Raw genomic sequence first — 144,179 nt, 5'->3', positions numbered from 1 at the left:
TCTCGGAGTTCCGAGAAGGCCATTTTCAGCAGGATTACCCGATTTTGTAAAATTCATAACTCACTCGTTTCTTGTCGAATTTTGACGCTCTTATACTTGATTTGAATGAAAACGATGAGATATTTCTATTAAAAATATTTAAAAATATTTTAAATAAGTTTGATAGGATTTAGTTGCTGATCCAGGTTAGCCTTCGGAACTTAGTTTTTGTTCAAATGTGATGGAATACCATATGGGTCCCAACATGTTGGTACACCACCATGGCCATTCACTTATCTATTTAAGTTATTTTTAAGCTTGTTGGTCTCTTAGAAAAATATATTTTTAAGGGATTTTTAAGTGTGCCTTGATCAAGAGAAAACACAAGAGAGAGAGATAGAGAGGAATACAGTCTACCATTTTGACCACTCTCTTGAATAAACTCTTGAGGTAGCCATTGCTTGATTTTCTCTTTAAGTGCATGGCTTGTTTTGGGATCTTCAAGGTTGAGCTTCTTTGCTTGAAACCTTCCAATGATGATGTCACCATTTGGTTCAAGCTCCTTTGCAAGTTGTTGATCCACAAGCTTGGCCTTCATTGATCTTCCTTTGTTCAATACTTTGAGATGACTAATGTTGAGCTTCTCCTTGGTAGATCCTCCAAGGTATCATTGATCCAAGTATGTTTTAGCTCCTTTGCTTTGTGTTTAGTCCATCTTCAAGCATAGGCCATCAATGGTGTGTGCTAGCATGGATTGACCTGTGAATTACCTGTCTATAGCATAACACTCAAGGCAAACGATCAGTCCATAAAAGACTAATCAATTTGAGTTTGTTAATCATCAAAACAAGGTGATTGAATGAACTCATGAGAACCCTTGGGCTAACACTAACTCTAATAGGACTTGAAGGACAAAAATGTCCTCCCCTATCAAGGGTGGACGAAATTTCAAATAGGGGGTTGTGGACCCCGATCCGAGAGAGGTACAGTGGTGAGGGATGTGCCCCCACGCACTAACAGTCTCTATGGATCATCCACATGAATGGAGAGCTCTACCAAGGAACTCTCGAAAGAAGTGCCTCTCACAGCATGAGTGGCGATATAAAAGGTGAGATACCTCTCGATTCGGGGACTAGCCCAGATTCGAGGTGTACCTTAAACAAAGAAGAGTCGCCATCCAAGGAAGTGGGCCAAGGATCCCATACTATGCTCTGTTGCAACGGATAACCAGAGATTATAAAAAGAGGGTTCGTGCCTGGTTACGAATTCGGAAGGTCTGAAGAGCACCTCATCCGCCCAAGTGCAAGCACCTGGTCTCTTATACCATTTGTTATTGATTTTGAAGAGTTTTGAGCGAAAGTCATATGAAATGGGAACATATATCTCTGAGAAGACGTCTACCTAATCATGCATGTCTCAGAGATGAAAATTAAACACATACACAAAATAAATGAAAGATGTGTCACCTAAGCAAAACTAGGTTATAAGTGACATGCCTAATGGGTGTCTAAGTTCTGATGGATAAACACATGCATGACACACCAAAAAAATATGAGGTCTGCGCAATAAAGTAAGAAAACACAGCAAAAACATACAATACAAATCAGCTCTATACCTGACTGGACAAAAACGAGTCCTAACTCTAATGCAACCTGACTCGGACCAAGATGGCCATCCATCCCAGCTGCTCTACGTATCCCGGCCTCGGGAAGAATCGGAGTCAACGTAGTTCGATGCCCTATTCCAAACTACTATGCCTAACCATCTAGAACCGCTATCCTAGACTCGATCCATTAGACTCAACTGATTTTTTAAAGCTTTTTTGTATGATTGCTTAAATTCAAGTGAATTGTAATTTTCAGGACTCTCTATATGCCCTAACTAATGCAAGTTGGTTAGCCTTACACTAATGCAGGTGGGCCCTACATCCTATATGTATCTAAGCTGTGCAACCTAATGAAAACCATGGGCTGACTATATGCTTCCTAGTCTAGCCATCGGTTCGACTAAGTGTCTAACCGATCAACTTGAGGCCTCCTAACTCTAGGGACACTCACGCGACAGGACACACCATATCAACAAATCAGGACAGACATCCAACTCTTAAAACACCCTAAATAGCTAGGACAGACTCCTAACTCTAGAGGAAGATCTTTTTGAAAAGGTTTTGAAGTTTTTTTGTATTTTTGGGAGATTTGAAATGTTTATTTTTAAAGGTTTGGCTGGACCTGGGATGTGGATCCCAAGCTGCACTACGTACCCTGTTGAAAGGGATCAAGCCAACGTAGTTCGGAACAGATTTCCTAACTACTCCTAATGACTCAAGATTTTTGAGATTTTTGGTTTTTCAGATATTTTTGTTGTTTTTAAATGTTTTTGACTCAAGGGGGACAAATCCTATCATCATAAGGGGAGGACAGGCTCCCGATATCCCGCAAAGGTTGGACAGCATCCTATGCTTTGCGGGGGAAAAAGACAGAAACACGACTCTGCAAGGGTTGGACAGCATCCTATACCTTGCAAGAGAGGATAGAAGAACATGATCTGATGAAAGGTTGGATAAAATCCTAACCCCTATGATGATAGAATTTGATTCCTGAACAAGAGGACTGACTCTCTAGACTAAGGACGGATTCCTATGCTAGTGAACTATCAAACTAAGATAAAGCTCAACAAGTAATAAGGAAAAAGAAACCTTGTGCATATTTGGCAAAGGTAAAACAACCAGCCGGGCCGGACAGCTACCTAGCCCTAGGGTGCAACAAATGTGCAACCCAATACCCATAAGGGTAAGGGGTATGTTGCCAAGCCGAGTAGGATGTTCTCCCAAAAACCAAATGATGCACAAAGAGGAGGTTTAGTAAGAGAATGAGACTGGGTAAGTCTCTTAGACACATAGGTAGGATAGAGAAAAATACTAACAAGGAAAAAGAGACCTTATGCATATTTGGCAAAGGTAAAACACATAGCCGGGCCGGACAGCTACCTAGCCCTAGGGTGCAACAAATGTGCAACCCAATACCCATAAGGGTCGGGGTATGATGCCAAGCCGAGCAAGGTGTTCTCCCAAAACCAAAAGACGCACAAAGAGGAGGTTTAGGAAGAAAAATGAGATTGGGTGAGACTCCTAAACAAAAAGATGAACTCCAAGAGAGGTGCTGACAAGACATGGCATGTCTCCTAAGGATAGACTCACTAATGAGACAAAGCTTGTCTCTAAAGGATACAACTTTCTCTGTCTGAGACATAGCCTGTCTCCCTGAGAGGACTCTAGAGAACTCTTTCATTGCCCTTGCAATGAGAGGACAAATTATAAGGGTTTCTAAACACTGAGTACATCTAAAAAAAGAGGGGAGTGCTACTTGGACCGAGCAAGTCCCCTAAAGATGGGCTTGGGCTAACACCTTTATCGCCCTTACAATGAAAGGGGATTCTAGATAATCGCAAATTCTATTCTATTCTTATAAAAATAAATCAAGTACTAAACAAAGAAAAATTTTCAATAAAACAATACACGATCTATAGCAATTATAAAATGATAAACAACATTAATTAGTCCAGACCAGCCGCTGGATAGCCTAATAAAGTAAAAACAATATCAAAACACTTCAAAACCAACCACAAACCCCAATACGGGGACTCCAATGAAATCAGATGATGCCAAAGTAATCATCTGATATCATATACACATGATAATATTTCTAATCCCGCCTTGAGATCAGACAGTACTCATGTCGATAATATCGAATAGAGTAGTCATCTGATCTCCTTCTTCCTATTAACAATTTATTTAAATAAAAAGAAATGAGTATAATGAACTTTGAGATAATCTCACCTGAACAATCCATTTATTACCGTCTTCGAACCCTAACTCAAAGCTTAGTATGAAAGAGAAGTATTGAATTTCCAACAGATTATAGAAACACATTAAATGATATTTTCAATTTGTACAAATTTTAATACATAATAGGGCATCAACTTGTGCAGATTCAAATGAAATATAAGCAGATTTGTGCCAACAGTGGGGCCGAAAGTAGGTCGGCTTCAAAAAGGGCTAGGGTTGCTTGCTTTCTCTGTTGGTTGAATTCGCCACTAGGTGGAATCAGACCTTCGGCTCTCGATTGCTGCTTGATTATTTGAACTTATTTGTACCTAGCAAATGGGTTAAAATATGGACTTATTTGTGCATAATAGGGGACAACAAGGTGTGAATAGATTATGTGCATCATAGGCGGGAATACTTACCACTATACTACAACGATAGATTTATGTGCAATATTTAAGACAGATTTATGCAACGCAAAGACCGACACAGTGTAACTGAAACTGAAATAAAAGGCTGCTATTTATCAATATGAGACGATCAGTTATGATAGTAAAAACACTTTTAGCTTATACAATTATTAAACATAGCAATGCCCATCTTATCAGCTAAATCAATGACATGAACTGTGCCCTGTTTTGATAAATTCAATGATAACACGGCCTTCAGATAGGAAACAAAAGCAAATCACAAACCTCATTTTATCATGGCAAGCATGTACAGGTTACATCTAGAAAAAGTTTAGACAGATATTTCATGGAACAATATCCACAAGCAAAATGACCAATTTGAAGGAATTTTGTAGACTTGATCATGTCATCAGTTTTAAAACAAAATGTCCTTGTGGGCAAAATATGAAAGTAACTTTGTCTAAGATCAAAAACATTTAGAAGTATAGCACAGATTCAATTGGGATTCATAGCAAGAGTATGCACATTATGCATCAAGACAAGGCAGTACCAACTTCATCAATGCATGCTTTTTTCCATTTATCTCAAGTTACCATTCAAATGATGAAAATCATGATGTTGAAGAGAACACTAGTCTCATTAACAATGTGCAGCAACTTCAGTATGCATGTTTATCTTGAACTTACATTAATCCAAAGTCCTCAAGGTTCAATTCATGTGATCTACAAAACATATTATGTAAACACCATGGCAATGGAAACAAACAGTAGTAACAAGCATACATCAATAAATAAAATACATAAAACACATCAAATTAAAGAAAATTGAAGCTTACCTGTGTAATTAGTGTGAACAGTAAGTGATGATCAAGGTTGCAGAATTATCAACATGGAGCTCCGATTCGTCGGCCATGGATGCAATCGTCAGAATTTGAATTAAATCGGATATTAGCCGGAATCCGATTGAACTGATCGGAGAAGAAGCAGAATTGGAGCTGATTATGACCGGAGCCTTGCCGGATCCGCGGGAGAAAATGATTGGAGAAGACGATGATCGGATCTCCGGTGATTTCACCGGAAAAAGTGATCTGAGAAACATGAAAAATTGGATCTGAAACTTTAAGCTTCGATCTATGACTTCAAGGTACAGATCTCATCATGAACGAGCCAACATACATCACAACTTGCTCAGATCTCAGATTTCTCAGTTGAACTAGGGTTTAAGAGTATAAAAATTTGAGAAAGAAGGTGATGATGATGATGACGATGATCGGATCTTGGCCGGAGAAGGAAAAATTGGGGTTTGAGGATTTGAAATGGTAGATCTAGAGCTTAGGGTAGAACGGAGAGGACAACCGGAGCTCTCTCTTTCTCTCTGATTTCATTCTCTGCATTCTCCTAGCAGATCTCTCCTCTTTTCATTTCTTATTTCAGAGCTCCGATCAGATACACAGAGAATATGAGCTTTGACCGGAGAAAGAGTCATGGCCGAGGTTTACCGGAACTTCTGCAGATCGATGATTGACCGGAAAACACCACCGGAGAAAAAGAACATGAACGAAGAGGGTTTGGAATTTCAGATCTGGAAATCATCTCTCCATAGCTTTGTGTAAATCCGATCTCTAAGAAGGAGAAACGAGCCGGAGCATGGGGATCGGAGAAGATGAAGGAACATTTAGGGTTTAAAGCGAATTTGGGGATTTAGGGCTTGAAGGTTTGGATCTTGAATTTGGATGAGTATGAGAGGGAAACGGATGTAGTAATGACTATATAGAAGAACTCCGGGGGTCGAATCTCCGGCGGGACATCCAGATCTGGGCGAAATCTCGCCGGAGAAGAAGGCTAGAGTTTGGGGTTCTCGGTCTCTCACTCTCTTTCCCTTTCGATCTCCTCCTTTAAACAAAAATGGGATCTTCTCTTTATGCCATGTTCCATCGAGATTAAGCAAAAAGGGAGTGATATTCCGACCCCACTTTTTTACTCGGACAGCCCCCCCTTCCATTACATTTATCACTACTCTTTTATATTGTAAGGGGTGGCTCAGTCAGGAAAAGGGTGGGATAAAATCATTTTTCCTCTTCCTCATGGGATTGGTATGGGCACACCTTGCCTTGATATTTCACACCCCTTTTTATGTTTTTGGGATAAAATAAGGATTGGGGTGCAACACGAGTTAAATTTCATGGAGACATAGCTAAGACCCTAAGCTATTCTAGGGTAAAATTTAGGACCCTAATTGACTGATTTAGATGGAGTTTTACACAAAATTGGAATATTTAGGGCACGGTCAAAATGGGGTGTCTACAGGGGTATCTTGGGTAAAAATTTTGACTATTCACATTCTACCCCCTAACAAAAATTTCGTCCTCGAAATTTAATCTATAGCGTACCTGAATCGTCAAACAAAAAAGGATATTTGGTCCTAATTTTCTCCTTCAGCTCCTGTAGACACCCAATTTTGACCGAACCCTTTTCCTCAAAATCGAATAAATTTCTGAAATTGAATAAAGTCCCGAAGTTGAGTTGAAGTCCGGAAGTCAAATAAGTTCCCAAAGAAGTGAGCCCAAGTGTGAAGAGAGCTTCAAATTTTATCACTTTATTTTGCTCATTGAAAGGTACAAGGTTTCCGGAAGATAGTCATTGTTCCAAGGAAGACGCTCACAAAATTTCAAGCAAAGTGGATAAAGATGGCCGAATAAGACAAGCTTAGTTTGGGCCATTATGAAAAATAGTGTTACAAATGCATAAACAATTTGAATTTTACTGATTCACTTGGTTCATTAATGGTTGTAAAGCAACAGAAAGGTTGTTACCGCCCTGAGGAAGATGCCTGCAAATTTCAAAGGAAATTGACAAGATTTGGCAGAAAAGACAAGCAGATATTGTGCAAGCATCAAAAGCACTTGTGTTGTTATCAGTTTTCCTTACTATGGCAGAAGAGGGGTACATTATCCAAGTAGGGGTGTGTCAATACTGGTCCCCATGTGTAAGAAAAAAAGAGAAAGAGAATTTATCCCCTTCACTTACCAAGGCCACCCGCTGTAGAGTATAAAGAGTAGTCATAAAATACACCATAGGGGCTGCCCAAGGCAAGAGAAGGGGGGTCGGATATATTATTTCCCTTTAAGCCCATTGAGCGAGGGCATGGTGAAGGGGATTTTGTTTGGTAGAGGGGAAGAAAAACCTAGCTAAAAAAATACAAAGAGAGAGAGAGAGAGAGCGTAGAGGGATTTGGGGCCTTCTTCCCCATGATCTTCCTCGGCCCCTCTCTCTCTCCAATGATTGCCTCCCCCCCTTTTCCGTCCTCACCACCATCTTTACACTTGCCACCACACCCCACCAACACCATCACCATTACTACCACCAAACCCTCTTCCATTTCCATCACCAAATCCTCCTCCATCCTGACCCCATCTCCACGGCCATTTTCCATCTCCATCCGGCCGGAATCCGAGCTCCACCACCATTTCCTTTTCTCTACTCAAACCCATCTTCAACACACCTCCTCACTCACTGGATCCAAACCCATTTCATTTTCTACCTCCATCATTCCCAACGTCTCTTCTACAAGGAAGAAGTTGATGTTGAAAGGGGATTCCAATTTCGCAACCAAAGAAGGGGAAGCTCCTCTGATTTTTGGGGAGAGGGGCTGTAGATAGAGGGTAAAAAAGGAGAAATTACAGGGAGAGGAGGAAGAAAAAGAAGAAGAAGTGGAACCAGAGCTTCAACCCTGCCACCATCATCTGCGCTACCATCTTTTCCGGCCTCTCTTTAACCCCAACCACCACATCTCCACCCAAAATCTACTTAGATTCTCTCATGTTTGCAGCCACTTAAACCCAGTCACCACATACTAGCCACCACCACCACCCTTGATAAAAACACCTTGGCCTCTTCAATTAGATCATCCTTCATCTCTTCCCTCAAACCCTTTTCTTCCATTACCCTCATCTGTTGGATCTAAACCATCCTCCATCGGATCCATACTATTGCTCTTATTGGATTAGGAAGTTTTTGTCTTTACCATTTCAGGTACTAATCTCAGTGAGGCATTATCTTTTCCGACCACTTGAAGGAGAAGGTAATGGTTACTTTCTTTGAATATTTATTTGATTTCATTATCTCTATGGATCTGTAGAAATCTTCTTTGATGGTCATTTGAAAGAATGCGAGTATGATTTTTGCCCAGAATTTGTTAAACTTCTCCTTTGATCTGTATGTCGTCATGGTTGGCTGGAATTTGTCATGCCTCTTTCAAGATCTACATGTGGTTGTAATTTTACTTGGAATCTGTCATATTATTTTCATAATAGAGGTATAAGGTCTGCTTGCATATAACTGATTAATATAACATGGTGTTAATTCGAAGTATTGAGTTCTCTTATCCCATTTGGATTATGTTTAGCTATAGCTACCTTTAAGGAAAGTGTATTCAAAGAGTACCAAATAGAATTTGGCTTCTGGTTATGAAACTATTGAAACTGTTTTGGTTCCATGGATGTGTTCAGGTGATTCATAAAAGTGAAATGATCTTTTCTTGATATTTGAATTATTTGCTTTCATCATGACCAAAGTCCTTGCTGTTGAGTGCTTAGGGCCTGATTGAGATCATTTTATGATAGTAAAGAGGATACTGTGGTAAAAGTTCTTTATCTGGTTTGCATTCTAATTCATCCAATTTAGCCTGTCATTTGTGAGTTAAACCCCCAAAATTTGAACTTTAGTAGAAGAAGTCAATGATGGAAGAACTTGTTATACGCTTGGGTTCAAATGTGTCAGGGGTCGTTCAAATAGCAGTGCAGCTAATCAAACGATATACTTTAAATTGGTTAAAGGAGCAAATGAAAGTTGGCCATAATTGATCCAATTTATCCCATGTGCTTTATGCAATGTTTGAACTCATATCATTTTTTTTAATGTTGTAAGGTGTTTAAATTTCTTCAGTATGGCTCTGTTCATTTCTTATGGTAAGAAATTCCATGATTTGAGCTTTCATTTTCCATCCAAAAATCAGAATTACTTTCACGAGAGTTTGGAAAATAATACTGATATCCTTATTTTACAACTTTCATAGTTCTAATTTGCCTGTTCTTCTGAGGTTGTAAAAAAGTGATTCAGGTCGTATTAAAATGAGCTTTTAATAGAAAAAGAATTAGAATTTAATGGTGCTCATATCACTCAATTGTTTGGCTTTCATACTTAAGATACAGCACGTTTCATCTTTTTTTGCTTGTGTAATGGCTTAAATATTGTTTATCACTTATCTTGAATGTTGATCTTTGAGTGACTAAAAGAGCTGTGAATGATCAGAGAAAGATTGATTTCAAGCGATCGCTATCTATTCATGTGATGTTATCATCTCCTGTGAAATTTTGTAGTATGGTTAAATTTTGTCAGAAGTTCAAGTGAATCAGTTAACATCTTTTGTTTTGCGATTACATATGGGGGAGTTTAAGGAAAGTGTGTATCTTACTTGATATAGGAAGTCGTGTTTACTTTATTCTTATTTTATCCTTGAGAACATTGTTCCAGTTGTTCACTCATTTTGAAGTTTAGAAGACGTTTTGGGAGAGATTAGGGTGAATGTTTATTCACTTAATACAAAAAGAAAGTTGCAGTTATCTGAAGAGTTGCTTATTTTAGTTTCTTAACGTTCATTTTATTCGTAGCACATTCAACTCATGATGATAGTTAGTTAGATTAACCCTTATAATAGGAGTATATCCTACCGTCATAGAGTCATAGGGGTCTGTCCCACCTTCATAGAGTTTAGGATCTCATCCTACCTTCATAGAGTTCAGGAGTCTGTCCTACCGTCATAGAGTCATAGGAGTATGTCCTACCTTCATAGAGTTTATGTGTCTTTCCTACCGTCATAGAGTCATAGGAGTCTGTCCTACCTTCATAGAGTCATAGGATTTTGTCTTATCTTCATAAACTCATAGGAGTTTGTCCTACCGTCATAGAGTTTAGGATTCTGTCCTACCTTTCTCAGAGTTGTAGGATTATGTCCTATCTTCACAAGAGTTATAGGATTTCACCCTACCCATCATAGAGTTTAGGATTCTGTCCTGCATTCGTAGTGTCATAGGATTCTGTCCATTAGTCTAGGAAGTGGTCCATTAGTTTAGAGTTTCAGGATTCAGTCCATTAGTTTAGGAAGAAGTCCAGGAGTCTGTCCTCTTGAGTCAAAATTCTTTTTTTGAGCAAAAATAACAAAACGTTTCCAAAATTTTAGTTCGGTTTCGAACTACGTTGGCTTGATCCCTTTCCACAGGGTACGTAGGCAGCTTGGGATCGACATCCCAAGTCCAGTCAAACCTTTTTGATAAATTCTTTGAAACCTTTTAAATAAAACTTTTTCAAGCCTTTCAAAACAAAGACTAAAAAATACAAAAACTAAAAATGGGCAAGGATGGTGATTGCCAGGTCACTCGGAGCCCTCTTTTCATTCCATTTTCGATTTTAATCGTGGTTTTCCGATTTTCATAGGTTAATCGGGCTCAACTTCACAAGGATTGTCCTCTTGAGCCCATGGGCGATGTCGTAGCATGGCCTCTTCACAGGGATTATCCTAGCTGAGCCCAACGATAGCCTATGACGACCACGAGACTGAGATTTGTCCGATCTTTAGCGGATCAGGATCGCTGGGCTTGATTGTTTAGAATCGCTCCCTGAGCCTATCGTATGTCCCATTTTCTTTTCCCTATCATTTCTAGTACTCGCATACTGTCAATTTTTCGATTTCTTCATTTCCTTGCATTTTTTAGCTTATCGCGTGTTTGTCTTTGGTTTCTTATGTGTTTACTTTCAGCTTGCTTACTTTTCTAGCATGTGATAAGTTATTATTTCTTAGCATTATCTCTTGCATAGGCTCGCATGCTAGTGTATTTATTCTACTACTTAGGTTGTTTACTGCTTTGTTTTATCTTCTGCGTAATTAGGTGCATGTTAGTGTGTTTACTTCTTTATCTTGAGTGTTTACTCTTTAGATATATCTCTTGTGCAGTTTCACATACTCATTCACATGCTTAGCTATAGCATTTATTCATTCATCTTATCTTGATTATCTACTTAGATGTAGCTATTTACAATTTTTCCTGCTTATCTCATCATATTTGTCATTATCTGCTTAGATGTAGCTGTGCATGTGGTTCTTTACTGCTTTCTTAGATGTGTTGAGTTAGGATTAGATGTGATGAGTTAGGATTTGTTTGCTTTGTTGCCCATCCCTCGGTCATGCATGCTTAGGTAGACATTTTCGCAGGGATGACTGTTCCCATTTCACATGCTTTTAGCCCAAAATTCTTCGAAAATAATAAAAATTGCATAAGAGAACGAGTGCGCTCGGGTGAGTGGGGTGCCTAACACCTTCCCTACTCGTAACTAGGCACGGACCCAATTATCTCTGGATTTATCCATTGCACAGAGTATTTTATGGTTTCCATGGCCTTAATCCATGGATGGCAACTCTTCTTCATATTTAGGTACATCTTGACTCCGAGCTTTGACTCCGAATCAAGAAGTATCGTATATACCGCTATGACTCATGCTGTGAGGGCACTATACTTTTAGAGAGCCTTGGCAGAGCTCTCTTCATGTGGAGATCGAGAGGCCCCCTCGGGCAACCATGAGGTCGCGGGTCCACAGCTCCCAGGTGGCCTCACATTCCTAGTGATTCTGCCATTGAACTTTGACGTTGGGAATGGTACGTCGCCTGAGAACCTGGCCTTTGTCATTTACTATTCGAATGGGTTGCTCCTCAAAAGACATATCTTGCAATTGTAAGGTTGGAAGCTGGACAATGTGGTTAGGGTCTGGCATGTATTTCTGTAACATGGATACGTGAAACACATTGTGAACATTTGCCAACGAAGGCGGAAGAGCAAGTCTATAAGCCAAAGTTCCCACTTTATCTTGAATCTCGTAAGGTCCAATATACCTCGGGCTCAACTTCCCTCGGATTCCAAACCGCATTATCCCTCTAGTAGGTTATCCTCACAAAATCTCTTATTCCTGGCAAACCCATAATCTCTTAGAATCTCTAGGATAAGTATCCTGATTTCCCTCAGCTGAGTTTTTTTCTTCTCTCTAAGATGAAATCAATCTTGTTTCCCTAGGAGAGAAGCTTATTTTCAATCTTGATCGCCAAGAAGGCATATCCAAAAACTTCTCCTATAGTGGTCGGTAAAATACTTTTAGATTTCCTAGGATATCTTTTCTAGGATTAATTTGATCGCCGAGAGGGCACTTCACTTAGGTTTTTTTGTGATAATTATTCATAGAGTTTCCTAGTTCATGATGATCGCCAAGAGGGCACCCTTCAGTAATTCTTAGGATAGTTTTTTATTTTTATTTTATGGATCTCTTGTCTTTGAACTTTTGGCTTAGCTTTCCCAGAACCTTGACCACCGAGAGGGCACAATTAAAATTCTATTATAATAATTCTAAGATTCTAAGGATAGCTTTCCCAGAACTTTGATCGCTGAGAGGACACAATCAACTTTTTCCTCGTAGATCGCCGAGAGGGCACCATCAAAATCTTATGTGATAGCTTTCGCAGATTTCCTTGCAGATCGCCAAGAGGGCATATCTTTAGTTGCTTTTCGGATAGCTTTACCAAGATTTCTGTTCTGATCGCCTAGAGGGCATTATTTTCAATTTTTCTTTGTGTTAGTTTCCACAAAATTTTCTTATCACCAATAGGGCACTAAAATTCATTAAAAATGATGATGTTTGCACTTTGCGTCGTTGAAATGTTATTAATGAACATGCACAGATGAATTTTACTCAAAATTCTAAAAGTAAGCCTCATAAAATATAGAAACTAAAAATTTGTAGAAGGGAAATAAAGTATCAAATGATGAAAGAAATTAATCATGGTGAGGATTTTTATTTTTTTTGTTCATCAGTTCAGGTATGTTTGGTGCTACAAGTATTGCGCATAATAATCAGGTAAGAGAGTCTATTCAAAAGCAAATACAGAAGGGGAAAATATGGAGGGAAGGAAATGATATGTAGGACATTTTTTAAAAACCCAATTGGATAAGCCAAAAAGGGGAATGATATTGCCCCCTACGGATAAAATCCCCCCTTTAACGTTTTCTGTGAGAATGGTTCACTTTCTTGAGGATAAATTCACCCCCTTTAACGTTTTTCCTTACCTTTGAAGGGTAACGGATAACGTTAAAGGGGGGTTTTATCCATCAAAGGGAGTGAGGGGAAATATCATTCCCCGCCAAAAATCTATTTTTAATAATAAAACAATAAAAGGAAGATGGAATGAGTAGTAGTGAGGGCAAGAGGGTAAGGATAATCACATAAAGTAAGAAATATGGTTAAAAGTGGGAAACGACAACAACAATAATCAGACAATGTATGTTTTAGAAATTTAGAAATTGGAAACAGAATAAGAAGAGCGCGATAAACAAATGTGCCTATTGGAATGTTTTTGGCTTCATTACCTACGTGTTTTACGGTGTGTGTGTGTGTGTGTGTGTGTGTGTGTGTGAGAGAGAGAGAGAGAGAGAGAGAGAGAGAGAGAGAGACTAAGCAAAAAATAGAGACTGAAGGGGAAAATGAAGGGAATAATGGCGAATTGTGCAGGTATAAATATGTTTGGGAAAATGATATGGAGACCTAGAATACGACCTAAAACGGGACCTGCAATGAAAATATGCCATGTATTAAGGAAAATTTTATTTTTTGATTATTTCCCTAAACTTAAGGAATTGCTCACGTCGCTAGTGATGTTGTGGCGTGAAACAATTTGTTTGATCCCCTTTCAGGTCCTTCTCTCGGTCTCCCTAGCATTACTCGTTTTTAGGCGAGATAGTTCGGAGAGAGAGAGAGAGAGAGTTTTAGGGGGAGAGACGAAGAGGTATGGAGATTGCGATTTGCGATAGATTTTTAGAGAGAGAGAGAGGGGAATGGAGATTGCGATAGATTTTTGGGGCCTCATTTTAGGGGTTCAAACGACATCAATTTAGAAGATGAAGGGACATGACAAAAAATAAATATGGTATGGAGAAGGGACGTTCCAAAAGAAATATGGAGAAGTGGTGTTTGAAATGATGGTTGTTAAGGAGAGCTTTCAAATTTGGTAATTGCTAGGGTCTTTGGTCTCCATTCACGAGGTGGCTGATCTCACATGTGACAGACTAGCCACGAAATGCCTTTTGCTATGGACCCTAGCAATTCCCTTCAAATTTTTAATGTTTTACGTTAAAAAGGGGTCGATTTAAGATATATGGGGTTTGATTTATCATTCCCATGTTTATATTTGCCTTTAATAAATTAAATAGATTAGTTACTGTCATCATTTTTTGCGTGCAAAATTTTTTATTGCGAAAATTCTCGCATGAACATTTTTATGAAATTTTTTTCATAGAAATTATTTTTCTATTTTCATGGAAAAATCAAACCATAGAATGTTTTTTCAAAACAAAAATTTTCCTACTTTAAAGGGACCATGTAAATCTACTAGACCTGGAATTTTTTCCATGGAATTTTTTTCATGAGTTTTTTTTTACATCTATTGCATAAAATGAGAGGGAGATGCTTATTTTAATGAATGAACCAAAAATAGAGGACATTGTAATAAATGTACCAAAAGTAGAGGTGATGATTCCGTATGATAATGGGGAGATGGGATTCTACTGGTTGGGGGGGGGGGGGGGGGGACGAGTTTCAGCGATTAGTGTTTCTAGTTTGGGTGGAGAGTGTTTCAGAGATTAGTGTTTCTAATATTGAGTGGATTCGTGTAAATAGGGCGTTGATATTTTCGCGCCCCCTGCATTACGCATGCGTCCCCCGTATAACGTGATTTGACGTAAGCGGCACTTTACGTCAAATCACATAAGGGTAGCGTGCGCGTAATGTAGGGGGAGTGAAAGTATCATCTCCCGTGTTTATAATTAAGTTTTGTTGTAGGGGTTTTCATAGTTTTCCATGAATTATATGGATATATTCAATGTAACAAGACACAAGACATTGCGATATCATTTTTCAAATTATTTTAATTGACTCATCCAAACCATTTATTTTCTAGGCGTGACATAGATAGGATGTGCCTAGAAAATTTTCTCCGCAAGATGATCCTAAGTCCTGACCATTGGAGATAGGGGCTCAATCCCAAATTATCTCCGGATTTGTTGCAATCATGGTTTGTATCTTTTGTAGAATTTTTACGGCGATGCTTTTTTAACCTCCTGTTGGATTATGCACTCCCCTTTTCATGTGATTTGATGCCAAAAAGCATTGGGGGTACTAAGACGACTCTTTCAGTCAGTTTTGAAAAGAGAATGTCTTCAACTCATTTATGAAACTCATAAGATGGTCCATATACTTCAAAAGCTAGGAAGCATGTGTTATGAGGTGACTTATCTCGGTCATCTGGGTAGTGGACCCTAAGCAAGAAGTGTGGGTGCGACGATTGGATCGTGTAACCGAACCGGGTCAAAGAAAGAACAACTTGTGGACAAGAGAGTATAAAGTTGTTCTTCCAGACAGGACCCTTCACATGTCCTTAGACCTGAGGGATCTTATTGGTTTGTCGGCCCGTTCTAAGGTCTTAATCTATCTCATAGTGATTCTAGTTTAGAGTCACATTCGGATAGTGCTATATCATAGAGCAAACCCTTGACGCCAATAGTGATACTCAACATGGAATTCTTCATCGTAAAATTTAGTGATTGACATCTACAATTTTCAGAACGGTGGGCCTATTAAATAGCCTGGCCAGGCGGACTTAATAAAAGGTTTATCGGAATGTTTTATGAAATATTGAAATATTTTTCAAAGGATTTTACAAATTTATTTGGAGGCTGAACAACGCTTGACCAAAATGGTATACCAGGAGTGGGCCAAGAGGGTAAGAGATGTCCATACTGTGCAGTCCATTTTAAACCTCGACGGATAGTAGGGTTAGGATCATCCTATGAAGAAGGCTTTCTGGGCACACCTGTGGACCCCGATCCGAGAGAGAGGCGGGGGACGTGCCCCCACGCGACAGTCTCAGGATCATCCACGTCAATGGAGAGCTCTACTAAGGAACTCTCGAAAGAAGTGCCCCTCACAGCATGAGTGGCGATACAAAGGTGAGATACCTCTCGATTAGGGGACTAGCCCAGATTCGAGGCGTACCTTAAACAAAGAAGAGTCGCCATCCAAGGAAGTGGGCCAAGGATCCCATACTATGCTCTGTTGCAACGGATAACCAGAGATATAAAGAAGGGTTCGTGCCTGGTTACGAATTCGGAATGTCTAAAGAGCACCTCATCCGCCCAAGTGCAAACACCTGGTCTCTTATGCCATTTACTTAATAATTTTGAAGAGTTTTGGGCGAAAGTCATATGAAATGGGAACGAATATCTTCGAGAAGACGTCTATCTAATCATGCATGTCTCGGAGATGAATAATAAGCACACATAAAAGAAATGAAAGAAGTGTCGCCTAATAATAGCTAGGTTATGAGTGTCATACCTAATTGGTGTCTGAGTTCTGGTGTGAAAACACATGCATGCTACAGCTAAAGGTATAGGATCTGTACATGAAAGTAAGAAAACACAGCAAAACACACAACACAATTTAATTCTATACATGACTGGACAAAATGAGTCCTAACTCTAATGCGACTTGACTCGGACCAAGATGGTCGTCCATCCCAGCTGCTCTACGTATCCCGGCCTCGGGAAGAATCAAAGTCAACGTAGTTCGATGCCCTATTCTAAACTATTATGCCTAACCATCTAGAACTGCTATCCTAGACTCGATTCCACTATACTCGATTGATTTTTAAAGCTTTTTTGTACAATTGCTTAATTTCATGTGAGTTGTAATTTTTAGGACTCTATATGCCCTAACTAATGCAAGTTAGTTAGCCTTAAACTAATGCAGGTGGGCCCTACATCCTATGTGTATCTAGGCTGTGCAACCTAATGAAAACCATGGGCTGACTATATGCTTCCTAGTCTAGCCATCGGTTCAACTAAGTGTCTAACCGATCAACTTGAGGCCTCCTAACTCTAGGGACACTCACGCGACGGGACACACCATATCAACAAATCAGGACAGACTCCTAACTCTAAAACAACCTAAATAGTTAGGGCAGACTCCTAACTCTAGGGGAAGATCTTTTTGAAAAGGTTTTGAAGAGCTTTTTGTATTTTTTTGAAAGTTTAAAATATTTATTTTTAAAGGTTTGGCTGGACCTGGGATGTGGATCCCAAGCTGCACTACGTACCCTGTTGAAAGGGATCAAGCCAACGTAGTTCGGAAAAATAGTTTCCTAACTACCATGAAAGACTCAAGATTTTTAAGATTTTTTGGTGATTTCAGATGTTTTTGTTGTTTTTGACACAAGAGGACTGAATCCTATCATCATAAGGGGAGGACAGACTCCTGAATATCCTGCAAAGGTTGGACAGCATCCTATGCTTTGCGGGGGAAAATGACAGAATAACAACTCTGCAAGGGTTGGACAGCATCATATACCTTGCAGGAGCGGATAAACTCATGCTTGACTAGATGAGAGGTTGGAAAGAATCCTAACCCCTAGGATGATAGGACTGACTCCTGAAAGAAGGACTGACTCTCTAGCTAAGGACAGACTCCTATGCTAATGATTCTAAGAGAAGTGCTAATGAGACATGGCCTGTCTCCTAAAACAAAAGGATAAGTAGGGCCAATGAGACAAAGCCTGTCTCCAAAAAGATGGATGACTTTCTACCGAGACATAGCTTGTCTCCTAAAAGGGTTCGAATTTTCTTGAGACACAGCTTGTCTCTCTAAAAGGGTGGGCTCAAGATGACCCTTTCATTGCTATTGCAATGAATGGGCTTCTAATATTCAAGGTTCTTGTCTAAAAGACTAGGTTAGTCTTATAACAAAAGCAGGGGAGAGCTATTTGGATTGAGCAAGTCCCCTAATGATGGGCTTGGGCTACCGCCTTCATCGCCCCTGTGATGAATGGACAAATTTTAAAGGTTTCTAAAGACCATGCAAATCTATAGAGAAAGAAGAAGAAAGAAGGGGGTACTACCACAACCGGGTAAATCCCTCTAAAGATGGGCTTGGGCTAGCGCCTTCATTGCCCTAACGATGATAGGATATAGAAATGACTAAAGGTATGTCTAAAAGAATAAGGGTACCGACATGGATGATGAATACGAATTAGAACCAAAACTCGATGACTATATGGTAAATGAGCAACCAAGCAATCATATAAAAATACTCAAAGAGGAAACAGATGGCTCACTACCACTACTATCAAATATAATTCATATTATAAATATAAATGAGGAACAGACAATGACAAGCTCTTAAAATCCCATACAATCGGATCAATATAACCCAAAATATTATTAAGATTCACATTCTACATCATATACCAAACAAAAGGCTGAACTTCACAACTGTTCTTATGCGATGTAAAATCTATACTCACTTCTCAACTGTGAATTCGTATTATCACATAGTAGGCCTCAGGAGATACCCTCTTACGCCAAATATAAAGGGAAGCGTTGATTCAAGCAATACCTAATTATAATAACTCCATGCCCAACAACAGCCAAATATGGTTTTATGCAATTATCTAACCCCAACAAAACAACGTCAATGACCATCAACACCAGCAAATACCACCCCCTATATGTATTATCATTTCAGAATCATAACAATTTTCATCCTATAAATGTATCCATTCAGGCAAAACCAGTAAAATTTGACTAGACATCAAAACATACACTCACATAAACCAGTTTTCAGTTACACCTACTGAAATAAAAATATTTTAATCATGGGTTTACTCCATAAACTCACAACAAGACCATAAACAGATCTAGCACCTTATAATGCAATAAAATAAAAATATCCAAACATTTAGCAAATGAAATCAATACTAAATTCTACATCAAGCATGCCTGATCATTTCAATCCACATATGAAACTAAAAGCAGATTACCTGAGCTGAGTAAATATTCTCTGATTAACGACAACAAAATGATCAGACCTGAATTGAGGATTTTAAAGCTCTGGAATCATCGAGTTTTTTGCCGGACGACAAGGGAGAATGACCGGAACAAGAGATTTCATCAAAGAAAATAGCTGCAAATTATTTTCCTCTTCTTCTTCTCCTCCAAGCTTCTAAAACCCTTTTTCTGTTATCTAAGCTCTACTTTTCTTCTTCTTTTAGATTATACACCAAAACGATGAGGTTATTGGAATGAACCGATGTAATTGCAAAGAAGGCCACCGAAATATACGAAATCTTTGTAAAATAGCGGAAATTGATGGATCTAATGATGGCTAAATTTGCGGATCCGACCGGAAAAGGAAGAAATTCGCTGGGGGAAAAAAAAACAAAGGCCAACGGCGGAGGTGAAATGGAGTGAAGACCGGCCGGAGATGAAATGCCGACGGCAATTGATCGGCCGACAGAAAAAAGATGACCGACGGCCACTCTCACTCTCTGTTTGTTTCAGATTTCTTTGAAACTTTCTATCAAACCTCTCCTAATCTCTCTTTTCTCTGTTCAACCCCTCTCTCAAACCCTCTCTACTCTTCCCAATCGATCTCTCTAGATCTCCAATGGTGAAAATCTCTCCAAAGTGGAAATAATGGTGGAATGAACGGAATTCCGAGCTCCGGTAGCCTTGCCGGTGAAAAATGTTGAAGAAACCCCTCTTTTGTACTTGTTCTCCCTCAAACCCTCTCTCGTTCTCGGAGGTTTTGGGAAAATGAAAAAGCTCCTTTCAAATGATTTTTTTTTATAAGAAAAATAGAGTCAAAAGCTAGAAAACTTCAGATGAGAAAGAATTATGTTTAGAACAGATGGGTTTGTACGAAGAACAGAGCATAACTATGGCTTCAACAAGGGTTTTCTAAGCTTTAGAACAAGAGAGAATGAACCTGAGCATTAAAAATCTACATACAATTACCGGCGGTTGGCCGGAATCTGATCGGAACATGACCGGAAAAAAAGAAGAAGAAGAAGAACGATCGGAAAAAAGAAAGGGAAAAAAGAATGAGATCTAGTTTCTCTCTCTCTCTCTCTCTCTTTCTCGAAATTCCTCTAATATCTCAGATCTGAGAGGTTTTACAAAGATTTGCAAGAGATCTTGATGTTCTGATCTTAGTAAAAATCACCGAACCTTGAATGTACAGGAACTCACCGGAGGATGCAGAGATGCTATTGCCAGAGAAAATGAGATTTCTTCTTTCTAAATCAAGATCTCAAATCTCATATCTGAGATTTTCTTTTCTCAGATCTTGGTTCCTTCTTTCACTCCTTCTCAAAACCCTCCCTCTATATGTGTATATGTAGCTCCACCGATTTTGCAAATGAATGATGGCTTGATGGTGATGATCGGAGCTTTGCCGGAGGTGAGCCGGAGAAAATTCGAGAAGAAGATCGTGAAAGGTAAGATAGGGGATGGATCTCCAGTGAAACCGTCGGAGAAGATGACCGGAGTTAGGAGAAGAGGATTTGGGCTGAGATCGTCGGCGAAACCATCGGAGAAGATGACTGCAGCGAGAGAATCGTCCGAGCAAGGGTTTGGGGATTTTTCCTTTGTTCTCTCTCTCTCTGATTTGTTTTTTTAAGAAAACCCCCGGATCGTCCACAACACCCTATCTACGTCAGGGACCAACAAATGAATGGTTTGGATCACCCATATAATGTGGGCTCCACTGTTTTTTCCACTGAACGTAAGCTTGGATAGAACCACCGACCTTAAGGTTGAAGACCAAAGCATTGACCATTGGAGATAGGGGCTCAATCCCAAATTATCTCTGGATTTGTTGTAATCATGGTTTGTATCTTTTGTAGAATTTTTAGGGCGATGCTTCTTTAACCTCCTGTTGGATTATGCACTCCCCTTTTCACGTGATTTGATGCCAAGAAGCATAGGGGGTACTAAGACGACTCTTTCAGTCAGTTTTGAAAAGAGAATGTCTTCAACTCATTTATGAAAGTCATAAGATGGTCCATATACTTCGAAAGCTAGGAAGCACGTGTTATGAGGTGACTTATCTCGGTCATCTGGGTGGTGGACCCTAAGCAAGAAGTGTGGGTGCGACGATTGGATCGTGTAACCGAACCGGGTCAAAGAAAGAACAACTTGTGGACAAGAGAGTATAAAGTTGTTCTTCCGAACCGGGTCAAAGAAAGAACAACTTGTGGACAAGAGAGTATAAAGTTGTTCTTCCAGACAGGACCCATCACATGTCCTTAGACCTGAGGGATCTTATTGGTTTGTCGGCCCGTTCTAAGGTCTTAATCTATCTCATAGTGATTCTAGTTTAGAGTCACATTCGGATAGTGCTATATCATAGAGCAAACCCTCGACGCCAATAGTGATACTCAACATGGAATTCTTCGTCCTAAAATTTAGTGATTGACATCTACAATTTTCAGAACGGTGAGCCTATTAAATAGCCTGGCCAGGCGGACTTAATAAAAGGTTTATCGGAATGTTTTATGAAACATTGAAATATTTTTCAAAGGATTTTACAAATTTATTTGGAGGCTGAACAACGCTTGACCAAAATGGTATACCAGGAGTGGGCCAAGAGGGTAAGAGATGTCCATACTGTGCCGTCCATTTTAAACCTCGACGGATAGTAGGGTTAGGATCATCCTATGAAGAAGGCTTTCTGGGCACACCCTATCTACGTCAGGGACCAACAAATGAATGGTTTGGATCACCCATATAATGTGGCCTCCACTGTTTTTTCCACTGAACGTAAGCTTAGATAGAACCACCGACCTTAAGGTTGAAGACCAAAGCATTGACCATTGGAGATAGGGGCTCAATCCCAAATTATCTATGGATTTGTTGTAATCATGGTTTTGTATCTTTTGTAGAATTTTTAGGGCGATGCTTTTTTAACCTCCTGTTGGATTATGCACTCCCCTTTTCACGTGATTTGATGCCAAAAAGCATAGGGGGTACTAAGACGACTCTTTCAGTCAGTTTTGAAAAGAGAATGTCTTCAACTCATTTATGAAAGTCATAAGATGGTCCATATACTTCGAAAGCTAGGAAGCACGTGTTATGAGGTGACTTATCTCGGTCATCTGGGAGTGGACCCTAAGCAAGAAGTGTGGGTGCGACGATTGGATCGTGTAACCGAACTGGGTCAAATAAAGAACAACTTGTGGACAAGAGAGTATAAAGTTGTTCTTCCAAACAGGACCCTTCAAATGTCCTTAGACCTGAGGGATCGTATTGGTTTGTCGGCCCGTTCTAAGGTCTTAATCTATCTCATAGTGATTCTAGTTTAGAGTCACATTCGGATAGTGCTATATCATAGAGCAAACCCTCGACGCCAATAGTGATACTCAACATGGAATTCTTCGTCCTAAAATTTAGTGATTGACATCTACAATTTTCAGAACGGTGGGCCTATTAAATAGCCTGGCCAGGCGGACTTAATAAAAGGTTTATCGGAATGTTTTATGAAACATTGAAATATTTTTCAAAGGATTTTACAAATTTATTTGGAGGCTGAACAACGCTTGACCAAAATGGTATACCAGGAGTGGGCCAAGAGGGTAAGAGATGTCCACCCACCGTATGACTCAACTCAGTAGATGTAGTCAAGAAGAAAGGACTTGCACATACAAGATGTGATTAGGGGTAAGATGATCTGATGGTCATCTTTATGGTTACGTCTCGATGGAGGCCACTGGCCTAATGCAAGTGTAGTTTAACTACAAGAGCAAGATCACAGTGGGCCCGCCATGGGTTATGCAGGATCGACCGTTGAATTGCACGGACGGAGACGATTCGTTAGATCAATGTGGATATTGATTAAGTAAATATATATACATGTTGATATATGTATGTGTGCCTGTGTGTGTGTGTGTGTGTGTGTGTATCTGTGCATGTCTTTGTTAATAGTTAACAAGAGATAAATGGCAGGCTCGTAATTAAGGTAAGATTGAAGAGTGCTTTGCGAATGATTCGTGTATATAATAATAGGAGCAGTTGTAGCTCATATCATGCAATAGTTGTAATGCTTTCAACTTCTCTCCCTGTCTCAATGTGGCAATGTCTTCCTCATTGCTCTTTCTCTTTGGCAAAGGCCTAAAAATGTAGCAGGAAGGAGGAACTAGCAAAAATGATAGTCCCCCTTCGTCAGTGGACTTACTTTCTTTGCTTCATAACAAAAAGAGCTTCGTGAAGAGTGGGAATCCGGTCAAGATCATTTTCTTCATATTACATGGTTTCAGGGTGGTCAAATCTCAAACCACCTAGAAACCTCCCATGCAAGGTAACCAAATGCTATTGGAAGAATTTTTTGAAAACGTTAGGAAAAAATTTCCTAAATTTCATGCTATCCCATTATTTTTCCTAAAATAATTTGTACCACCACAATTACAGTTTCATTTTCAGAGACCTTCAATTTATATATAATATACGAAAATATTTTCACTTCCCTCTTGATTTTGGAAACAAAAAAAATTACATCGAAAATTTCTTCTTCAAGAAATGTTTTCATTCTGTTTCGTTTGCAGGAAAAACATTTCTGATGGAAAAAAAAATTAGGGGAAATTTTTCCATTATTTAGAGAGAAATGATCTAGTTATAGTTAATTTGAAGGGAGAATTAAAGCCCCTCTAAATAAAATTTGAATATGGTTTGTTCAAGCTTTTTTCATGGGTAGGAAGGTAGGAAATTTTATAATTTTTTTCCTTTTGAAACTTAAAAAAAAAAAAACTCTTGCAATCCAAACAAGAACAAGGAAATGATACTTCGTTTACGTGCTTAGACACCATATAATTTCACCATTTTTTGTACTTTTGGGCCTTTCATTTTAATATAGAGAAATGATATTTCCACCCCCTTTCTCAGTATTTCTACCATCTTTTTGTTGTCTTTTCCTTAAAATGATTAAAAAGACAGACACACGGATGTGAAAATGCATCCATTTGTAGGAGAAGACAAAGTAGTGGGCTAGGAAATATGAAATCCCAGTTGGGCAACCAAGAGGGCGGTGAATTGGTTGGGTATTAAAATTTCTACTCTTTTAATATTTCTTTTCAAAAGATTACTAACACTTGTTAATTACTCTTTGGTTAATAAAGGTTAGCAAAAATAAAAGTAGAGGAATGAACAACCACAAAGCAAATAAGAAAAGGGGAAGAGTAATAGAAGAGATACCACACTAAGATTTATAGTGGTTCGGTCTTATAACTCCAAGACCTACTCCACTCTTCCCAAGTTTGTGTCCTTGAGGGAATCCACTAAAAGTATGATTCTTGGTACAAAAAAGAAGGCTCCGCGTCTTCAACACTTGCCCACGAAGATGGCTCCGCGTCTCCGAGCACTCGCCAATTTCAAGGGGTTTAATATTGGTGCCCTTTCCACCTTTACAATGATTTTCAAATTACAATATGTGAATGCCTTCACTTAAGGCTAATACATCACTTCAATACAAGAAATCTTCTCCAAATGATTTGCAGGTGAGCTTGATGAGAACTTCTCCAATGATGGGATTGCAAGTGAGCTTGGGAGATCTTCAAAGATGTTGAAGGCAAGTGAGCTTGAGTGATTCTTCTTCAACTAGATTGCAAGTGAGCTAAAGGAAATCTTCTTCAAATGAGATTGCAAGATTTTGGACAAAGAAGAAGAACTTTTTGTAAAGATTGCTTGAAAACTTAAATCACACTTAGGGTTCTTTTCTCAAGCTTGCAAAAGTCATAGAATGATGAAAATAAACTCATATATATAGCCCCTTAGAAGATATAACCGTTGGAGGACATATTGGGCATTTTTGGATTTTGAAAAATCAAAAAAAGAACCAGCCGCAACTCCAATCGGTCATATTTTCCCGACGCCAGACGTCTGCCCAAACGTCTGTCCAGACGTCTGCCCAGACGTCTGGTTGCTTCCAGGGATTAACCAGATGATCGGGCAGACCTCTGCCGCAAGGTCTGGTTTGCAAGTTCACTTATTAGATGAATGAGTTTTTCTCTGAATTTTTGTACACATATGTATTGATATTAGGGAAGATTATGTACCAAAATTTAGCTCATTTGAAAACCGTGGGTCCCTTTTTGATCCACTAGATGATCGGACCAGACTTCTGCCGCAAGGTCTGGTTTGCAAGTTTGGCTAGTAAATCAATGAGTTTTCTTCCCAAATTTTGTACATATCAAAGTAGGTATGAGATAAAGGTGTTGCCAAAATATCAGCTCAATCGGAAAACATTTGGGTCCCTTCGTGATAGAAAAGCAAATGGTCTTAATTATGGTTTTCAAAAGATGTTTGGATTTTTGCGTTAAAAAAACACTTTGGAAACACTTTGAAAATACTTGCAATCTTGTTTTAAAGATGATCTCCATTTGACCTATTTTTGAATAGTCCTCTTGAGTCCGGTGGTTGAATGAGCATGCTTATCCTTCCTTGTACATGCTTGTTCTTTGGTCTTTAATTTGACTTAGCTCTTAATGACTCCATCTTGATGTTGATTGCTCTTCTCTAAGGTTCAACTTGATTTGTCTTTGTCCTTCTTTGTTGACGGATCTTCACTATGCCTTTGATCCCTATGTTCTACCTTGTTGTCGATCTTGGTAATCTAAGTTTCCTGTATGAGCTTATCATGGTAGAATCATTAGTACCAACCTACTTCGATCAATGTGGGTTTGTTGTCATCAAAACAATGAGTAGGGCCACACATGGGAACCCTTGGGCTAACATTCTCCCCCTTTTTGATGATGACAAACACATATTGATCGGAGGCAAGGAGCTTCCCTAAATGGAATGATAAAAGCATAATATGCTCCCCCTCAATTGTGAATCCATTTTACTTGTCATTTCAAAGTTATATGATTGCAATTTTAAGATTAGCATTAAGGTATATGACATAACATTTGTAAGCAAGTATAAGCACAAACTCCCCTTGAATCATATGAGTGTAAGCTCCTCCTCAAATTATGCTATCAATAATGAGGTAGCACATAAATTGGGTAGCATGTTACTGTTTTTCTCCCCCTTTTGGCATCCCCAAAAAGGGAAATCTTAATATACATATAGATATAAAAAAGTAACACACATATGACATATTCATGGTTTAGATGGCGGCAAGTGGCCGAATGAGTTAGGTGTATTAATTTAGGGTGAAGGTACGACCTCCCTCTTAGAATCTAAAAGGGCTAATCGCACCAATTGATTGGCTTTTAAAATTTAGGGTTACCATCTTGACCATGAAGCCATTTACCAAACAAGGGTGATAATAGATAGATAGATAGAGATAGACAAATAAACCAACATACATGAAAATCCACCACAAACCAAGCAACATCCATACAAAGTAAGCAACAAAATCCATGGGAATCCAGCAAGTCATAGCTTGAGTTTTATTTTATTTTTAATTAAACATCACAATCCATGTATCATTGAGGGATAGAGGATAGATCAAATTAAACAGCCAAATAATTCATTCATTTCATGTAACCCTTTGAGTACAGGAACCATATAGCAAAAGGACACAATCATAACAAAAGTCACATGGGTGAGGTCTATAAACCGATACATCAATATCCTACTCAAGCTCTACCCATGGCCATACAACAAAAAAACGCATCCCCTTTTTTTTTTTAAATCTGTTTGAGTCCAGACGTCTGGATGAGTCCATCAACTCATAAGTGGGAATTTGATTGGGGTTGATTTTTTTGGTATTTTTCCTTACTCATATTTCTTAAAACACACTATATTTTTTGTTTGGATATTGATTTTGAGTTAGTTTGAAAATTTCGAAAAATGTGTGTTTTTGAAAACCTTTCTAAGTGTTGAAAGTCAAGTGAAATTGCATGAAATGAGAAGGACACCATGATGAGTGAGTTTGCTGAGTTTGACGATGTTCGCAACTCACAAATAATCTTTTTGACATGTTGGGATAATAAGATTAGATCCAAGTGACAAAATTCTCATTTTGGGTGCATGGATGGATCTTCGAGTGTTTTTGACCAAAAGTGAGATTTTTGGGAATCCATTGAGTTGGATATGTCACAATCATTTCATAGGCTTCATGGGCTCACAAATATCATATAACATTAAGTCATAACAAACAAACAAGACAAATGCAGGCAAATTTGATCTCAAACCCCTCTTTTTTTTTTCTTTTTTTTTTATAACTACTTAGTCAATTCTTTCACTTGATCTCTACTTCAAATTTTCAAGGCACTTCTTATATCACACATCCTCTCTTCACTTAGGGGTTTCTCAACATACATTTTCTCTTAACCATGGATCTTACAAGACATGATTCACAGGCATATCACGAATATATGATCACTAAAATGAAATACACATGACAGGCATACAATCATAAGATTAGAGATATTCAAGCTTAATTTCAATCCTTATGAGTGTAATACTGAAAGATGTTCAAGTCAAATTCACATTATAAGTACTTATCATCAATTTAGATGTAAACACATTACAATATCCTATGATAAGCACAATGTACTCATGGATTTCATCTTTTAGCTCCTCCTTTGACATTGAATCTTTATAACTATTGAGATCAAAGGATTTTCTGAGAGTAGTTTTCAATGGGCTTCGAGATATCATATTTGATTTAACCCTTGGGCTACAATTACGTGTTTGTTCATGATAAGCATTTTTAGCACAAAACATTTATATTTTAACTCAATCCCCTTGAGTATGATATTGTTAAATCTTTAATATTTTCTCTTCTAGGTAAACATCACATGTAACTAGCTTTTTCATCATGATTCGGCATCTTAATCAAGTAGTTATTAATCAAGTAGTGGTAATATGCATATAGTGTAATCTATAAACCATTTTTAGCTCAAATATTGAGAGAGACTTAGACATAATATTTTTATGAAACTTTAAGTCTAAGAGAGAATCATAGCTCATGAAGTGGAATACACAATTTTAATTGCACATGAGCAAGGCTAATCCATAACTAGTTATGGATAGCCAATTCAAGGTTGGACAAGTATTTCATGACCAAAGAGATGCAATGTTCATACTCTTTACATCCAAAATCATAAAAGATTTTCAATGAAGCATAAATGATGAGTTTTATAGAAAACCAAGTATGCGAGAGAAAGAGGCTCTCACTTTCACATAAATGCAACAACCATTAGATGAATATAAGCCCAAACATTTTATCTAATGGTATTTCTCATTTGACTCAAATGCCATTTGTAGGGTTTGCTACATATGATTTCACTTTCATGCTTTAAATTCATTTTATCAAACTTGTGTCCTTTGTCATGCAAAGATAGCTAAGTTTTATAAGCCAATGCACTTTCTTTTCATCCCTTGCTTTAAAGGCATATGATTTCATCTAAAATCATCAAGGATTTTATGTCATAATAGAGTATGCATATTAAGGCAATATAGACATACATAATTTAACTAGTTCAATGAATAGTAATCAAGTCATGTGAGTCTGATACATTGAACCTAGTTTTAAGGGATAAACTAAGGATTTTGAAAGGTTTTCATTATAAACGAACATTTGGCTAATAAATTTCAGCTTATGGTTCAATTTTCAAACTAAGATTTTGAAATCCATATATATATATATATATATATATATATATTTTTATCCATCATGTTGTTCTAGAATGGATTTCAAAGACATTTAAATGCATTGGTTTCTTCAAAGATTTTTAGACATGTAAATCTTAAAGGATAGTTTTTCCTTTTTTTTTTGTTTTGTTTGGACATATCCTTTACCATGGCACATTATGTATCATCTTTCTTCTTTTTCCTATCTTAGATTTTGGTAACATAGTAGATTTCTAACAAAATTCTATTCATTCTAATTTGACTTCAAATTTCAAGGATTATTAAAATATATCAGATGAACTTATGGGCAAGAAGTAATGTTGTTTGACAATTTGATTCAATCATGGTTTTCTAATGATTTTCTCATTGAATTCAATTGTGGATGTTTGTTCACAACAACTAAGTGCATTCGTCAAGGTTCTATGAAATTCATGTGCACTTAGACAAATATCATCAAGTAATGATTTTCTATTAACCATAAGGACAAATATATAGTTTTTGTTCAATAATATTATCAAAGTAATGTATATATTTTGACATATTAATATATGTAAATCAAATAACACAAGTACATGTATAGATTTTCTAATGATATGGACAATTTATGCTCAAATATGGTTTCTTTTATGGACTTCACATTTAATTCCTATTTGTGGATGATCGTAAGTGCATAGAAGCAATTGACACTTAGAGCTAATCTCATATCAAACTAAAAAGAGATATGTATCGTAATGATCAATCAAAAGTAAGCATATGGAATTTATTCAAACATGCTCTCAAAGAGATATAAACACGTTAAGGTACAACATATATCATTGCATGGAAGACATGCACAGTATTAGGGTATATAACCGTTTGATACACAAAAGGCAAGCATAGTTAAGCATATCTATCAATTTCATTACTTTAAAATGATGTGTTCATTTAAGCTCATCCCCTAGATCTAAGATTTTTAAGTTGGGGATTTTTGAACCCAAACCATCTTGGTTCCAACCATGTTTGTTCTATATAAATCATCTTTCTTAACCCAAACAAACTTTCTTGATTTTACAAATTTAAGCTTGCACCTAGATTTGTAATGTCCTAGTCTACCACAATAGTCACATGAAAATGATGCATAGGTAGATGGACAAGATGATCTACAAGAATGATGATGATGAGCATATTTTACACTTTCTTGTAGCTCATGATTTTCTAATTCTAATGTTTTATTCTTCAATCTCATCTCTTCAATTTCTTTTTCTAAAAGACTTATGTCATGAGATGAAGATGTTTTTAATTTTTCTTCTTCCACTTTTAGGAGTTGGTGTTCTTTTTCAAGATTCTTAATCTTTTCATTTAGCTCATTAATTTCATCACTAAATTTATCATTTTCTTTTGTGACTACTTGATGCTCCTTTTCCAGACCCTCATATTTCTTTTCAAGGCTAGTAATAGTATTTTTAAGGATTTTGTTCTTTGATATTTGACTTTGCCATTGTTCATGTAATTCTTCAAAGCTACTAAGGAGTTCCTCATAGTTTTCATTTTCATCTTCCAAGGTATTTTCATTAGATTCTTCAAGTGTTGCTACTAAACATAGATTTTTCTTAGAACAAGTATTTTCAATTTTGTTCAAAATTTCCTTAGTATTTCTACACGATGATATTTTATCATATATGTTCGGTGGTAGAGAGCAACATAGAGCAATCAAAGCTTTTGCTTCTAATAAGGATAGTTTTCTATCACGATCTCTCAAATCTCTTGATTTTGAGTTTAACATAAACCCATTTTCAATAATTTTTACCATATCTTTATCTAGACCTTTTAGAAATGATTTCATATGAATCAACCAAGATTCATAATCAAATCCATTCAAAGAGGGTAGTCTAGATCCCATCTTGTAAGGTTGCCTAAAATATTATCTTTTAGCTCTAACCGGTTAAGGTTGCAAACTTAGAGCCCAAGCTCTGATACCAAATGAAATCCCAGTTGGGCAACCAAGAGGGCGGTGAATTGGTTGGGTATTAAAATTTCTACTCTTTTAATATTTCTTTTCAAAAGATTACTAACACTTGTTAATTACTCTTTGGTTAATAAAGGTTAGCAAAAATAAAAGTAGAGGAATGAACAACCACAAAGCAGATAAGAAAAGGGGAAGAGTAATAGAAGAGATACCACACTAAGATTTATAGTGGTTCGGTCTTATAACTCCAAGACCTACTCCACTCTTCCCAAGTTTGTGTCCTTGAGGGAATCCACTAAAAGTATGATTCTTGGTACAACAAAGAAGGCTCCGCGTCTTCAACACTTGCCCACGAAGATGGCTCCGCGTCTCCGAGCACTCGCCAATTTCAAGGGGTTTAATATTGGTGCCCTTTCCACCTTTACAATGATTTTCAAATTACAATATGTGAATGCCTTCACTTAAGGCTAATACATCACTTCAATACAAGAAATCTTCTCCAAATGATTTGCAAGTGAGCTTGATGAGAACTTCTCCAATGATGGGATTGCAAGTGAGCTTGGAAGATCTTCAAAGATGTTGAAGGCAAGTGAGCTTGAGTGATTCTTCTTCAACTAGATTGCAAGTGAGCTAAAGGAAATCTTCTTCAAATGAGATTGCAAGATTTTGGACAAAGAAGAAGAACTTTTTGTAAAGATTGCTTGAAAACTTAAATCACACTTAGGGTTCTTTTCTCAAGCTTGCAAAAGTCATAGAATGATGGAAATAAACTCATATATATAGCCCCTTAGAAGATATAACCGTTGGAGGACATATTGGGCATTTTTAGATTTTGAAAAATAAAAAAAAGAACCAGCCGCAACTCCCAACGGTCATATTTTCCCGACGCCAGACGTCTGCCCAAACGTCTGTCCAGACGTCTGCCCAGACGTCTGGTTGCTTCCAGGGATTTACCAGATGATCGGGCAGACCTCTGCCGCAAGGTCTGGTTTGCAAGTTCACTTATCAGATGAATGAGTTTTTCTCTGAATTTTTGTACACATATGTATTGATATTAGAAGATATAACCGTTGGAGGACATATTGGGCATTTTTGGGTTTTGAAAAATCAAAAAAAGAACCAGCCGCAACTCCCAACGGTCATATTTTCTCAACGCCAGACGTCTGCCCAGACGTCTGCCCAGACGTCTGCCCAGATGTCTGGTTGCTTCCAGGGATTAACCAGATGATCGGGCAGACCTCTGCCGCAAGGTCTAGTTTGCAAGTTCACTTATCAGATGAATGAGTTTTTCTCTGAATTTTTGTACACATATGTATTGATATTAGGGAAGATTATGTACCAAAATTTAGCTCATTTGAAAACCGTTTGGGTCCCTTTTTGATCCACCAGATGATCGGACCAGACTTCTGCCGCAAGGTCTGGTCTGCAAGTTTGGCTAGTAAATCAATGAGTTTTCTTCCCAAATTTTGTACATATCAAAGTAGGTATGAGATAAAGGTGTTGCCAAAATTTCAGCTCAATCGGAAAACATTTGGGTCCCTTCGTGATAGAAAAGCAAATGGTCTTAATTATGGTTCATTTGGGTCCCTTCGTGATAGAAAAGCAAATGGTCTTAATTATGGTTTTCAAAGGATGTTTGGATTTTTGCGTTAAAAAACACTTTAGAAACACTTTGAAAATACTTGCAATCTTGTTTTAAAGATGATCTCCATTTGACCTATTTTTGAATAGTCCTCTTAAGTCTGGTGGTTGAATGAGCATGCTTATCCTTCCTTGTACATGCTTGTTCTTTGGTCTTTAATTTGACTTAGCTCTTAATGACTCCATCTTGATGTTGATTGCTCTTCTCTAAGGTTCAACTTGATTTGTCTTTGTCCTTCTTGGTTGACGGATCTTCACTATGCCTTTGATCACTATGTTCTACCTTGTTGTCGATCTTGGTAATCTAAGTTTCCTGTATGAGCTTATCATGGTAGAATCATTAGTACCAGCCTACTTCGATCAATGTGGGTTTGTTGTCATCAAAACAATGAGTAGGGCCACACATGGGAACCCTTGGGCTAACAAAATATCATTCCACTATATATATATATATATATTTATATATATATATATAGGGAAAACAGTTTATGAGCTCAAGCTATCTGAGCTCGAGTGTCAAAAACTCATGTGGGCCCACATTTTTTGGGTGATCCAAAGCACTCATTTGAAAGGACCTTACATAGATAGGGTGTGTACTAAAAATCAGGTCCATAGGATCATCCTAACCCATCCAAAAGTGGAGGGAAAATGGACAGATACTGTTTCCCCACAAATTTGCCCATTTTCCCTCCACAAATGGAAAGGTTAGGATGATCCTAGCCACCTGATTTTTTGTGGAAACCATATCCGTGTAAGGGCCTTTCAAATGAATGCTTTGGATCATCCCAAAAATGTGGGCCCACACTGTCAATAAGATCATCCCAACCCTTGATTTGTGGAGGTTAAAATGGAAGGGTATAAACCTCCACAAATATGTCCATTTTTAACCTCAACAAATCGAAGGGTTAGGATGATCCTATGGAGATGATTTTTCTGGCACACCCTATCTATGTCATGGCCTATCGAATGAATGCTTTGGATCACCCAAACAATGTGGGCCGATTGTGTTTCTAGCCGACCGAGCAAATAATGTTATCTGCTCGACCGAGCATAATCACTTTTCCATGTGTGTGTGTGTGTGTGTGTGTGTGTGTGTGTGTGTGTGTGTGTGTGTGTGTGTGTGAGGTTTCATATTATATGTAAAAAAAGAGATTATGTGATGTGTGGCCGTATAAGCCCGTATTTTTAAAAAAATACAGTACTACCCACTCTATAGGGTGATCCAAACCGTCCATTTGTTGGGCCACAACGTAAGTAGGTTGTGCCCCAAAAATCATTTCCATAGGATGATCCCAACTCTCCGATCTATAGAGAGTTGTGTAAAAAAGTTAGATCGGAGGTTATGATCATAAGGTGGAAATTATTTTGGGGCACAACCTATTTACGTTGTGGCCGAACAAACGGACAGTTTGGATCATCCTAATTTCTTTGTTAAAAATCTCGAAAGACGTCTGCGTCTGACTACATAAACTAGACAACCATATGGGAGTTTATTTCATTTCAAAACCTCTAAAAAAACAGATTATCACTTTGATAGTCTCATAAACAAAGCGTTTAGGCTAAAAAAAACCTTATTGCCCTACTCAAGCATCGGCCTCACAATTTTTCATCTTGTTCCCCTTATTTTCTCTACAGTGTTGGAGCAAGAGCCCAATGTCGATGTCAACATATCGAGAAGTTGACCTTCCATTTGAACTGCCATCGGATGATGAGATGCCTGATTTGTAGTTGTTCTTCTATTTAAACTGCATGTTGACAGGTTGACAAAAAAGGGGATCAATTATTGCTGCCACGGTGACCAAAAAGAAATAAAGAGAGCTCGAATGCCCATGAAGAATAGTTAATACAGTGAAAATGACCAAATCCACGGTCATTTCCATTGTTGTCTTTATTTTCTAGACCGGATTATGTTTTCATAGTGTTTTCCTATGGGAAATCTCAACTCAACTCCACTCAACTCAACAAAGCCTTTGTCCCAAACTAATTGGGGTCGGCTAAATGAATCCTTTAGAAAAAATTCATGAAGAAGGTAAAAGGAATCTACCAGGCTCTAATCCTAATTCTAGTTGGGTTTTTCTACGTGGATCATTTTCTTTCATTCTATCCTATCCAAGGTCATGTTCTCTGTTATGTTCCTAGTTATCAAGTCTTTCCTCCCTGTTTCTACCCAGATTGTTTTCGGTCTGCCCTTGCCTCTTTTTACTCCATCAATTTGGCACGAGTTGCCTCTTCTCACTGGAGCATCCAAAGGCCTACGTTGGATATGTCCAAACCATCTTAAGCGGTGCTTTCTCATCTTCTCCTCAATTGGAGTTACCCCCACCTTTTTAGGAATGTCTTCATTTTTAATTCTATCTAGCCTTGTCTTTCCTCACTGTTTTCCTATGGGAAATATGGAGAAAATTAAACAAGACTCTTCTCAATATTGCCCCATCAATGGAAACTTCGATAGTGGTGTCGATGACAAAGAAATCTGAAACGTTGTGTGTGAAACAACCAATTACTCCATAAGCTTAAGCTATTAGAGTTGATGGTATTTAATCATTTATACTTCAACACTCACCCTCACATGTGGCCCCTCTTTTCTTGGGTTGCCTGTATACATGGATTTTTAATATCAAAGAGTAGTTGGGATTTTGAACCCAGGACCTACTGTGTGGCAACGTCACTATACCATGTGAAATGACCAATTAATCCAAAAGCTTAAGCTATTTGAGTTGGTGTTCTTTATTCATTTATAGTATTTTCATCCACATTCTCCTCCAATATATTGCCAGCTGCACAGTTTCACAACATCCGCAAGGTAGATTTTCTACACAAATTCTACCTTTTTGACATAATTTTTTTTTTGCTCGTTATCCAATAATTTGTTCATAAGTTCAAACCCTAATGTTGCTTGAATGTCATAGGGTTGTTGATGATAAGAAATATATTGTGAAGTTCATTTGTTCCACAATGCCATGCTTCTTCATTTGGAATTCAGAGACCTATTTCGATAGCTCAACCAACATGAGTTGGACATATATTTTATTTGATGCTTCATGCCGCTTTATTGTACTTAAAATTCCTATTTGAATGAGATTATTCGTTCCGGGATTCAGCTTTCACTTATGGCGCCTCCTCATGCTCTGACCACAACTACACAAGAAGGAAGTGAATAATGGATTCTCTCCGCCATAACAGAGAAATCTGATTTAGTGTTCCAATAATTTTTTGCAAATAATTTTGATAAATTCGACTATAAACTTTGATGCCCCGGATATTTGAAATGAAAAAAAAAAAATCTCTATCACTTGGTAATTCGATGAAGTGATATGCATTATAGTTATAATATGTTTATAATAGCAATCAAAACTGTAAAAGAGACAGGTTGAAGAGTTATTTAAACTCTTTTGAATTTAAAATTTAAAACAGCTGGATCATATGATGATCAATTATCGTTATCCTAAACATGTTCTAAAAAATGCATGTCTTCAATATCGGTCAAATCCCTATAAAGAGAAAGATGGCTTTCAAAACACCAGAATATCTTCTTCTCAAATAATGAAACCAAAGTTTATACTAGCCCAAGATCCACAACCAAAGTAGAAGAAGAACATCACCAAGAAGATGTGCTTCAATATATGATAGAAAGTACACAATACAAGACACGAAGAAAATAGAGAAGAAAGCTTCGAAACTATGGAGAAAATATGAGGAAGTTGGCACTTTGCTTTTAACACAAGTGAGTTAATGAGAATATGCTTAGTCAATAGAAAGTAAAGAGTAAATGACATAGGTAAGTGGTAGTGGGTATGAGAAAGTGGATCTCGTGGCGGGTTTAGAGTTTCAAGTAGGGTTTGAATTTGAAATAAGAGGGAAGTGGGAAAAGATGGAGTACACATGTGGGGCTCACACATGTACAAGCTAGGCAAAATGACCAACATGTCCAAAGACACAAAATTACAAATTTGTCCTCACTATATCTCTCAAAATAAAAATGAAATAAAAGCTACCCAAAAAATACACTTTAAAATTTAACACCCTATCAATAGTAGGTCGGATCTAGAGTGATAAAACGAGCAGTAGAGTGGCCCATGATATAAACAATGTGATCTAATGTTGATATAAATCGAATGTGCATGCCCTTTTTGGCTACTTTGTCTTGTGCGAAATGAAAATAAACTTCAATATGTTTTGTCTGAGATTTTATATGGGGCCTAGCGTGAAGTCAAGTGTGGGTGATTCCACCTAGACCTGGCAAACGAGGTGGGCCGGGCTGAGTCAACCCGCAGGTGATGTGGGTGCGGGTCACATCGGTTGGGTAAGGAAATGACCTGCATTTTTGCGGGTCAGAATTTACGTGACCCGAGCCCAGTGCGGGTGGGTCGGGTGAACCCGCGGGTCACCCGCAAATTCAAAGCATTTTTTAATTTATTATCACTTCGAGGAAAACAAATTTGTCTGAAAAGATGTTTCTTTTATCTGAAATACATTTGGCTCCAGTAGCATCCTAATCACTTGTAATATTGAAACAACATCCTTATTTTCTATGGAAATGGCATTTTAAGGACGAGTAAAACTTGTAATATTGAAACCACATCCTTATTTTCCATAGAAATGAGTCATTTGAAGAACGACTAAAGGACAGGACTCACAAAGAACAACAAAACACGGTAAAAGGCATAAAAGACTTTGGGTCTTTTTTAGTTTTTTTTTAAGAAATAATAAAAACAAAAAAAGGCATAACACCCGCGGGTTGACTCGACCCAACCCATATTTTTGCAGGTTGGGTGGCCCGTGGGTCGATTTTGGCAGGCCACTAAAACCCAGACCCGTGCCCGCAAATTTGCGCGTGGGTCGGGTCGACCCGCAGGCACGGGTCGGTTTTGCCAGGTCTAATTCCGTCCTTGATATTTGATCCAACAACAGACTCTTAAAAAGTAGTCTATTGTTGGATCAAATATCAAGGGTGGTACTTTTAACGTACCACATACACCTGACTTCACAGTCGGGCACCGTATAATTTCTCTGTTTTGTCTAGCATAAAACAGTGGATTTTTTGCAAGGTATGTGACCCCTACATTGTAACACCATAATATTGGTAGTGATGGTAGAAAAAAGCCTAGTTCCTAGAGGGATTAGTTACATGTTAGTTTTGTCTGAGCTTTAGATAAAGAACGATATTCGGATTCGATATTTGGCTATGCCATAATTTTTTGCCTTTTGAAACTCGATGATATAGGGTTAAGACTGGACGCTTAGACCAATATAATCTTAGGAATGGGTTAGGTCTCCCATTGGAACACACTTTCTAATTATGGGCCGTTAATGGGATTAGCCCTAACTACCTAAAACCCTCAGAAAACCCTAATTCTAGATTATTAAAAAGTGGCAAGTGGGCCATCTCAATTCTCAAGAGAGAGGCAAACCAATTTGAAGATCCAAACTATCTATCTATTATGTCCTCATATGGATGGACCATTCATAAGCAGTTGTCACCAATGGGCATCTTGTTCTCTTCAATTCATGAGCACAGATTGGACAAGGAATGAGGGACCATGCGTTCTGGTCCCACATTCTCCTTCCCTTTCAATGGGTAATTTTACCATTTCACTAGTCAGTGAAATTTCTGTCATTTTTCACAGGACTTCTGATATTGGCACTGTCATGTTTTGATAATGGAAAATGAGAAATGCGCCCCTTTTCATTACTTGGGACACTCGGCTTCAGTGCACGTGGCATGGCAATCACGTCGGTTGAATCCTTTCCATGTGTAGTACATCAGCCCCTCTGCACTCATAGATACACTGCAGCTGCGTGTCCCAAGTAATGAATAGGGGCGCATTTATCACTTCCTTTAGTAATTACACTAACTCACCTGGTCTTTTCTTTTTTAAATGACTTTTTGGGAATTTTAATAACCTTTGACGGCTATTTAAATAATAAAAGACAGTGTGAGTCAGTGTAATTATCAAAACATGGTAGTCCCAATATCAGTAACATTTTCACAAACTGAAGTAAATATATTTACCCCTTTTCTCACTTAGCACAGCCCTCAGTATGTATTAATTACAACTCTTTTACACTAAAGGGGCTGTCCCAGGTAAGAAAAATGGGCAGATATATGATTTCTCTTTCACAAATTCAGGACTACATTATTAACACCACGCCAACCAGAATAAAATCCATCCATCTCTCTTCTTAAAAACTAAGAATCTCGAACAGCAAGAAAACTACACTTCTGGTCTAAAAACAAGGACTCCGCCGCTCTTCAAAAAAAGTGAAAAAAGATCGTCAAAATCCGTCTTTTCCATCCGATCCCCGTCGTTTCGCCGGAGAATCAAATCACCGGCCGGCCGAGTTCATGACTCCGGCGCTGCAATGTCGCCGGCGATGGTAGATTTCCGAACTCCGACCACCTCTCCTCAAATTCAAGCAAAACAATCTTCATTCCAAAACCCTAACCCTAACCCTAACCCTAATCCTAACCCTAACCCTAACCCTAACCCTAACCCTAAAGGTGAGATTTCTTCCCCTTTCCTCTTTGATCTCGGTGATTTATCTTTATCTTCAATCAAACACTCTCACAATCTCAAGGAGGAACAAAAATCATTGAAAAATACGATGAATTCCACAAATCTAGGGTTTGGATTTTCGAATACTAGGAATGAAAAAGAGATTGATTTGGATAATTCTTTTGCTTCGCCGGCACCGGATTTTAGGGCTTCGGGAAAGCCCTCGGGCATGTCAGCGTCCTCGTCAGGCCTTTCGAAGCCTCGGCTTGTAAAGGTGAGGAGGAATTTTGCCTCTTACCGTGGGAAGTTATCAATTCCAGTTTCAGATAGTGGGGAGGATTTAAGTTACAATCCGTTTCGTTCGAATTCGTCTGTTTCAGACAGTTCTGATCGACCAAATGAGGGTAAAAGGCAGGCAGTAAGTGATAATTTGGAAACAAGGAATCCGTCCTCAACGGAGTCGGTTCGAGAAATTAGGGTAACTGATAATACTGATGCTCAAAATGCTGGTAATTTTGAATTTGCGAAGGTCTATGATTCGGGTTTTGTGTTTGGAGGTTCTGGGTCGGATTTGAATTCGAAAAATAGTGGGTCTAGTGGGAGCTTGGGGGTTCAAGAAGTCAGGGTAATAGACAATTCTGATGGTTCACGTTCGTGTAATTTTGAATTTGGGAAGGTCTATGATTCGGGTTTTGTGTTTGGAGGTTCTGCATCGGATTTGAATTCGAAAAATAGTGGGTCTAGTGGGAGCTTGGGGTCAACACTCTCAGACGAGATGAGGAAGTTCAGCTTTGAAAGTGGAACAGCATTTCGGAGTAGAGATGATTTGGGTTTTACATTCGTTGCATGTGGAACCGAGACCTCAAATTCAAACTTGGGTGAGGCTTCTAAAATGGGTTCTTTCATATTTGGAACTAGAGGCAAGAAAAATTCTGTCTCGGCTCAAAATTCGGACTTTGGTTTTGACGGAAGCAATGTGACTAAGCAGCTCCCAGACAAGATAAAAAAATTGAATATCGGAGGCTCCGGAACATCTAATTTGAATTCGGGTGAGGTTTATGAGAAGGGTGCTTTCGTATTTGGAAGTAGTGGGAAGAAAATTTTTGTACAGAATTCGTATGCTGGTTTTGACGAAAGTTTGGTGACTAAGCTCCCAGACGAGATGAGGAAGTTGAACATGGAAAGATCTGGGAATGGTGAAGTTACTGAGAAGAGTAAAGGTATAGATCATGGCTTGAAATCCAATGAGAAGAATGATTTTATCTTTGGTAGCAGTAAGAATGAAGCACATTCTTTTGTTGGAAGCACAAATGCAGAATGTGGAAATTTGGCTGATAGGATTTTCATAGATGAAAAAAAGGGTAAGTCTATTCCGATGCCATTCACTTTTCAGGCAGGTAAGGAGGGTAACAGTTTGGGCACAGTTGAAACACCTCCCACTGAACAAAATGATCTGAAACCGAGTGATGCTGCGGGATCATTTTCATCGTCATCATTGACAAGCTCTGGTTCTGTTCTCCGGTCAGATGGAATCTTTTTTGAAGTTCCCTCTACAGATAGGGTTGAAAATAAGGCCGAGTTTAGTATTTCAAGCACGAGGGAAGGATTGGGAAAACCTCCTGTGGATAACCTGTTTTCTGGTTTACACCAGAATTTGGATTTCAGTGCAAAAAGAGGAACTGTCAAGGATACAAGGTCAACAAAAAAGAAGGGAAAATTGAAACAATCTGGCCCTGTGCACCTGCAGGCCGAGAAAATTTTTATTCCTAGGGGAAAAAGTTTCCAAGAAAATCCAGAGATGGACTCTCCTGGAAGTTATTCACCGATGGATTTCTCCCCTTATCAAGAAACTCTAGTGGCCGATCAATGTTTGAGAGAAACTTCAGTAGGATCCGAGGACTCTGTTCAACTTCGTGGCAGCCATGTGTCAACCGACACATGCCAATCTGTTCCTATGGATGCAAGATATGAAGATCTCCCTGCTGCACCACAACAATTGAATATCAATGAAGGAGATTTGAGATGGGGGATATCAAATGAGGAAGGTTCTAAGCATCATTCGGAGGGAAGTCCTGGGAAGGAGTGTTTAGATTCCAATACCGAGAAGATAAATATTAAAGATGACACTCATAGTTCTGCAGCAGAAAATAAAGCTGAGATTTTCAGCGCAAATGTAGAGAGGCAAGCAGGCGACGGTGAGACAATGTCCTGTTTTGCTTTCGGTTCAGAAGATGTTGGTGAGAAAAACTTCACCTTTGCCGCGTCACCCCCTTCTCATGGTCCATCGTCAGAAGCAAGGCGCCAATACAAAAAGAAAAATCGGTTGAAAGCAGGCCAAGATTCATATACTCCTACTGCAAATGAAAAAATTCACTTGGGTTCTCCATCTGTACCATTCTTTCCACTTTCTTCTTGTTCTTCTCAGCAGGAACCCATTCAAGGTCAAAAGGGAGGTTCCCTTACCTTTCACAGTGAAGCAGATAAAGAACCAGAGGTTAAGCAGGAGTCAATCTTGGCACCGGCTGCAATTGCTGTGGCACAGGAAGCCTGTGAAAAGTGGCGACTCAGGTGTTCTCTTCATGTCTAGTTAGCTTCTAATTATTTCTTGGATTAAGTGGACACCTTTGTTCTATTCATCTTCTAAATTCAGATTGCCAGGAGTGCAACATATTGATCCATTGTGGCCATGGAATGGAAATTTGTAGTCATTATATATGTTTCTTTAAATAGATTATATTAGATTCACTAGTGCTTTAAATCCAGCCATTTTAACTTTGATGGACTTATTGTGCATCAGGGGAAACCAAGCTTATGCAAATGGGTATTTATCTAAAGCTGAGGATTATTACACACGCGGAGTCAATTGTGTTTCTCAAAAAGAGACATCTAGAAGCTGTCTCAGGGCTTTGATGTTGTGCTATAGCAACCGTGCGGCAACACGGATTTCTCTTGGGAGAATGAGAGAAGCTCTTGGAGACTGTATGATAGCTGCTGCTATAGATTCCAACTTCATCAAGGTTCAACTTAGAGCTGCAAAGTAAGGGTCCTGGTATCTTCTTTTCTCTTGTTTGGGTTACCAATGACTAGCTCTTTCAGGCAAATTTGAGTTTGATACATCATTTTATTTGTTTATTCTCAATGCGTTATTATTATAATATGTTGATTTTACATTGATTTTATGTGAGTCTATTTATTTTTCATGCCTCTGGAATGTAAGCTTTTGATGGTTGAAGTTCTTATGCTATCCTTGTTGTTCTGTTTAATTAGATCGGCTAGGTGCACCGATCCTCCAAGCATCAACATCTAAGATTTGGAAAATTATTTTTTTCTACCCATTGGAATTCTTGTGCTGTTTCCTGGGTGTATTATCTCATCATTGTTTTCAATCCTCCAACCATAAACAAGTTTGGGGCTTTATCCCCAAAGTGGACTTGGTTGATGCATAGTATGCAAAAACTGGGAATATTTTAAAAGGGAAATACTATGACTTAGCCGACACTTTGAATTTATTGCCGACACACGTGCCGTACCGTACCCGTGTCCACACGTGTCGACACTCCTTAGACACTTTTAATGTACTCCTAGAAGTGTCAAACTTAATGTAGGTGTGTCGACAAGTTTTTTACCTTGTCAAGTGTGACATTCTGTTTTATTAATGAATAGTGTTTACTTCTTTTATTATTAACCCTTCTTTTATTATAAACTTTTCTTTTAGCTCTTCTTTATCTAATATTTGATGTTATATCCCCCTTTTAAATAAACTCTTATTCCAATATTATATTGATTGTATCCTATTGGTCTCCCTTTCTCGCTGAATATTGGTGACTTAAGAGAACTAGATTAAATTGATGAATGCGTTGTTATTTGACTATCTCATGTTTGTTTTAAGTTATAGTTGATAAATCCTAAGATTTATTAGTTTGTTAAGTGAATACCGTAAATGAATGCCATGTTTATATTGTTGCAACTTATGATAGTAATCAGTAATTTTATATGCACGTAAGTTTACGGGCGTGTCACTATTTCTAGATTTTTAGGGTTTGTCATATCACACACCTCGTATCCATATCAAAACTCGACAAACGAATCCCTGTCTACAAATCATGATTATATGTACTTATTGATTTAGTCGTGTCCCTGTTTCTAAATTTTGGGGTTTGCCATGTCTGACACTCCATGGCCGTGTCGAGACGGGACTCTCATGTCCGTGTCCATTTTTTGAATGGTAGCAAATTTCATTAAAAAAGGGAAGACCGAGCAAGTCCACCCCACCAATACAAAAAGAAAACTAATTAGAAATACAAAAGAACAAAGAAACCAAATAGCCCTATCAAGGGGGTAAAAAATAAAAAAAACTCTAAATATATTTCTCTCCAAATACATTAAACCTTGATACACGGCCCTCACTTCTGCTTCATTGGCATCAGCAACCCCAATTGACCAAGAAAAAGCCCAAATAACTTCCCCCAAAGAGTCCCTTAGCACAACCCCAATACCAGCAGGGCGAGGGTCACCCAAACTAGAACCATCAAAGTTTAGCTTCATCATACCATTTGGGGGTGGCTGCCATAGTTGCACAACCGAATGACGGTTTTCCTTGCTATTTACGTATAACTCTCCATCCCTCCCATAATTCAAATGCCGAAACAAACTGGAATAACGGAATAGATTTAGCCCAGGCAATAGTTAGTGCTATTACTTCGATAAAAAGACAATAGGAAGATTTGGCCACTCCTTCAAATACTCTATCATTTCTTTCTTTCCATAACACCCACAGGGTTTTTTCCTTAGTGGATGATGCGTTGCCCTCCAACATTCATATGTTTGCCAACTAACAAGCATATGTGTTGCCTTGAATCCCATTCTGATGCTTATTATTACGGGCCCAATTTTCAGCACATTCATGAGACATTGGGCATGGAGGTCAATTTTGTGACACTTCTCAGTCTTTTGCCTGTAGTGCCATCTGCTCAAACACATGCGTGATGGAAGGATAAGTGGAAGGCACCACTTTAACGGAAATGTTGTAAGCAAGTATGAATGCAAGGCATGTGAAACGAGTGGGGAACAAAAATGCTCGGGCAAGAATGGTTCCTTATGGAAAAGCACTGGGCGTGGAGGTCAATTTTGTGACACTCCCCAGTCTTTCACCTGCACAAACATATACGTGATGGAAGGATAAGTAGAAGGAAACACTTAAATTGAAATGCCATAAGCAAGAAAGAATGCAAGGCATGTGAAATGAGTGGGGAACGAAAATGCTCGGGCAAGAATGTTTCCTTAGGGCAAAGCACCACTTGATTGACCCTAGCTTTTACCAATGTAACTGTAAATGGGTACCTGTGTGCTATAACCTTGTTGGAATATCAGTTTGGTCATAAATTTGTAGCCAATGATGTTTTGCATTTGATTTAAGTATTGAATCATGTGCATGCGCGAACCATGCAACATGTCAGTGGATAAGTGGCTGTTAGAAATCGAGCCACTCTGCCACCTCTTAATTTATTGGTTGTGCTAAGTATTCTAAGGGTTCACATCGGACTTGCAAGTTTGCTATGTGGTCATTTCAATCAACAACAATCCATCATCTTCTGTCACTCTTCTGTTCTTAACAAGTAATTTATTAAATTGAAGGGATTGTATTGCAATGTCTTAAACACATGCCACAAACCTTTAACTTTGCTTCCGTATTGCAATCCTTTTGATGGTGTAATAGGATTTTGTAAAGAAAGTTTTTTCTTAATGATGTAAAAAATTTAATCAAGAAAGGAGAAAAGCTACAAGTTTTGTCAAGAAAGTTTCTTTTCATTTTTAGTAAGGAAGGATACTTTGATGTGGAAAAAATGAGAAACTTGAGGATAGAAGAAGTATTGAGAAATGAGGTGGGGAGAGATGTATGGAGAAGTAAAGGAGGGTACATGAAATAGAAAGACCGTAAGGGAAATGAAATTGGTTGACATGTGAGACTAAATGGACCATTAACAACCAAAATCACTATCTCCTTGGAGAGGAACAACTTATCGTCTTATTGGAAAACCTAGAAATAAATTAAAAACAGAAAAACACAAGTACTAATGTTAAAAAAATGACAAAGGTGGACCCACCCCTCTTTATTCTAAGTGGTCTGAAGCAGTAACTTGCCTCGAAGTTCAACCTCGGAAAGCACTCTATGTTAGCTGTACTATAGATGAGGAAAGAACGGTAGCTTTTGCAAGGGAGATGGGGCAGAATCTGGAGTGCTCCGATTCCTTCTCATGTTCAAGCCTTCTCATATATCGTTTTCCTGGAGAAGATCAACACTCAAGACTGACTTAAGAAGTTTCAGACTAGCTAACAGGTGTACCCTTTGTCTGGGGAAGGATGAATTTGATTATTTATTTAGTCAGTGCAGGACGCCCAGGAAAATATGGAGAAGAATCCTAAAGTGGTTCGGCCTGAGTTAAGTGTTCCGTAGTGCCGTTAAGTCATTTTCTGAGGAATGGAAGTTGAGAGGACTGGTTGCTGTAGGCAAAATTCTCTGGGCTATGATCCCATTTGTGATGATCTGATCAGTTTGGAAAGAGAGGAACATAGACAGTCTATTTTTTTGAAAGGTAGAACATAGACAGTCTTTGAGAACCTGTGTGAAAAATATCTCTGGTATTTTCAAAATATAGTGATTTTATCATGATATTTTGATAAAAAGACAAAATCTCATATAATCCCAAGAATTTTAAAAAATATAGCGATAATTTTATTTACAGCGATAATATCACGTTATTTTTACGATATTTTTTAATTTTTTCTTAATTTATATATTTTTATACATTTTAAAATAATTTTATTTTTATTGTTTTTCCCGATATAAACCCGAAAAAATAAAATAAAATAAATATATCCCGAGATTTTCCCTTGCCAAGAAATTCCCGAGAACGATATTTGTGACAGTTGAGAACAAAAGTCTGCACCTATCCTACCTCATTAAAAATCAAGCTGCTGGTCTATAAACTGGGCCCTCTGCAGGAAGATTTTTGGTGTATTACAGCCATGAATATTCTAAGGAATCAGAAAGAGTTCCTATGGAACAAAATCCTGAGACAAAAGAAGTGCACTAGATGGACCCCTCCTCCTAAAGACTACAACTTAAATTTCGATGGTTGTTCGATAGGCAACACTGCCTGCAGGCATTGGTGGTACCTTTAGAGATTTAATTAGAGAAATTATCCCTCTTGGTGCCAGTTGGGAGGACTGATTCGAACAAAGCGGAGTTCCATGCTCTTATAAGGGGACTGTGTATCTTCCTCGGAATGCTTGGTGGAAAACTCATAGTCGAAGGGGACTTGGTTAATGTCATTGCATGGGCCGAAAAATACAGCCATGATCTTTTGAGTGGAATTACATAGATGAAATTGTAGATAGGCATAGGAATAGTTAATTTTCTTTTTACTAGGTACCTAGAAGTGCAATTGATCTTGTTGATAGACTTGTGATGAGTGGTGTAAGCAGATCAGAATTATTTGGGAACCTCTGCTCGATAACTTTCTTATAATAAATCTTTTTAAAAAGAACTGCAAACTTTTTCTTGTAGGCCTTTGGGACATAAAACTGACAAAGGTTTGTCATTCATGTATGTACTAGAACAGGAATTGTTTATGGTATACAACTTTTGCTTCTTTGCAATGATCGATAGGGTAAGTGTAAGGTGGCAATGATTCCATATTTACAGTTTCTGAAAACACATGAAAACCTATGATTCGTGGACATGGCAGTTTTTGGCAATTGACCCGTGTCGACACGTGTACACGGGTTTCGACACGCCCATATTCTGTGAAGCAAATTTCCAATTTCGATAAGCAACGCATCCAATAAAATAAAGACTGTTATGATGGTTTTTTTTTAATCTTGCAAGAGTGTATTTATTACCTGCACATTATCAGACACAGACAGTGACCTGAGGTGACTGCAGAAAGGTTGAGCTGGCTGCCTTACAGTGTAAGCTTTTACTTTTAGCCTCTTATTCTTATCTTTCATTTATTATTACTTGGAAGCCACTCCATTGTTTGTCTGACCATCTCTTATTTTTTTCAGCTGCAGGTCATCTGTCAAGTTGTCAACATCAAATCCTGTAAAAGTAATTTTTATATTTTAAGCACATAAAATTGGGGAAACTTGAAATTACAACCCACTTTTCGACCGTACCTTTAGGAAATTTGAACAAAGGTATTAAGGTAAGTGAGTGCCTGCTTTAAATACACGTGTTCTGTCTACTGATTTTGGCACTACCTTATTGTACTAATTGCACAAAACCTGCTTGTCTTCTCCTTTTTAATTGACACTACAACTGATATGCTTGTTTTAATTGCACAAAATCTGCCTGTTTTAAATGTATATATTCACAATTTTTATATTGCCATCTATTTTTACTGTGTGTATATATGTATCCGTGTCCCCATTTCTAGCCGTGTCCCCGTGTCTACTTTTTGGGTGGTTGCCGTGTCCGTGTCCGTGTCCACAGATCATAGATGAAAACACGAGAAGTAGAAGTTTTATTGAGCATGTTCACCTCGGTAAATGTCCTTGCAACTTGAGTTTTGATCTTCTTTATGAAACATTCGAAAGATTTATTGTAGGTGTAGCATATTTCTGTAGATTATCTATGCCACACATCATCAACATTATATGTTGTAGCAATAAATTGTAGCTTGGCTAATCATATCTCAGATATCATTATATTTTGTAAGGTGCAAATTGAACATACAGTTTTATCATCGATTGTAAAGATTGTTTCGTCTCCTCTAATTGATGCAATGTTTCTCTAGCTGCCATCTTGCACTTGGCGAAATTGAAGATGCATTTGAATATTTCACTAAGTGCTTGCAATCAAGACATGATCTAAAATTAGACCAGAAAATTATAACAGAAACTACCGATGGTCTCCAGAAAGCTCAGGTACTTCATTCCCTCTTTTGTTACTAATTATGTTGTGCACCATCTGATTATTACATTTCCATGTCCACTTCTCAACAATCTTTATGTCTTGAACCATTTATTTTGGAAAATGTAGCAAATGTTTACATTTAGTTTTGTCAAAAATGTATTTCACTAACAGAAATATACATATCAGGTGTAAAGCTTTCTTTCTTGTCAGATACTTTTGGTGATAGGATTTAATGAAGTGTGTTGGGAATTCCAATTGTGGAGCAACGTCCTTTCGTTCTGTTGCAGATTAAAAGGGAATGTTCTTAATCTTGTGAATTGCAACGCAAGAACTCTTAACCAACCTTGGTGGCTTCATAATTTTCTTGGAGAGATCTTTATGGATTGCCTGAATTTTCTCAAGGATAACATGCATACATGGAAGCAATGAGACAGCATATTGCTTTGCTAATTTGTTTCAAAGGTATTCCCGTTGTTTCTATGGCTAGTTGGATGGAAAAAGTGGCATTGGGTTGGGGATATGTCAAAACGTTTTGGAAAGTTTTTATTTCTGAGAAGAGGATATTGTTGCTCGAGGTACATGGATTAATTCATCCGTGTTAATCCCTTAATCTCCTTTCGAGGGTCATCCTTTAAGGAAGGGTCTCCTATGGAAATTTGTTGGGCAATATGAAGCCTCTAGATAGGTGGACTTGGTTGTTGGTTAGTAGATGGTGGCATTGAGGTTCTTCATTGATGCGGTCAACAAGATGGTTCTTGATTTGTTTGTGCAGGGTCTATAATTCGCGGAAATTTCAGCCCACAATTTGGTACAGCAGGGCCCACCATGCAATTCCTCAAAGCCCAAGAAATAAGAGAGAGAAAAGCAAGGAAAATGGGTTTGGAAATTGGCCAGATCTAATGATGCCATCTTGACATTACCAAGTGGCCGGATAATTCACCTTAAGCAAAAGGAGAATATTGAGTTCCCTTTTCTACTTCCAAGGAATTTGTTGATGGATTTAGTCATTTAGATAGTGACTCTTTTTGGATGTTTGCATACACAAAGTCTGTTAGTATTCAAATTGTTTCCATGTAGGAAACTTTCCTGTCATAACGAGTGTTGGAGTTGGTCTCTTATATCGATATAAGTATGAAGGAAGGAAGAAAGTCTGGAAAATGAATTGTTTGGAGCAGATTCAAGAGATTTTCAGGTTTCTAAATCATGAAGTTCTTAGGTCTTGGCTGAATATATAGCAGTCTTATTTTAGCAATAATCAAATGGTTCTAGAATAGAGTTTCCTAGGTTTGATTTTTAGGGTTTTATAGTAGTGGGAAGTTACTAGAGTTGCTAGATGTTCTCCTAAAGCTTTTAAGAACACTCTCTTTCGGTTTGAATGTCAAATGCCATCTTACAGATGTCAAAACAATCACATGGTTCCGATGTGATTTTCTTCTAACTTTCTAAGATGTGGCAAGCGATAATGCGATTTATGCATAGTTTCCAAACTCCCCTTCATCATCGTTGACCTCCCCTCCCCCGGGTCCTGGCTGCGTTCTTGTCCGAGTCCACGTTTTTCCCTTACATAGTCAATCAAAACTCATTTGACTCACGATTTATGACCACGTCCAAGAGCAGTCAACTGCGTTGTGCCGAGTCGGCTAGGATTTGCTTTGGTCACGTCTTGATCGGCATCCGCATTTTGAAACACTGGATTTATGTCCTCAATTTCTTGCATTTGATCCTACTGCGTGTAATACCAAATCACATCCTTTTCTCCATATTTTCTCTCTCTTTTTTTTTTAATTCATAGGTAAGCTGGCTTCAACCCAAAACCTCATGGTTGTCATGCACACACCAAAATGAATGCCTTGGAAGCTTAGTTCCTATTAATTTTTTTGTTACCACTGTGCTCTATGCCATAAGGATGCCAAATCGACTGATCATTTGGTGATCCATTGTAGGTTCATTAATTCGATTTGGTCATTTTTTTCTCAGTTTATTCAGACTTCAGAGTAAGTTGGGTTGGCCTTATCTTATTTGAGACTTGGATCTTTGCTCCTTGGAGCTCTAGAGGTAGAAATCTTTGAAACCTTTTGTTTGCTTCTACTTTGTGGTTAGTCTGGAAGAGAAGGTATGGTTTTAAATTTCTACTGAAACCGACAGGAAACAACCAAAATGTTTCCATTTTCATCACAACTGAAACACATACTGAAATCAAAATCATAAGTATATTAGTGGCATACCATACTGGTATGTGTTTCATAATTTTATTTATATAATTGCATATGAAATGTGGTATTCACTGAATTATCTGACATGCACAACAACACGTCACTAGGTGTTCACTGTTGCTAAATTATGATGGGTCATTTTTTTGCTTATGTGATGGTTTTAAGTGTGTATTTGTGCTTATTATATCACTTCCTAAAGTTTCATCTTAAATGTCCTATCATTTTCATATGCTTCTATGATTTTACAACATTTCCACTAAAATATCCATCCTAAATCAATGTGTTTCCATTTCCGGCGACTGAAATGCATAATACTGAAGTCGAAACCTGGAACCTTGAGGAAAGGAACCTAAGAGTTTTTAATGGGATTTCTACGAACGTTCAGAGAATTCAAAGTCAAATCTTCTCAATGGTTGTGCGGTGGGTGGCTAATCTCCCTTTGTTTAGGGGATCTCAGTTTCGTCTTTCTACTGGTCATGGAAGGTCATCCGGTTGTGTAGTAGTGGCATCATCTTCATCCTAGATGGAGTTTTACAGATCGACCTATGGCAATCCGGGTGGGGGTGTTTTGTTACCCACCTCAGGGGGTGTTATTCTGATTCCCGGAATCAGAAGAAAATGGCGATATTAGGTTTGTAACGCTTCTCTTAAAACATAGAATATTACTAGGCTTCTCTTAAAACATCGAATATTACTAGACGACTCCCCTCTCAAACTTCTCTCTCTCTCTCTCTCTCTCTCCCTTTGGATCGAAGAAGAAAGACATTGTAGCGATGCAGAAGAGGCATTGTAGAAACCCAAAATATCAACAAAACCCTAGAAAGCTAGAGCAACCAGGAAAAGAGACGTCCTCATCTCTCTCTCTCTCTCTCTCTCTCCATTTTACCCTATAAGCTGTACACCCTAGAAAGTAGAAGAACAAAAACAATGAGAAGGGACGGTGAGGATTTTATCTTGTTTTAACATTATTGAGCTTTCTCTCGTCATTGCAAAATCTTCAGAGCTCTCCCCCTCTCTTTCTTTCCCCCCTCTCTCTCTCTTTGCATCTCTATTTTTTTAATTTCTCTGCATCTCTGTTAATTGAGCTCTATCTCTGGTAATTGAGCTTAAGAACAATGTGATTAAAATAAAGTCCCATGTTAGTTGCTTCTTGTTCATAAGAGGTTTTGATTTTTTCTTTCTTTGGAATTTCATCAAATGAATAGTGCCAAAATAAGAAAAAAAATTAATGGAAAAATTAAGATTAAAAAACAATTTAAATGAAAATATTGTGGTAATATAATGAGAAAAATATACAGATTTATTAGAAGTTTGCAAGGCTTGTTTCTGAACAATCAATGAATGTGTAAGTAACCCATTTATTGAAATTTTGATTATATTCCGTCGTTGGTCTGGGCTTTACCAAACGCTAGAATTGGAATCACGATTGATTCCCGGGAATAATTCCACTGCTCACACAAACACTAGAATTTGAATCGTTATCCGTTTAAGGTGGGAATTGGAATTGGATTTGAATTTGACACCGGTACTGATTCCCGATTCCGGCAATCCAAACACACCCTTTGGTTTGCAGGAATTAGGAAAAAGACTCGGCATTTGATTTCGTTACCGTGATTTCAGCCGCTCTTTAGTTATCGGAATGGGACGCCACGACGGAATTAGGGCGGGAATATTGGTTGGAGTCTGAAACCCTCCAAAGAAGTGGTATTCTTGATTCCCATCTCTCTCTTTCTCTCTCTCTTATCCCCTTTCACCTAGAATCTCTCTCATACCCCTTCACACAAAAATCTCTCCCCTCTCACCGAAAATCTCTATCTCCCTCTCTCTTTCTCACATTCTCTCGCGTACCCCCTTCCTCACCAAAATCCCATTGGATTGCTCTTTCTTTCCATCAACAAAGCTATTAGGAGAAAAATACTGAGATTGCATTTTTTCTTGGTTTCTTTCCAGCACAAAAAAAAAAAAAGAACACTGTTTGCCAAATCTGGGGGTTTCTGATGACATTTGCAAGATACAAAATGGTTGAGGAAAAGAATGAGAAGAGAAGAAAGTGAGTGAGTTGGAGAGACTCCCCCTCACTTATGTATTTATATATAAAGAGAGAAATATACAATGACCTATATGCCCATAGGCATATACATACATCAACACTCCCCCTCAAGCTGGAATGTATATGTCAAACATTCCTAGCTTGCTACAATTATCACTCAATTTGGCTTTGTTCAACTGCTTGGTAAACATATCAGCTAATTGGTCCACTGATCTAGTCAACACTGTGCTATTTCTCCTCTTTGAATTCGATGTCGGATGAAGTGGCAATCAACCTCGATATGTTTAGTTCTCTCATGAAAGACTGGATTTGTGGCAATGTGAATCGATGCCTTGTTGTCACAGTATAACTGAGAAGGAGATGATGGCGAGAAACCAATCTCTGACAAAAGAGAGCGTAACCAAATGAGCTCTACACTTGTGTGCGCCATCGCTCTATATTCCGCCTCTGCACTAGATTTGGAGATAACCTCCTGTTTCTTACTTTGCCATGACACTACCTCCCACAAATGTGCAGTATCCTGTGGTAGATCTCCTGTCAGCTAGAGATCCTGCCCAATCTGCATCTGTGTACCCTTCTATCTTCTGATGTCCATGTTTCTTGAATAACAATCCTCTACCTGGAGCACCTTTCAAATACCAAAGAATTTGAAGAATCGCTGCCGAGTGTGAAGTACGAGGTGAACTCATATATTGACTGATAACACCAACAACAAAGGAGATATCTGGGCATGTGACTGTAAGATAGACAAGGTTTTAAATCTCGGTTTCGGTTTCGGTAGGAAATTTCGGACGAAATCTTGTAAAAATTTCATCGAAATTTCAGAAATTTCCGAAACGTTTCACCGAAATTTCCAAAACGTTTCACCGAAATTTCCGAAACGTTTCGGCGAAGTTTGGTACTTTTCCGACTCCCTGTGAATTTCGTTTCGTTTTCCACCGAAACCGAAATATTTCGTTTCGGCCGAAATTTAAAACCATGAAGATAGATAAGTTTACTAACCAGCCTCCTGTATCTGCCTGTGTCATCTAACAAGTCTCCCTCTTCAGGTAGTAACTTCACATTTGAGTCCATAGGAACCGAGGCAAGTTTCACTCCAAGATAACCTGTCTCCTCAAGTAAGTCTAAGACATATTTCCTTTGTGAGAGGGAAATCCCCTTTGTAGAAAATGCAACTTCAATACCCAAGAAATATCTAAGATGACCCAAATCTTTGGTAGAGAACTCATTTTGCAAGAAGGTCTTGAATTTCTGGATTCCAGCTGTATCACTGCCAGTGATGATGATGTCATCGACATAGACTATCAAGAGTACACACCCAACTGTAGATTGACAGCTGAAGACAGAATAATCAACTGCACACTGCTTCTTGCCAAAGTGCATAATGGCATCACTAAACTTTCCAAAACATGCTCTAGGAGACTGCTTGAGACTGTAAATGGATTTCTTTAATCGACAGACAGAGGAAGACATCTCCCCTTGAGCAACATACCCTGGAGGTTGCTCCATGTAAACCTCCTCTGTGAGGTCACCATGAAGAAATGCATTTTTGACATCCAACTGATGTAGAGGCCATCCCTGATTGACAGCAAGAGAAAGTAGAACACGTACGGAGGGAATCTTGACCACAAAAGAAAAGGTCTCACCATAGTCCACTCCAAAAGTCTGAGTGTACCCTTTTGCAACCAAGCGAGCCTTAAGGCGCTCAACAGAGCCATTAGGGAAATATTTGACCGTATAGACCCAACGACACCCAACAGGGCGTGCACCAGGAGGCAGAGGAACTAAATACCAAGTTTGATTGGCCTGAAGAGAATCAATCTCAAGGTCCATAGCAGCACGCCACCCCTGGTGATCAAGTGCTGCAGCCAAGGACTCTGGCAAAGAAACAGAAGATAGAGAGGACACAAAACTGCGAAAAACTGGCATGACAGCATCATATGAAAGAACAGACGAAATAGGGTGAGCAGTACTATGAGAACGAGTGCAAGAGGCAATAGGAGAGTCGACAGATACCTCGGAGGTGGAAGGAGGACGCTCTTGATGGGCTGGTGATGACGCTGCCGGAGATGGATGAGCTGCAGAGGTATGGCAGCGCTGATATGTCTTCTTAGTGACTGGAGCTGGAGGCCGAGCAGGTACCACTAAGGGAATAAAGGTCTCTGGAACAGGAATCACAGCAGGGGAAGGTAAGAGAGACAGTGGAGATGGACTAACTACCGGGTCAGGAAGAACGGGAATCGGTAGAAGAAGATCTGAAGAATGAGAGAGAGGAGTGGTATCCGAAGAGCTCAGAAAGAATGGCTCAGTCTCGAAGAATGTAACATCAGCCGAGACATAGGATCTATGTAATCGAGGGCTATAACAGCGATGACACTTCTGGGTTCGTGAGTAGTCGAGAAAAATACATCGTTCAGATTTTGGATCTAATTTATCCAATCCAGGCCCAAGGTTGTGAACAAAGCAAACACACCCGAAGACCCGAGGAGTAAGGAAACGGTTCATGATGATGACGTAAAAGTGAAAAAGGTGATGAACCGCCTAGAACCGAGGAAGGAAGTCGATTGGCCAGATAATTAGTAGTGAGAACTGCATCACCCCAATACGACTTGGGAACTCGCATCTGGAAGAGAAGAGTGCGAGCTCCATCCAATAAGGATCGCATTTTCCATTCGGCAACACCATTCTATTGAGAGGTGTGATGTGAGCACATGAAGATTGATGAAGGATACCACGTGTGGAAAGGAATTCCTCAAAACCATTGGATTTTGAGAAATGTTCCCTGGCATTATCAGTGCGAAGGCATTTAAGAGTGCAATTAAATTGGTTAGTAACTTCTGAATGAAAAGTGCGAAAAACAGAGAAGATTTCTGAATGGTCTTTAAGTAAAGCCAACACATACGTGAATAATCATCAATAAATATGACAAAGTAGCGATGTCCAAAAACAAAGGTAGTCCGCGAGGGACCCCATATATCAGAATGCACTAAATCAAAAGGGTGTGAGGCCCGACTAACATGCCTAGACGGGAAGGACACCTTATGGTGTTTCCCAAGTTCACATGCCTCGCACGAAAAAGGGGAAACATAAGAAGAAACGATAGATGTCCGCCTCAAATGATCAAGGCTGGGATTTCCAAGACGGTAGCTCCACTGATATGTGTCGTTGGAGCTGTATAAATGGTACGAGGAGGGCTACAGTCCAGACGATAAAGCCCATCAATCTCACGGCCCGAGCCAATCGTCCTCCTAGTCAAGAGATCTTGAAACAAGCAATAAGAGGGATAAAATGAGACATAACAGTTGAGATTTTTGGTAATCTGACTAACTGAGAGTAAACTAAAGGGTGACTTTGGCACACATAGGACAGAGGACAATGTTAGACCAACACGAGGAGAAATATCACCAACACCAGAGATAGGAGTGGAGCACCCATCAGCAAGTGTGATAGACTGATAAAAAAAGGGACAAAATGAACTAAGTGGGGAAGAAGTACCTGTCATATGATTGAAGGCTCCAGAATCAATGATCCAGGAGCTGGAGCTAGTAAGAAGAGATGCGGGGAGCTACCTGGCTGAGCAAATGTCGCAGTCAGTGGATGGCTGGCAGACCTGAGACGCTGTAACTCATCATAGTCGGCACGAGACATAAAGACCCCATTAGCCTGAAGCCCAGTGCTAGGTGGAACTGAAGAAGAGGGGGGCTCTGAAGATTCTGGTGCTGCGAGATGTGCTGAGCGGCCAAAACGAGACTCAGAAGAAGGACAAAGCTCAGGGTGTAGTACATAGAAGTCTCCATATATTGTCCCTCACGACGACAGTGCGAGCAATATGAACGTGGTCGGCCACCACGCCCTGCAGGAATATCACATCCACCACCACGACCAGAGTCATGGCCACGGCCAAATGTGCCCCCGCCACGTGTAGCACGATCACCTACGCCATAGGCAACAGTGACAGTAATATCAATAAAAGGAGCCTACACAGAGTTACCAAGAGCACACTGCTGGCATGTAAGTAAACCTCCTGGAAAGAGGGAATTGTGCCATAACCAAATATCTGCTGCTGAAGGTGCATGAACTCAGGACCCAAAGTCTCGAGAAACTGAACGACACGTATCTGATCACGCTGCTGAGCGGCCGTAGTCAAATCAGTGGTAAGAGGCATAAGAACATCTAACTGTTGACAATTGGAAACAAACCGACTGTAGTAGGTTGAGAGAGGAGTGTCACCGCGACGAAAGTTCATCCATTGAGAATAGGTGGCACAGATTCGGGATAGGTTGCCTTTCCTGGAGAAGGTAATATCAGTATGATCCCAAACCTGGCGAGAAGTGAGAAGGTGTATCATGGTCCCGGCAATCTCAAGGGACATACTCTGCCAGAGGAAAGTACGAATAAGGGCATCATCCTGCTCCCACTTCTCATAAGTGGGATCACTGGAGGGAGGGGTGTCACGACGAAGAATAGAGATCTTTCCCCTAGCAATCAGATACGTCTCCACAGCCACTTACCAATTCAGATAATTGGAACCATCAAGTCTAATTGTGATCATGGGGGGAAATGAACTATCTATCGAGGAAGACGGGGGTAATAAGAGGATGAGGATGGGTGAGGCGTAGGAACAGTAGCCACTGGGGGCTGCCCAAGAGAGTGATCCTCAATAACTGGGCTATCCATGAGTAAATAATCAAATAGAGAGAATCAACTGACGAGAAGAAACGATGCTGAGGCGGAGAGCAGAGAAATCAATAATGGAGACCGCGGCTCCGAAGAGAGACAAATGAGAAATAGGGCATGAAAGAAACCCTTGCTGGCATGATGAAGACAACGGATCTAGGGATATAAGATCGGAGCCGCGAAGAGTAGAGAAGAGTATGTAAAAGAGATTTAAGCCATTAGCGTATAGAAATAGATATTGTGTTTTTTTTTTTGTTGAAGACTGAGGACCGAGGCCGAGGACGGGGACGGGTGGCTGAGGACGGGGGCCAAGAGTCGAGCGCCGAGGGCCGAGACCGAGAGGGGAAGGCCGATGGAAGAGGCCTCGGGGGTTGAGGGAAGGGTTATGGTAGAGAAGAAGGGAGAGAATAAGAGAGAGGGTGAGGGGCTGCTATGGGGGTCCCTAGGGAATCAAAACCCTAGGGCTCTGATACCATGTTGAAGAAAAGAATGAGAAGAGAAGAAAGTGAGTGAGTTGGAGAGACTCCCCCTCACTTATGTATTTATATATATAGAGAGAGAAATATACAATTACCTATATGCCCATAGGCACATACATACATCAACAAGAACAAATCTGCAACATGAAGATTTGGGTGAAGAAAAATCTGAAAATCGTTCCCCGCTCGAGTGGAATTTTTCGGGCGATTCGAAACTCCTAAGAGAGATGAGATCATCCGAGAAAGCAAGCATTATTTTTTCCTGCGTCTTCTAAACCTGAAAATCTAGGGTTTTGTTTCATTTTTCCTTATTGTTTTGATGTTTGGTTTTGGATTCTAGTGAATGCTTATTCAAACATTAGAATCAGACTTGCCTTTCCCTTTACAGTGGGAATTGGAATCGGATTGAATGTGATTTCAATACCGATTTCTGATTCCGGCAATTCAAACTCACCCTTAATGTTATCAGATGAGTGAATGGTGACGATTATTTCTCCTCTAGGTTTTCTAATGTGATCAAAGTGATCCTAGATGTGATTGGGGGTTGGTTATATCAGACAAAATTCAGACACGTTTTCCGTTCGGCCAATTGTGATGCGGAGCAGCTCGAGCGTTCATGAATTGGCAGAGATGAGTTGTGTTTGATTTTCTCCCTCCTTGAGATTGGATGATTTGGTTTTGCTTCCATGGTTTGCTTAGCTTCTTGGTTTTATTTTGTTTTAGTTGTTTTAGTTTAGTTTGTTGTACTCTTCTTCTTGGCTTCCTGGGTCTTGCTGTTCCTTCCGTATTTTAATAATATTTGATCGCCATTAAAAAAAATCTTAGTTCTTATAGTTGCAATGTTGCAATGTTCCCCATCAATTTCCCCTATATCTTCCATGTGATTCCTCCCTCCTTGAAAAATTAAGCATTGGTGAGGATACTTCCCCTATATGGACCATTCTCTTATAACCATGGTTTTAAATTTCGACCGAAATATGAAATTTCGGATTTTAGTCGAGACCGAAACCAAGATCCACAATACACGAAACGTTACAAAATTGCAGTCGAAATTTCGTTTTTCCCAAAATTTAAGGAATTTCAACCCAAAAATCTCGATTTTGTTAATTATTTAATATTTCCCGAAATTTCGACCCAAATTACCGAAACTTCGGTCGAAAATTTGTATTAAATAAAATTTTATTTTAAATGATTCCGTCGTCGGCTGAAATTTCGGTTTCGTTGAGGACCGAAATGCATTCTGAACCGAAATTTGAAACCATGCTTATAACTAGTAGAGGACTTCATTTGGCTATCCATTTCTAAATTCTTTAATCCGGCCCACCCGTTAGGAAAATACAATTCCTGAAGCCTACCCAACAAATCCCAACTTGGGCTGTTGAGAAAATCTGCCGGGCAAATCCGATCTTCCGTGGTTCGGCCAAGCCTACGTCCACAGGCAAGAAACACGATCTTCCACTACAAGAAAAACAATATATAAGGATTACAATGGATTAAACCCAAACCCACAAACCCGCAACCCTTTCCTTGCTTCTCTCAACCAAGACCATACAAGAGTAACCCGAGAGAACCCGAAAGAAAACCCAAGAGAAAAATCTTGAGAAGACCACGCAAGAAGAACCCCCTGCCCCCCCCCTCTCCTCTCTCTCCCCTTTCTCTTTTCCTCTTTGTAGCCGCACACACCAAGAGGAAAGCCACCTTGCTGTTCTCACCAAAGAAGAAACACATGCTCCTCTTTTATTTATACTTAGGTTATCTGCAAAACCTAAACGGGAGTTTCCGTTTCGCCTTTTTCCCTTCCCACCCAAACAACCCAACAACCCTTGGTGGGTGGGAAATAAGGCAACTTTCCCAGCATGAACAGTCTTCTCTGCTAACTCTACCTTCCCTCACTTTGCAGCATTCCTTATTACATCTTCTGTTTTAGCCACCCCACATAATGTAGGTAACACGTAATCAAATGGCTCCTCTCCCACCACATATCTTCTAGGATCTCACCACTCTCATTCCTATCTTGCACCTAATTCTCTTATTAGACTCCAGTCCTACCTTCTGAAATTCTTCCTCTAGGACAATCAAGTTTTAAATTTCAGTTTCGGTTTTGGTTTCAGACATAGCTGAAATCAAAATTTCGGCCGAAAGTCAGTAAAAAAAAATCAAATTTCAAACTTGTGCCGAAATTTCAGTAATTTTGGCTGAAATTTTTGAAAAAAGCCAAAATTTTCGAAAATTCTGCCAAAATATGGGACTCGCGCCAAAATTTCGGTAATTTCGGCCGAAATTTCGGAAAAAAAGTAAATTTTGGCCAAAATTTGGGACTCGCCGAAATTTCGGTTTCAGGTAGTTTTGGTTTCGGTCTTGATCGCGGTTAAAATTTAAAACCATGAGGACAATCACTGTGCATATGGCTATATTTCTTATATGCTTTTAATTTGTTTCATGCACCTACTAAAGAGTTTGAAGGCACGGCCAATGGCTTGTGACTGATTGAGTGGTATTTCTGACTGGCAGCTAGTAGCTGATTATATGGACCATTCTGCTGAACTTCTACAGCAGAGAACATCTGATGACGCAGCGAACGCATTGCGGATAATCACTGAGGCTCTGTCAATTAGTCCATTTTCAGAGAAACTGGTAGAAATGAAGGCAGAGGCTCTCTTAATTGTATGTCTGTTCTTCAAATTATCATAGTGAAGCTAAATCTTTCATTATACCTTATCTATGCATAATGTACTAATTCAGTTTGCCTTGAAATGTAAGTCCTAACTTGATATTTGTGGTAGTGTCTGATTTACATACCTGGAGAGTTAGCACTAAATTTACTTTTCCGTGGAATCTAACAGTTGCGGAAGTATGAAGAGGTGGTTCAACTGTGTGAGCAAACTCTAGATTCGGCTGAGAGGAATTCTGCTAGTTGTGCTAAGGACCAGTTGAAAAATGTGCATAGTTCTGAAAGCGTAAAGGATTTTTCAGCTATGCTTTGGCGGTGGCGCCTGATTTCCAGGTCCTATTTTTATTTGGGCAAGTTTGAAGAGGCTCTTGATTTACTTCAGAAGCATGAGGAAGTGGCTCCCATCGTAGAAAAGTAATTTCTAATCCTTCTTTCATGTTGTTAATTTTTGCCACTTTCATGATAGGAAAGGAGTGTGATATTATTCTGGGTATGTTCTGATATTTCTAGTGCTAATGAGAACTTGTCACAGATATGGAAGCAAGAACCTGGAATCTTCAGTTGCATTATCTGCCACAGTGCGTGAACTGTTACACCATAAGGTATGTCCAGTCAGCTATTTTAGGATTATATTTCATATATTCAAATTCTCATTTACAGCAGTAAACTGTCGTAATTGAAGAGCATCAATGGTGATGTTCGTAGTTTTTTTTAAATTCTTTTTACTGATTTATTCACACAAAAGTTGAATTTTGTTCTCTTCCATTCTCTTTCTACATTTGGAATTATAGAACTCATAATAACTGTTTTCAATTGAAGAAATGCAATATATATATATATATATATATATATATATATATATATATACATATATATATATATGAGAAAAGGGTTCCTGCGCTCGAGTGCAGTGCAGGAAACAAGGGTGGGGCCACATTGTTGGGGTGATCCTAAGCATTCATTTGAAACCATCATGGATGGGGTGTATACCAAAAATCAGCTTCATTGGATCATCATAGGGGTCCATTTGTGGGAGTGAAAATGGACATATACTGTTTGTCTACTAATCTGGCCATTTTTTCACCCCAGATTGTATGGTTTGTTAGGAACACCCTATCTATGTCAGGTTCTACGGAATGAATGGGCTGGACGAGTCAAACAACATGGAGATGGTGTGTTTATAGTGGCTTGGTCAGGCTGAGCTATAGCTCATAAACCTCGCCCCCTATATATATATATATATATATATATATATATATATAGAGAGAGAGAGAGAGAGAGAGAGAGAGAGAGAGAGAGAGTAAAGGGTTTCTGCACTCGAGCGCAGACAAGCTTATCTGCGCTCGAGTGCAAAAACAAGGCTGGGAACACATTGTTGGGGGGATCCAAAGCATTCATTTGGAAGGCCCTTTCATGGATAGGATGTCCACCAAAAATCAGCTCGATTGGATCATCTTAGGGTGTCCATGGAAAATGATATTTGCACAACCTCAGTTGTCTTTTCTTCATTAATTTGCTCTTGAAAGCCTTTGGGAAATGAAACAATCATTTGATAGATTTTCAAATTTTAAATAAGTTATTTTTTATGATGCAAGGTACTAGTAATGAATCGGGGCGGGCCAAGGTCCTCACCATCCCCGCACTGGGAATTTTTTAAATCCCTGTCCCCATCCCCGCATAGATCGGGGAATCCCCGCCCCGAACGGGGCGGGGCGGATCCCCGGTTTTCCGGGTTAAATTGCCAGCCCTATTTCTATCCTTAAACTCCTCTTTCTCTCTTTCGTCTTTTGTCTTTCTTTCTTCTTTCATTAGTCCCTCTTCTTTTTCCTTCTTTTCCCCCATTCCTTCTTTGCCCTTTTTGGGTGGTTTAAAAACCGTACCTCGTCAGTTTGGTTCAAAAACTGACCCGCTCAGTTGGGTTCTTAAAAATCTTCCCTTTTCTACTCAAATTATCCCTATTTCTTGATCTTGATTATCTATTCTTTCTCTTTTGTTTTTCTCTTGGATGCCATTGATTCACATCAATATGGGAGCAGGGCCAACCCCGTCTATAGATGTATGGATCGAAACATGCTCCATAAGTCCTAGGATGACTGCTATGCAGTATAGAGCAGAAATAACATCACACATAGTGGAGCAAAGCATATCTTTATACTCTGCCTATATGGTAGGAGAGGACCAATCCCCTCCTAATTCAAGATAGGAGGTAGCGAGTGCAAAGAGGACTCAAACTAGGGTGAGACCGATCTTAGGCGAGGTGGTACACGATAGCTTGATATAACATAGGAGCAACTAGTGGTGGAAGATGGATAGATGTTTTGCGATGGAAATTTGTTCACCATGTGTGGTAAATCTATTAGGGTTTTTTTGATGTACAACACTTATATGAATGGATGAATGAAAGCTTTTGTACATTTGCGGATTATTAGTGTACTCTAAACCATAGTAGCAAGAAGTTAGCAGGTGGGAAACTCTTTTCCCCTAAAATGCGTTTCGGAAACGTTTTCGAAAAAATGATAGAAAAAATTGGGGAAACTTTCTGAAACACATGGGAAATATATGAGAAACTTATGTGAAACTTGTGTGAAACCTTGAGAAACGTATGGAAAAGGAAAACTCATCGAAAATGTATGTGATACGTGTGGGAAACATGTGAAACTTACGAAAATCGATTTGGAAAAAACACACTAAAAAATCGATTTGGAAAAAACACACTAAAAAATTGTGGAATAGATATTAAAAAGGAATACAATAGCATATATTGTAATAAAAAATAAAATAAGAAATTTTAAATTTATAAAACCATATATTTCGTGTTTTCCTTGTATTATCATTTGTGTTTCTCTATCGTTTCTGAAATGTTTCTAATGCATTTCCTAAGACGTTTCTCAATGTGTTTCTCGTGCGATTTTCTATCGTTTTTCCGTTTCTCGTTTCACCACTATTTTTTATGTGTTTCTCGTCTCCGTTTCATGTAGATCCTTTCACCTTCTTCATGTAGAGGAACCCAACTAGTGTCAGGAGTAGACTTAGTCGATTTGAGCTTGGTAGATCCTTTCACCTTCTTCATGAAAATTTTCTAAAGGATTCATTAGCCTACCCCAACTAGTTTGGGACAAAGGCTTAGTTGAGTTGAGTTGAGTTGAGTTTCTCGTTTCCGTTTCGTGTCTCGCTTCCCGAATTCGTTTCCCACCCATGTAACTATGCTCTGAACCATGTATTTGAAGTGTGCGAAGTATCCTGTTGTGGGATTTGGGTTAAGCCTGGGTATCGGGGCATGACATTAACAATTAAGTGTCTCCTTAAAGTTTGATTTTCTCTCCCTTTCCCACACTTTATAAGATACACAATTGAAATTTGTCCTTCACCATGCCTCCTTACCATCGCCACTCTAACCTTGCCAATAGTTGTCCTAATCATCACATTAAAAAAGGGGTATCTCTTTTATTCGCTACCTCCAAAGTCATTAGCAAGGTTTTAAATCTCGGTTTCGGTACGAAATTTCGGACGAAATCTTGTAAAAATTTCTCGGAAATTTCCGAAACGTTTCACCGAAATTTTGTACTTCACCGAAACATTTCACCGAAATTTTACCGAAACGAAACGTTTCGGCCGAAATTTCCGAAACGTTTCGGCGAAGTTTGGTACTTTTCCGACTCACAGTGAATTTCGTTCCGGTTTCCACCGAAACAGAAATATTTCGGCCGAAACGAAACGTTTCGGCCGAAATTTAAAACCATGGTCATTAGCCAAAAAAGCCCAGTTACTCCATATGATATTCTGAATTTCCCAATTTTTGGTTTACAAGTAGTTTCTCAGCTAATGAGATGTTTTTTTTTTTTTTTTCTGTTCTCCTTCTACAGAATAATCTTTGAAGCTTCTCAATTCTCTTTGCAACTACTCATGAAATTGGGGAGAGGGACATGGTGTAAACCGTTTTATTATAAAAGAAGATCAGTAATAGTCTTTGGCACAATTTCTTAAAATTGCCTAAAAGTCAATCCATGGTTGGTCTTCTTGTTCTTGCTCTTAACCAGATAGGGGCTATTTGTTGTACGCATTGGTGTTAGTTGGTGTCATTTGAATACTGAAAGTTAGCTTATCTAATAAAAGTTGCTAGGTGTTTTTATAGAAACAAAATGATATCATATTTGTTCATCATACAACAGATGTAAAAAGTGCAAATTGATTGTATCTATCATGATAAGGCTCTATTACCATCTCAAGTTTGGCTTTCGACATTTTGGAATTTCTTTGAAGTAGCGTAATTCTCCTCCTTCTAAAGACCTTATCGTAAACTATTTTATGGATCGATCACCATTCTTCTAGTCATCAGAGTTAACCAAAATGATTTGGTGTAACGTAATCTTTGGTGAGTATTGTAGAGCCGATCCATGAAATTAGGGAGTTAAAGCTGTTTTCAAAAGGGGAATGGTCCGTCAAATGCCTAGCAGCATTTCTTGGGATCTTTGGTGCTAAATCAACTGAAATAATGTCTTTTATGGGTTTTAGGACGGTGTATGTGCTCAAGCAACAGATAGTGACGTGACTTCTTTGGGTACATAGAGATTTTGCTCAAATCCTTTTTAAACTTGGCCAAACCTTAATTGCTACACTTTTGTGATACATACCGCTACTACACTTTCCTAACACTAGAATGCATGTGCTGCAGAAATTCTTTCACTGAATATTCTACACCCATTCGATAAGAATTTTAAAACTGATCTGTACCTTAAAATGGTCTACGTTGGTTTCTAAAGAGATGGAAAACTATTACCCTCAGTACGGTTCTTTGGTTTCCACTGAAACTGACACTAGATGACCGAAATGTTTATGTTTCCATCCCCACCGAGACGCGTACCAAAACTGAAACACATAATGCAATCAAAACTGTAAGTGTATTAGTGATACATTATATCAATACGTATTACATAATTATATTTATATTAATTGCATGTGAAATATGGTGTATGAATTATGTATAAATATTTATATATAAATTACATGTGGAAAGTGGTATGTACTGAATTATCAGACATGCCGACAACACATGTCACTAGGTGTTCAATGCTATTAATCCATTATGGATGTTTGGTTTATGTGATAGTTTCTAAGTGTGTGTTTGTGCTTATCCTGGCATTTTCTTAAGTTTCCATCTTAAAATTCTATCATTCGCACGCGTTCATGCACACGTATCCATGATTTTACAGGATTTCTACCTGAATTTCTAACCGACACTGAAAAGTTTCCATTTCAGTAGCGTCTGAAACCGAAATTTAAAACCTTAGATTTGATTTGTATGACTATGAAGCGGGAGGTTGGTCCTTGCTTTACCATAAACACTATTTAACCTTCTCAATGAAAGAATAAAGGTAGGATATGAATGCATGTGATATTTAGGGGTGTAAATGGATATTCGAAAATTCGATTACCGTCTGCATCCGAATCCGTTTAAAGCGAATATTATCAGAATCTATTTCAAGCGGATATTATCTGAGTCCGTTTAGGAGATATCCGGCTCTTAGCGGATGCGAATCTGGTAAATGTTACATCCGATCCGTTTAACATCCGAATCTGAGAAGTACATCCGTTTATTCCGTATATCCGAATTCGTATCCGTATCTGGATATCCGGATTCGTATTCAAATTTGGATATTCGAATTCGAATTCGAATTTGGATATCCGAATTCAAATGTCCGAATTTGGATATCTAGTTTCATTTTATTATTTTTAAAGGGTATTATATTTCTCGAAATACTCTCAAAAACTGAGTAAAAGAAGTAGGGTCCACGTATTTGACGCTCACAAGTAGGAGGCGTCCTGTTGAAGGGTCTAGATCATGCTAACATTACATAGGGAACAAAAGTATAAGTAGAGTACACGTATTTGACGATCCAAACCGTTAAACCTTGGCCATTGAGGGTTTCACACTTTCACCCAAATGAATGGCTTAGATCATTTCCCTAATTTAGGGTTGTATAAAAGTTAAAACCCAAAGTAAATTGAGTTTGCTTTTATGCAATTTACATCTCTTTGACTTAGGTTTTCTACTCTAATTAGCCTGTGAGATCTTTTTGAAAATAGCAAGTGCATGTAGTGGCTCTTAAGTGATCTGATTCTATTTGGATTATCAAATGATGAAAACTTGTAGACACCCCATTTTGACTTGACCCCAAATTCCCAAAATCGAATAAAGTTCCCAAAATCCAATCCTTGAAGTGTCTGAAACCGAGTCTCAAAATTTTCCGAAAAATTGAGTACCTAATTGCGAAATAAACCCAAAAAATCCGGAAGATTTCCATTTGCCTAGCCTTTTAGAAAATCCTATAACAAGGACCGTCCCGAAATTCCCACTAGAACTCTCAGTTGAAGGCCCCAAGTTTTTCCCTTTAGTTTCCCAAAAATAAAGATTTTGATTGAAAAGCTCCTAGGGTGACATCAACACAACCTTGCTTTGATATTTGCACTGACTCATACTGTCTTTTAGTGTTTGAAAGGCTACCAAGGATTATTCCCATTCCCGAGCATGTCCCTGTAAAATGGGTGAAAATTTGAAGAAAAGACAAGCTGAATTTGTGTAGTTATCAATGCATGGTAGTGTTGATATCATTACTCTTTATTTCACAGGGGGGATGAATTTGTAAAAGGGTGTTTGTTACTTGCAAAAGAGAGAATGGGAGGACCAATCTCATCCATCAAAGGGAATAAATGGAGGGTCAAGATCCATTTTGAGGGAGATAGAGTAGCTATAAAATAGGAAACGAGGCTACTGTTGAGGGGACTCTCTCTGATTTTTTAGGTTTTTTTTTGGGGCTGCAACAGAGAGAGAGAGAGAGAGAGAGAGAGAGAGAGAGAGAGAGAGAGGAGATTTTGGGCCTTCTTCTCCGGTAACTCGCCAGTGTCGGTCGTCATTGCTCAAACCCATTTCGCCTTCCCATCTTCATCTCATCAACACCATCTTCTTCTCCACCGCCAACTCCACCATTTTCAGCCACCAAAACCCCTCTTGAGATCCACCAACCATCACCACCACGATCTGATTATTCTCCACCATGGATTCCGGCTACCTTAGCCTCTAAAACCCAAAACCCAAAAATCTGAACCCATCTTTACCCCTCCACGATCAGCTCCATTATCACCACCATAGATCTCCCATCAAATCCATCATAACCTCTCAAACCCAAACTCCACCAGTACCTCTCCACTATCTTCTCCGATCTCCTAATTCCAGCACCCGCCATTAGTTCCGGCCATTCCACCGGAGCCCATCTCTCCCTCCCATTCGCTCTCACTGATTTGGGAAAATCAAGGTTTTAAATCTCGGTTTCGGTCATCACCGAAACCGAAACGTTTCGGTTTCGGTACGAAATTTCGGACGAAATCTTGTAAAAATTTCACCGAAATTTCGGAAATTTCCGAAACGTTTCACCGAAATTTCCGAAATTTCACCGAAATTTTGTACTTCACCGAAACATTTCACCGAAATTTCCGAAATTTCACCGAAATTTTACCGAAACGAAACGTTTCGGCCGAGATTTCTGAAACGTTTCGGCGAAGTTTGGTACTTTTCCGACTCACAGTGAATTTCGTTTCGGTTTCCACCGAAACCGAAATATTTCGGCTGAAACGAAACGTTTCGGCCGAAATTTAAAACCAGGGGGAAAATGGCTCTCTAGGGTTTCAGATAAGAAGAAGAAGACGAAGCGAAAGGGGTTTATGGAATTTTAGAGAGGGTTTCAAAGGGAGAAAGAGAAGGAGAGGGACTCGGCCACCATCTTTGTTGGAAATCATCTCATCTCTGGCACCTCGTCACACTCGCTGTTACCTGCCATCGGACCCGGTGTTGTAGCATCCCTCCGGTGTTTCATTTCCCCCCTCCTAGCAGCTCAGGTTACATTCTCACTCTCTTCGAATTGGGATATGAATTATTCGAATTCGGATATGATATTTTCGAATTCGGATATGAATTTGGACATTCAGATATGAATTCGGTTACTAAATTCGGACATTCGGTTATGAATTCGAATGTTCGACTTTACCGGATAAATGGATACGGATAATATTCGAATTCGAATAATATCCGCCGGATTCGATTTCAGTAGTAGAAATTAAGTATCCGTCGAATTCGAATCCGAATAGTACAAATTATAATCGAATTCGAATTCGGATATAGCCATATCCGATCCGAATTCGATCCGTTTACAGCCCTAGTGATATTGGCACTCTATCTGTTTGTGGGGAATATTGGAGGCTGATAATCATCTGCAATTCATGGGAGGATTTTGTTTTTGTATACATTAAGTAATGACAACTGACTTGTGCAAGTGCTTGAAGGGATATGAGGAAGAAAATTACCAAAATATCCCTATCAGTGCTTCCAGGATATAATTAGTTATTTGCTGTCCTATGTATGCATCCTTTTATTTAATTGGTGTTGGCTCTATGTTACAGATGAAAGTTTTTTTCAAATTTAAGTGCTAATAGATGTACAAAGTTTTTGCTCAGTTGTGTATTGCAGTCTGATAGCTCTGTGGCATGTTAATGTTTATCATTATTATATTTCTTTTTATCAATCTCAGGGTGTAGGGAATGAAGCATTTCAGTCTGGAAGGCATTTGGAAGCAGTTGAACATTATACTGCTGCTTTAGCATGCAATGTGGAATCACGTCCTTTTGCCGCTATCTGTTTTTGCAATCGTGCTGCTGCACACCAAGCTCTAGGCCAGATCACAGATGCCATTGCAGATTGTAGTCTAGCAATAGCTCTTGATTCCGACTATCCAAAGGTTTGTCTTTAAGAATTTTTTTTGATGACATAGGGTATCCCCACTCCAATTTACGTTAAGATTATGTTTTTCCTGGAGCACGTAGATATGTTTATCCTGCTAAAGAATAGACTGTTACCATGAATTCTGTTAGTCTATGCCAGCAAACATGTGGAATCTGTCCTTTTAGAAAGGGAAACAATATAAACATATGCTTGTGTCAAGGTTGTCCCAAAAAGGAATCCTAGTATTGCGCTGTGTACCTAAATAGGGCTATATTTATCATCATATCAAGGATGTAGTGGTGCTTGGAAACAATATGAACACATGCTTGTGTCATGGTTGTCCCTAAAAGATGTCCTAACATTTCCATGTGTATCTAAACAGGGCTATATTTTTATCATTTTATCAATGATGTAGTGGTACTTTTGTTATTTAAAATAGGCCATTTTTACGTGTTGTCGGTTAAGTGGCAGCTTAGATTAGTTTCTAGGGGAAGCTGCTATGACTTTTGTTGGTTACAGGACCAATAGTTCGTAGTATGCCTTTTCATGTCATTAGTTAGCTTATTTACCAATCCCCCTCCCTCTCTCTCTCTCTCTCTCTCTCTCTCTCTCTCTCTCTCTCTCTCTCTGTTTGTTCTTGGCAGTCTGCCGCTGACAGGATCAACTGCAATTTTTTTCCGAGTTGGCCACTTTATGTCGAAACTAGGCTATTGTTCCATCACCAACAGTGGATGGGCACAGCTCGCGAGCGAAGAACAGAAGGCGAAAGATGGACCGGCATAATAAGTAGGGCTGTGAGGAAACTCCTGACACGGCAATGTCTTCCTAGCAAGTAGCAACTCTCTTTGAGAAAATAATGGAGTGACACTTAATAACCAACAAATGCTTTATCTTTAAAATCACAGGAAGTCTTACACATCTCTCTCTCTCTCTCTCTCTCGATATATATATATATCGAGAGAGAGAGAGAGAGAGAGAGAGAGGTGTAGCTACACATACGTGTAGCTAACTTAGCTACACTGACGGCTTAAAATACAGTGGGCCCACATTGTTTGGGTGATCCAAACCATTCATTTGATAGGCCCTCACATTGATAGGGTGTGCCCAAAAACTCAGCTCCATTGGATTATCCCAACCCTTCAAACTGTGGAGGCAAAATGGACAGATTTGTGAAGGTTTTTACACATCCATTTTTGCCTCCACAAATCGTAGGGTTGGGATGATCCTATGGAGCTGATTTTTTGGGCACACCCTATCTATGTGAGGGCCTATCAAATGAATGGTTTGCATCACCCAAACAATGTGGGACCCACTGTATTTTAAGCCGTCGGTGTAGCTAAGTTAGCTACAAGTATGTGTAGCTACACTTTTCTCTCTCTCTCTCTCTCTCTCTCTCTCTCTCTATATATATATATATATATGTGTGTGTGTGTGTGTGTGTGTGTGAGGAAAATGATTGTGCGCTCGAGTGCATATAAGCTACCCAAACACATGGGTCCCACATTTTTTGTGGTGATCCAAACCATTCATTTGTAAGGCCCTTACATAGATAAGGTGTGAACAAAAAATCAGCTCCATAGGATCATCCTAACCCATCCAAAAGTGGAGGGCAAAATGGGCAGATTTGTGGACAAACAGTGTCTGTCCATTTTGCCCTTCACTTTTGGATAAGTTAGGATGATCCTATGGATCTGATTGTTTGTACACACCCTATCTATGTAAGGGCCTTTCAAATGAATGCTTTGGATCATCCTTACAATGTGGACCCACATGAGTTTTGTGCCCTCGAGCGCATATAAGCTATGTGCGTTCGAGCGCACAGTCATTTTCCTCTCTCTCTCTCTCTCTCTCTCTATATATATATATATATATATATATATATATTTATTTATTTATATAATTCTATACAGGAAAAGGCTATTTCCACCCGTTTTCCCAGCGTTTCCAACCCTGTTTGTTTCTGGTTTCCTAGAAAATGACTTCATTTTCAAGAAAAGAGAGGCAAAAAGGGGTGGGAATGCTGTCATTTTTAGGAAAGACAAACAAATGTAACAACTTCCCTTTATATGGTGGAGAGGAAATTTATTGAAGAAGAAAATACAAAATAGTCTGAATCAGGAGTATCAGCTATTAACCAAGAATGGGCATCACTACCTCTTGGATTCCTAAAACTTAACTTTGATAACTCTAGCATGGGAAACCCTGGCCCGACTGGATTGGTGGGGTTTTAAAGGATGAACACGGCATCACTATTTGGGCTTTTTTGGATCGATTGGCATTGCTAACTCAAACGAGGCTGAGGTGAGGGCCGTGCTGCGGGGATTAAGATTGGTAGATTCTACCCTCATGGGACAGGTAGTTGTCAAGGGGGATTCCCTCATTGGCAATAAATGGCTTAAGGGACAGCTAGTTGTTGAGGGGGATTCCCTCAATGTCATTAAATTGCTCAAGGGAAGTCTCCCAGTTCCGTGGAGGTTTTCCCATTGGTTTGATGAAATTCAAGGCAAGATCAACAGCCCAGCAATCTCTTTTTGTCTTGTAAAGAGATCAGCTAACAGTGATGCTGATAGGATGGATAGGAAAGGTGTATCAAAAGATGGTCTAGTTGTTTTTTACTTTTGGTCTCCTTGAGTAGATAGATGTTCCCTGTATGGAAGCTATCAACCACTTTCATGGTAGATTATAGCCTGTTTGTAGAATTGGTTTCTTTGTATTGACCTTCTTCGTCACGGGTTCCCCGCTTTTAATAATATAATATTCATCACCATTCAATAAAAGGATGATAGCCAGGTGTTGCCCTTTGTTACTCTTGTTAGGTCAATTTTGGGAATGTCATTTCTCTATTAGTGTCATAGGCTTCATATGGTATCTTGTTCTCTAGTGGTGACTCATCACCTTTCGATCTAACGGATGCATACTGAAGCTCCTTGCATTTTCATTGACATGCAAAACACCTACGGTCCAATAGAGGCATAGAGAAGCTAGAAACATTTTTCCCTAGCTTACGAAATTGGGTATTGGGTTATGAATCCTCTTCTCTTCTCTCCTTTCCTTTTCCGTTTGGACGTTTTGATGATTGCTATATTTCATTCTTAATGATTTTATATGGAACTTCCAATCATTTCCTCCCTAACTTTATCCCTTTTCTTTTTGTTCATGTTAGATGAATTGGGGCATTTATGTAACTTCATATTATTGAGTATATAAAATAATAGGGGCGTGAGTTAGAGAAGTCGAAGGACTCTCTTTTCTCGTGGATTCCCCAATTCTCCATTCTCCATTCTCCATTCTCCATTCTCCATGTGACTGTCTAACATGGTATCAAAGCCATGGTAGATTAACACATCCTTTTTCCTCTTTCTTATTTTTCCTTTCCTTTTCTTACCGCCCTACCTAACCCTAATCCAATTCCCTTAATGCCGTAACCCCAACCTAACCCTAATCCAATTCCCTTAATGTTGTAACCCCATCTTTCTCTTTCTCTTGTTGCCTAGCTCCCACCCCAATCCTTTACGGCAAATCTTTTAATCCCGTAACCCCCTAACCCTTAATCCCGTAACCCCCAACCCATTACGGAAAATCCCGTAAGCCCACAACATACTTACGGCAAACCTGTAATACCCCAACCCCCCAACCCTTTGCGGTAACCCCACCCCCCTCCTCCCCTCCCCTCCCATCCCATCCCATCCCCGTAATCCCATCCCCCAACCCTTTACGGTTTTGTCCCATCCCATCCCCATCTATCTTGCCGTAGCAAAATCCCTTCCGTAATACCCCAGAGTAATCACAACAGCCCTTTTTCCGTCATACCCAGCCTCTCTCACATCCCTTCGACCCCCTCTGCTTCCTCTTCCTCCTACACTGTGCCATCTTCATAATTTCTATGCCTTCAATTTGGAGGGATAGCACGTTCTTGATTGTTTCTTGGTGGTTTCTGGTTTATCTTTTTCGTGGTGATATTCATGGTTTTAGTTGGTGATAATTAGGGTTGTGATTGGTGATTCCTCTTCGAGTTTGGTGTGCTGGATATTTTTTGGTTGTTGGTTGGCTCGTGGTGGTTGTTCGCCTTGATCGTTGCGTGTTGATGATCTACCTGTTACTCGTGGTGCGCGGGTTCATTGTTCTTTCGCTTTGATTTGTCGTAGTTGTGACTGATGGTTGGTCGTGGTATGGGTTGTTTGATGGTTAGTAGTGGTGTTGGTGAATTGATGGTTGGTTGCTTCGTGATTGTGGTTGTTGCTTGGTGAATTGTGTTTGTTTTTTCCTTTTGACGCTCCATGGTGGCAGTCTCTTTCTTTTGGGTCTTGTAGTTTCTTCGGATTGTGCTTCGATTATATTTGTGATGGACTGTTAGGTGGTGGTTGGTTTCTTGGTTGACTTTGACTCAGTTTTTCTTTTGTTATTTGAGGTTTATCCCATTCACTAATTGTTATGGAACCCACTGAGACATCCTTGCCGTCAATGGCTTCCTTGAAAATTGATGGGGCTTCTTCTTCTTCGACACCTAGCTATACTCATGCGGAGGCTCCCTTACAGATCACCTCGATTAGACTGGATGGGAAGAATTATCCTCCTTGGAGGCGCGCCGTACGTACTTACCTACTTGGTCGTGGTAAAGTACAATTTCTCGAGAGTACTCCTCCCACTGCAAAGCATCCCACCTTTGAGAGATGGGACCAGGAGGATGCTGTGGTTAGATCCTTTCTCTGGAGTTGTATGGATTCTCAGGTTGCAGCAAATATGATGTTTCTTGACTCATCCAGGGAAGTTTGGGAGTTTGCTGCAACCTTATATTCTGGTGCTGATAATGTCACCCGATTGTGCGACCTGTTCTCTGACTGGTTAGGATTTCAGCGTGGTGACCTGTCTATTTCAGTCAGTTCGTATCAGGCTCTTTGCCAGCAGTTGGATTCGCTTATGCCCTTTACTGTCGATCCAGTTGTCCTAAAGCGCCGTCAGGAGGACTGGCGAGTCGTTCGATATCTAGATTCTTTAGGGCATGATTTCTTGCAGTTCCGCCAGCAAATTTTTGGTTCTGGTAGCTTACCATTGCTTCAGGAGACATTTTCTCAGGTTCAGCGTATGAGGGCTCCTCCAACAACAAATAATGCTCTTGATAGCTCTGCACTTGTTACCTCTTATGGTACTGATCGTGGCCGCGGATCTGGCCGTGGTAGTTGGGGTCGTGGTCGCGATGTTACTGGACGAGGCTGTGGTCGGGACTCTTGGAATGGTCGTGGTCGGGGGTCTCGCTTTTTTACCCATTGTCGGTTGGAGGGACACGACATTGATTACTCTTATGACTTGCACCCAGAGCTTCGCCCTTCGCTTCCTATTGCTTCGGTTGCTACTTCTGATGGCTCTGGTTCTGCTCTTACTACTCCTGCCCATGGTTTTGTTTTTGCTACTCCTACCCATGTACTACCTCCTGATCAGATCGTAGTCAGCCGTGCTGAATATGTGGACCTTGTGTGCCTATGTGATAGAGGCAAGCAGCCCGTTGCCACCTTTGCCTAGCCAGGTAGCTCGTCTTGTTTTCTTTCTCGTCCATCCTCTGAATCCTGGCTTATTGATTCAGGGGCATCGCATCATATGACTGGTAATCTTCAACTTCTTACCTCTTTCCAGTCGGCCCCTCATATTGTGCCTCGTACTGTTACATTAGCAGATTGGACCACATCACCAGTCACCGGCGTCGGTGTGGTGCCTCTCTCTAGTGGTTTTTCATTAACTTTTGTCCTTTATGTTTCGTCTTTGCCAGTTAACCTATTATCTGTGCGTCACTTGACGAAAACCTTGATGTGCTCTGTTTCATTATTTCCTGCTTATTGGACTTTTTAGGATCTGAAGACTGGGACGATGATTGGCTTGGGCCTTGATATGGGAGGCTTATATTACCTAGACTCCGTACCTACTGGCGCTGCACTTCATACTTCTACCAACGCTTATCAGTGGCACTGTCGTCTGGGTCATCCTCCTGCAAACAAATTACGAAAATCTGATTTTATTACCAAGTCTATTGAGTCATTTTCATGTGAGTCTTGTGAGTTGGGAAAGCACCATCGAGTGTCTTTTCCTTCGTGTGGTGGTCGCTGGTCATCATGACCATTTGAACTTATTCACTCTGATGTATGGGGACCTGCACGAACTACTTCTTTATATGGTTATCGTTATTTTGTTATCTTTGTTGATGATTTTTCTTGTACTACATGGTTATTTCTTCTCAAAGACCGTTCTGATGTGTTTAATGCCTTTCATAGCTTTTATTTTGAAATTGAAAATCAGTTTAAATGTTCCATCTCTTATTTACGCACTGATATTCCAAAGGAGTACTTTTCTCGTAGTAGTGGCTTCGCTCAGTTCCTTGACTCTCGAGGTATTATTCATCAATCCTCTTGTGCGTATTCTTCGCAGCAAAATGGAGTTGCCGAGCGTAAAATTCGGTATCTTTTAGATATGACTCGCACACACTCATGTTCCAAATGTGAATACCAAAGGTCTATTGAGGTGATGCCGTACTCACGGTATGTTTTTTAGGGAATCGTCTGCCATGTTCTGTCCTTTCTGGTCAGACCCCCTTCTCCGTCCTATATCATCTCAGTAATCTTTTCCCTTTACTACCTTGTGTGTTTGGCTGTACTTGCTTTGTTCATAAGTTAGCTCCGGGATTGGATAAGTTGGACTCTCATTCTGAGAAATGTATCTTTTTGGGTTACTCTCGCACTAAAAAAGGATACAAATGTTATAGTCCTCGCCTGCGCAGAACATTAATTTCTTCTGATGTTTCCTTCTTTGAAGATACTCCTTATTTCTCTGATTCTCAGGTTACTGCGGCTGAGCTGCCGAGTTTATTTTCCCCTCTACCAGAACCTGATGTAATTACGCCTAATCCTGGTTCATCTTCAGCCAAGCCTATCACGGATTCTTCCTCGGTAGAGCCTGTGACAGATTCTCCAGAAGTTCCTGCTTTACCTGTGACGAAAGTGTACAGTCGTGGTCCTAAGACAGGTATTTCAGCCTCCATCTCCTCCACAAGCCAACCCTCCTTCTATGTCTGACGATCAAGGTTCAGGTAATCCTATTATTATCTCTGATTCTCCGGTTGCAAGTCGTACTCGTTCTCGTTCGACTGCTCATCCAATTTCAAAATTTGTATCTTATGATCATCTTTCACCCAAATTTCTATCTTTTGTTTCCTGTGTTTCTTCCTTTTCTATTCCACAATCAGTTGCAGAGGCATTGGCTCATCCTGGCTGGAAGGCTGCAATGGATGCTGAGATGGATGCCCTACACTCAAATAGCACATGACATCTTGTTCCCTTACCTTTTAGTGCGCAGGCAGTTGGTTGTCGTTGGGTATTTGCTATCAAATATCAGCTTGATGGGACCATTGAGCGTCTCAAAGCAAGACTGGTTGCAAAAGGTTATACTCAGACATTTGGTGTTGATTACCAGAAGACTTTCTCTCCAGTTGCGAAAATATCCTCCGTACGGGTGTTGATTTCTATTGCAGTTAATCGTGATTGGCCACTCTATCAGTTGGATGTGAAAAATGCTTTCCTACATGGCGACCTTACTGAGGAAGTATATATGGAGCAACCTCCTGGGTATGTTGCTCAGGGGGAGATGGGTTCATCAGTGTGTCGCCTTAGGAAATCTATCTATGGGTTGAGGCAATCTTTGAGGGCATGGTTTGGCCGTTTAGTGGTGCAATTATGCGTTTTGGCATGAAACAGTGCTCGGTTGATCATTCGGTGTTTAGCAATCACTCCAGTACAGGATATGTTTCCTTGATTGTTTATGTCGATGACATCGTCGTTACTGGAAATGATCAAGATGGGATACATAGATTGAAGATCTTCCTTTAGGAAGAATTTGCCACAAAGGACTTGGGACTTAGATATTTTCTTGGAATTGAAGTTGCTCACTCTAAACATGGTCTTTCCCTGTCACAAAGGAAGTACACTTTAGATATTCTAGTGGAGACAGGCTCCATGAGAATAAAACCAGCATCTATTTCTATGGACCCAAATGTAAGACTCTTTCTTGAACAAGGAGATTTATTTGAGGATCCATGCCGATACAGGAGATTAGTGGGAAAGTTGATTTATTTAACTGTTACCCGACCTGATATTTCATATGTTGTAGGAGTGGTCAGTCAGTTTATGAGTTCTCCTTACACATCTCACTGGGCTGCAGTGCTTCAGATTATTCGATACTTGAAAGGCACACCATGAAAAGGGTTATGCTTTAAGAAAAATGGACATGAAATAGTAGAAGGATTTATAGATGCTGATTGGGTTGGCTTTGCAGCGGACAGGAGATCTACGACTGGTTATTGTACTTTTGTTGGTGGTAATATGGTGTCTTGGAGAAGTAAGCAAGATATTGTCTCTAAATCTAGTGCAGAAGCTGAGTACAAAGCTATGTCATATACAACGGGAGAGTTAATTTGGCTACGTTCCTTCTTGTCAGAAATTGGCTTTCCTCCTTCAGGACCGTCACGATTGTATTGTGATAACAGGTCAGCTATTTATATTGCCAACAATCCTGTTTTTCACGAGCGAACCAAACATATTGAAGTGGATTGTCACTTCATTCGCCATTTGCACCATGTTTACTAGGTCTGCTGATCAACTGGCGGATGTGTTCACCAAAGCTTTAGGACCTGCAAAATTGAAAGATGCATTGAACAAGCTAGGAATGTATGATATATACATTCAAGCTTGAGGGGGAGTATTAGATGAATAGGGGCATTTATGTAACTTCATATTATTGAGTATATAAAATAATAGGGGCGTGAGTTAGAGAAGTCGAAGGACTCTCTTCTCTCGTGGATTCCCCAATTCTCTCTTCTCCATTCTCCATTCTCCATGTGACTGTCTAACAGTACAGAAGGGTATTATTGTTTTTTCTTCATTTCTTAAGTGTAAACACTTTCAAGTGGCTATCATTTAGTAATGTATCATTTCGTAGAATGGTTATCTTGACATAGGCTTCATATGATATCTTTATTTTCTAGTGTTGACCTTTCAATCTAACAGAATCATACAGAAACTACTAGCATTTTCACTGATGCAAAACACCTTCTGATTCAATAGAGGCGTAGAGAAGCTAACAACATTTTCGCTAACATAGTCATTCAAAAAAAAATTGATAACATATGAAGTTGGGTATTGGGTCATAAAACCTCTTTCGTTTCTTTCCATTCCTTTACTGTTTGAACTTTTTGATGATTTCTATATTTCTTTCTTAATGATTTTATAGGGAACTTCCAATCATTTCCTCCCTAGCTTTATCCCTTGCTATATTTCATTCTTAATGATTTTATATGGAACTTCCAATCATTCCCACCCTATCTTTATCCCTCTTCTCTTGGTTCAGAAGGCCAGACAATTGTATTTTTTGTTTTCTTGATTGCTTAGCTGTAAACACTTCCTAGTCGCTATAATTTAGTAATGTATTCTTTCGTGGAATGGTTATCTTATTCATAATTTTTGCTAATAAGCATTATTGTCTAGTGTCATGTTTACATATGATTTTTCTCAAGAACTTTCCTGAAGAAAACCTACAGGGATATTGTCATGGTTTGTTCTGCATATGGATCTTATAAAAAATGACCTTCATTTTTATCCAACTGTTGTTTTGTAGGCGATCTCTAGAAGGGCCACCTTACACGAGCTGATTAGAGATTATGGTCAAGCAATTAATGATATTCAGAGACTTATATCTCTACTTGAAAAGCAGACAGAGGATATAGCCAATCAGTCTGGAAAATTTGTAAGATCGGTGAACAGTGGGAGTGATCTAAGAAAAGCTCATTTACGGCTTTCTATGGTGGAAGAGGAAGCAAAAAAAGGAATACCGTTGGACATGTATCTGATCTTGTAAGTTCTTTTCATCTGGAGCCACAATTAGTACATTGTTTCTGATTTGTGCGCATTCAATTTTTTTTCAGAGAAAATTAATGCATGATGTATAGGAAAACTCAGGTTATTCTGCAGAAATTTGGTTTTCTTTTGAGTACTATCTTATTTGAATAATTGTCAGTCTGTAATATGTATTTTTTCTATGCTGTAAACTATTGTGTCATATTTGTTTTAGGAAACACTCTTGTTTTTTAATAGGGTGACACATGTCATTTTACCCACTGAGCGTCTTCTTTCATACGTCTTCTGGTTAGTTCTGTTGCAATTCCATGTTGGTATTGGAGAAGCTAGTCCAAAAAAAAAAGCACAGGAAAAAAAAAAACCAAAATCCCCATATTAGTACTTCATATTTCCTGAATTGTCTCTTTATCCTAGGACTATGTTCAAGTATGGTCTAGTTGTAATCGTTCTGCTGGTTGTTAACTTGATCCATGTTAATAGTTCAATACATTCTTTCGAAGGGATGGCTAAAAAACTATTATTTTTCTGATGTGTTCTGTGGGTGTGGTTTTATTTCTGCATCAGAATGCTTTACTGCAGTTTTAGATTCTGTTCCTATCCTCAAATCCGTTGCTGTGAAATAAATTAGATAGTCTGTGAATTTGTTCATAATATTTCAGAATGTTGGAAAGGCGTCAAGTGCTTGCATATTTTATATGTGTTAACTTACCAGCTTCTCCAAAAGCTTAAGCTATTGGAGAAAGGCATTATTTATCTTTTATACTTTAGCAATATGTACTGCTGATATTGCCACCTCGTTAGGGTATCCACCCCCTATTTTCTTATTTATTACATCTCGTAAAAGTATGTGATGCAGATTGTAGGCCCAATAAGTGCATATTTGCCCAGTAGGACTTTTAGGGATTTATTTCCATGCTACTTAGTTTTTAGGATATTATTTTCCATGTTATTTAGATTTAGGGCTTTTAATTACTTTCCATGGAATTTTATTTCAGTTGCCTATATATAGGCCTCATGTATTAGGGATTTTGAGTTTTTGATGAATAAAGATTGATTGAGATTTCTCCCCTAATTTCCTCTCTTCCTCTCCCCAAAACTTCTTCTTCCTCCTCTCTCCTCTTTCTCCTCTATTCTTCCTCTTCCCTTCTCCTATTCTTCTTCTTCCCTTCTCCTATTCTTCTTCTTCTCTTCCTTTTCTCCTCTTTCTTCTATTTCCCTTCCCATTCCTACATCAATCAGTCCTATGGTTTTTACAGGAGCTTGCAATTCGAGCATGTGGAGATCCCCCTCTTCAATTGCGAGTTCGGGTTCTCATTCAATGGGCCGTGTTCTTGGCCTCTGTGGCATGTGTAGCAATGTTTGGTGAATCTTGTGGAGGATCTCGTCTCACACAGATGAGTCCCTACAGGGAAGTTAATTGTAGGGAGGTCAAGGTTAGGGATGATGATACCTTTCAAAAAAAAATGTTAGGGATGTTCATGTGGCTTTCCTTGACCTTGACCCCTCTCAGTCTGATGTAACTCTTGATGTGCCCAGTAAAAGTGGTCTAAGTGGCAACCAACATGCTATGCGGGTCATTTTTGGAGGAGTATGCCAACGCTCATTTAAGGACAAACACGTGCAAAAAATCCAAAGATTAGATGTTTCCACATGTGGGTCCTAGTCTGGTTTCCCCCACATAGATGAGTCCCAACAGGGGAGTGCATTGTAGGGAGGTCAAGGTTAGGGATGATGACGTGGCTGTCCTTGACCCCTCTCAGTCTGATGTAACTCTCGATGTGCCCAGAAAAGGTGGTCTAAGTGGCAACCAACATGCTATGCGGGTCATTTTCGGAGCTGTATGCACACGCTCATTTAGGGATGAACGCGTGCAAAAAATCAAAAGATCAGATGTTTGCACATGGGCCCTAATGTGGTTTCCCTCACATGTATCAATATTGATCCTTATTGCTCGGAGTCTATCAATTAAAGGAGTTTTTACACAGTATAAAGGGCATTATGGTTCATCTTCCCGAAGAGATGATACTAATCTTCACCCAAAAGGGTCTTCTCCTCTAAAGGTTAGGGAAGGAAGAGTGAAACGAGCTCTCTCTGGAAGAGTTTTTGCCCGTTGAATGGAATTCAATGCATCCAGCTGATGCTTGACAGGGAATGGAGAATCTGATCCTAGTTGGTGCTTTCGAGGGTTCATCTCAAATTCGGATGATTTTCCAGTTACCTGTCAGTGGCTGGCAAGGCATTGTTTCAATTCACTTCCTTGTCCAGCATTGTTATACATTTGTTCAGTCCAATGATTGTTGATAGATGTGGGACAATTGGTATTTTGATGGAGGAGCATCCCCTAGGCAAATATAAGCCCTTACCTACCTGGCTCTGTAGGGCAGTAGCTTGCTTCCTTACTTGGTAAATGCATTAGGAGTGTCATTAGGCACTTTCTAGCATGTAAGTATCTTTCGTTGTCTTTTGTCATTTGTCATTTGTCACATGTCCTTTTGTGTCTTGTTTTTAAGGACCGAGTGCTCATTTCATGTTGTAATGGGCTGCCTGTATGAAGGTCCCACTTTTCATTTTAGGGGGAGTTTTTTTTGGAATGTGTAATTTTGAGTTTTGGAAACTAGATCTGAGATCTAGAAGTTTTCGAGGGAGTTTTCTTCTTCAAGAAGGAAATCTTAGCTGAAATTCGTCAAGGAAGAAGGACGAATTGAGCTTGGATTTCCAGCTATTCATCTCTTCCATTGCAATTTCCTCGCTGGATCCATCAGTTGCTTGTGGTGGAATTTTCAAGGAAAAGAGCAGAAATCAGCATTATCATTGTTTGTGCATTTTCTCATTGAGCGTGTTTTTGTTTCATGAGGCTTCTGCTACAATTACTCCCCTGATTGTCGCAGGTTAAGTGATTTGAACACCTCTAGCTTAGGTTCCATGAATCTTACAAGAATCTGGTTGAAAATTATTGCAAGACAAGTCTTGGAAAGTGCCAATCTGTTCTCAATTTTACAGATCTGATCCTTTGAATTTGATGATCAAGATCTAGAGCTCTGATGAGTTTTCCTCTAGATCTTGATCGCAAATCCTATTTCCATGTTTTCCTGGAGCAAATCTTCTTCTATGATGAAAATAGCAAGTATCGGTTTCCATTGCAGGAACAGATTGTGGTTGAGCATCGACTGAATGAAAGCTGATTGAACACAGATCTGAATTTTCTGTGAAAAATTTTCTCTAGAAATGAAACCTTAATTCCTATTCCTGGACTGTTCGTGAGTAGTCTTGATTTGGGCTGTGATTTTGTCTGAGTTTTCGTGGATTATCTGCATCAATTTTCACTCTAATACAATTGATCTTGACTTCCAAATTCGTGTTCGTAACTGATCTCGAAGAGATCACATTTTTTTTGCTGACATAGGGTATTCCCCACCCCATTTTAGGGCAGGACTTATCCCTATGGATGCACGCAATCACCCGTAAACGATGTGCATCGGGAAGAGATCACATTTCTGTGTTCTAGATTTTCTAGGAGATTTCGTTCTCCAAGAGAAAGAACCACCTACTTATCATTGTTTGAGCTAAAACAGGGACTTGCTGTTCTCCATTGAGGAAGCTCTAGCAGCTTGGGAAATGTGGGGACTCAGGAGAGCAGATTCTGATGCTTTCTTGTTGTTAAGAGTAATTAATCTTGGTTAGTGGCTGTAAGCACGAATTTGGTTGGAGAATTCCATTATATTTCACTAGTTGATGCACCATTGGACAGGGCACGAGCAAATTCACAGGGTCTTCCCTAGATCTGGTAAGGAATTTGAATGTTCCATAGTCAATAGGCCACGGTTTGTAGCTGAGAACTAAGAATTTGTCTTAGTTGTCGAAAGTTCTTAGTTTTGAGTCTTTTGACTACTGGTAGTAGAACAGTCCTAATTCACGTCTAGATCCACGATTAAAGTTAACAAGAACCTTATCGGTTGGCAACTTCACAGTCCTCACTACCTGCCATACATACTAGCTCTAGTTGATAACTTAGAAGTTGAACCTTACTGTGGAATCCTACATTGTCAGAAGAGTTTTAAGTGAAAGTTGAGAAGGACCTAAATTTGTTTGGAAGAGAATTCCTCCAATTGACAGCCTCATAACAGTTCAGATTTTGTCCTCATAGTGATGGATTTTGAGTCGTCCTTGTTCACTCAAGCCACCTAACTAAATGGGGCCTGCACATCCCCACCTGGTTACTCTCTCCTCTGCATTTACCCTGCATCATAGTGGTATCAGAGCATTCCCTTGTGAACTCACTCGCATCATATTTCTATCAAAACTTCAGTGACTCATAAAAAAACTTAAGAAGTACTAAGAAATTTCTGTTGTGTTTGGATCACTATGGTGACTTTTTCCTCTAAATATAAATCTTGCAAGCATAAATATTCTCAGGATCCCATCTACGATTCATCCATCAAATGTCCAGATCATTGGTACCCCACTTGAGCCAAACATGAAATACACCCTGGAAAACGTTTAGTTTGCATTATGGAGCCTAATTATCGGGTCATTGGCACACTTTTACTAATCAAACCAGCATGCTCATGTTATTCATGTCAGCTGGTTCAGACTTAGCATCTCTCAGCGTTACAATCAATGTTAGTCTTGTTTGGGTATTTCCTATTACCATGACAAACTAACGGATTTGTTTATTTTACACTTGGATCTGTTGAGAGAGGTAGAGAAAGGAGAGAAAGTAAAGAGTGAGAGAAAAGATTAAGTTAGGGTTCTCCCCTCACTCATGTAATATAAATAATAAAGAGTGAAGTACAAAGACAAGTATGCCCTTGGGCATTACAATAAAGACCTAAAGACCTGTTAACACTCCCCCTTAAGCTGGAATGTAGATATCTAACATTCCTAGCTTGTTACAATTATCAACTAACTTAGCTCTACTTAGAGACTTCGTGAACATGTCTACTAATTGATCTGTAGATCTGGTAAACACAGGAGATATGTAGCCTCGCTGAATCAAATCTCTAATGACATGACAATCCATTTCAATATGTTTGGTCCTCTCATGGAAAACTGGATTCGCGGCAATGTAAATGGCGGATTTGTTGTTACAGTATAACTGAGCTGGAGAAGGAGGAAATCCAATCTCTGAAAGTAAGGAATGTAGCCACATGAGTTCGCCACTCGTATGAGACATAGCTCTATATTCTGCCTCGGCACTGGATTTTGACACGACATCTTGTTTCTTACTTCTCCATGAAACAAGATTACCTCCAATAAAGGTGCAATATCATGTAGTAGACCGCCTATCAGCCGGAGATCCTGCCCAGTCTGCATCAGTGTATCCTTCAATTCTCTGGTGCCCATGCCTCTGAAATAACAACCATTTACCCGGCGAAGTCTTCAGATATCTCAATATCTGAAGCACAACAGCCCAGTGTGAAGTGCGAGGTGAGCTCATATGCTGGCTAACAACGCTAACTGCAAAGGTAATATCTGGACGGGTAACAGTAAGATAAATGAGCTTACCAACTAAGCGTATGTATCATCCTGGATCTTCTAACATGACTCCCTCCTCAGGGAGTAATTTCATATTCTGGTCCATAGGAGTTGAGGCAGGCTTGACTCCCAAACAACCTGTCTTATCAAGAAGATCCAGAACATACTTCCTCTGTGAGAGGTAGATACCCCTAGTCGAATAGGCAACCTCAATGCCCAGGAAATATCGAAGACGACCCAAATCCTTAGTAGAGAACTCTATCTGAAGGAAGGATTTGAGCCTCTGAATACCACCTGTATCGCTACCAGTGATAATGATATCATCGACATATACTATCAACAAAACACAACCAGCTTGAGACTGAAAACTGAAGACGGAGTGATCAACTGCGCACTGCTTCATGCCAAAGCGAATAAGTGTAGCATTGAACTTCCCAAACCAGGCTCTCGGAGATTGTTTGAGACCATAAATGGATTTCCGCAAACGGCAAACAAGAGAAGATCTCTCCCCCTGGGCAACATATCCAGGAGGTTGCTCCATATAGACCTCTTCCTCCAAATCACCATGAAGAAAGGTATTCTTTACATCCAACTGATGAAAATGCCAGCCATGATTCACAGCAAGGGATAGCAGGACACGGACAGAAGGAATTTCCGCAACTGGTGAAAAAGCCTCGCCATAATCAATCCCATATGTCTGCGTGTATCCTTTGGCAATAAGTCGAGCCTTAAGGCGTTCAACTGTGCCATCGGGAAGGTGCTTGACTGCATAAACCCAGCGACAACCAACGGGGCGAGCACCATATGGTAGAGGGACCAAATCCCATGTCTGATTGGCCTGAAGGGCCTGCATCTCAAGATCCATAGCCGCCCACCAGCCTTGATGATCAAGTGCCTCCTGCAGAGTATTAGGTAGAGAAATAGAGGACAAAGACGAAACAAAACTACGAAATACAGGGGTGAGAAAGTCATAAGACACAAAAGAGGAAATGGGATGAGCAGTACTGCGAGATCGAGTGCGAGAGGCAGAGGGAGAGTCAGAATGTACCTCAGAAGTGTGGATCTCCGGCTGAGATGATGATGGCTCGGGCGGGGCTGAATGAGCAGTAGATTTGGCCCGACGCTGATACTGCTTCAATGGTTGAGGTAGAGGGGCTGCACAAGGCGCTGACGTCGGCATAACAGTAGAATCAACTGTAGGGGAGGAACTGGACACCGGAGGTGTAGAAACATGGATGAGATAAGGAAGAACCGGAAGAGGAAGAACAAGAGTATGCGAGGAATTCTCCAAAAGTGTAGAGGGGGAGGGATCCAACGAGATGGACGAACTAAAAAATGATTGAGTCTCAAAGAATGTAACATCCGCCGAGACAAAGGATCGTCGCAGGCGAGGGCTGTAGCAACGATAACCCTTTTGGGTCCGAGAGTAACCTAGAAAAATACACTGTTCGGCCCGAGGATCCAACTTATCTAATCCTGACCCAAGAACGTGGACAAAACAGAGACAGCAAAAAACTCGAGGTGTAAGAGGGAAAGGGTCAGAGGTAGGACGGAGAATCAAGAACGGAGAGGTGCCACCAAGGACCGAAGAGGGAAGCCTATTCGCCAGGTAGCATGCTGTGAGTACAGCATCAGCCCAATAGGTCTTAGGGACCCGAATCTGAAAGAGTAGTGTCCGGGCCCCATCTAATAAGGAGCGAAGCTTCCTCTTAGCCACTCCATTCTGCTGAGAGGTATGAGCACATGAGGACTGATGAAGAATGCCTCGCGAAGAGAGGAATTCCTGAAAACCATTTGAGTAAGAGAAATATTCTTTTCATTGTCAGTGCGAAGACATTGGATAACACATGAGAATTGATTACTAACTTCAGCATAGAAATCACGAAACACAGAAAAAACTTCAGAACGATCTTTTATTAAATAAGTCCATGTCATACGTGAATAGTCATCAATAAAGACCACAAAATAGCGAAATCCAAATAAAGAGGCAGTCCTCGCAAGACCCCATACATCAGAATGAACAAGAGCAAAAGGGTGTGAAGCCCGACTAACAGTCCTAGAGGGAAATGGCACACGATGATGCTTCCCAAGTTCACAGGCCTCACACTGAAAAGACCTAACAGATGAAGAAGGAACGAAGGGAATCATGCGTAAACGCTCCATAGACGGGTGACCTAGACAACAATGCCACTGGTATGCATCGACCGAGCCATGTAGAATCGGATGGGACGGAGTGCAGTCGAGACGATAAAGGCCATCCACCTCACGGCCTGAGCCAATCGTCCTCCTAGTCGAGAGATCCTGAAAAAGACAATATGAAGGAAAAAATGAGATAGAACAATGAAGATGCTTTGTTAATTGACTAACAGAAAGTAAACTGAAAGGTGACTTGGGGACACAAAGCACAGATGATAATGTAATGCCTGGTGAAGGGGAACAACTGCCAACACCAGTGATAGGAGAGGTGCTCCCATCAGCAAGAGTAATAGAACGTGAAACAACATGATGAAAATCATGTAAGGATGAGTGGGTACCTGTCATGTGATGAGATGCTCCCGAATCAATAATCCAGGAGCTATAACTAGAGAGGAACGAAGCAGGAGAACTACCTGGCTGAACAAGACCAGCAGTAGGAGGGCGGCTGGCAGACCTGAAACGCTGTAGCTCATCATAGTCGGCACGAGAGACGACCATCTGATCGGTCGGAGTAGCCAGTGGTGTCTGTGAGGGGCTGTCAATAGGAGCAGGCGAATCTGGAAGGGCAAGATGTGCAGTACGGCCCTGACGAGGATCTGGATTGTGACGCAGCTCAGGATGGAGATCAAAGCATGTCTCGTGATAGTGACCCTCACGCCTACAATGAGTACAATAGGGCCGAGCTTGACCTCCACGGCCACCCTCTCGGCCGCCGCCACGTCCGTCTCGGCTAATATCGCGACCACGGCCGCGACCAAAAGTGCCTCCTCCTCGGGAGGGCGGTCAGCGGCTCCATAAGCAGCAGTAGTCGAGACATCCACGGGAGTAGGAACAGTAATGCCAAGTGCACACTGCTGAGCTCGTAAAAATACCTTATGAAGAGTGGGTACAGTACCAGACCCAAGAATGTGTTGTCGAAGATGAGTGAACTCTGATCCAAGACCCTCAAGGAAATGAACAACACGGAACTGATCCCGCTGTCTGGCTGCCGTGGTAAGATCAGTGGTGAGAGGCATAAGAGCATCCAGCTGCTGGTAATAGGAGACAAACTGTCTGTAGTAATCATGGACTGTAGAATCACCGCGCCTGTGACCCATGCAGCGCGAATAAGTGTCGCAGAGACGGGCGACATTCCCTTCACCAGAATATAATGCCGCAGTGTGCTCCCATACCTTTTTGGCAGTAGGGAGATCCATCATGGTGCTAGCAATGGCAGGGGTCATACTCTACCATAGAAGTGTACGAACAAGGGCATCATCTATATCCCAATATCAAAGGTAGGGTCAGTCTCAGGAGGGGAATCACGACGAATAATAGAAATCTTTCGTCGGGCCTTCAGATATGTCTCCACAACAATCTTCCAAGTCAAATAGTTGGATCCATCAAGACGGGAAGTGGTAATTGGTGGGAATGATGCATCCACCGAAGGCAAAGACAACGACGCAGCCTGGCGCGGCTGGTAACTAGTAGCCATAGCTGGAGTACGAATAGTAGGGTCCTCAATACGAGGGGTATCTTCCATAAGAGACCGGGAAGAAGACTGAAGAGGACCAACAACGAGCAAGTAGAGACAAGGATGAAGACTATAACCAAGCTAATAGACCGCGGCTTCGTGAGGCCAACATCTGCATAAGGGAGGCATGAGATAGCCTCACGACATAAAGACAAAGTCGAGACAACTCCGAGCCACAAACATCGCAACGATGTAAGTACAAATCCAGAACAACACCATGAAGATAGTGATCAAGCCGAATAAGAAAATCTAGGGCATAGCTATGACCCAAAAGAGGAAGAAGAGATTATGATGGATCAGATTAGGGCAAGGAAGAGTGGGGGAAAAGAGGGTACTGTAGCGATTCACTGTAGCAGTACTGTAGCGATGTACTGTAGTGGGTATTGTAGCAGTACTGAAGCGATTCACTGTCGCAAAGAATGGAGGGGTTATGGTTAGGGTTAGGGATGGAGAAGATGGAGGTGGAGGTTAAGGTTAGGGTTAGGGAAAAAAAAGAAGGAAAAAGAAGAAAAAAAAAAGAAAAAAAAAATGGCCCTAGGCATCCATGCCCTAGAGTTCTGATACCATGTTGAGAGACGTAGAGAAAGGAGAGAACGTAAAGAGTGAGAGAAAAGATTAAGTTAGGGTTCTCCCCTCACTCATGTAATATAAATAATAAAGAGTGAAGTACAAAGACAAGTATGCCCTTGGGCATTACAATAAAGACCTAAAGACCTGTTAACAGGATCCATAGATTTTGGGTTGAGTGTGCGAAGTTGTTTGTGTGTTTCTTATTATTCATATATATGAGGCTTCCACTGTTAATCATCCGCATAATTATTACCTGCCATGACAAACAACTTCTTTATTTTACTGTTTCTTTCACGTAATATGAGCATAAAACAAATTTCATGCCCATTTTTGCACTTAAAATTTTATGCCCATTTTCTGTCCAAAGAAGAGAGCCTTAGATGCATAGATTTTCATATAAATGTCTCTGCTGGAATAATTTCTTGATGTCATCTTGTTGGGCTTCATCTTCTAAAATCATATGCTCTGTGCACAGGGGAATTGAACCATCAAGCACGGCCCTGGACATCAAGAAGGCCTACCGCAAAGCAGCTCTCAGACATCATCCTGATAAAGTCTCTTAAACCCCACATAGTTTCTTGTTTGAAATCCATGCATCTATTATTTTTGTTGCTCTTAACAGTTTTGTTTTGATGTAGGCTGGTCAATTCTTAGCAAGGAGTGAGAATGGAGATGATGGGCTATGGAAAGAAGTCTCCGCCGAGGTCTACAAGGATGCTGACAGGCTTTTTAAGATGATTGGAGAGGCTTATGCCGTAATTTCAGACCCCACAAAGGTACACCACTTGTATAAATATGTAATCCGTACCTGAATTTGCGCACTTGCATGTGGCTCTCACCTTCGAAACCATCATCTATTTGTGAGGCCTCTATTCTGATATATTGGTTATGGCTAATCATAGTTCTTGGATTTAGCCGGCACTTTGAATTTATTACTGACACGTGTCGGACACCCGTGTCGACACTTGTAAATGTACTGCTAGAAGTGTCAGACTTAATATAGGCATGTCGACACATTTTTGCACCGTGTCAAGTGTGACATTCTATATTATTATTGAATATTGTGTTATATCCCCTTTCTTAAACCTAAAACCCTAAACAAACTCTTATTTCAATATTATATTCATTGTATCCTTTTGGTTTTTTTGTGTCCCAATTTTTGGTTTAGCCGTGTCCCTGTTTCTAAATCTTGTGGGTTTGCCGTGTCTGACACTCTGAATGTGTCGACACGCAACACTCGTGTTCATGTCCACAAATCATAGGTTCTTGGTCTTTGTGGCTGTCTTAAGTTCCTCACATTTCTTCAAATTTGTTTCTTTGACATTGTATCGGTCTTGTTCTCTATGCAGCGTTTAAGGTATGATGCCGAAGAGGAGATCAGGGATGCCCAGAAAAAAGGTGATGGAAGCGGCACACCTAAAACCCCCGGAGATGTTCATAACTCATTTGAGATGAGAGGCAGCAGGCAGCAGTGGCGGGATGCATGGAGATCTTACGAGAACTCACATCACCGATGGTCAGAAACAACGAGATCAAACAAGTATTATTGAAAAATGCATAGCAAGTGAGATCCTAGGGGCTTCCATAAGGGTTATGAATATTTCAAAATATGCGATGAGTTTCTGTTGCCCACGTATTTTGGCACGGCTTCCACTTCAATAGAGAGCCAGCAATTATTTCTGCCCAAGAACGAGTGGAAATACAATACTGAGAGATGGTAGAGAAGAACGCAAATGGTAAAGAGCTTGAGATCTGAAAAGGACCAAATCGCTTATGGTCTGTGGAAGTCTCTTATATTGCAAATAGTATATATTCAGGCATTTACTGGTGACGGCACACAGTAAATGATCCCATCATAATAAAGAATTTGACACATGCTTGCGAGATGGAGAAAGAACTGATGTTTGTAATTCTTCTGGAGGAGGAATCCTGAAGCCAGCGTGAACTTGAAATTGTAAGATTTTTTGTTTTCTGTTTTCTGTTTTTTTTTTTTTTCAAATGCTTTGAAATGATTACAGGTGTGGGTTGCCTTTGCCTTTGACTGAGAGAAGTGGGCTTGAAACTGGCAATGGATCATTGCATATAAATTAAGGCTCTATTGGTTTTGAATTACTTTGTATTGTTTCCGAAACCGTTCATGTATGTCTCTTGTTGCCATTGACAAATCATACTCAATTATGAGGTATTTCTTGAAAAGAAGAAGATTGAATTGATTTAAACTTTGAGAACTTGATAGATTATTTTTTACTGTAACTTCATATGTTTTTTCTAATTTTCTTTCTATTTTCTTTTGTTTGTTATTTTTGCTTTCCTTTTTATTTTTAGATCATGTCCCTGATTTATTGAAATTCATTTTATCCTTGGGGTGTATTCAGCAATGATTCTAATTCTTGCGGAATAAATCGAGAATCAGAATTGCCCAAAGTGACATTGCCAACCTTCAGCAAAAAGGCGTAGAAATTTGATTCTCTAACACTATTTTGACGGAGTTGGAGAATTGGGCTCTGTAAGTTGTGTTTGTTTAGCGTGATTTTTTTTTGTTTGTTTGTTTTTCACGGCCGTAGAAAAAAATTATCTGTTTAGATGCACCAAAAAGTAGGAAAATCAGAGTAAAAGGATACATTTTCCATTTCTTAGCGCTGTTTGGTTGCCATTTACTATTCACATGGCAGTCTTGTTAGTTCTATAATTTTCATATTGAAGCCCTTTACTATTGCTTGACTTTCCTCGTTTGGATGTACCATATGTAGAAGTAGAATTAGCAGTCAAATTGACAATTTTTTTTTTTGAAGGGTAATGAATCAATAAATAAAAGAGGAAAACAGTACAGAGCCAACCGAGGAGGAAAGCAAGTAAGTTAATAAAAGAGGAGGAAAGAAAATTCGATCAATAATGAAAAATAAAAATTTCATACCACGGGGGAGGAAGTTGAATAATTCTAATTACGATCTCACTTCTTTGTCTCTTGCCAATCTATTTGCTTCCGAATTCGCCATTGTAAAATTGATATTATTTTACCAAAATTTTGAATTTAGGCAATTTCGGCCGAAATTTTGAGAAATTGAATTGCTTTTTTGAAAAAAGATAAAAATATTCCGAAATTTTGGCCGAATTTGGTAATTTCAACCTAAATTTGGTAAATCATTAAATAATATAATTTTTTTTATCATTACCGGATTTCAGCCGAAATTTTGGTTTCGGCCAACACTGAAATTTAGTCCAAAACAAAATTTAAAACCATGGTTTTGATAAGCTGGGCCATCATTTAACACTCATGCATCGCATGGGCGGGGCGCACCATTTTACACTTCATGCCTTGATATTGTCGGCTCGACCATCTCTACCCAAACCCATGCATGTGGTGAGCCCTACCATTTTACACCCACAAGTGGGCCCACCATCTTCACCCTATTTTGTAGCCACTACGCACCCTCCCCTCACTCATGCCCTCTCAATTCTCTTCCACTCCCACCCTCCTCGTCACTCTCCCACCACTTGATAAACTAGCATTCCATAGAAAAAACTTTCTTGGCACCCAAAACACGGGCTTTATGATGGTGGGGACAAGGGAAATGGCTAGACTTTTGACAAACAACAATATCGATGACATCGGACCATTTATTACACAGCGGACCATGTCTTTTGGTTGATTTCTATTCTTTAATATCCAAACCATTTATTACCTAGTGCCTTATATCTTTGGTTGATTTGGACTGTTCATCTGCTAGTTTTATGTTTGATCTCCATTGGCCCCAACAAATGGACAATTCTAACATCCGAGATTTTATATGGTGTGTACCCTTTTACACGGTTTGGGCGCCTAAAGTAGAGTACATTTCAAAAAGTACCATGGGTCCACTTCATAGGATGATCCAAACCTTCATTTGTTGGGCTGAAATGTAAATAGGCCCGAAAATTATCTTCACAGGATGATCCTAGCCCTCTATTCTGCAGAGGCACAACTAGCGGTGCAAGTTGGGTTGGGTCGACCTCAACCCAACCCGAGGAACCCATTTTTCAACCCAACCTGAGTTCCAACCTGGCGGGTTCAACCCGACCCAACCCTTGGAACTATTTCCTCAACCCAACCCAACTCGACCTGATTTCCATATTGAATCGTGTTTAGACCATCTAAATACGTTGGCCCCACTTGTACTTCTACCTTTTAGGGTTTCATTTTCTGATTTTTGTCTAAAAGTAAAAGACTAAATGTCTAAAACCATAAATAGTACTAAAATTTGAAAAAAAAGAAAAAAACTTAGTAGAAAATGGTCGGGTTACAATTCAGGTTGGGTTGCTTGATACCCCAACCTGATTTTTAGTCGGGTTATAAATTCCCAACCCGCAACCTAACCCAACCCGAAAAAATTTAACCCAACCCGCCCAAAAATCGGGTTGAACCCGAACCGAGTTGACCCCTAAGCACTACACATTACAGAAACCTTTGTAGATGAGGGTTACGATCATCCTATTTAGATGATTTACAAGGTAACCTATTTACGTTGTGGCCCAACAAATGAACGGCTTGGATCATCTTATGAAGTGGACCCACCTGTACTTTTTGAAAAATACAATACTTAACACACACATTACATCATATAAACTCAGAATCGGAGGGTCAAAAACAGAACTTAATAGATGCGCAGTTTAGATTAACCAAAAAAAATGGGCCCCACTCTGTAATACTGGAGTCTGGAGAGTTGTATAACAATTAGGTTACCCTCGTGAAGTGAGCTTTCCATCTCCTTACTTTAAAACACAAAACGCTAGGGTTTCTGCTCTTTCTTTCTGGCTTAGGGTTTTTGCTCTTTCTTTCAAACTTAGGGTTTCAATCATGGCGAATTACGATCTCACAAGCAGAATTGCCCCTCATCTCGATCGCCATCTCGTCTTCCCTTTGCTCGAATTCCTTCAAGAACGGCAGTTCTACGCAGACGATGAGATTTTGAAAGCCAAGATCGAGCTTCTCAGCAAAACAAACATGGTGGATTACGCTATGGACATTCACAAGAGCCTTTATCACACCGAAGATGTTCCTCAAGGTTTGCTCTTTCCCAACCAAAATCAAAACAAGAAAAAAACAAATCATCTATTTTTTGCTTTTAGGGTTTATTTTAGGGTTTTTGACTTGGATTCCTGTTTGTAGATATGGTGGATCGACGAGTTGAAGTTGTTACTAGATTGAAATCTCTCGAAGAGTCTGCAGCGCCTTTGGTATCGTTTCTTCAGAATGCGAGTTTAGTTCAGGAACTGAGGCCTGATAAGCAATACAACCTCCAGATGTTAAAAGATCGATTCCAGGTCACTTGATTTTTGTTTCTTTTTCTAGTAGTTGCAGTATTGAGTGCTTGTTTTTAATCTTAGGGTTTGTGACACACACACACACACACACACACACACACACACTATCCACTGCAAGACTATGGATTCCCAAACTATGGCAACTAAAGTTGACCTAGAGCGATCCGAGAGTGGGGACTTCCACCTCAGATCGAGGTATCTCACACAACCAATGTCACGCTCCGACCGCACTGTGTAAATACTGTCTGGTTCTTGGTCTTCTACCCTCCCTGATTGATACAAACTTATCTTAATAGTTATTCTTTGTAGCTATCTTAGATATTAGGGATTTGCTAGGGTCCATCGCAAAAGGCTTTTTCGCGGCTGGTTTGTCGCACGTCAGACCAGCCACCTCATTGTCTCCATTCACAAGGTGGCTGGTCTTACGTGCGACAGACCAGCCGTGAAATGCCTCTTGCAATGGACGCTAGCAATTCCCTAGATATTATTAGTAGCTATCTTACATTAGCTTAGATACTATTAGTAGTTATCTTATATTAGATTCTATTTATTTTATTTGGAAAATGATATGTTAGGAATCTTTTTCAGTTGGGAAAGTAACCTGAGAGAGATTTTAGAGAATAACAGGACAATTGTAACTTTCATTTGAAAATCATCAATGAAAAAACGTCTTCTTATTCCCCTATTCTTCTGTTGTTCTTGAGGCTATCCCCCCGCGTGGTATTATTTCTCTCTCTCTCTCTCTCTCTCTCTCTCTCTCTCTCTCTCTCTCTCTCTCTCTCTCGTGTGCGCACGCGCCGAATTACCGATTTTGTTTTCAAGCAGCACTATCCTTGTCCTCGACCTACTCCTCTCTACCCGCCCCTTGAGATGCTGAGAACACGTTTACAGGGAGAAGTAGAGTTCGCATGTGTAGCCCAGGAACTTTTTCTCCCTTTCCGATGTGGGATCTTTCAATCTGCCCCCCTTAGGGCGTCTACAGGGAGAAGTAGAGTTCGCATGTATAACCTAGGAACTTTCTCTCCCTTTCCGATGTGGGATCTTTCAATCTACTCCCCATAGGGCCCAATGTCCTCGCTGGCACACCGTACCGTGGGAGGTACGGCTCTAATAACCAACCTATGGGCCCAAGAATTTCACAGCTTAGATAAGGACATTTAAAAGTTTTGCTTGAGGCAGCCTACTGTGCTATGCTATTGAAAGTTAGATTTCTCATCTCCACAATATACTAATTCCTCCTTTGAAGATTTTTCTATTACGATCCTTCCTCATTATCCTCATCATAACAACAAGGCAAATATTCAATAGTGCTTTGCCTCTGACAGGTTATGAAGAAATGCCTGGACCCACAAGATCTGCAATTGCACTCAACATGACCCAAGCCATCTCTAAAATGCGATGGAGGTCTCTAAATCTGATACCCCATTGAAAGCCTTCTAAAACGTGATGGAGGTCTCTCCAAGCACTATACCCCGGCACAATCTTGCTTTCCTCCACCCAACCATCTTATATAACACTATACTTCTTCGTGACCATCATCCAGAGATGATCTTCCCCTTCTGCAAAACACTGTAGCTAGTCTTCATCTCTCCAAATCTTCTAATGTCAATGCCACCATATTTTTGGACCTACAAACCACCTTAACTAAGGAGATGGTAGTTCCTACTGTTTTCCTTACCACTCCAGAATAACTTCTATCAAAACCTGCCCAAATGACCCACTGGGCAATGAAGGGAGACAACATATAAATTGTAAGTTGGTATTTCATGATTTTTAATGACATAGGGAGTATACTTTGCGAATTATGGATTAGGCAAAAGTCCCTTGTGTTTATTGTTTTTAGACCTAAATGATAGAAGGCGCACACTGTTGGAACTTGGAAGTAGTTAACTGTCAGGAATTTGGTTCTGGACGTAACGTCATATTTTGGCTCTTACCAGATTTATTCTTTATCATTGATAAGAAAAAAGTAAATGTCAAACTGCTCCCCTTTGTCATTGTTGTTAATGAACATCTCTAATGAAGTTTGATGGATCAAACATGAGCTTCTTTCTTGGGATATAAGTTATAACTAAGTGCTAGTTTGCTTAAATCCTGATTGAGTGCTTGTTTGGTACCCCGCGGAGGATTCTGTCTTTTCGATTGGTGTAATTCAAGAGGCCCATGCAAATGATCATCTCATCTCATGAATTTAGTGTCGGTCCCATGAGTTTCAACTATAGAAAAGGTGAAATACCGCTGTTGTGTCACCTCCTTTCCCTATTCTGATTTGTCCCTGGAATTATCAAATACTTAGCCATCATGTGCTTTTTATCTTTTCTTTTTAACCAAGGTTTTCTGGATCCTTTTGTGAAGCTATGTGATTTGTGTACCATTTGGTTTCCGTACCCTATCTGATTTGTGTACCATTTGGTTTCCGTACCCTTCTTTTCTTGATCCTTTTGTAAATTCACCTGTTTGTACAAAAAGCTATGTGTCATTCATTGTTGTATTTCTTTATCTAGCTGTAGCTATTATGCTTATTTATGAATTATTAAATGTTTGTATTTTACAAGCAGATTGGTCCAGAGCAGATAGAGGCTTTATACCAGTACGCCAAATTTCAGTTTGAATGTGGGAACTACTCTGGAGCGGCCGACTATTTGTATCAGTACCGAGCTTTATGCACTAATAGTGACAGAAGCTTGAGTGCATTATGGGGGAAGCTTGCAGCTGAGATACTGATGCAAAACTGGGATATTGCCCTTGAAGAGCTTAATCGTCTGAAGGAGATAATTGATTCAAAGGTCTGTTGGATACACATGCACCTTCCTGTATTTAGCTTTGTTTTCTGCTGTTGTCCTTTTTTTTTCTTTGTGAAGAACTCTCTGTTGTTGTCTGTTCACTAACTTTGTCTTTATCATGTAGAATTTTTCATCGCCGCTCAATCAGTTGCAAAATAGAATATGGCTTATGCATTGGAGCCTCTTCATATTTTTCAACCACGAAAATGGTCGAAATGGCATCATAGATCTTTTCTTTCAAGACAGGTTTACCATCTGAACCTGTCTATATGGTCTCTTTTTTGTACTACTGAAATTGTAGCCAATCCTTTTGTCTAAAAGATCATGATTGTTCTCTAAAAGGCCATGGTTGTTCGTTTCTTTCAAGTCTGACAAGTTTACAAATCTTTTGAAAGTGGCTATCAATCGGGCTTCTGTTTTCTTCTGGTTAGCTAGCAATAAAAAAATCTGATAATAAAGAACTGGGCAACACAAAAGTGAAGCTTATTGATTCTCAAAAAACATGGCAATAACCTTCAAGCACCTGGAGATATACACAGATTGGCAAGTGTATATTGTGTCGTTACATGGTTCAAGTCAAAGGGACCTCTGTTCAACAGAAATGACATAAATCATTTGAGATCAATCTTGTAAGGTGTTGACATCTTTTTGTGAGCTCAATGATGAAATTGAAGTAACAATTTGGCAATAGTTGGCTTAGGTGGTGGTATGAACCCAAGTCTTTAAGTCCCTTTCTGAATTCTTCTACATTCACAAATCTAGAATCATCAATCCCTGGAGGCCTGATGTATTACTGAACTACCTGATTATTCTTCTCAGGAAAGCACCTCTTAGCATGCTGGCTCTGTTGATTATGCTACTATTGAAGTTCAGCTTAAGGCTACTCTTTAGGACTCCACCAAGGAATCTTGTTTACATGTCCTTGGGTTATTCACACAAGTCAGACAAACCTAGTCCCAGTCATGTTTCACCATGGATATATCAGTCAATTCTCAAGGTCATTTCCATTGAAGGATTCTGTTTATCTTGTATTAGCCATGTCGAAGTTGACCATGGAAACCACTTGTTGGCCCTGTTTGGGTGATGCTACTATTGGAGTTCAGCATTAGGCTACTTTTAGGACTCCTTCAAACAATCCTGCTTACACATACTTTGGCTATACTGACTAGTCTGACAACCTGTTGAGAGACAAAGTTCACCATGTTTGTAGCACCCTAGGGCTGGTAATTTCACCCGTGAAAACGGGGATCCGCCCCGCGGGGCGGGGATTCCCCGACTTGGTGCGAGGGCGGGGATGGGGATGGACCCGTCCCGACCTGGTCCGCTCCGTTTTAATATGCAAGCCATTATCAATATCCTCTTATTTTAGTAATGTTTTAGTATTTTTTTTGTTAACAGTAAATATTTCTTTTAGGCTACTGATATTGGCACTACCATATTTTGATAAGTGCACAAACACAGCTTGTCCTTTTCTTTTTTATGGGCGTTAAAAAGCTTTTTTTAGGTGAGGATTTTTTGTGCGAGACGGGGATTAGATATTCCCCGCGGGGACGGGATTCCCCGCCACTCCCGAAGCGGGGACGGGGAATTTGGGGGGGGGAATGCAACATCCGGCCCCGTTGCCAGCTCTATAGCACCCATTTAAACACGGGACAATTCAAAGACCTTTACGTCACATTCATAATGATACTTTATCAGGGCTTTGAGTATTTGAAACCATAGTAGCCGGAAACTCCTTGGGTGGGTGGGAAACTTGTTTCCCCTAAAGCGCATTTCAAAAACGTTTCCGAAACGTGATAAAAAAAGGGAAATGATAAATGCGCCCCTTTTATCACTTTGGACACCCAGCTGCATTGTACGTGGCAATCAGGTCACTTCATTCCTTCAAATGTGAAGTACATCAGCCTCTTTGCAGTCATAGATACATTGTAGCTGGGTGTCCTAGGTGATGAAAAGGGGCGCAATTATCATTTCCCAAAAATAAAAATTGGGGAAATGTTTCTGAAACGCATGGGAAACATATAAGAAACTTATGTGAAACATGTGTTAAATGTGTGAGAAATGTATGGAACTTACGCATGGGAAACATATAAGAAACTTATGTGAAACATGGGGAAAATGTGTGAAACTTACGAAAATTGTTTTGGAAAAAACACACCAAAAAATTGTGGAATAGATATAAGAAAGAAAACAATAGCATATATTGTAATAAAAATAAAAATAAGAAATATTCAGATAGAAATATGGAATTAATAGATATTTAATCTACCAAACCATATCTTTCATGTTTTCCTTTTGTTTCATATGCGTTTTCATTGTCGTTTTTCTATAGTTTCTGAAACATTTTCTAATGCGTTTCCTAAGACATTTCTCAATGTGTTTCACATACGATTTTCTATTGTTTTTCCTTTTTTCGTTACCTCTTTATTTTTCCTTGCATTTCATGTTTTGCTTTCCGAATTCATTTCCTACCCTGGTAACTATGTTTGAAACCTATTGAAGTTTTCTGAATTTTCTCTCTCAAGGATGAGAAATTGAGAACTACCCTCTCCCTCTATCTTCTCTCTACAATGCCTTGCTGCTTTTGTCTTGATCTTAGCTCTACTACTAGACCTTATCGCCATCTCTGACGCTCTGATGATCGTCGTCGATGTAGTGAAATGCCCGTTTTGCATCTCTCTCCCTCCCTCATGAGTGGTCATTGCGACCCGAGCCTTGCGAGCACCCACTCGAAAACTCAATAGACGTCTTTACTCTTTAGTGGACATGTTGATCTGCTACGTATGCATTTATTTCCTCATATCTTCCTTGTTTATGTGCTCCTGTTTTCATATCCATTCATGCAAGTAGTTTTTTTTGGGAAATTGGCTTCTGATTTTGGACGAATGTTGTGAATTGCGTTTGAAACGTTTTGTACCAGTAGCAAAACCGGTACGTAAAGCAGGAATGAAGTCTACCCGTCAAAAAATCATTCTAGATTAAGATTTTTTTTTTCTTTTTTCATAGCCTCGTTTTTTGTTTCGGTTTGTAGCTGTTCTATAGGCATTTTATGTCATATTACACCCTTCAAAGAGTTGAAAATACATGAAATACCCACTACATCACGAATTCTTGAAATACCCCTATAAAAACATTCCTAAAATAAAACTTCCTTTGATTAAGGCTGCACTGGCTAATATGCCGGTATACTTTATGTCCCTGTTCAAGATCCCGGTTAGAATCGCACAGATAATCGAAAAGCTGCAAAGAGATTTCCTGTGGGAGGGGAATTACAAATCTAAAAGGCTCAGTCATCTGATGAATTGGAAAACGGTGTCAAAATTGAAAAAACACGGGGGACTTGGCATAGGAAAGTTGCGATTGCGCAATAAATCCTTAATGGGGAAATGGTTATGGAGATACGGGTAAGAAAGAAGTGCGTTATGGCATTCGGTGGTGGGTGACAAATACGGGAAGGAACTTGGTGATTGGACGGTTAAAAACCCAATTACCAGAAAGGGGTCATGACAGTCAATTTGCTCGACAAAAAAAGACTTTGAATCTTTCGTTTGGTTTCGAGTGGGAAGGGGTAGTGAGGTTCATTTCTGGCTGGACTTATGGGTTGGAAAACAACGTTTGAAAGATGCTTTTCCGGGATTGTTCGTGTTGGCTACCAGGAAGGATGCTCACGTGTCGGATTATATGTCACACGATCAGGCGGCGGGAAAGATTTTTGGGATATTAGACTATGACTAGACATGAAAGATGACGAGATAAATAGTTTTGCTTCGCTCGTGTCCCTACTCGAGTCTCAGTACTTCTCACAGACGGAGTCTGGCGAAAGGATATGGATCCTTGATGTTAGTGGTGACTTCTCTTCTAAATCCTTCTTCTCTGTATTAAATAATGGAGATAAAAGGCCATTCGACGCGCTGGTATATGGAAATCCTCAGCCCCACCGCGGGTTATCGCGTTCGCATAGATGGTAGTCCATGAGAAAATCAACACATGCGATCGTATAAAGAGGAGATGCTTCCAAATGGCCTCTTGGTGCATCCTGTGCAAAAAGGCGGAGAAAACGCTGGACCACCTACTCCTCCACTGCCTGTTTACCAATCGGTTATGGATGGGGATGGTTAACGCTTTTGGCTTTAAATGGTGCTTTCAAAAATCGATTCGTAGGGTACTTACAAATTGGTCTACCGTCGCTTTTGGTGATACAGGGCAGTTGCTTTGGAAATTACTTCCCTATGCGCTCATATGGAATGTTTGGAAGGAGAGAAATAACCGGATTTTCACGGACAAATACAAGTCTCCTGAAAGGATAGGAATCGAGGTGAAAATTGAGCTTATATCTTGGATAAAGAGTATCAGAGGAATATCATATGGAGTAGGGGAAATTCTGAGAAACTGGAATGCCGTCATTTGGGAGACGAAGATCAAAGTTAAAATCAAACCAAAATGGGAGCCACCACTTACGGGTTCTTTGAAGTTGAATTGCAGTTCTGTTGGAAACCCCAGGCAAGCAGGCGTAGGTGGAGGAGTTCTAAGGGATGAAAAGGGTGGTATATTGTCTTATTCCGGTCCCATTGGGACTTGTGATGCAAACGAGGCGGAAGTGAGAGCTCTCTTGTTTGGTTTAAAATGGTACTCATCCCATTATTCTAAACCCCTTATCATCGAAGGCAATTCGTTGAATGTCATTTCCTGGGCTTTGGGCAACTCAAAAGGACCGTGGAGGCTGCAAAACTATATTACGGAAATTAAGGACATCTCAAGATTGATCCGGCCGACATTTTTCTACCATGGGTGCACGGCTAATATAATGGTGGACGAGTTGGCAAAACAGGGCGTTTGGCATGACTCCATGCATCTTTCTGTACCGGGAAATGTAAGCGGAAATGGGGAAGGGCAGCATTAGATTATTATTGTACATTATTTCTTGTAATTACCTTGGGCGGGAGCTTATGTAATCAGGACGGGGACAGCTTGTCCCTTTCGTGTTTTCTATGGATTAATAAAAGTCAATTTAAAAAAAAGAAGAATGCAAGACATTTGCACAAGATTTTTCTTCTTCTTTATATGCTTCTTCTTCCTAAGCATTCTACACTAAAGGGGGGAGTATTTGCCCAAGTCAAAGTGTTGTATTTGAAATAGTTTCTATATTTTAGGTTTTATTTGTCTTTTTCACGGTTTCTTTTGTGGTGTTATTATTTTATTTGTAATCTTTTACTTAGCATTCAGTATGATAAATGGTTAGTTTCATTAATGTTTTGTATTAAAAATTTGAAATTATTTAGGCGATGTGTTGCATGAATTCGAATTCACATGTTGGGATCCAACACGGATTCAAGGTGTCGGTTTGGCGAACCCCAAAAGTAGTGTATTTGAGGGTGTATGATCGAGGTGTTAGGTTTTTTTTTAAAAAGAGTTGAAGGGGAAAGAGGAGAGGGGAGGGGGGGGGGGGGGGGGGGGGGGTCAAAACACTATGGGTTTTATTAAGAGAGGGCATGTTTTGCTTTAATTTAAAAAAAAAAGTTAAGAAGAAAACACGTTTAAAGGAAAAATATGCAGGATTTCACATTTTAAAAGAGAACGATGTGTTGGATTCGCCCGAAAAATAGGATTCGTGCGGGACATGATTATGACAAGAATCCGGATATGTCCCACGCGAACCCATGTCTGAAACGGTCATGATGAAAACTAAATAAACTGTAGAGCTAATAATCCAACACCACTGCAAATAGTTAAATGATCCCCTATTACAAGGCTCTCCTTTCCTGCTCCTTTGCCAGTGAATGGGTCGGATTCCCTATAAGCATGACAGAAGTGAAACATAAATCTAAAATCTTCTCTCTAAAATTTATAGAGATTCACGTCTCAATTAACCTACTCTACATTTGCCTGTAATATAACTGCTGTTGATTTGTTTCTATGACTTCAATCTCTTGTATCTGATCTTACTCTTTCTCACAGACTAACTGCCTACTATCTCCTTCCTCCAATTTTCATAGTTCGTTTTTCAAGGCTTTCAATTTTTTTGGTATTTAGTTGTTTAATTATCACTTGATTTTCACATGATACGAAGGAAATTACTTGTTGAATCAGTTTAGTCACTATTTAGCTTATAAATAATTGGCCACATTGATTATGCTGTAGCATATCTGTTTGGTATTTGAAGAGGCACCTGTGATTTTCAGGTATTTGAATGCCATTCAAACAAATGCACCCCATCTTCTTCGTTATGTCGCAACTGCTGTTATCGTCAACAAAAGGAGAAGAAATATGCTCAAAGAGTTGATCAAAGTCATCCAGCAGGAGCAGCACTCATACAGAGATCCCATTACAGAGTTTCTAGAATGCTTATATGTCAATTATGACTTTGATGGTGCACAAAACAAGCTTCGTGAGTGCGAGGATGTAAGTGCCCCAATCATAAAATCCAGTCATTCCAGTAGATAAAAGAAAATGCTCATATTTAAAAGTTTTTAATGATCAATAGTTTGCTGTAATTGGTGCAACTCTGAATATCCCCGTTATTCTTATAAATAGGTACTAATAGGGCTGCAACAGGGTCGGGTTTTGCAAAACCCTAGCCCAACCCTAGCTACCATTATCTTAGCCCTGACCCTGAGTCAGGGCCGAAAATCCTCAACCCAATGCCCGCCCTATAGGGTTCAGCCCAACCCTGATTGGCCCTGATTGGGCAGGGTCGGGCTGGGCCAGCTCGAGCCGGGCAATTATACATGTTTTCGGTCTGTTTTATTGTCAAAAATCAAAATACTTCCGCACAATTTATTATTCTAATTGATATATGATTTTTGGTGATAAATACATAACCAAAACCCAGTATATGGAGAAATGAAAAACAGAAAGGCTCAAGGGTGGGCGGCGGGTAAAGTGTAAACAGGGTCGAGTCGGTCAGGGCCGGCCGGGGTAAAGTGTAAAGGGGGTCGGGTCGGGTCGGCCCGAGGTATCATCCCTGAACCCGACCCGACCCTGAGTCAGGGCCAAAAAAATGTACCCAAACCCACCCTCAGGGTCAGATTTTCCAACCCTGACCCTGTTCAGGCTTAGGGCGGGTCAGGGCTCACAGGGCCAAACTTGCACCCCTAGGTACTAATGTACTATGAATGCTTAGATGGATGTGCGACCACACAAGGCTAGATAGAATTAAAAATGAAGACATTCGTAAAAAGGAGTGGGTGGCTCCAATTGAGGAGAAGATGAGAGAACACCGCTTAAGATGGTTTGGACATATCCAACGTAGGCCTTTGGATGCTCCGGTGAGAAGAGGCGACTCGTGCCAAATTGATGCAGTAAAAAGAGGTAGGGGCAGACTGAAAACAACTTGGGTAGAAACATTGAGGAAAGACTTCATAGCTAGGAACATAACAGAGAACATGACATTGGATATGATAGAATGGAAGAAAATGATCTACGTAGAAGAGCCCAACTAGAACAAGGATTAGAGCCGGGTAGATTCCTTTTACCTTCTTCATGAATTTTTTCTAAAGGATTCATTTAGCCGACCCCAACTAGTTTGGGCAAAGGCTTTGTTGAGTTGAGTTGAGTTGAGTTGAGCATAGATTTTTTTTTTTCGAGTGAGGAAAGACTTGAGGGCTAGGAACATAACAGAGAACATGACCTTGGATAGGATAGAATGGAAGAAAATGATCCATGTAGACGAACCCAACTAGTAGTGTCAGGATTAGACTTAGTCATATTTTGAGCCGGGTAGATTCTTTCACCTTCTTCGTGGAAAATTTTCTAAAGGACTCATAAGCCGACCCCAACTAGTTTGGGACAAAGGCTTAGTTGAGTTGAGAATAGTCTGCGATTAGAATTGCATTTGTTTGTTGTATTTGACATCCTGGAAGAAATGGTGTTATATTCCTTTCAGTACGTCCTCTTTGAATGATTTCACTCATATTATTTAGTTTATTTAGTTGAAATCTGATGTATTTTGAATGACTAGTTTACTAGAAATTAGAAAATTAATTGTAGTGGTCTGATACTTTGGTTTGTTACGCATTTTTGTTTTGGAAACGTTTTCATGGATTTAGTATAGCCCTTCTGATTGTTCCTTTGGTGGAAGTGGAATTGGTTCAAAACTTCAAATCACTTGATCATGACCACTATAATGCTTCTTATTTTTCTTACTAGAATAAAGAACAGTAAAACAAAAGTTATAGTAAATCTTTTGAAAAAAAAGAAGAGAGAAGTTGTATACCTAGTCCAGTCAAACAAATGTTTAACGACTCATCTAACAATCTTTGTTGCTCTTTGTCTTCTAGGTTGGTAAGTAACTCAATAATTCTGTCGATCCATTAAAAGAAAGAGAAACTAAGAACAAAAAAAGGAAGAGGGACAAGATGATCAAGAAACAAAAGCAGAAGAAATAACACTATAATTAACACTCAAATCTGAGGAAGAGCATTGTAAATGACAATCAACCCCCTACCAGCCCCGCCTTAAGCGAGCTCATCAGTGGCCTCATTAGCGCCGCATTGGATATTGGGGTAATCGGAAAGCCTTACTCAAAGATCTCTCATATGGGATAGTAGTGGGCAAATCTCTGTGGTCCAAACTCCAAAGCATACTATATAATGCCTAAGATATAGCACTCATCATAAATGCCTGCCCTAGTGGTCCAAACAGAACTGCATTCCCTCCAACAGAGCTCAAGTTTCTGTCTCACTCGAATCCACCATTCTAATGAGATTGAAAATGCAAAGATAATAGAGCCACGGTCATCTCTAAGAATGCCTCTGATCTCAATAGGTCCTGAGTTACCTTTAACTCATCAATATTCCGCTTCATTGAATTTAGGGCTATGATTTTTGGACACGGACGCGGGTGTCGTGTGTCGACACGGACATGACAACCCTCCAAAATGTAGAAATGGGGATATGACTAGAAACAAGACCCTTTTAAACTTGAAGAAGAGGCATATGAAGACCATAGATTATTGTAGAATAGTTCTTAGATATGATATGAAGACTGAGATTATTATAGAAGGGGCATAATGAACTGCAGGCTGTATTTCAATAATAAATTTCTGTATAAAATCAATCATATAAATAATTAGGAATACATTAGTTTCCCTCGTTACATTAGTTGGTGGTCCAATCACTTTTAATGTCCAATAATGATGGCCCCGGATCCCTCATATCTGTAAAGTATGTCTATAAAAAAGAACTCATGACATGGGTCACTACCGTTTGTTTTCATGTAGTATTTTATATGCATCTCAAAGCACTAACATAATTCCCTCACCTCATTGGTTAGATTTTCAAAAGATGTTGACATGATTGAAAGTTTATGGGAAATTCAAAGATGTGGCGTTGTCTCTGTTTTTTTTTTTTTTTTTTTTGTAAATCATTGCACTGTTGCTGTTGTTATCTCTCTTTTTTGCTTATTTTAGTGTGCTTAAAATTTTGAATAAGTAGCTTTTACCTGTCTTGATTTTGACACATGCATGCAAGTTAATAAAAGCTTGCAAGAAATAGTCAGAACTGTCTTATCAAAGTTTAAAATCTGGCAGACAATATAAAAGCTTGCATCTGCAAGTAAATAAAAGCTTGTAAAAATGAACCATTCAAAAAAATAAAGCTTGTAAAAATGAATTGCCAGCATTAGCTGTCACATCTGTCTCTGAATTTGACAGAAGCATATGCTATTGAATAAAAGCGCTAGTTGCAAGAAATTGTCAGAAAATATTTTTAAAGTGTAAAATCTGGCAGACAGTATAAAGTTTCTGGGTTTTGTACTAAAAAAACGCAGGGTAACGCAAAAAATTAAAAACTTCCTGCCTAACACAAAAACTGAAAAACCTATGAATTTTTTTATGTATGGATTTTTTTTATGTTTTCTTTGCATACCAGTGTTTTTTACCACCTTTTTGACATTTTCTAATAAATTTTTGTTTACCTACAAGAATAGGAAGCACACTAAGTCATGGACATGTCCAAACACGCGTTGACATGTGTCTACACGTGTCCATGTCGACAAGGTTCAATGGTCAAATGTTGAAGTGTTGACGAATCATAGATTTGGAGTTGACGGAATACATCTTGTTGATTATTCCTCCTTTGGTTTTCTGCTACAGTGCTTAAAAAACTTTTCGAAATAGTTGTCAACTCACACAAGTCAACTATACTTCATCTTGGCTGAGTTCTTGTACAAGTCCATGTTTTGCCTTGCCTAGTCAATCAAAAACTCTATTGTCTCACTCTTCTGCTTGGCCTCACTTTGTTCTTCCCCACCTCTAGCAACCGCCTGGTCACTAATGGGATATCTTTTTCCTGGTTTGTTGAATTTTTACGGCCATCAAAAAATAAAAATTTATGGTGGAAGGAGATTTGAGTTTTGTTATTTCATGGGTGGTGAGGTTCGTCACTGGGCCCATGGCGTCTAGCATGCTACATTTTGGAAGTTCGTGATATATAAACCCAACGTTCGAGCACAGACAGCTCAGCAAATGAGATGATTGATCAGTTATCAAGAGATAGGATTGGGAGAAATCATCTTGTACTGGGTTAGGCACTTCCCCTTGATCTCTCTGAAATCTGAATAGCCTCTTTTTTTCTTCTCCATACAATTTTTGTTAGGGTTCTGTAATGACACCTCATCCTAAATAGATTCTGCTTGTATATCTCATTTAAAGTTGATTCTTCTTGTATATCTTTTATAAAGTTCTCATTTTTTCTGTTATCACTTAAAAAAAGAAAGAAAGCAAAAGAAAACTAAGGGTTTGATACTTCCATGTTGGTCATCACATGCTTTTGCTCATAGAAAATGATTCCTATGTTGATACACCTCCTAGACATACTTTTCCAATTTATTATTATTTTTCTTATGTTCTTCCCAATAATATCCTGACAAAAACCTCAAAATTTGAAATATCTTGATGAAGTTCAATTCAAGTTCTCAGGAATGATATTAGTCGCTGTGCTTGCAGTTTCCCTTACAATCAGGAGATGACTGTTCTTTGTCATGTGTATTGCATGGTTATTAGAACATTCCAAAGAAGCGAACATTGTTTACTGCCAAGTTTATGTATTCATGCTTCATTTTCACTTGAGTTGTATTTTCTGTCGACTTTGCCTTCAGAAGCAATATTATTTTTCAATTTTGTTATAGCACTTTACGTGCATATGGTTTTGTTATGGTTGTATGGTGCACGATGTTTTGACTGATGCGCTTAAATTGGTATATTGTATGTTGAACTTGAAACCCTTTTTCACAGGTAATATTGAATGACCCCTTTCTTGGCAAACGAGTTGAAGATCCTAGCTTTAGTACAGTTCCATTGAGGGATGAGTTCCTTGAGAATGCCCGTCTCTTCATCTTTGAGACTTACTGCCGCATACATCAGTGCATTGATATTGGGTATGTACTCATTTTCTAAAATACAACGGAGCTCCATGGATATTTAGTCGTGTTTCACTTCAATCTTTTTTACATATAATTTTCTATATCTTTCAATCTCTCTCTCTCGTTCTCTCTCTCACACACACACACACATATTGGCTATATATATATATATATATATATATATATATATATAGAGAGAGAGAGAGAGAGAGAGAGAGAGAGAGAGAGAGAGAGAGAGAGAGAGAACGGTTTCTATACACTAGTGTAGATAAGTTATTTACACACTAGTGTAGATAACTTATCTACACACTAGCTTAAAATACAGTGGGGGGCACATTGTTTGGGTGATCCAAAGCATTCATTTGATGGGCCCTCACATAGATAGGGTGTGCCCAAAAAATCAGCTTCATAGGATCATCCTAACCCTTCGAACCGTGGAGGCAAAAAATGGACAGATTTGTGAAGGTTTATACACGTCCATTTTACCTCCACAAATCGTAGGGTTGGGATGATCATATGGAGCTGATTTTTTTGTGGACACCCTATCTATGTGAGGGCCAATTCAATGAATGGTTTGGATCACCCAAACAATATGCCCTCCACTGTATTTTAAGGTAGTGTGTAGATAACTAATCTACATTTGTGTGTAGAAACCGTTTTCTCATATATATATATATATATATATATATATATATATATATATATATATATATATATATATATATACGTCCATTTTACCTCCACAAATCGTAGGGTTGGGATGATCATATGGAGCTGCTTTTTGTGGACACCCTATCTATGTGAGGGCCAATCAAATGAATGGTTTGGATCACCCAAACAATATGCCCTCCACTGTATTTTAAGGTAGTGTGTAGATAACTTATCTACACTAGTGTGTAGAAACCGTTTTCTCACACACACACACACACACATATATATATATATATATATATATATATATATATATATATATATCTGAGGAAACTGTTGGTGAGCTCACCAAACTTATGGTGAGCTAGCTTGCCCAATCACATGGGGGCCCACTTTGTTAGGATGATCCAAACCATTCATTTGAAAGTCCCTTACATAGATGGGGGGTGTACCAAAAACCAGCTCCATAGGATCATCCTAACCCCTCCACTTGTCGAGGACAAAAATGGACAGACACAAATCTGCCCCATTTTTGTCCTCCACAAATGGAGGGGTTAGGATGATCCTATGGAGCTGATTTTTGGTACACCCCCTATCTATGATAAGGCCTTGCAAATGAATGGTTTGGATCACTCCCCAAAATGTGGGACCCATGTGATTGGGCAAGCTAGCTCACCATAAGTTTGGTGAGCTTAAGCTCACCAACAGTTTCCTCATATATATATATATATATATATATATATATATATATGAGAATAGAGTTCCTAAGGTGTCATCTCATATAGCTTATATGAAGTGGCGCTTAAAAACATAAGGGCCCCACTTTGTTTAGATGATCCAAAGCATTCATTTGATAGGCCCTCGCATAGATAGGGCGTGCTCAAAAAATCAACTTCATAGGATCTTCCTAACCCTTCCATTTGTGGAGGTTGAAATGGATGGGTATAAACCTCCATAAATCTGCCCATTTTTAACCTCCATAAATGGAAGGGTTAGGATGATCCTATGGACCTGATTTTTTGTAGGCACCATATCCATCTAAGAGCCTTTCAAATGAGTGGTTTGGATCACCCCAAAAATATGGGCCCCTTATGTTTTGTGAGCGCCACCTCATATAAGCTATATGAGGTGACACCTTAGGAACTCTATTCTCTCTCTCTCTCTCTCTCTCTCTCTATATATATATATATATATATATATATATATATATATATGAGGAAATTGTTGGTGAGCTTAAGCTCACCAAACTTATGGTGAGCTAACTTGCCCAATCACATGGGGGCCCACTTTGTTAGGATGATCCAAACCATTCATTTGAAAGTCCCTTACATAGATGGGGGGTGTACCAAAAATCAGCTCCATAGGATCATCCTAATCCCTCCATTTGTGGAGGACAAAAATGGACAGACACAAATCTGCCCCATTTTTGTCCTCCACAAATGGAGGGGTTAGGATGATCCTATGGAGCTGATTTTTGGTACACCCCCTATCTATGATAAGGCCTTGCAAATTAATGGTTTGGATCACTCCCCAAAATGTGGGACCCATGTGATTGGGCAAGCTAGCTCACCAACAGTTTCCTCATATATATATATATATATATATATATATATATATATATATATATATATATATATATCAGAAAAGTGTTGGTGCGCTTGAGCGCACCAAAAAAATGGTGCACTCAAGTCGTTATAACGCCTCCCATTGGTTTAAATGTTTGGGTCCCACATACAGGAACCAATGGGAGGCGTTATAACGACTTGAGCGCACCATTTTTTTGATGCGCTCAAGCACATAATCATTTCTCTCTCTCTCTCTCTCTCTCTCTCTCTATATATATATATATATATATATATATATATATATATATATAGAGGAAAATGATTGTGAGCTTGAAGCTCATAGAGCATATATGAGCTTGAGGGCCCAAACACATGTGGGCCCACATTGTTAGGATCATCCAAAGCATTCATTTGAAAGGCCCTTACATAGATAGGGTGTGTACAAAAAATCAGCTCCATTGGATCATCCTAACCCATCCAAAAGTGGAGGGCAAAATGGACAGACACCGTTTGCCACAAATCTGCCCATTTTTGCCCTCCGCTTTTGGAGGGGTTAGGATGATATAATGGAGCTGATTTTTGGTACACACCCTATCTATGATGGGGCCTTGCAAATGAATGGTTTGGATCACCACAAAAGATGTGGGACCCATGTGTTTGGGCCCTCAAGCTCATATAAGCTATATAAGCTTCAAGCTCACAATCATTTTCCTCATATATATATATATATGAGAAAAGTGTTTCTGCACACAAGTGGCTTAAAAAGCCACCTATTGGTCGCTTTTTCTGGACCCCGCAGAGGTGGACCCGCCATACGAACCAATCAGTGGCTTTTTAAGCCACTTGTGCGCAGGGAGCTCCGTGCGCAGAAACACCTCTCTCTCTCTCTCTATATATATATATATATATATATATATATATAGAGAGAGAGAGAGAGAATAGAGTTCCTAAGGTGTCACCTCATATAGCTTATATGAGGTGGCGCTTAAAAACATAAGGGGCCCACTTTGTTTGGATGATCCAAAGCATTCATATGATAGGCCCTCACATAGATAGGGTGTGCCCAAAAAATCAACTTCATAAGATCATCCTAACCCTTCCATTTGTGGAGGTTGAAATGGATGGGTATAAACCTCCTTAAATTTGCCCATTTTTAACCTCCATAAATGGAAGGGTTAGGATGATCCTATGGACTTGATTTTTTGTAGGCACCATACCCATCTAAGGGCCTTTCAAATGAGTGGTTTCGATCACCCCAAAAATGTGGGCCCCTTATGTTTTGTGAGCGCCACCTCATATAAGCTATATGAGGTGACACCTTAGGAACTCTATTCTCATATATATATATATATATATATATATATATATATAGGGAAAACTGTTCGTGAGCTTGAGCTCATATAGCTTATATGAGCTAGAGTGCCACAAAAACATGGGTCCCACATTTTTTGGGTGATCCAAAGCATTCATTTGGAAGGACTTTACATAGATAGGGTGTGTACCAAAAATCAGGTCCATACGATTATCCTAACCCATCCAAAAGTGGAGGGAAAAATGGACAGACACTGTTTGTTGACAAATCTACCCATTTTTGCCCTCCACGTTTGGAGGGGTAGGATGATCCAATGGACCTGATTTTTGGTACACACCCTATCTATGTAAAGTCCTTCCAAATGAATGCTTTGGATCACCCAAAAAATGTGGGACCCATGTTTTTGAGCACTCTAGCTCATGTAAGTTTATATGAGCTCAAGCTCACGAACAGTGTCCCCATATATATATATATATATATATATATAGCCAATATGTGTGTGTGTGTGTGTGTGTATTGCCAACTAAGGACGAAATTCTTTCCTTGATTTTTTTTCTTCATGCCATGATTTGGTTAGGGAATTCATCTCCCTCAGGCAATGTCATATATGTTAATTGTCAATGAAAAGAACGAGAGGTTTGACATCATTATCCGGTGACCACCGCATTCAATAATATCTAGTATTCTTTGGTGCCATTTTCACGATAATGATATGTATAGTTTTAGCTTTCTTTGTTGAAATGCATCACTTATATCTTTCCGTTCATATTCTTGCTAATAGAGATGATACGGTGATGTTTTACTAATTAAATTTCAAAATTATTTCTTCCATTCATATAATTTTGAGTTTTGAGTGCATCTTTCTATGAGTAAATTAATGGTGGCATACATATAGCTAGGGCTGCAACTCGGGTCGGGCGGGTCGGGTTTTGGAGAACCCAACCCTACCCGAGAAATATCTCGGGTCGGGTCGGGTCGGGTTTTTTTTCGGAAAACCCACGATTCCCAAACCCGGCCCTACCCATGATAAATCTCGGGTCGGTTCGGGTCGGGTCGGGTTTTTTCACGTTGACGCAAAATTTTAAGGAAAATTCTTGTTTGGCAAGGCAACTCAACTCATAGAAGCAGAAATTACACTCACATTACACTTGAATCAAACAATGATGTAATTACACTCACATCACACTTGAATCAAACAATGCTGTAATCAAACAATGTTGTAATTACAATCAAACAATGCTGAATCAAACACTTGAATCAACTCAACTCATAGAAGCAGAAATTACACTCACATACAGTAACAGTGGGTGCGTGGGTTTTCACTTTTAACTTTGGGATAATTACATTTACACCCCCTCTAGTTTCTGACACATCCACTTCCACCCCTATAGTTTAAAACATGACAAATACACCCCTGTAGTTTCAATTTGTTTAAGGTTTGCCCCCTCAGCTGAAAGTTCGTCCATAGATTGAAGGGTTAGGATGATCCGATGGAGCTGATTTTTTGGGCACACCCTATCTATGTCAAGACCCATCAAATGAACGCTTTGGATCATCCAAACAATGTGGGCCCACATTATTTGGATGATTTTTTGGTAGTGTTTGGATTCGGGTAGGGGCCCACATTATTTGGATGATCCAAAGCGTTCATTTGATGGGTCCTGACATAGATATGGTGTGCCCAAAAATTCAGCTCCATCAGATCATCCTAACCCTTCAATCTATGGACGAACCTTCAGCTGAGGGGGCAAACCTTAAACAAATTGAAACTACAGGGGTGTATTTGTCATGTTTTAAACTATAGGGGTGGAAGTGGATGTGTCAGAAACTAGAGGGGGTGTAAATGTAATTATCCCTTTAACTTTTAACTAACAATAGAAAAAAATTTACATACTATAACTTATGTAACTCGGGTCGGGTCGGGTCGGGCCCCTTCAAACCCGGCTCGACCCGAGATTCATGCGGGCTTTTGAAAGCTGAACCCGGCTCGACCCGAAACCCATGAAACCTGAACCCGACCCAGGCTATTTTCGGGTCGGGTCGATGCGGGTCGGGTTTTACCCGGCTCGAGTTGCAGCCCTACATATAGCTAAACCTTTATAGTTTATTGGATTGTGAAGCTGTAGCGTAGGACAGCTTGGGGGAGAAGATTAAAGAACAAAAAGAACGAAACTGTTCTAACGGGTTAAATTTTATTTAGGGCCTTTCAATGAGATTCCTTGGGCTCATGAATCAAGAAAGAGGATTTAGGAAACAAAGATAATCAATGGATCTAAATTTGATTTTCAGATTAGAAAAGTTAATAAGTTTAGGAATTGGTCCAACTGATCTACTGAGACGAAACCATTGAATCATGCTCAAATTTAGATTGGAAGGGTACAGTGAATAGAGGATAATATAAAAAAATTTGCGCAGATCTGACCACAAATCAATGTCAATCTGTCTAATTTATATTTTTTGCCAGTTTCATTAAATTCGAGAACTAAGGTTCTTAGCAAATTCATTCTTGAGAAAATTATCTCAAGGAATCACTTCAAAGGTGTTGAATCTTGAGAGATTGAAAATCGCCCAAATCGAGATTTGGGCAGTAGAAGAAGAGATGTTGTCATGTTGAAGAGAGGTATTAGAAGGAAAGATAAGTAAGGTGTTTTATTAAATTCGAGAACTAAGGTTTTTAGCAAATTCATTCTTGAGAAAATTATCTCAAGGAATCACTGCAAAGGTGTTGAATCTTGAGAGATTGAAAATCGCCCAAATCGAGATTTGGGCAATAGAAGAAGAGATGTTGAAGAGAGGAATTAGAAGGAAAGATAAGTAAGGTTCTTATTCTAATTAATGATAGATTTGAAGCATCATACTTTGATTACTGAGGAATCACCTCTATATCTTCCAATGGAGTCACACCAATGGTCGATCTAGAGCTCACACCCTTCGATCAATAGAGATAGCATATGAAGTATCACATTTCTTTCTAAAGAATTACTCTATAGTTCTTCAGTGGTATCACTCCACAATTTAACAAGACGGCATGCACCTTTATGGGTTCCATGCATCACATTACAAAGAGAGTTAAGCTTCATACCCGCAATGCTCTAATTCACATTCATTTCACCATATTAAGGAAAATATGGCCAAGAGGTCTACAATGTATAGAGAGGGCAGCCACACAAAATTTTGGGCAAGAGCCTTCGCTCCAAAAGTAACTTCTAATCTCAAACCTCTAAAATCTAAACTAGTTTGTGGATCCTTCCTAAAGTTAATACACTTTAGTAACTCACTCACATAGTGTGGGACATCCAAGCTTCCCCGGGGGTTTGTATCTTTGGTTGGGCTGCTAAGCCGGGAGAGGATCCAGACTACTAATTTCCTCAGGGAGAGGAAAATGTTGATTATTGGTTTCTGCGCATTGTGTATAGAGTCCGGTGAGTCTGTGGACCATCTCCTAGTCCATTGCAAGATAGCTAGAGAATTATGGGGTAGATTACTTCGCAGATTTGGGATAGGATGGGTGTTCCCGGGTAAGTTGTTGGAGCTTTTGGAAAGCTGGGCATTGCCCCCATGGAAAAGTAAAGGTAAAATTCTCTTGAATGTTTCCTTTTTGACTACGATATGGGTCCTTTGGAATGAACGTAATGCAAGATTCTTCAAGGGATTCTCGAAAGGAGCCCAATCCATGTTCAATAAGGTGATTGCCCTAACTATTTCATGGGTGAAAGCTCTAGAAAGCTTCAGGTTTGTCTCAGCATATGAGTTATGGCATGGATGTTAGGAGATTTGTGGCGCTTCTAGTAATGTGCCCAAAATAATACAAGTTTGGACACCTCTGGCACATGTAATTCTAAAGCTGAATTTTGACGGCTCTAGCTTCGGTAACCCTGGACCCTCGGGGATTCGAGGTTTGTTGCTGAATGAAGAAGGGGAATTGAGATGGGCCTTCAGAGGCCCGATTGGAGTGGCAGACGCTAATTAGGCGGAAGTTCGTGCTATTTATCAAGGAATTAAAATGCTCCAAAATGTGGATTTAAACAAGGTAGTGATGGAAGGTGATTCTCTTAATGTCATTAGGTGGCTAAGAGGGATCATGTGTGCCTCCTTTGAGATTTGCAGCCATCTTTGACGAGATACATGACAGATTGGGAACGGCATTGGTTTCATTTAACCATGGAAGACGGTTAGCCAATGGAGAGGGCAGGCAGATTGGCCAGAGAGTGGGTATCGAGGGAGAGCTTAGAGTTGTTTGATTTTCTCCCTCGCTAGCTTTAATCCTGTACTCTTCTGTTTTTCTATCTCTGTTAGCTAGGTTTTCGTTGTATTATCGGGACCCTCTCGGTCTCGTTTTTTAAATGAAATCCTTCATTCTAAAAAAAAGTAACTCACTCACATAAGATCTTTACAGCTTAGAAACAAAAAGACTATTGAGACTTCTCGACACTCTTTAACTTCAAAGAAAAACTAGCCTAAATACCTTGTATAATTACTTTTAGACTTTTAACTTGTATTTTTCTGCAGTTGGTTCTGTTTGGGTCATTGTTTGCTTTTCTTGGTTGCCCCTATATTTGTCCATCAAATATCAATTATTGATGAGAAAAAAATATATAGGAAATACATGCCACATATTCTTTTACACTGCCAAGGCTTCCGATGTTTTGTTTTTCTGGGACAGCGAACAATCTCTGATGCGAGAGGATTTGTTGTTCAAGGTAGTTGATTAAACCTGGTTTTATGTGTGATACATTTTAGCTTTTTATATGTATCTTCTAGAGGTTATAAAGATCTCATTTTAATCTGCGTTTCACTAATACCTATCTTGTGTTGCTTCTCCATTCCATGGACCAATTAATAATTTATATCATCGTAGTAAATCTCATGTTGTGTACTCGCTGCCTCTCTGGTACGTCTTCTGTTATCATCTGTATTAGTTAAAACTTGTCGGCTGCTCTTGAATTTTGGTCAAGGTGTTGTTGCCCTCCACTTGGTGGCTCAAAAAAAAAAATGGTGGCTCAAAATGTACCTGACATTTCTGTATGTAACAGTATGCTTGCTGAAAAGTTGAATTTGAATTATGAGGAAGCGGAGAGATGGATAGTGGACCTTGTTCGCAATGCGAAGCTTGATGCTAAGATCGACTCAAAATCAGGAACTGTTGTTATGGGACTCAATCATCTCAATGTGTAAGTTTACCAGGCATCATAGATTTTATAATTTCCTAGATTCTGTTTTCCTCTGCAGACCTATGCCTTGATTTTAATATTCTTTTCTTTTTTCTTCGCATCCTTTTTTCAGTTATGAACAGATCATAGAAAACACAAAGCAACTGTCCATGCGTACTTACATGTTGGCGAAGAACGTTATAGAATTAGCGCCGCCCACTGCACAACCTGCTCGATAGGGGAGAGTAATACTGAGCCCTCCAGGTCAGCAAATCAAAAACTTACGTGACCGTATTTATCTGTTTTATAATTCAGCGCTTGCCACCACTAGTTGAACAATTTTGGTTGCTGGGGAGCAACTGAGTTGGTTTTATCGTCGTTTCGATTTTCACCAGTAAAATCAAAAACCTCATCGGCTTATGACCCCTGTGAAATTTCTTCACAAAGAAAGTACCTGGAACATGTTTTCTTAATCTCTGCGGCCGAATAGTTTATTTGAATTTTGTCAAACCTTTCCATGTATGGAAACAGATGGTAACGAAGCCGAATTGTTCTTTTTCTTTTTCGTTGTTTTCTTATTTTTGGTGTACTCATTCTGGGTCAGACAAAACAGAATTAGTCGCGGCACAATTTTTATAGGCTCATTAATCAAATGTTGACGATTGTAAGAGATGTTTATGCAGGCTTAGGATGCACTTTTGAGCTACCTAAACATGTTTTATCACTATAAATTTATTAATTGGCTATTGGAAATTTAAAGGTAATATATCGGTAGTTTGTACTTGAAAAATAATTACAATAATAGGTGATTTAGGCACCTCTGGTTTGGATGAGTCCGCCCCTTGACTTTATTTAATGAGAAAAAAAGGCGATCACTTTGAAACTTTTTCCAGGTGGGGTTTGAGTTTTCCGTTTTAAAACGAGATATAAAACAAATATATTGATCCAATTAGCACAGGCAGTTGAATCAGTGGGCTAGGATTTTCTTCTCTAGAGGATTTTTGGGCCTACCCACAATGAGGACCTCATAATGAACGGTGCAGAGGGTGGTTTGCACTCTACTAGGGTATTTTTTTTTCTCTCAATTACAGACTGGGACTATGATCCCTTCTTCTGTAAGTAATGAAATGGATGAGACATGATGGCGTAACACATTGGTTTATTTGTTAAATACACCCGGACCATAAGGAAAATATAATCGCTGACCCCTCCCCCCCCCCCTTAAAAGGATAAAAAGGCCCTCCTTAACCCCTCTTTAATGTAAAACGTTAATGTGACCGGTACTTACTGGTTACAATTAAAGAAAAAGTAAGGAACATCTCTCTCTCTCTCTCTCTCTCTCTCTCTCTCTCTTCCCTGCCCAGTTCTTTTCCAAAGAGCTTCACAACTTAAAATGGCTTTCTTAAGGTGTCTACCGTATGAACAAAGCTTGGGATTTAGGTTTGTAGACAGTTTTAGTTCAGCTCCCTTTGAAGAAGCTCTCTTCTCTCTTATTCCCACCAAAGGATCCTCTTGACAAAGTTCTTCTCTGAGAAATGCTTCCAAAACCCATTTTTCAAATTCTCAAACTTCCCCTTCAAATACCCCCCATTTCTCACTGGAAAGACGCCATGAAACATCAGCAACTACCACAAATCAAACTCATTTTATTCATCTATGGAATTCAAAATCCTCTTCCATTTCTTCTCTTCCTTACTAGTCTACCACCGTTGGCACAATGGTTGGAGCGAAAAATGAGACCTCAGTAAATTGGGTTTTCAAGACCAGTCCTGCTACAAAATTCACACTTTCAAAAGATTTTCATTCTGTGACCCGCCCTATAACATTTTAGAATGCGAAGAAAGCTAAAGAAAACATGAGAGATAGACCCAGTTTTAATTAAGCAAGTTGCAAAGGAAACTCCACAAAAAGAGCTGTTAAGTTCCAATTCCCCGTCGATGGCTTTCTGGAACAGATACTGAATCTCAAGCCGTACCAAATCAAATGACAACTGCTCTTGAATCCTATTTGAGATCACCAAAGCTTACACTTGCAATAGATGTGGTGAGGGTAAAGCCGACTATTGTTGGAAGGATAGGTGAGGGTAAAACTGAGTATGGTTGGAAGGATAGGTGGGGGTAAACCTAAAGAGGCTTAAAGGGGGCCATTTTATCCTTTGAGGAGGGCGAATTTATCAGCACCCTAAAAAAATGAGAAACTGTTTGAAAACATTATCAGTCGACAGGCCTGTTTGGATTTGAAGAAAAATAACTTACTGGATCAGTTTTGGACAGGAAATCAATTCTGAAAATCCAAAACAGACTGGGCCTCTTTCTACATCGCTCTCTCCACTAGTCTCTCTTTCACACACATAGCGACCATTTGGATACATGGATTTTATCATCCAGGATTGTAAAAGCCTGGATTTTACAATACATCGATTATAAAATCTAGGCTATAGCTTATAAAATCCAGATTTTACAATACTAGATTATAAAATCCTTGTATCTAAGCGGGCCTCTAAGTGATTGATTTCACAATCTCCCTTCAGGTATTCAACTTTTTTTCCAAGTTTCATACAGCATATCTCAAACATGGTATTTGAACCATGGTTTTAAATTTCGATTTCGGCCGAAAGTAGTAGCAATAATTTCTTATTTATTTTTCGAGATTGTGGCGATGTTCAACCTACGATTGCATAGCTGAAATCCTGTAATATAAAATAAGTAATACTTTATTATATCTGAAATTTCAGCCAAAATTACCGAAATTTCGGTTTCAGTTTCACTAGATATTCAAATTTTCAGATTTCGGCCGAAATTTAAAACGATGATTTGAGTAGATGCTAATTGAGCTCTACAAAGTCTACGAAACGATGACTTGCAGCCTCCTCTAACTAGACTATTAAATCGAGTCTCTCTTTTTCTCGGTTGTTTTCATTCTTTTCTTATTGGAAACTCATACAAATGCTGTTTTTTCATAACCAAAACACACACTAGAAAGAAAAAAAAACAAGGGAAAAAGTCTCATCACACAAGACTCATAATGTAATGGACGTAGAGCCATTAAAGAAACAAAAAAGAAAACATAAAATCTCAGAAGACAAACACTACAAGACTACTAAGTACTAACCACTACTACTTTCTATGCAATGAGGAAGGGCAAAACGGTCAACATGAAAGTCTCGTAGCTGAAAGTCGCTGAACCACTGTAGGCTATGTCCTTCTCCTTAAACTTCTCGGTAAGCCCCTGCACCCAATAAATGAAAACAACATACATAAATAAAACTATATACATTCAATATTCCAAAAATTATACATATATATAAAAAAAAAGATAAATTTCCCATAAATTATTGACTTACCTTGACTGTAAGACAACACCTGCACAAGATTGAGACCGACAAAAAAAAAAGATTAGTAAAGGAAACAAATAAATTACCCATTACTATAATGACTAAAAAAATGAATATTTTTAAGCCCATAACACCCTCTCCATGACATGACACAATCAGGAAATTAAATGGAAATCAAAAGTATAATTAGAGGCAAATGAAGGAAGAGAATAAAAAAAAAGGATAATGATAAAAAGGAAACATACTCGATGAAGTTATCATATTCAATCGCCTTATTTTTCCCGGCACTACGATCATATTTGGACACAAGCAAGTCCAAAATGACAGGAGAGACTGAGAATCCGAGACTCAGGAGAGCATCTCGCAGCTCAGGCTCATCTATCTTGCCACTCCGATCCCTATCGAACCTTTCGAATATTGACTGATATTACCAATATAGAGTCGTCATAATAAATAAAATAACTCGGAATTATTAAATATTAATGAAAGATTGTTTGAGCATTACCCTCCAGTTCTGAAGACTGTAAAACACAGAGGTGAATTCCTTTGGTCCTGTAGTTAGGTGAAAATATAAAGATTGGTTATCTTCTAAGATATAATATCCATATCAGATACCTCACAAACCAAATCGAACTGTGAGCTTGATGAGAAAAAAAATGATCCATTATTACAGAAATATTGCTTTGATAATGACACTCTTGTCTAATTGTGACCTTGTTTGGATCATGGCATGCTTCTCTAAATTCCTTGTCATTACCACTTTGCAAGATCAAAGCAAAGAGTGTGTAGCAAGAATTATCTATCTGCACAAAAATCCCAAATTCCCATGGATTTCAAAATCGCAATAAAGTTTAAGCATTTATTACTTTCGATCTTAAACCAACTTGTCACTAAAAAATGGGCATAAAATTTGCTTTACGTCCATTTTACATGGAAAGAAATAGAGCCATAGAGGACCATTCAAAAAAGAAAGAAAGAAAAGGATTATAGCCATAGAGAAACAATCGGATACTGTAATCAAAGCAATCAAAAACAGGAAAGCACGATCATGGGCGACTCTATCAGGACATATTTTTGTTCTATCCTAACATTTCCATTGGTCAGACTTGGCTCAAGTAGCATTTGATGAGGCAAATGTTTGAAAAATTCAGGAAAAAGTCGAAACTATTCAAAAGAATCGCTTTTGTGAAGAAATCACAAATAATTAGAGATTTTTTAATAGAGAATGGATCTGTTAGCTACTGAGTAACCACATTTTATCTCCCAGTAAGCCTCATCTACAGAAAAGTATATCTGTGGTCCAATGGCCTAAGTTCTTTGTAACTATGAAATCGAGGGGTTTCATTCAAGTCCCAACTAATACCCACCACAGAGAAAGCGAATCCAATGAAAAAGCAGATACAAATCTGATTGGGGAATTTTTTTTTCCCCTAGTGGGAATAAAAATACTGTTATTGATTTTTTGAGAGCTCTCCTTCCCAGCCAGTCAAGGTGGACCCAGATGCTCTCATATCTCTTTTACATTATTTGCTGAATATAAAAAGGGTGGATGTAGTTGCCTTGTAGAGTTGTGGTGAATTAGAACTAAAGCAATCAATAGGTGTAATAGCAGTGAAGCAGTCACCACGTTGAGTCGTGGTAAGTAGTGTTTCGGTGTCAACTAAAGTAGTTTACCGGTGTGTAGTGTCAAGACAAAACTGACGCAGTAGGGTGTCATCACCGATATAGAGAGAAGAGTGCTAAATCCCAAGACTCTAGTAGGAAAAAGTGTTCTTTGTTTTCAAGTTGTTAGGTGGGGACAAAAGTCATGCCACATGGCAAATAAAGGAGAGACAAGGCAAATAGTCTCCTAGTAGTTTGAATCAAAATATGCAACCAAACACAGTAATAGATTAAGCGGAACCCCAAAACCTATGTTGCATGGATTCTTTACCCCCCTTCTCTATGCCAAATCCATGTCGACATGCGAATAGGGCATGGATTCGCGTGGGACACATACTGAATTCTTGTTGAGGCTGTGTCCCACATGAATCCAATTTTTTCATGCGGATCACTCTTTTACATGCGAATCCTGTATATTTTCCCTTTAAACGCATTTTCTTCTTAACTTTTTTTTACAAAGCACAACCTATCCTCTCTTAATAAAAACCTTAGCGCCTCGACCATCCACCCTTGAACATCGACCACCTTCTCCTTTCTTCTTTGACTCTCTTAATAAAAAATTAAAAACCCTAACATCTCGACCCCCACCCTCGAAATTTTCACGAATATATTATATAATATAAAATTTTAATTTTAATTTTATTTAACAAAAATAACGAATCCATGAATTCTGCCTTTTGGGGTTTGCCGAACCCGACACCTTGAATCTGTGTCAGATCCCGACACTTGAATCCCAATCCATGTAACACAGCCCAAAACCCTAGTTAACCACATAAATTGTGCCACCAAACAAAAGCAGGGAAGGGAAATGACAGTTTCACTCCCTTTTCCAAGTATTTCCATTCCCCCTCTTGTTTGTCTTAAAAAGGGGTTGTAAATCTGGAAAAGGATTTTGAAATGCCAGAAAGGAGATGCAAATTTGGTGAAGGTGTGAAAATGCTGAGGAAGGAGGTGGCAATCTATCATTGAAAAAAAAAGGTGGAAATCAGGAAAAGTTATATCACTTCCTATTCTTACTCATACACCTACTGCGAAGGAAGTGGGTATTAATTCTTAGCGAAAATAGCATTACCCTCCGGGTCCATTCCAATTGCAGTGAAACTGTCGTAAAACAATTTTTTTTAAGTATTACATAGTAAACTTTTTCACCATAAACTTTTTCTTCTTCGTTGATCCAATGATCACTAGCCTTACGACGTAAAACTTGAACTTCTCTAAGCCATCTATTTTACAGTAATTAAGTCAGTGGGCTAAGATCATCTCCTCTAAATGATTTTTGGACCATGGGCTATTGTCACGGGGTAAAATTCCTCCTAGGTACCACTTAATGAACGGTCCAGATAGTGCATATGGGCGGGCACCAATGCTTGACCATCCCATGTCCCAACATGGTAATTCATTGAGAATATATAGCTCTGCATCAGTAACTTTCCTACTGAAGATCAGCTTATGCAACCTTACCAAAAAGATAACAGCGTCTACTGCTCAATAGTAGTTTTATGGATGTTCTAACTAGGGCATAACTCAAGCTTCAAAATTCCCAACTCCTGGGAACTTTTTTTTTGTTAAATGTAATTCCAAGAAACTTCAGTACTAAAATATATTATTTTCTACATTTTAGTTGAAGCTTCCATTTTCAGACTTAATCTTGATCCGTACATACTCTATTATAGACAATTCAAATCATACCAGTTCTACAACAGAACCCGTACATATACATTAAATCCCCTTAAACAATAGTACCAAAAACTCATGGAAAATGAACAACGTAAGATAGAAGAAATTAACCCAACAACAAAGGGGTAAAGTAAATAAATGTGTTGAACAATGTAAGTAGGTTAGTTTAGACATTACTTGTATTAGTTAGGAGTATTGTAGTCATTGTATGTTGTTGCCCTAGTTTGGGCTTATATATACATCATATTCATGAGGAGCTACCTAGTGGAGACTCTCCATCTCTCCATTTCTCTTCTTCTTTCTCTTCTCTAACCCTAGATCACTTCTAACATGGTATCAGAGCAAAGATCCTTTGGAAAGGGGTAGAAGGAAAGAAGAAGAGTCTATCATCTCTCTGCCTTTATGCACAAGGTGTTGTTTCCTCTCTTTTTTCCTAAGATCTCTCCTCAAATCTCCCTAATCTCTCTCTCGGTATTCTCTCTCTTTCTCGCAACTCTCTCTCACACATCTCTTTTTTTCCATTTTCTTGTTTTTGGAGTTGTCGTAAATCACAAAGAAAAAAAAAAATCCTAAAATCTCTCCCCCAAATCTCTCGAAAATATCTCTTTCCCTTCTTTTTGGTTCTCCAAAATCTCATTCTTCTCTAAGTCCATACCCTTGTTGGGTTCTTTCTAGTTTCTTTCACTCCTCTTTATGTTTTAAATCCTTTCTTTCTTTCATGTTTTGAGTCTCTTCCTCCACTCCCACCCTCTCCATCCTAATCTTTGTCCTTTCTCCTCTAGATTCTTTGTCTTTTATGTTGTTCTTCAAGGTGCCCACCAAGTGTTCGGTGAAATGTCCAAAAGAGATTTGGTGCCTTGGACGTCTTCTTTTCGTTTCAAGTTGAAGGCCTTTTGTTTCAACTTGAGAGGGAGTGTTGTCATCTCTTTCTTTCCATTGTTTTGTATGTCTTTTGTGTTGATGTCATCTCTTCCTTTATATTGTCTGGTGTTGTCTTCTATGTCTTCTCATGTCTTTTATGTTGTTTTTCAAAGGTGCACACCAAGTGTTTGATAAAATGTCCAAGAGAGTTGTAGTGCCTTGTTTGTCTTTGTTCCTTTGTCTTCTTCTTCAAGGCGCACACCAAGTGTTCGATAGAATGTCCAAGAGAGGTGTGATGCCTTAGTTGTCTTTGTTTCGTTGCAAGTTGAAGGTATTAGACCTTCAATTTGAGGGGGAGTGTTCTATGTAGTTCTTTGTGTCTTTTCTTTAGGGGGAGAGTTCTTTTTTTTCTTCTTGATTTTGTCTTAATTTGTCTTCTTACTTGTCTTTTCTTGAGGGAATGTTGTCATCTTTGTTGTTTTTTTCTTTAGGGGGAGGGGAGTGTTGTCTTAGTTAGTATCATCTTTTTGTTGGAGTGCTGGCTTATCTCTTCGTGTTGTCTTCATATTGTCCTCCTTGCCTTGTCATGTCCGGGCTCATGTAGTCTCCCCTGAGGGGGAGTATTGTTGGTGATTATGTTCTTTGTCTCCTTCGTCATGTGTCTTCTCTTTCATGTCTTCTCTTAGTCTTGTCCGGCTTTATGCCTTATCCTCTCTTATCCGCTTTATGCCTTATCCTCTCATTTCCGGGCGATAGTTTCCATTCCTATCGTTAGTCGGCTCTCTTACAGGCGATGGTCTTTTCCCATCAACCTATCTTTTCCGGGAGATGGTGTCCCCATCGTTGGTCAGCTATATTTTCAGGCGACGATGTTCATGCCGTCGATCTTGTCTCCAGACGATGGTGTCCCCATCGTTGGTTGGTTCATCTTTTTCATCATTTTCTTCTTGTCTTCAGGCGACGATGTTCATGCCGTCGACCTAGTATCCAGACGATGGTGTCGCCATCGTTGGTTGGTTTATCTTTTTCATCATTTTCCTTCTTATCTTCAGGCGGCGATGTTCATGTCGTCGACCTACTCTCCAGATGATGGTGTCTCCCATCGTTGGTTGGTTTATCTTTTCCCTTTTCTTCTTATCTTTTCAGGCGATGATGTTCATGCCATCGACCTAGTCTTCGACGATGGTTTCCCCATCGTTAGTTCGTTATCCTTGTTCTCTCTCTCTCTCTGTCTCTAGACGACGGTATTCCCGTCGACCTTGTCTTCCCCATCGCTTGTTGGGCTGCTTCGCTGATGTTTATTGTGTGCACCTTTGGTGTGTCTCCCTTTTTTGTTCGATGGATCGTTGTTATTCCCCTGCTGAGATGCCTCATTTCGATCCTTCATGGTTCTAGACTTATTGCCAGGTTCTCATTCCGTGGGGGGGGGGGGGGGGGACCCGGTTATGACTGCTCTCGTCGTTGTGCTACCTCAGGGGGAGCTGCTCTTTTTTATGGCCGTAGTCCTTAGATCTCGATGTTGTTCATGGTGGCCTTTGTTTTTTGTTTATGCTTTTCATTATGTATGTACCACACAAGCTTAAGGATGAGTTTTATACCAAGTTGGATGTGTATGAGCTTAATGTACTTTTTTAATTGTTGATGTAGTTCTTTGTAGCAAGCTGGAGCTTCATAGTATATACACTCCAGCTTGAAGGAGAGTGTTGAATAATGTATTAGGTTAGTTTAGACATTACTTGTATTAGTTAGGGGTATTGTAGTCATTGTATGTTGTTGCCCTAGTTTGGGCTTATATAAACATCATATTCATGAGAAGTGATCTAACCCTAGATCACTTCTAACAAAATGCAACTACTGGCAAAAAAAATAAATCAGAATCTTCAAAAACGAATGCAGAAACCTAATATAGAGAAAATCAATCACCAAGAAACCTGATATAAAGAAAATCAATGAAATGCATACCAACACACTATATAATTAACGACTGGCAAATAAAAATCAATCTTTGGAAACGAATGCAGAAACCCAATACAGAGAAAATCAATCACCAAGAAGCCCAATATAGAAAAAATCAGTCACAAATTTTTAGGTTTCTTGGTGATTTATTTTCTCAGTATTAGGCTTCTGCATTAATTTCCGCTAAAATGCGCTGAGCAGCAGGAGCCTTAATCCTTCATCCCATCAGAAACTAAAACCCTTAAAAGCAAAATCCCAGCAAAAAAAACAAACCCTCTATTTCTGTAAAAACTAAAATAAGTTCCTAATTTATTAACTTATTTAGGAATAAAGATCTAATCTTCCCTAACATACCCTAATCCATAACTCCCTAAACCCACTTCCCTAAATCTATTCTTCAAATCAGACCCAACCCAGAAGCGCAATTTAGACAAACCCTAGAAAGGGAATTCAATCTCAAAAAAAAAAAAAAAACTAACCGATCTTCCTTGTATTGGTGTTGGTGAAGAGATACATAAGGAGATGAACAGTCCTAAGACTAAAAGTCTGACTATATGACGAAAGTGCCCTCTGCAACTCCTTATCATCAATAAACCCACTTCCATCATTATCCGCCATCTGAAAACAAGACACGATGCTCGGGTCTGTGCCCGGCGGGAAAGCCGATGGCACCAGCGCAGCGAACGGGCTCCCGTACGGTGCTCCGCCTGCCTGAGGATAGCCGGACTGTGGTGCCGCCGTCTGGCCTCCCTGGTACTTGTTTTCCTTCGGGGGTTTCTGTCCCGGCGCACCGGCATAGGGCGCTGATGGCGCGCCGTACGGGGCTGACGGTGCACCGTACGGGGCTGATGAGCCGTATGGCTGAGCTGGAGCGTAGGGGGACGAGCCGTATGGCTGAGCCGGTGGTGCGCCGTAAGGAGCCGCGGTGCCGTATGGTTGCGCTGGTGGCGCACCATAGCCGTAGCCGGAGCCGGGGTTCTGTTGATGCCCTGCCATTTTCTTTGCTTTTTTGTTGTGTGTTTGAGAGAGAGAGAGAGAGAGAGAGAGAGAGAGTGGGTTTGATGTTATACGGAGAGAGGAGGGTGTGATGGGTTTGGTTCTGCAAATACACCTGAAGAATGAGAAAATTACGAAAAATGGACACAGCTCATATTTGACGTGGAAATTTTAATAGCTAGCTGATTTCACGTAACCCCTTTCTTTTGATACGTATTTTTTTTTTTTTGGAGTTTTTGTATGGTCCATTGTTTTCCAAAATGTACTGTACGGACCACACCGTAGGATGATCCAAACCGTCCGTTTGATGAGCCACAAACGTAAATAGGCTGTGTTTAAAAACTTGTTTTCATTGGATGATTACAACCCTCCTATCTATAGAGGTTTTCGTAATATGCAGTTCCTCTGTAGAACCGAGGGCTAAATGATTTTTTGGGGCATGACCTATTTACTTTGTGGCCCATCAGATGGACGGTTTGGATCATCCTGTGATTCCTTGTCAGTACTTTTTGAAAAGCATTGGATTATGTGGGCTTACCCCATGTAAAATCTCTTTATTTTGAACATGTTTCTTAGGCCAGACTTATATTAGCTTGACTTTGCACTTCTTTTTTTTATAAAATTTAAGTATTAATTTTTGCCTCACGAAATAATAAGCTTTATTTCAAAGAAATTATACAGAACTTTGAAAATTAAAAAAAAAACTTATTATTAAATTATCTAAACTACAATTGTTGAATGCTTATAAATAATGTATTTAGATTATATGTTGAGAAGCTCCAAGTAGAGAATAGCGAAATTGAAACCCTCTTGTTCATGGTGCTTTCACAGGTGTTAAATATTTAAAAAAAAATTAAATATAATGTAGTTAGCAATCTTCCTATTTACAATCTTCCTTGAAAAAAAAAAATATGAAAACAGTTTCAATTGTGGGAAGAAAACCATGGAAAATAATTTAGAAAATGCTGGAAAACTCACTTGGTCACTTTCCAAGGAAAAAAATTCTGAGAAATTTTCTCCCTTAATCCAAACACCACAGAAATGTCTTATTGCTAAGCAAACCAAATATTAGGATAATATTAGTCTAGACTGATTGGATCCTGAAGATAGTGTAGTCTAAATCACATTGCACGGTTTTAGGGGCCACCTATCAACCTAAAATGGCCTTGTAAAGCAGAACAAAAATGAACTAATAACCCAACTCTCACCCATGTTTTGATAATGCCACTCCTTAGTATTTCAAATGATGGTTGACAGTATTTTTGAGCTTTAGACTTTTAACAAGACGACTTGTGGAATCTTGAACATAAGTGGGTCAACCGTCCACACTTACTTAAGCCATTATTGGGTAGAAGAAAGATGTGATTTGAACTAGCCCACCGAGGCATTGGCTCTTCGGCATAAAGTCACGGGTTTGTCTCTGTTCGAGTGTTCGAATCTCGCCCCAGACTCACCTGATACACGTGGTGAGTGGGTCATTGCGTGTATCCGTAGGGGGTGTGGGACATCCTACTCCTACTCATAAAAAATAAAAAAAAACGAAAAGATGATGTGATTTGGACATGACCCTTCACATTTAATGAATCAAATTCCTTTTACTGTTCATTGCTACTCAATCATATTTAAAACTAGATTGGCTGTTCAAATTTTGAATGGAAGGGTACATCTGTTGTTCTGTTCGAGATTGAGGGTACTTCGGTACTTTCACTTGAAGATTTCTACGAATACTGCCAAAGGAAGAAGAAACACGTTTCCACATCATTTTTACGCGTTAAAAGTCGAAAAAGCAGATAGGCTTTACACACGTACGCTTTAGAAGACTTTCAAAAGATCCCTGCTAACTGGATCTGGACCGTTCATCTAAGCGACTTCTCAATTTGACATTATCAAAGGCCCTGATCATCCAACAGATCGTCATACATGTTCCTAATCCCTTTACCAGACCTTGTTAAAAAAGGATTTTTTTTTTAATTAGCATGTATGAGAAAATTTAGATTATTGATTTTCACGATCGAGCCGATCAGAGCCTTGTCATGGGACCCATGGAAATGACAAAAGCATCTTTTTAAAAAGGTGAGTGATAAATCGACTCCCAAATATGATAAATCGACTCCCCAAGGGTCTTTCTCTCTCCTCTGGGTTAGAGACAAAAAGAGGAGAGAGATAGACACATTGGGAGTCGATTTATCATTTTGGGGGGTGGATTTATCACTGCCCTTTAAAAAGGATTAAATTCTCTCCCAAATGTCATCAACACCAAAGCCAGCCATCTAGGAAGAGAAAAGCTAGCCGAGGAAAGGCAACAGTGCGCCCACACACATGCAAGAAGACATGAAAGAGAGTGGTAGTCATCCATGCCTAACATGTCTTTTGAGAAAATGGCAAATAATAAAAGAAGTTAGGGTAAAGAGACATGAAATATGTTATTACGTTTCAATAACTATTCATAGAAATGAAAGAGAGTGATATTCATCCATGCATGTTTATATACGAGATATTATGTACTACGCATAATAGTTAATTATACTCCTATCATGGGTAAATGATGATAATGAATATATGATACAATCATAATATGAATAGGTTATAGGTGTTTCAGAACTAATTTAATGAGATTAATACTCCAATAGAGTGATGAATTTAGACTTAATAAGGTCTGAAAGCTATATACGATTGGCATACTCATCTATGTGAGTCTAGTTGTAAGGCCGAAATCCGCCGAAATCAAATAAAATAATATTTTATCTCCTACAAAATTCGGCTGAAATTTTCGGAATTTCTCTGAAAGTTAGGAAAAATATTAAAAAATAAATCAAATCAAGATTTTTGGGTGAAATTCCTTAAATTTCGGGGAAAATGAAATTTCGGATTTCGGTCGAAATTTAAAACCATGGTTGAGGTTGCTACTGTGGGAAGCTGGGGCTACTCCTTATAAATACTCATGAAAACAAGACGAGTGTATGATCTTAAAGTGAAAAACTAACTAGAATTCAATTAATTGTATCTACTGTGTGTGTGATAAGATGAAGTCTGGACTAAAAAAACTAGGGTTGCAACATGGGTCGGGTTTTACCCGACCCGCATCGACCCGACCTGAAAATAGCTTGGGTTGGGTTCATGTTTCTCGGGTTTCGGGTCGAGCCAGGTCTACGATCCAAAAGCTTGTTGCACCCTTTTATATGATGAAGAAGACCCAAAGAACACCCCAAAGATCTTTGATGTGTGATTTGTTGAAGAAGAAAAAAAGCTAGGGTTAAGAGAGAAATAGTAATTTCCAATGTGAGAGCTCCCTTTTTGGCTTGTTTCCAAATTTCCCCTCTTGCTTTCTTCCTTTTTTGTTTTCAAATTGGATTTGATTCCAATCTTAATTTTTTGTCAATCAAGATATGCTATTCTCATTCCACATTGCTTCTTTGGAAGAAAACATTTTTAAGCAATCATTCATCTTTTCCTTCTTTCCTTCTTTTAATTTTTTTTTCTTTTTATTTTTCTTTTAACAAATATGATGTCACCATTGTGACATCATCAAGGTTGGGTACATAACTCATGTGGGTCAGCCATGTGGGCCGCCCACCATGGTGGTTTACCCATATGGGTGAACCCACATGAGCTCCATCTTTGCGGGCTTTAGCCCAATGGGCCATTTCACACGGGTTTCGGGTTTTTCCGTAAAAAATCAATAAAATCTTTCTAAATTCAATATTCTATATATGAACCCAACTCATTTGACATTTATGGTGCATCCCTCACACATGATCGGACCATTTTTTTGGAAAATAACTTTTCAGACCAAAATGCCCCTATTTGACTGTTAGACATCCAAATGCGACCAGAATACCCTCAGATTAATTCACCCGTAAAGAGAAAAATTAAACATGGAAAGTTTTTGTGGTCAAACTTAAAAAATAGAAACTTTTAAAATTGGGTCCTTTCGGTGAGCAAAATTAAACAGGATCATTTGGTATCCCCTGAAAATACCCAAAATGCCCTCAACACTTAGAATTTCCAAATTAAGCGAAACTCCTGAGAAATTCTAAATTTAGCAGGTTTTCCAAAATTCAGGAAATCATTCATAATCTGCCAGACATATTTTGGGGATCAAAAGAATTACACAGGAAAAGACCAAATTACCCCGAGGTGCTAGAATTTGGCGAGACTAAGGAAAACCCTGAGAAATTCTAAAAATAGCAGATTTTCAAAAATTTATGAACGGACTCAAGATTTCTTAGTAGGGACCAAATATGATATGTTTGGAAATGTCTAAAATACCCCCGAAGTTCAAGACTAAGAGAAAATCTTGAGAGATCTAAATTTAGCAGGTTTTCCAAATCTTACGAAATTACTCCTAATCCATCAGCTGTACCCTCGAGATGGTTTTGGACATATGAGAAATGATTGAAATATCCATAAAATGATGAATATGTGGAAGCCCCATGAGTTTCTAAAAATAGCATCTTTTTCAAAATTTGTAAAATCAGTCAAGATTTCTCAAATATAACCCCAAAATCAAATTCTCTGTGCAATGGATAACCAGAAAGATATATGGGTTCGTGCCTGATTACGAATGAAGAACGTCTGAAGAGCACCCCCAATTCGTCCGAGTGCAAGCACTTGGTCTCTTATGCCATTTTCATTAACTCCAAAGAAGTTTGGGTAAAAATCATGTAAAATAGGAACAAATATCCCCGAGTGAACGTCTACCTAATTATGCATGACTCGGGGATGAAATAATAAGCACACATAAACTAAGATAAAAGATGTGTCACCTAATGACAACTAGGTTGTGTGTGACATGCCTAATGGGTGTCTAAGTTCTGGTGAGCAAACACATGCATACTACAGCTAAAGGTATAAGGTCTGCGCATGAAAGTAAGAAAACACAACAAAATATACAATATAATAACACAACAAATCCTAAGACTCTAAACGATTTAGCCCGAGTCCTTGGATGGTTTGATGTTCATCCAAAGAAGCCTACGTATCCCCGCCTCCACGAGAATCAAGGTAACGTAGTTCTTCGTACCTATTCTAAACTATGATGCCTAAGACACCTAGACCTCTATCTTATACTCGATCTAAAAGACCGGTCTAATTCTTAAAGATTCTTGTACGATTATTTAAATTTCAGTGAATTGTAGATTTTGGGACACCCTATATGCCCTAACTAAATGCAGGTTAGCCCTAAGCTAATGCAGGTGGTTCCTACAACCTATGTGTAACTAGGCTGTGTTTCTTAAGAAAAATCATGGGATCACTAACGCATCTTAGACCTAGTCATCAGTCGGCGATGTGGATCACCAACTGACCGGACGGAGGCGCTCCTATAACTCTAGGACAAACCCCTAACTCTAAAACAAACACAAACAAGCACACAACAAATCAAAGACAAACTCCTAACTCTAAAACTCTCTATCTAGGACAAACTCCTAACTCTAGAGGAAGATCTTGTTGAAAACAAGGTTTTGAAGAAAAAGGGTTAAAGCATTTTTATTTACAAAGTTTGGCTGAACTTGGGATATGTATCCCAAGCTGCACTACATACCTCGTGGAAGAGGATCAAGCCAACGTAGTTCGAAACGAACTCTCTTAACTAAAACCTAACACTTCAAATGATTTAACGGTTTTAATGTTTTTCAAATGTTTTTGATATTTTTTAAAGTTTTCAAATGTTTTTTGAGATTTTTAAAGTTTTCAAATGTTTTTGACATTTTTAAAGTTTTCAATATTTTTTTTTTGGATTTTACAATTTTTTCATTGTTTTTGAAGCTTAAAGAGTTTTCACCATTTTGGTCAAAGACCTAAGGGAATATACAAAGCAAAACCCTAGGGCTAAACAAGGGAATCCCCTAATTAAAAACACTATCAAAAGCGAAGGTAAATGAGTCAAAGACTCTCTAATAACACTCCTAAAAGGACAAATGAGTCAAGAACTCTTTAATAATACCACTAAAAAGAACAAATGAGTCAAAGACTCTAATAAGGACAATTGAGTCAAAGACTCGCTAATAACATCGCTAAGGAAAACAAATGGGTCAAAGATTCACTAATAAAACTACTAAAAGGACGAATGAGTCGAAGACTCTCTAATAATACCATCCAAAGGACGAATGAGTCAAAAACTCTCTAATAAAAACCACTAAAGAAGACAAATGAGTCAAATACTCTCTAGCAAGACCATTAAAGACAATTGGGTCAAAGGCTCTCTAATAACACTATCTAAAAGACGAGTGAATCAAAGACTCTCTAATAATACCATCCAAAGGACGAGTGAGCCAAATGCTCTCTAATACTACAACTTAAAGGAGGAATGAGTCAAAGACTCTCTAATACTACCACTAAAAAGGATAAATGAGTCAAAGACTCTCTAACACTCTATAAAGGGGGACAAATAAGACATAGCATGTCTTTCAGCTCAAAAGAGAGACAAACAGGGGAGGTTCTATAAATGAGGCACTGTATGCCTCCAACGGGAAAAGGCGGGCTCTAAGCAATGAGGCTTGCTCCCAGAGGAGAGCTGCCTAACGAGACAAAGCGTGTCTCCTAGAATGGAACTCGCTAATAAGACCACATGGTCTCCTAAATGAGGAAGATAAACTACCATCTAATGGTTTTTAAAAGAATAGAGAAGTCTACTAAATAGAGAGGGGAACACTACTTGGACTAAGCAAGTCCCCTGAACCTGGGCTTGCTCTATAGAGACACAAATTGTCTTTCTAAAGGGGAGGCTCCGACTATCGCCATCATTGCCTTTTAATGGTATAAAGCCTACAAAAATTGATATATGGCCTTGACCATTCTCCTACAAATAATAAAGATCTGACCTAAGCTTCCAACTATTATCATTGGAATTTATCTCTTAAAGGGACTTAGAATACTTCCTTATCAGGCCCCTGAAAGCGCATTCTTACTACATCGTTAAACCTTGTCCAGAAACTTATGCCATCTCAAAATTATCCCATTCGAATATCAATGCTGGCATCTATCTTCATAACTGGAACCTAAGATGATAGTCACAAATATTTTGAAAATGTCATTCTAAAACAACAACCCATGCTAACCATGACTAAACTGATGATCCCAATACCTTCTTCTGAACATGAAACATAACAAAAAAAAGGAAACTGAATGAGAATTATAATTCAAAAACAATGCACCCTTTCCACTCCTTACTGGATACTAACAACATATGCCGGGACAAAATAGAATGGAAGCCAAAGATGAATATTATCTCAAACTCTGCAGGAGTTAGAACAAAAATAAAGCTTTGGAAACTCGCTTTACTTTCTACTTCTATATTGAGGTTCAGAAGTCATCGAGTTGAAACCGGATCTAAGGGCCAAACCTTAACACATATTCTTTTTGTAAGAAACCCAATAATAAGGATCGAAATGATACCGGTCCATAAAGCAAACCCCAAGAAAGATTCTAGAGGCTGAAATAAAAGGAATAAGGGGTCCAAAGTTATCATTACTTTCACCTGGTAAAAGATCTAAAGATTAGGACCTCCCGCTCATCTTATCCCAAACATGCAAACCAAAAAAAAATGTATTGTTCGGTGAAATGACAATTCACGTTTACATCCTCTTGACTTAGCTTATCTATCAACATTCGGGAGAGCTATCAACAGTGATTATAACTTCAAAAATGAGAAGCTTTCCCTAGCCAATTGATGAAATAATGGACAAGGCAAGTTTATGCAATTATCCAGCACAATTATTAAACACAGTTATACTGTCAACAAGGCATTGACACGAATACAATAATCTTGTTAATCACATAAATTCAACTCAGTTCTCAAATCTACACAATTTTTAAAGCTCTTTTGAATTCTTAAAAGGAATTTTATGAATGAAGAAACGAACTGATTGTAAACTTGCAAATATTAAAACTCCTTTCTCTATTCATGCTTCTCACCAGTGATATATCAAGTTGATCTGACTAAAAATCAAGCACAAGAAAAAAACTAAGAAACTTAGATTTTGGCCACGAAAATATTTAAAAAGACTGAAAGAAATAGAGAAAAAGAATATGAATTACCTGAAAGAGGATAAAATTGGCGATCAATCTTGTCAGAAATGAAACTCACCGGAGAGTGCTCGGATTTCCGGAATTTGCAAAAATTGTCTCGGATTTCTCGTTGTATGGATCCGAAGACTTCGGATCTAATAATGAATGTCCGGAATCAGCGAAGATCCGCCGGAAAATGGCAGAGAGAACCAAAACAACAACGATAATCAGAGAGTTGTAGTCAGCACCGGCGAATCTGCCGGAGAAGAAATTCAAGCTTGTCTTCCCTTTTATCTCCTTCTTTCCCTCTCTCTCTCTCTCTGATTAAATCCCTGTTTCTCTACATTTTTCCCAAAGAAAAACTCTAACTCCTCTATTAGATCTCTAGTCTTTGAGCTTTTCTCTCTACAACTCCCTCTTTGTCTCTGTCTCGGATCTCTCTCTGTTGGAAACGAAATGATGGGGGGATCGTCAGATCTGGTTTGGGTTTGGGAATAGAGAAGAAGAGGGTCTGAGATGACATGGGGTTCTAGTATTGGGGTTTGGTGAAGAAAGGGGTTTGGGATTGGATCTGTGATGAAAATGAGGAAAAACACAAATGGGTTTAACGGAGGAGAAATGGTGGATATGGCTGTAAGGAAGAGGGCGATTGAGATGGTAGTAATAGGGGTGATTGATGAAGAAAATGATCGAATTTGGTTCGGGTTGGCCGGAGATAGGTCGGAGAAGAAGGGTTTGAGGCGTGAGATCCGCTTTCTCTCTCTAATTTATCACTCTCTATCTCTCTAAAATTTCTAGCAAAAATGAAAAAAAATTCTGCCCTCATTTTTTCGATGATAGCTTTTATATAGAAATAGGGCCATCACTATTGGCACCCCAAATTGATGAGCGCGCTAAAACGTTGATGAGCGCGCGAACTTGGCTCGGCTTTGAATATGCTGATTCACCCCCTTTTTCCTTTATACATACATGATATTCCGACCCTCCCATTTCAACTGGACAGCCCCCTTAAGCAGATAGTTCACCCCCCTTTTCATTCACATTTTCATTCTTATTTGGTTCGCTTGCTAGGTGCAAGCGCCCAGACCTCGATGAAACTTTGCAGGGACCCTGGTGGGACCCTAACCTATCCTGGGACCCTAATCAACTGATTTGGCAAGCTTTCGATCAAACAAATTTAATAAGGGAGCGATCAAAATGGGGTGTCTACAGGGATCAACCATAGTTGATATGTCATTCCCATATTATCTTCATCTATCTGACAACCCAAATACAGTCCTTGTATCATTCCCTCTACTTAGAAATGTGCAAGGCATAATTCATTGTGTGCCAAAAATAAGTTGGGATTATTTGATGGTCGCCTCCCATACCCACATCGCCTTTGTTAGATGTTAATGCCTGGGTGAAGTGCACTCCATGGTTGTCTCATAGATTTTCAATTCTTTAGTCAAAGATCTCCACAATAGTATTGCCTATGTTAATTCTGCGTGTGATATATGTATTGATCTTCAAGACAGATTTTCTCAAGCTAATGCTTCTCAGTGTAGACCAGACACACTAAGGAAACTTATTATGAAATAGTGGAATATCCCCCAAATTGGAGACCAAAAGAATGCAATCCACACACGGATCAGACATATAGAATCAGGTTTCTTTCAAATGAAGGAATTAGTTAACACATCCATGCTTCCAATGCCCATCGTGATGAAACAAGTGTTAGAGGTAATTAGGTCAAGCAAGGTTGCTTGAAGCATTACACCCAAGGTATCGAGTTTGGAATACCAAGTTTGTGGACTCTAGCCTACTGGTTACACCCAAGGTATCAAGTTTGGAATACCAAGTTTCCAAACACGAATCAGTCCTACTGGTTAATGGACTCTAGCCCATGTAGGCCCACTACACCTGTCCATTATCTTATTGGGCTTATATTAGAACATACATGGGTTATATTATATACCCAACAATCTCCTCCTATGTTCTACATATAGCACAATCCAATAGATAGATAATGTGATGTCCAAACAAAATATTGAATCATCCATATCACCATATCAAAGAAGATCTGTAATCCAACTGAAAACACGAATACTTCTAAGAATAACCAAGAGTTTTAGAAATAATCTAAACTCAAACAAAGAGGTTTCACATGTAAGTGAACTATTTATTCAACTGAAAAGAAAATAATAGTCCCCCTGCTATATAAGGATTCACTCATCAAGTAAGCCATCCTCATCAAAATCCAGATCGAGGCAAGCTCATTTTTTTTCGCCAATCCCTGTGAATTACCAAATATGGATTTCATGAAAATGAATCCAATCATTTGTGTAAAACACTAAAGTATCTAGTTCTACTTGAAGAAGAACTTAGTACAATTCCATAATTTGCCAAAGTATCTAGTTCTACCTAAAGAAGAACTTTGTACAATTCCAAAATGGTTGAAAAAGTATCAGTATCACTCTCACCATAAACATCATTGCCAAGTTTCAATAAAGAACAAGACCTAAATAGCTTCTTTTGCAAAGAACCATTCATGATTGTCAAGTTTCAATAAAGAACAAGACCTAATAGTTTATTTTGCAAAGAATTATTTCATGTTTCCATTTGGAATGTTATAGTTATCTTATCCATATTTGAGTTAAGCTGAATCATCTATGTATGGAATGTCCAACATTTCCCAAAAAAGATAACCAAATTTGACTTGAGTTGTATCATCTATGTATGTAATGTACAACCTTTTCCAAAAAAGGGCATGTCATCAAATGTGGAATGACACACAACAACTGTAAACATCAAGAAAAACATATCAAGTGCTTATCTTTAGGCTAAAAAGGGAGATTCAAAAATTCAAAATAACCTGGATGATGTAGAGATTAAGACATGTCTACACAGTCTTTAACCCTATTTCCCCCACAGTTTTGAATATTCGATCTTTGTTCAATCTCTTTATAAGAGCATCGGCCATATCATCCTTCAATCTCACATCAACCAAAGTGATAATACCTTGTTCTAGGAGATAATTCAGCGTGACATGTTTCAGCCTAAGATGTCTCCTCTTACCATTAGAGGGTGAGTTCCTCACAATCATAATTGTAGCTTGATTATCACAGAACACACTTAAGGAATTAATCCATAACCGAGTGAGTGGAATGTCCATAATCAGATTCTTTATCCACTCTGCTTCATATACAGCTGAAGCAAGAGCATAAAGTTTCGATTCCATAGATGACAGAGCAATGCAAGTCTGTCTCTTCAACTTCCACGCAGCAGCAGCTCCACCCAGGGTAAACACTTAACCACTGGTAGACTTACTGTCTCTTAATTCTGAGCCCCATGATGCATCAGAATATCCTTCCAGAACAGGAGGATGGCCACCATAACAAAGAGCATAATCTTGAGTACCCTTAAGGTATCTCATCAGCCTCATAAGGGCATCCCAGTGCTCATGGCCAGGATTACTAGTGAAACGACTCAGCATGCCAACTGTAAAGGCTATGTCTGGCCTAGTGCAACTCATAACATCCATGAGACTACCAATCAGTTTAGAATAAGCTAACTGATTCACATTGTCTCCTTCATTAGATATCAGCTGCTTGGTATAATTAAATGGTGTCTCAATCGGTTTGTACTCACTACATCCCCATATAAAAGTAGTTTTTCAATATAATGGGCTTGGCTAAGGAAATCCCTTGCCTATCAAAACTTACTTTCATACCAAGAATAGTATCAACAACACCCAGGTTTTTTATGTTGAATTCTTTACCCAAGGTTAGTTTCACGTCACTCACTACAGAACCAAGAATCAACATGTCATCTACATACGAGCAAACAATTGCGACCTTATTCGACACAGAACGATAATAAATGCATTTATCCGAGTAACTCGTCAGAAACCCAAAGCTCTTTACTACTTTGTCAAATTTTTTATGCCACAATTTAGGTGCTTGTTTAAGACTATATACAGATTTGTTTAATTTACAAACTTTATTCTCAAAACCTTTCCTGACAAACCCTTCAGGTTGATTCATGTAGATTTCCTTTGACAGTTCTCCATTGAGAAAAGCTGTCTTTACATCCATTTGATGCACAACAAAATGCTCAATAGATGCCAAAGCAAGAAGAATTCTTATCGTGGACAAATGACAGACCGGTGAGTAGACATTAAAGTAGTCTATCCCACTAATGTGAGTATAATCCTTAGCTACTAAACGTGCTTTATACTGAGCTATGGATCCGTCAGGATTAAGTTTCTTCTTCAAAATTCACTTACAGCCCACAGTCTTAGCCCTTTTTGGCAAATCGACTAGCTGCCAAGTTAGATTTTACAACAGAGAGTTCATTTCATCATCAATGGCTTATGCCAACAACAAAGAGTCCCAAGATCTCATTGCTTCCTTATAAATAACGATCTAGAGTTGTATGACATCATTTCAAGCGGATTTTAAAAGTAATTCTAAAGTTAGGAAAGAAATCATTGCAGCCCCTTTATTTGATAATTGATACTATCCAAATAAAAACTCTAACTAATCGCAAATATTATCCATAGTTAAATGTATAGAGAATGTTTTGCTTTGATTACTCAACTCAACTAAGCCTTTGTCCCAAACTAGTTGGGGTCGGCTAATGAATCCTTTAGAAAATTTTCAAGAAGAAGGTGAAAGGGTCTACCCCGTTCAAAATGACTAAGTCTACTCCCGACACTATTTGGGTTCGTCTACATGGATAATTTTCTTCCATTCTATCCTATCCAAGGTCATGTTCTCTATTTTGTTCCTAGCCTGTCTTTCCTCACTATTTCTACCCAAGTTGTTTTCGGCCGGCCACTGCCTCTTTCAACTTTGATTACTCTTTATGTTTAATATTAGGGATAGATGTCCGATGCTTTGCTTGTTATTGTATAGAATTGCATTGCTGTGATTGACAGCATGCATATTAGTGTTTCAATGCCTATTAAGAAGCATACCCATCACCGAGGTAGAAAATTTACCACAAGTCAAAATACGACGTATGCAAATTCATTCGACATGAAGTTCACATTTGTCTACGCAAAATTACTGCCAATGATAGAGGATTTTTTTAAGAAGTGGTAATCAACGATAGATTGAAATTTCTCATGTCCCCAATGGTACTTGTTTTATTCATAGTATAGCACTAAATTCTTTAAAAAAAAAGAAAGAATTTAATGCTAAACTATGAAGTAAGGTTGCTCCATTGTGACCTGGTGGTCACGTGTTCGAGTCACGGAAACAACCTCTCTGCAAAGAAGGGGTAAGGCTGCGTACATCTAGCCCTCCCCAGACCCCGCAATGGTGGGAGCCTCGTGCACTGGACCGCCCTTTTATAGCATTAAATTCTTTCATATATAGTTGTCATACTTAGAGTTCTTTTATATAATCATATTAAGTACGTATTACGTCGTAGGCTTCGGGTATATGCAAAATGCCAGGTTATTTAACACATTACTGTGCTAAAGTATAGGACTATAAGTCAAAATCCTACCAAGGTAAATCAATTGTTCAACTACAAACATTCGCTACTGCGTAATGTGATCGGGCACTGTTTTAGTGCATTAAAAGCCCATTTTCAATCCTAAAGTTAATGCCTCTCTTCCAGCATCAAGCACAAAGTCTTATGATCTTGGCAGCATGTACACTCCGTAACTTTATTTGAAGCAAAATGCAATTGGATAGGGAGTTCATACATTTCGGAATGGAATAGATGATGTGATCCCTTCAACCAGTACAAGTCAACCATAACATTTTAGAGAGATGATGCGAGTTAGGGATTCCATTGCAATTGCAATAGCTCAGGAGCGTGGAGTGTCTGATTCATTGTTTCAAAACGTGGATACGGGTCAAAATGCAGTCGGAGAAGATCCCTGTCAACTCGGCAAATCTGGTTGAGTAGCAGCTGAGTACTGAGTACTCGGTTGATGCGGTAATAACTCGGCACTCAAGGGAGATTTTATTGACTTTGTAAGGCAAAACGCGAAACGCGGCCACGGCAAAAGGGAGTCTACTCGAGGGAGTCCATGTTGATGTTGGAGAGTTTTCACACTATGGTCTCAATTACCGATGAGATGATATAAACTTATGCATTCACTGTCTTGGGGTTCTATGAACTTGTGATATTATTTGTGTTAGATGTTTGTTAGTTACTGTAGACACCCCATTTTGACCGTACCCTAAACTTCCCGTGTTTGTGCGAAACCTCATCAAATCAGCTAGGTAGGGTCCCAAACTTCACCCTAAACTAGGTTAGAGTCCCACCGTGGTCTCTGCGAAATTTCGTCGAAATCCGAGCTTGTTTGCCTAGCGAACGGGTCGAGCAAAGTCGTAGTGCAAGTTCAGAAAAGGGGGGTGATTTATCCTGGAACAGTGTCAATCCGAATTCGAAAAGACACGTAAATTCGCGCGCACATCAAAAAATTCACGCGCTCATCAAATTTCTGCGCGCTTTATCAAAATGGAGTGCCGATATCATCACCCCAATTTTTCTTATAAATACGGATTTAAACTCATTTTAAAGAAAGGAGGAAAATTTCGTTTTTTTAGAGAGAGAGAGAGAGCGAGAATACTAGAGAGAGAAGCTAGATCTGATCATCTTCTCCGGCAAAATCGCCGGAAAATCTGATTTTTCCGATCAGATTTACATTCCGATCCCCTTGTTTTCCTCCCTTATTACCTTAGTTGCTCTTATTTTTCTTTTTTCTTTCACTATTTCAGCTATAAACCCTTGATATGAACTTCTTCTTCTCTGATCATATTTTTCCGATGGATCTCCGGCCGGCCAGTTCTAGTTTTCCAGCAAAGTTTTGATTTTGTTTTCTTTGCTCAGTTTTTCTATCTCTGTTTTCTTCTTAGATGTTATAAATCTCAGATCTAGAGCTTCTAATCCTAACTCATTCCTCCATTTTTTCCGATCATCTTTTTCAAATTCTGGTTAGTTTTCAGGCTAATTCGTCTTCTCCGAACAATTCGTCGGATCTCTGGCTAAAAGCTCCAGCCGGATCTTTCCTTTGTTCGATTGTGTTGCTGCTTTAAGCTTTTGAATCTTCTTTTCCCTATTGAAATCCTAGTTTTCTTACAAACTCTAACCTTAGCTTTCTACTTCTCCGATTCTGATTAAAATCCGGCGTGATTCTGGTCCATTTTCCGGCTAATCCTTCTTCTCTGGCTTGTATTTGAAAGAAATTTTCATATTTCAAATCTGTGATTTTAAGCATAAATCAGAGCTTTTCTATTATGGATCTGTTTATAAGAGAAGTTTATTGATTCATCAAAAGTATCTTGGAGCAAGGGATTGAGTTGAAGGTTTTCTCATAGTTAGGAAGAAGAAAAGTGAGATTAAAGGTAAGTGACCTTATCTTATTTTATTTTATGAAAATCTTATTAAAGAGCATTATTCTTGTATTATTTGTTATGATTTTTATTGGCTCAGATGTAAAGGTTAATGCTTTTCCTTAATTAGTTGATGAGATAGATTCATATATTGATAGACATGCAAGTCTTGGTATTTTATCCATTTTTATTTTTTTGTTCACAAGTTATGCTGTGTATAATTCCCTTATTGGTCTTTGGTAAATTAATCTTGTCTCCTTTACATTATTAGCATTACAGAGATAGTTGTTACACCTGTTGTGTTTTTTTTACACTATAGATATCACAAGTTTTGCATCAGTTTATGTTAGTCTTTATATTATCAATGTTGTATGTTTTAGTAGTTGCAAAGATTCAGTTCTTTTTTCTATTATTAGAACTGTGCATTACACCAGGCTTTTTCAATGACAATTTGTTTTGTCTCTTCTATTGCCAAAGTCTTGAACAGATATTTCGAGGATTCAAGTTCATATTTTAGGCCTCATACATGATTTCTTATTCAGTTAATAGTTAAAATTCTTATTAGATAAGGGAGCAGCTCATGGTGTTTTATTTGAAAAGAAAATCTTTGTATCAGGTGTTTGCATGCTAGGACATGATTGTGCTAAATTATACATAGAAAGCTATGATTGTCATTTAGAATCATGTGTTTCATTGATTTAGATGATGCAAGTCCATTTAAAAATAATTTGATTTTATCAATTGAAGATATATGGGTTAGATGAAATTTTAGATATTCATACAACTCTTCACTTCCCTATGCGCACCACATCATATTCACACTTGTGAAAGCCTTGATTTTAAAGAAAATTCCAAGAGTGCTGTCACTTGTGAAAAGTCTTTGTGAGTCTTATTCTTATGTTTTGAAGAAAATGACATTGTCAAGTGTTCTCTCTTAATTACAATTTAAAAATTCTTCTCAATGCACCAGTCGGTAATAATCCATAGTGCTCTTTTTGGTTTGGATATATGCTATATTTTCGGTCTTTGAATGAGCTTTGCCCATCCGCTGTGGTATAAAAGAATAACAAGCCTGGATGAGGATAAGTGAACTTTATTTTTAGTAGTTACTTTAGATTTGATTTTAAAATGCTCAAGCTAGATAAATATCCAAGTTATTTGTTGTCTCAGAATTGATTTTTGGTTCAGTGAAGTGACCCCTTGATGGTTGTGTAAATAAAAGGATTGGATAGTTAAAGCAATAACTTGTTTGTATGTCTATCGGAATTCCTTTGACAATGTACCTCTGTAAACATTGTATAGAAAGTCTGTTCTCATTCTCATGAGATTATATCGAATTTTCATTCAGCTGTCTACATTGAGTTTGTTTGGGATTTGGGAGTCAAAAGAGCCGTATGACTGCTGTCCTTGAAAGAGAGTACTACATATTTGGCATTCGTTTGTTGAGTAAAAGATTCATTTTATAAATCTCATTTTTATTTTCATTTTTTTTTGGGATAAGCACTGCTTGAAATTATCTTGTAGCAATTGTAGTGTTTAGAACACTACTGGATAGATGGATTTGTGTCAGATTGCATTTTTAGATGATAATTTACATTGATTAATTCATGATCCGATCATAGGATTGCAACAAGAAAGCTAATTTTGTCATGCTCTAAAATGGTGATATTATGACGTAGTTGTTATTCTGTATGCTCATGCATTTCACCAGTTTCACCATAGCTGCTGTCCATCTTTGTATATAGATGATGTTCATTATGATTCATCCACTTCACAGTTATAGTATAATTGATATCATATATATTATTTCACTACACAGTTTTCACCTCATTGCTGCCTGTTTCAAAACAGTTTTCTCCACTTTAGCCCCTGTTTGAGTATAGATTTCATTCACTTTAGCCTCAGTTTTCGCACAGAATTTGTCCACATTTCAGCCCAGTTTTTATACAAAATTTGT

General features: G+C 39.1%; 3 protein-coding genes across 5 annotated transcripts; 2 read left to right on the top strand and 1 right to left on the bottom strand.

Moving 5' to 3' along the window:
* The first annotated feature begins 38,503 nt into the window (after nt 1-38,503).
* Nucleotides 38,504-90,871, top strand: LOC143853432 (uncharacterized). 3 transcript variants are annotated; one of them, XR_013237119.1, is made up of 12 exons: nt 38,504-41,419; nt 41,649-41,888; nt 47,650-47,779; nt 59,699-59,851; nt 60,031-60,272; nt 60,391-60,460; nt 68,438-68,644; nt 78,280-78,515; nt 88,748-88,826; nt 88,911-89,048; nt 89,622-90,226; nt 90,648-90,871. XR_013237119.1 is itself a non-coding variant. In XM_077363193.1 (11 exons), exons 1-11 carry the CDS (start codon nt 38,718-38,720, stop codon nt 89,820-89,822), a joined length of 4,398 nt encoding a protein of 1,465 aa, XP_077219308.1. In that variant the 5' UTR covers nt 38,504-38,717; the 3' UTR covers nt 89,823-90,491. The 3 variants fall into 3 exon arrangements, 1 of the variants encoding a protein (XP_077219308.1); XR_013237118.1 differs by lacking the exon at nt 90,648-90,871 and adding an exon at nt 90,291-90,491; XM_077363193.1 differs by lacking the exon at nt 90,648-90,871 and having other exon boundaries at nt 89,622-90,491.
* A 2,126-nt stretch (nt 90,872-92,997) lies between these two features.
* Nucleotides 92,998-117,062, top strand: LOC143852672 (eukaryotic translation initiation factor 3 subunit E-like). Its single transcript, XM_077362197.1, has 8 exons — nt 92,998-93,314; nt 93,419-93,573; nt 96,132-96,359; nt 96,481-96,602; nt 102,536-102,755; nt 107,587-107,729; nt 116,276-116,413; nt 116,526-117,062. The coding sequence occupies exons 1-8, from the start codon at nt 93,107-93,109 to the stop codon at nt 116,629-116,631; spliced, it is 1,320 nt and encodes a 439-aa protein (XP_077218312.1). The 5' UTR covers nt 92,998-93,106; the 3' UTR covers nt 116,632-117,062.
* A 2,206-nt stretch (nt 117,063-119,268) lies between these two features.
* Nucleotides 119,269-126,926, bottom strand: LOC143852673 (calcium-binding protein CBP-like). Its single transcript, XM_077362198.1, has 5 exons — nt 126,362-126,926; nt 120,232-120,278; nt 119,972-120,147; nt 119,736-119,754; nt 119,269-119,620 (listed from the first exon to the last, which is right to left on the bottom strand). The coding sequence occupies exons 1-5, from the start codon at nt 126,876-126,878 to the stop codon at nt 119,516-119,518; spliced, it is 864 nt and encodes a 287-aa protein (XP_077218313.1). The 5' UTR covers nt 126,879-126,926; the 3' UTR covers nt 119,269-119,515.
* Nucleotides 126,927-144,179: the final 17,253 nt, after the last annotated feature.

The sequence above is a fragment of the Tasmannia lanceolata genome, unplaced genomic scaffold, assembly GCF_043159265.1.
Source record: "Tasmannia lanceolata isolate RefF3 unplaced genomic scaffold, GAP_Taslan_0.1 ptg000019l, whole genome shotgun sequence".
In the NCBI taxonomy this organism is placed as follows: Eukaryota; Viridiplantae; Streptophyta; class Magnoliopsida; order Canellales; family Winteraceae; genus Tasmannia; species Tasmannia lanceolata.
Note: the sequence above shows the minus strand (reverse complement) of the source record. Positions and strands in the feature narration are given on the sequence as shown.

Coding starts and splice junctions, on each gene's coding strand:
- LOC143852672 (XM_077362197.1), top strand. CDS start 93,107: ATGGCGAATTACGATCTCACAAGCAGAATTGCCCCTCATCTCGATCGC. Junction 96,603..102,535: donor GATCTTTTCTTTCAAGACAG/GTTTACCATCTG, acceptor TGTGATTTTCAG/GTATTTGAATGCCATTCAAA. Junction 102,756..107,586: donor AGCTTCGTGAGTGCGAGGAT/GTAAGTGCCCCA, acceptor CCTTTTTCACAG/GTAATATTGAATGACCCCTT.
- LOC143853432 (XM_077363193.1), top strand. CDS start 38,718: ATGTCGCCGGCGATGGTAGATTTCCGAACTCCGACCACCTCTCCTCAA. Junction 60,273..60,390: donor GTGGCTCCCATCGTAGAAAA/GTAATTTCTAAT, acceptor AACTTGTCACAG/ATATGGAAGCAAGAACCTGG. Junction 68,645..78,279: donor TTGATTCCGACTATCCAAAG/GTTTGTCTTTAA, acceptor GTTGTTTTGTAG/GCGATCTCTAGAAGGGCCAC.
- LOC143852673 (XM_077362198.1), bottom strand. CDS start 126,878: ATGGCAGGGCATCAACAGAACCCCGGCTCCGGCTACGGCTATGGTGCG. Junction 120,279..126,361: donor CACCAATACAAGGAAGATCG/GTTAGTTTTTTT, acceptor ACCTAACTACAG/GACCAAAGGAATTCACCTCT. Junction 120,148..120,231: donor ACAGTCTTCAGAACTGGAGG/GTAATGCTCAAA, acceptor TGGTAATATCAG/TCAATATTCGAAAGGTTCGA.